This window comes from Hippopotamus amphibius, chromosome 17, assembly GCF_030028045.1.
Source record: "Hippopotamus amphibius kiboko isolate mHipAmp2 chromosome 17, mHipAmp2.hap2, whole genome shotgun sequence".
Classification (NCBI taxonomy): Eukaryota; Metazoa; Chordata; class Mammalia; order Artiodactyla; family Hippopotamidae; genus Hippopotamus; species Hippopotamus amphibius.
The window spans coordinates 49,560,978-49,683,548 of NC_080202.1; the positions used below are offsets into that span (position 1 = coordinate 49,560,978).

At 44.9% G+C, this 122,571-nt stretch overlaps 2 protein-coding genes across 2 annotated transcripts; one reads left to right on the forward strand and one right to left on the reverse strand.

Moving 5' to 3' along the window:
* Positions 1–14,937: 14,937 nt before the first annotated feature.
* Positions 14,938–46,589, reverse strand: LOC130840736 (pleckstrin homology domain-containing family M member 1-like). The gene is given in 16 exon segments (XM_057716519.1): positions 14,938–15,383; positions 15,464–15,518; positions 15,774–15,847; positions 18,042–18,235; positions 21,590–21,735; positions 24,782–25,198; positions 25,201–25,701; positions 28,750–29,011; positions 33,182–33,587; positions 38,797–39,421; positions 40,095–40,096; positions 40,998–41,073; positions 41,076–41,244; positions 43,347–43,435; positions 45,761–46,020; positions 46,461–46,589. Coding segments are annotated over 14 exon segments (3,126 nt in total). The 5' UTR covers positions 43,395–43,435; positions 45,761–46,020; positions 46,461–46,589; the 3' UTR covers positions 14,938–15,232.
* Positions 46,590–67,196: 20,607 nt separating this feature from the next.
* Positions 67,197–116,752, forward strand: LOC130839623 (leucine-rich repeat-containing protein 37B-like). Its single transcript, XM_057713853.1, has 13 exons — positions 67,197–68,683; positions 71,035–71,106; positions 80,316–80,387; positions 94,563–94,634; positions 95,147–95,221; positions 105,717–105,835; positions 107,917–108,192; positions 108,454–109,718; positions 110,093–110,197; positions 115,880–115,956; positions 116,212–116,266; positions 116,347–116,489; positions 116,599–116,752. The coding sequence occupies exons 1-13, from the start codon at positions 67,197–67,199 to the stop codon at positions 116,630–116,632; spliced, it is 3,852 nt and encodes a 1,283-aa protein (XP_057569836.1). The 3' UTR covers positions 116,633–116,752.
* The last annotated feature ends 5,819 nt before the right edge of the window (positions 116,753–122,571 follow it).

Genomic DNA, 122,571 nt, shown 5'->3' on the forward strand with positions numbered 1-122,571 from the left:
AGGACAAGTAATTAAAGCCCCCCGACTCTGTGCAGCGTGTAATCACATAGGGCGATTTGGGTGGGAGGTGTGAGGAATGTGAAGACCAAGGCTCTGTCAGCCCCAGGGGGTCGGGGGACCACTGAACAAGGTTCAGGGTCCACTCCAGAGGCTGAGCTGCCTGGAACAGAAGCCACAATGGTTGCCACATGAAGACAAGCCATGGGAACCAGAGGTGCAGTGGGGACATGCTATGCGGAGGCTCCCGGGCACAGCGACCCAGGCCAGTGGGGCACGGGCGCTGCACTCTGAGCAGAAACCAAAGCATTATGAGAGTCCCGAGACACACAGGCACCCCTCCCCCACCTCACGTCCCACCCTTTATTTATGACATATTTAGTTCCACCACCGTCATTAAGTTCCAGCAGAGATCCAATCTGAGAGACCAGAGGAAGCCCTTTTCCCAGAGTCACCAGGGTGCAAACCATCCTTCCTCTAGCAAAGGCAACAATTCCCTCCTGCTGGGTCATCTCCCCAAGCCCCCTCACCAGCCCTGCACCATGAGGCAGGATTTGGGCAGCCCAGGGGTGTGGGGAGGGGTTGGGAACGATGTGGCGCTTCCCAAGGAAGCCACAGGGCCTGGCATTCTGGGAAATTCAAAAGTGCTAGTCCAGTTCTGGCAATTTGAACACTTCCTCCTCAAAGCTGCAGCCTGAGAGACATTCTTCCTCCCCTTGGCCACATCGCTGACAAGAAGAGTAGCTGACCTGCAAAATGAGCACCAGTTAGGGTGGCAGGAGGGCAACATACCTTACAGTTAGTGACTCTGAAATGTTGCCATTTCCTCGAAACTCTCAGTACCTATGTCGGATTATTAATTCACCACTCCATTATTCTCGGTTACCCCTGAATCAGTGAACTTCCTCTACTGCCCCCTCCTCCACCCTCCTTAACGCTGCCTGGGGGAGCTCATGCCTTTCCTGTGTCTAAAGGATACTCAGTTTTATCACCCTTACAGAAGGGCCTTTTGCAGGCTAGACAAGAGGGAGATCTGGAAGCTATGCAAATGGCATTTCCAATAACGATTCATGAAAGGGTGGCACCTGGAGTGGATCCTAATAATCCCAATGGAATTTATGAAGCAGTACATGCGCCGATCCCTTTCAAATTGTTGAAAGAATTAAAGCATGCAGTACAAAATTATGGAGTAAATTCCCCATTCACCATAGCTATCATACAGGGAGTAGCCGAAGGCTCTCGTTTGATTCCAGCTGATTGGGCAACATTGGCTCGTGCAGTGTTAGCCCCAGGAGAATTTTTACAATTCAAAACCTGGTGGTGTGATCATCCTGAAACTATGGCAAACCAGAAGCAAGCAAGGCAGATTCCGATCTCCTTGGATCAAGGATAGGTAGTGGGAACTGGGGCAGAGTTCAAGACCAGATTCTGATGGAAGATCAGGCCATAGAATGGGTGAGACATTGCTGCCTAAGAGCCTGGGAGAAAATAGAAGCTAAAGGGCAAGCTCCTGTCTCTTTTCAAAAGATCATGCAGGGGGCGAGAGAGCCCTATACTGAATTTATTGCCAGATTACAAGAGGCTATCAAGAGGCAGATCACTAATGCTGAGGCCTCTGATACTATTTTACAATTAATGGCTTTTGAAAATGCAAATACAGATTGTAAGAAGGCCATTGGACCTATGAGAGGAAAGGGAACATGAAATGATTATATTAGAGTGTGTCAGGGAGTAGGAACTGAGAGCTTTAAAGCAGCAATGGTGGCACAAGCTATGGCTGGACTGAAAATAAGTAACAAATTTCCAGGGAAATGCTTTAACTCTGGTAAACAAGGACATACAAAGAAACAACATAGAAAGGGAGCAGATAGAAGGGCTGTTAATTTTCAAGATAATGTAACCAAAGGACAAAAACAGCCTGGACTTTGTCCAAGATGTGGAAAAGGATTTCACTGGTCAAGCCAGTGTAAATCTAACTTCCATAAGGGTGGAACCCCCTTGCAGGGAAACTACCAACAGGGCTCACTCCTAGCCCCACAACAAAAGGGAGCCTATCAAATCCAGAAACAGGCAGAAGTGGCCCAATACTCTGCAGTGCCATGGAATTATCACCAGCCACAGCAGGCAGCGCAGTCTTAGACCTTCCTTGTGCAGAATCTATTATACTGCCTGGAGAAATTCCAACATTGCTCAGAACAGGAATTACTGGACCTTTGCCAAAAGAAACCATTGGCTTAATACTAGGAAGGTCTGGTTTAACATCCAAAGGAATTAGAATTCATACTGGAGTGACTGATAATGATTATACTGGAGAAATTGAAGTGATGATATCAACTTCAGTTGCATGGAAAGCCCATCCAGGTGATAGAATAGCACAATTGCTTATTCTGCCACACTATAAGATTGGCAATACTACAGAAGTAAAGGGAATGAAAGGCTTTGGAAGCACAAGAGAGGCCGGGGTTTTCCTCTCTGAAAAAATTTTAGAAACATGCCCGATGTGCTCAGTAACTATAAATGGAAAAGCTTTTAGAGGATTAATAGATACAGGTGCTGATGTTTCAATTATAAGCAGTAATCATTGGCCTTCTCTCTGGCCTACGTGTCCCCCAGAGATTACAGTAGTAGGTTGAGGTAGAGCTCATGGCTTGCAGCAAAGTGCTAAAATATTGCCTTGTATTGGCCCAGATGGGCAGCCAGCCCACTTACAACCCTATATAGCAGACCTTCTGATTAATTTATGGGGAAGAGATTTCTTGCAACAATGGAGGGCCGAAATCCACCTTCCAACATTAGATACTTATAGTATGTAAAGTCAAGAAACACTAGTAAATCAAGGATATCAGCCAGGGTTAGGTCTTGGTAAATATCATCAAGGGAAACTATTTCCCATTCCAGCTGAAGGTAATGTAAATAGAGAAGGTCTTGGATTTCCGTCTTTTCACTAGTGGCTACTGTTCGTAAAAGTTTACTGCTTCCCCCAGCACCAATCCCATTGACCTGCAAAACCGATACACCTGTTTGGGTTGAGCAGTGGCCTTTAACCATAGAAAAGTTAGAAGCTCTAACAGATTTTGTGACTGAACAATGAGAAAAGGGACATATTGAAGAATCTTTTAGCCCATGGAACTCTCCAGTATTCCCAATAAAGAAAAAAACTGGTAAATGGCCTTTATTAACAGATCTCAGGGCAGTCAATGCAGTCATACAACCAATGGGGGCACTGCAACCAGGCCTCCCATCACCTAATATGATCCCTGCTAATTGGCCTTTAATAGTTATTGATCTGAAAGACTGCTTTTTCACCATTCCATTACGTCCCAATGATAAAGAAACATTTGCTTTTTCTGTGCCTGCATTAAATAATAAAGAACCTAGAAACAGGGTTCAATGGAAGGTGTTACCTCAAGGCATGTTGAATAGCCCTACTAGTTGTTAGAATTTTGCGGCTAAAGCCCTTGAAACAGTACGACTAAAATTTCCTAGTTGTTATCTTATTGATTACATGGATGATACCTTATGTGCTGCTCCTAATCAAGATTTACTTACTTCTGCATACACGAACATGTAGCTTTGCCTTGATAAAGCAGGACTTAAAATAGCTCCAGAAAAAGTACAGATGCATGGCCCATATCAATATTTGGGCACAATAGTTGATAGAATGACTATTAGAGCACAAAAGGTGGAACAGAGGGCAGATCAAACCCAAACTCATAATGATTTGCAAAAACTCCTAGGAGATATTAATTGGCTTCGTCCATGCATAGGGATCCCCCCCATGCATTGTCTAACCGATTTGCATTGTTGAAAGGGGATTCAAAATTAAATCGTCCAAGAACATTAACGTCAGCTGCTTTAAAGGAACTAACACTTGTAGAAAATAAAATTCATGCTTCTCAATTACAGAAAGTAACTGTTAATCAGCCGTTGCCATTAATTATATTACCTTCTCCTCATTCACCTACGGGGATATTAATGCAAAATGAAGGAATTGTGGAATGGTTGTTTTTAGCAAATACTATGGTAAAATCCTTGTCACCTTATTTAGAATTATTAACTCAGTTGGTTCTGAAAGGAAGAACTCGAAGTAAGCATTTAATTGGAACTGACCCTTCACATATAATTATTAATTTAACTACTAAAGAAATTCAGGCTTGTTTCCAAAATTGTGTAAGTCAGCAAACTGCCTTTGCTGATCATATTGGGAAAATTGATAATCACTATCCGAAAAATCCCATGTTGCAGTTTCTTAAAAGAACTCAATGGATTCTACCTCGAATAACAAACTCTGATCCTATACCAGATGCTCCTATAATTTTTACTGATGGTTCTAGTAAGGGCCAAGCGGGATATACGGGATTTAAAACACGACAAATCCCTGTCCCTCACTTTTCAGCTCAGCAAGCAGAATTATATGCAGTTATCTGTGCTTTGCAAGACATAGCTCAGGCAATTAATATTTTATCTGATTCTGCCTATGTGGTTCAAGCCACTAACATGATAGAAACTGCTACTATCAAGCAGTCTATTCCACAGCCTCTTTATGATCTGTTTCTATTACTTCAACAAGTTGTTCATTCTAGAAATGCTCCTTTTTATATTACCCATATTCGGTCCCATCCTACTTTGCCTGGGCCTCTGGCAACAGGTAACAGAGCTGCTGATAGACTTGTTGCGCCCGTATTGGATGAAGCTAAATATTTCCACCAATTAACTCGTGCAAATGCCAAAGGTTTAAAAATGAAGCTTGATATTACCTGGAATCAAGCCAAAGATATATTAAGAACATGTCCATCATGCCAAATTATTAATAATCCTCAGCAATCTGAACCTGCTGTAAACCCACAGGGCTTGCACCCTAATTCTTTATGACAAATGGACATTACTCACATCTCATCCTTTGGGAAGCTCTCCTATGTGCATGTAACCATTGATACATTTTCTCAATTTATATGGGCTACTGCCCAGGCTGGTGAAACTGCAAAGCATGTACAAAAGCATTTATATGCATGCTTCGCAGTCACGGGGTTGCCACAAGCCATTAAAACAGATAATGGCCCTGCTTATATTAGTAAAGCATTTCAACAATTTCTTGCTATGTGGTCCATATCACATTCTACAGGACTTCCTTACAACCCCCAGGGACAAGCAATAGTTGCAAGAGCAAACGAACTACTTAACAACACGCTCCAAAAACAAAAAGGGGGAATCACCTAAGGGCAACAAACAACTTTAAATAAAGCCTTGTTCACTATTAATTTTTTGAATGTATCTGCACAGGTTACAGTACAGCAGCGGAGAGGCATTTTCGAGCCTCGTCTAAGAATGTGACTCATCTTCATGATGCACAGCCGCTGATATGGTGGCAGGACCCATTGACTAATATCTGGTCATCAGGAAGGTTAATCACATGGGGAAGAGGGTTTGCTTGTGTGTCACCAGGACCAGGCCTGGAACCTGTGTGGATTCCATCTCGGAGAGTCAAGCCATATCGTGAGCGCCCCAAAGAGATGCCGTTTTGAATGGGACGTGGAACCTCTGGTGATGAGCTTTAAAGGTCTGAGTTTAAAGACAACTAAAATCCCAGGCCCTTTGCCACAAACATGGATGATGTTTGCTCTGATTACTATCGCAGTGAGTATGCCCCTCGTCACAGCAAACGAGAAGGATTATGCCTACCGGGCTTATATGCCGAATCCCCCATTATTAAGACCTGTTATCAAGAAACTAAGTTTACTAATTAGGCCTTCCCTGATAGACCTTTGTGTGAAATAAAACGGATATGGGCTGACAGACAAGATCGGATTCTTTGGGATGTTTGCCGTGGGACGGAGGGTGTGATACTGCTTAATGGTTCCTATGGAACAGTATGGGACTGGTCCCCTAAGGAGTATGCAGTCTCTAATTGTTCACACCAAAAACTCCTCCTGCAATCCCTGTAAAAGGTTGCGATGGCATATATCTAAACATAATTATACCAATATTGCCACGCACTCACCCTATCCCATCTTATGGCTTAGGACCGGATAGGTACCTCCTTGGCCTCAATTAGAGAATGGCAGAGCTCAAACAGAAATACGGAAACTTCCCTTAAGTTTAAAAACATTACAAATCTGGGATGGCCATAATGCCAGTGACACATCTACTGGGATATAAAGCAGATAACTTCACACTGGACATACAACAAATACAAGCTAAAATAACTGGCATGCAATATGCATCTTGGCAATCTCTACACCAAATCGCTACTTTGCAAAGCATAGCCAATGGATTAAAAGCATTGCATCCATTGGACTGGATAAAAAGCATGAGTAGCAGTCTCCTAGACATTTTGATATTCTTTTGTTGCTTTTAATTATCTTATGTTTAGTTCTCAGATGCACAGGAAAAGCGCTCCAAGGATTGATGGAATAAAGAAGTAGCTCGAACGGCTTATCTTCTCCTACCAAAACAAAAAGGGGGAAATGTGGGAAAACATTCAGAAGCCTTTCTGAAACTTTGAAACTGTTACTAAAAGTAATTAAAGTATGTGGGCCGAGCAACTGGATGCAGGATGTCCTGCTTGAGCAGCGGAGGAACTAAGGGTGCTGGGTGTGGAGGCCATGGGGGCATAGGCTACCATGGAAACAATATCGACCCTCTCTGGGGGCACAGCCCCTTCCTCACTTGCACACCTCATATCACCCTGTTTGGCCCTGGAGGATGGCTGGTTAGCCAGAGACCGGTAAGATTCCTCAGGGAAGGAACAACCTAAGACAGGCACAGTGGCAGAGGGGCCACCGGGGTGGGGCATAGACCCTTACTTCTGAGAGAGGTCTCCTGCCCGCAGGGCTGCTTTGCTTCCCACGCCCAGCTCAGACCGGGACCCAGGAGGCAAACAGAAACCTGGCTAACAGCAGCTGCCCTCATTCTGCTGTTCTTGCAAAACATCACTGCCCCCAATTATATGAGGCCTTTGTTTGGTTATTTCAAAGTAAAACCTTGACTGTGGAACGAAACTGGGAGTGTGAAAACCTTATGCTATCTTGCTTCTGGAATGCCAAGAGCTCAATAAAAACAACGTGGGGTGAAGCAGCAGGGCTTTTGATCCTAGAGGTCTTGAATCCCCTGGTCCCATCTTTCTCTTAAATCTGTGTCTGTGTTTCTTTAAGCTTGCGGCACCCGTCACTCGCCCCGTGGCACCCGTCACTCTCCCCGAGTCACCGAGCTGGTCTCGGCAGCTAGGATCTTTTTTTTTTTTTTAATAATTCCCCTCTTGGATATACCATGTTCCTGCATTGGAAGAATCAACATCGTGAAAATGACTGTACTACCCAAAGCAATTTACAGATTCAATGCAATCCCAATCAAATTACCAATGGCATTTTTCACGGAACTAGAGCAAGAATTCTTACGATTTGTATGGAAATGCAAAAGACCCTGAATAGCCAAAGCAATCTTGAGAAGGAAAAATGGAGTTGGTGGAATCAGGCTTCCTGACTTCAAACTATACTACGAGGACATAATGATCAAGACAATATGGTACTGGCACAAAAATAGAAAGGAAGATCAATGGAATAGAATAGAGAACTCAGAACTAAGCCCAAACACATATGGGCACCTTATCTTTGACAAAGGAGGCACGAATATACAATGGAAAAAAGACAGCCTCTTCAATAAGTGGTGCTGGGGAAATTGGACAGCAACATGTAAAAGAATGAAATTAGAACACTTCCTAACACCATACACAAAAATGAACTCCAAATGGATTAAAGACCTACATGTAAGGCCAGACACTATAAAACTCCTAGAGGAAAACATAGGCAGAACACTCTATGACATACATCAAAGCAAGATCCTTTTTGACCCACCTCCTAGAATCATGGAAATAAAATCAGGAATAAACACATGGGACCTCATGAAACTTAAAAGCTTTTGCACACTGAAAGAAACCATAAACAAGACTAAAAGACAACCCTCAGAATGGGAAAAAGTAGTTGCCAATGAAACAACGGAAAAAGGATTAACCTCCAAAATATACAAGCAGCTCATGCATTTTAAGACCAAAACAGCAAATAACCCAATCCACAAATGGGCGGAAGACCTAAATAGACGTTTCTCCAAAAAAGACATACAGATGGCCAACAGACATATGAAAAGATGGTCAACATCACTAATCATCAGAGAAATGCAAGTCAAAGCCACAATGAGGTATCACCTCACACCAGTTAGAATGGCCATCATCACAAAATCTGGAAACAACAAATGTTGGAGAGGGTGTGGAGAAAAGGGAACTCTCCTGCACTGTTGGTGGGAATGTAAGTTGGTCCAGCCACTATGGAAAACAATTTGGAGGTTCCTTAAAAAACTACACATAGAACTACCATATGACCCAGTAATCCCACTTCTGGGCATATACCCAAAGAAAACCATAATCCCAAAAGAAACATGTACCATCATGTTTATTGCAGCACTATTTACAATAACCAGGACATGGAAGCAACCTAAATGCCCATCAACAAACAAATGGATAAAGAAGATGTGGCATATATATACAATGGAATATTACTCAGCTATAAAAAGGGATGAGACAGAGCTATATGTAGTGAGGTGGATAGACCTAGAGTCTGTCATACAGAGTGAAGTAAGTCAGAAAGAGAAGGACAAATATTGTATGCTAACTCACATATACGGAATCTAAAAATGGTACTGATGAACTCAGTGACAAGAATAAGGACACAGGTGCAGAGAATGGACTGGAGAACTCGAGGTTTGGGAGGGGGCGGGAGGTGGATGGGGAAGCTGAGACAAAGCGAGAGAGTAGCACAGACATATATATACTATCAACTGTAAAATAGATAGCTACTGGGAAGTTGTTGTATAACAAAGGGAGTTCAACTTGAGGATGGAAGACGCCTTAGAGGACTGGGACAGGGAGGGTGGGGGGGACTCGAGGGAGGGTGGGGAGGAGTCAAGGGAGGGAGGGCATACGGGGATATGTGTATAGAAACAGATGATTGAACTTGGTGTACCCCTCCAAAAATAAAAAAAATACTTTACAAAAATTTAAAAAAATATATAATACCCCTCTTGAAGGTTGTTTTGATTATGTCCAGTTTTCTTGTTCCTGCCTTGCTGCAGTGACTGTCCTTGTACATGTATCTTTGTGAACTGGGTCAAATATTTCTGTAGAATCGTTATCCGGAAGTGGAGTTGTTGGGGTGAAGACTGTGTAGATATAAAATTTTCATTGCCCTCAGAAAACGTTGTGCCACCTTAAACTCCAGTCAGCATGCTGTGATGACATTCATTTCCCCATACCCTGCCACCACTGATATTCTCCCCTTTTTTTCTTTTCTTTTTTCTTTTTTGCTGATCTGATGGGTGAATAAAAGGGGTGAATCTGAATAAAACATTCAAATCTGAATTTGAATTTTTCTGATTCCTTGTGAATTTAAATATCTTTATATGTTTACTGAACATTTGTATTTTATCTCTGAATTGTCTGTCCTTTGCCCTTTTTTCTCTTACTATTGTTTTTATCCATTTGTAGAAAAAGTCAGTTTAGATACATACGTGAGTTTGGAAAAACACATTCACAGTAATTTTCATGACAGTTTGTGGTCATATCATTAGTTTAACTTGAATAGACAAGTCATACTTGACTTCTGAATTAATAATAAGACATAACAGGCAATCTAAAGATAGGGATTATGACAACCTGAAGGCTACTGGTGCAAACCGCTCCCCCAACTTTCACCACCATCAGCCCCTCAGTGATACGCACCAACTGCTTGTATATTTCCCTCCTTGCTTCCTTGCTTCCTTGCCCCGTTCCTCCCTCCCTCCCTCCTTTCTGGTTTCTATTTTCTTCTCTATGGTAGTTTTAAAATATGTCCACGAATTCTTTGACTCTTCTTTCTTTGAAAGGTGGAGTCTAAATCCCCTCCCCTTGAATGTGAGCTGGACTGACTGACTTCCAACCATGTTATGTGGCAGAAGTGGTGCTCTGTGCCTTCTGAGGCCATGTCATACAAAGGATAATTTCTGTTTCTGTCTCTCTCTTAGACAGCTGGCTCTGGAGGAAGGCAGCCATCATGTTGTGAGGACATTCGATCAAGCAGCAGGTGGACAGACATGCCCATACGGTGAGGAAAGGAGGCCTCTCTCAAACAACCAGCACCACCCTGGCAGCCAGGTAAGGGAGTGAACCACCTTGAAGTGGACCCTGCAGCCTCAGTCCAGCCACCCGATGACTGCAGCCCTGGCCCATACCTTGACGACTGCGTGGGAGACCCAGAGCCAGAACTGCCCAAGTTACCCCTAAATTCTTGACTCAGAACTTGTGAGGAATAAATGTTTATTGTTGTTCTAAGCCGCTATTTTGGTGTGATCCGTTACATACCACTAGATAATCACTACCGTGTCTGATGCAGGGCTTGAACCAGCCAGACTGAGACCCTCAATATGCTGAACTGGAATATTAACCAATGACGACCTCGTAATGGCTGGGGACTTTGGGCCTGGCCTCCGAGCCTTTCCCTTGACCACCGTACCTGCCATGCCAACAACCCACAGATTGTCCTGGGCACAGCATTCCTCAGCCTCCCACGGTGCAAATATAGACTAGCATTTTGTTGTTCCGGATGGGAACTTATAAGCAGAACAATAACAGAGTGCACTCAATCCCCCAAGCTTTCTGAGGAGGGGATTATCCAGACTTAGCTGGACTGTGTCCCATGGCCAGAGCTCCTGTAGAGAGGGAGCCTGCCCAGAACGCATCACAGTTACCGGGGTGGCGAGGCAGGGAACGTCTGCACCACCAGCGGTGGCAACTGCTCAGTGGCAGAAATGGTTGCAGTAGGAGGGGGAGCCTGTTTTACCCACTGAGCTCTCTGCTACCTGCTGAGCGAGTGTTTGCTGAACTACTCAAAGGGGAAAGGATTGAGTGTCCAGGAGCATCCGAGTTATTTTTCGTCACCTCCTGGGCTCCCAACACCTCACTGATCCCCATTCCCAGGTTACACTGGGGCCTTAACATCATCTGGAATTTACCAGAAAAGATCTTAGAAGTCCAAACTCTCATTCTCTGAACATAAGCCCTTGTCCTTTCAGTTCTCACGCACGTGTATCCACCATACACGCTCTTCAGCTGCATTAAAACCTCTGGCCTGGTGCTCCATTTTCTCCCAGTTCCTACTTGGCCTAAACCCCCAAGCTGAGCTCGTGGCCTCTCTACTTCTAGGCCACCATCAAGTACTCTTTATAAAACTCAAGCTCGGTCATGTGTCTTCTCGGCTTCAAACATCGTAGTTTGTGCTCTGTTTGGTCAAGTCCATGTGCCTTGGCCAGGCCCTCCGGGACGGGCTCCCTGCTCACCGGCACAGCCCCACCCACTGCCCCTTCCTCCTCGTGTTTCACGCTCAGGAACACCAGTCTGCACACGCTTCCAGCCCACCCAAGCTTTCATGCTTCTCGCCTCTGTGCTGGCCTCTGTCTAGAATGCCTTTCCTTCATCTCGTCCTCCTAAGAAACTTCTGTGTGGCTTTCTTCCTCTTCCCCTCCTCCAAGCCATCCCTCACATTTACTCCTTTCCAGCCAACCAAGAGCTGAACCACTTCTTGGTACACGGCCACTGTCATGTCAACACACTGTCTTCTCTGTATATCTGCGGGTGTCTGTGCCTCCTCTCAGTCTTAGGGCCCCTCGCGGGCAGGGACTTTGTCCTCATCAACTCTTTCCCCAGCACCAGGCACAGTGCCTGGCTTATAATCCAGTCCTTTTTCAGGACTCTCCCTAACTTCCTAACCTTCCCCCCTCTGAATCCTACAACTTTGCTTCTCCGTATCATTTTTGCCCACACTGTTTCATTTCATGAAATCTTTCTGACAGAGTTCATGGGAATCAGGGATCATTTTCATTCACTTAGTGGCTGTTGGCCTTGTAGCTCCCTCTCCCCTTCTATCACTCAGGTCTCAGTAAGGAGCTGGGCTCTGACCTAGTTTGTCCATCACAAGATGGGGACAGAGGCAGCCCGAGGTAGACATGTTTTGTACCACCTGACCCTGGGCTCCTCTCCCGCTTCCAGGCTACAGCCAGGGATGTATCCCCGATCCAAGCAGAGACAGCTCACTCACAGGCTGGCCAAGTGATGTCTCTGGGCTCTGGCAAAAACACTGCCCCATCTAGGTCAAGCTGGGCAAGGCAAATTCCTGCTCTTGGGAATTTTAATTTAGAAATATGGTAGGGTAGCATTCGAGGCTAACAAGAAAAATTGTGCAAATTTGAGGTAGTGTGATACAAAAGATATTATCTAAGCCTCACTTTAAGTAGCAACGTTGAAATAACGGAAATATCCCAAAATAGGAACCCGGAGCTACCTGGAATTGGCGTCCACACTTTGGGAAGCCCAGCAGTACAAGGATCTCTAGCCCTGGTTTCCCGTCAGCGCCCTGTCTTTGTCTCCACTTCTCTTATTGAAATCAGCCCCCCACTCATCACAGAGTGTGAGCGGGCATGGGACCTTCTGTTCTTGTGACCCAATAGTGGAACCTCAGCACCTAGTACTGCACTTGGCCCACAGCAGGTGCTCAGCAAACAGCAGCTGCCTCCTCCTCCTTCTCCGCATTATTATTGCCACTGCTATTGGCTCTTTGGTGGCAACCACAGCTCGTACTTCTGTGCATCCCTGTGGGAGTCTAGCACTTCTGGGCTCCAACCCTAACTCGCACTTTTGGATGCGTGGCCTTGTGCCCTTGAGCAGGTTACCTACATTCTTTACACCCTGTTTCCTAACTGTCAACCGAGCACAACAAACTATGCTTCCACGGGTGCCGAAGCCAGGGCTGGGCACCAAGCAAGCAGATGGTAACCATTACCTGCCACCGCTTCCTCTTGTGAGTGGTATTAGTCACGCGCTTGAGACACAGTAACTATTTGCTGGCACACTGAAGTCACCAGGTGTTTTCACTCTCAGTGAGAAACTTTGGGAGGTGGCTTGGGCAGGCATGGAGAGAACTGATGTCTCTCACGCAGCATCAGCAAACTAAGAAATCAGAAGAACTGATGGGCTGTTCACTTTGCTTGGAACCCCTTCCAACTGTCAGAACCCCGCCCAACTGTCAGAACCCCGCCCAACTGTCAGAACCCCGCCCATCTGGCAGAACCCTCCCAACTGGCAGAACCCCGCCCAACTGTCGCCCAGGCCCACTGCTCTCCTGGGGGACCGTGAGCGATCGTCCCGTGGTTTGCACCGTTCTTCACCTCATGTTACTAAGCCAACAGCACTATCTGTGGTCATTTTGCTAGATTATCAAACCTTGTTCATTCAGAATTTGTTACTCAATTTATTTACCTCTCACTGACTTACTAAATGCGATTGATGAATGACTTTCTTTGCAGAAGGAGTGGAGGAGGCTTTGCAGCTTCCGCAGGTGGCACTGTCATTATATAACCACCTGGAATCACACAGCCCTGGGCCTGTGTTGGGGGAGGCAGGAGGTGGGGAGGCCTGGTGCTGGGCTGGGCTGGAGGGAGCCCAGGAGCACACGGCTGACCCTTGGTGGGGTCAGGAGAGGCCAGGGCCTGTGGAGCGCTATCTTGGGTGATGGCTGCTCTCACACATTCTTCTTTACCCTGTCCCTCGGGCACCTCCCTGCTGGCTATCCAAGGGTTGGGTTTTTTTAAAAAGAAAAAAACCAACCCAATCTGAATTTCCCAGCAGCTTGAAAGAGTGGAGAACTCCCTACCAAGACAGGGCACACACCTGTGCATGAGTTTGAGAACTTGGGAGAAAAGTCAGACCTTGGTCCCACGGTGGACGGAGGCCAAGTGATCCAAATAGTCGGGCAACCCCACTGCCTGCACGAGAGGAGCCAGAAGTGGATGAGCCTCTAGGGGCAGGAGGTGAAGCATGTTGTAAAGAACTGCTACTTGATGAACCAGGAGAGACAGCACCAGAATAAACTCTTATTTGATTTAATGATCTCTGCCCCTTGAGGGTGATACATTTTCCAGTTCCCAGGGACTGATTGTGCTGGGGAAACAAGGAAGGGAAGCCCCTCTTCATCCTTCTAGTCATCCTCCTTTGCCCACATTTCCTCTTGTGGAAGTACTGGCTACCATGAGGCATTCGAGAGTCAGCTCTGCTTTTTCTTGCAGGCCCTTGTTATTGGTAGACAAATATTCAACTATTGACATTTTAGTTCCTTAGCACATAGTCAGAATTGGTTATGGATTTAAACATTTTAGTATGAGAAGAAGGACTCTTCCGCCATCTCGGACCTAGTTGGTTCTAATCAGTTTTTGTCGTGCCCCCAAGGCTACGTCATTCTTTGAAAGATTCTGCCCTGCCTGCTTCCCTCCTCTTTCATTCACACTCAAGGAAGAAAGGAGATGGCTTGTACTGAGTATTCTTTTCACATGCCAAGTCTAGAGGAGATTGTTGGAGTTCTGCAGAAGGGGCTAATAGAGAACTTTGCCAATGTGCAGGTGTCTCTAGTTGATTGCCCTGATTTGAATAAGGAGCCATCTACCTTTCCTGTAAAAGATCATTAATCAATGCAACCTTTCAAGGGCAATCATTGCAGCCAAGTGTAGATCACAAAATGGCTTAGGTCAGGACTCCCCTGGTGGCGTCATGGTTAAGAATCCACCTGCCAATTCAGGGAACACCGACCGGTTCGCTCCCTACTTCAGGAAGATCCCACATGCTGCAGAGCAGCTAAGCCCGTGTGCCACAACTACTGAGCTTGAGCTCTAGAGCCCACGAACCACAACTACTGAGCCCACATGCCACAATTACTGAAGCCCATGTACCTAGAGCCCATGCTCCACAAGAGAAGTCACCGCAATGAGAAACTTGTGCACCAAAATGAAGAGTAGCCCCTGCTCACTACAACTAGAGAAAGCCCCTGTGCAGCAATGAAGACCCAACACAGCCAATAAATAAATAAATGTATTTTAAAACAATCAGAAGAAGTATTTCACAAGTGATGCTGAGAAACCAATACTGGAAAATGAAATGTGCAGGTGGTCAGAGGCAGAACGGGGCTTACACTGTCCCGGTCTCGTGTGCTGCCTCACTTTCCTCACCCGTCTCCCCAGGAGCCGAATCTGCAGCCCGAACGTCCTCTGCCGGGGCTTTGCTGATTTCCCTGAGATAAGAAGAATAATGCCAAGGCTTTCACTCTCAAAAGGAACAATTACACTTTTCATTATTTCCCCTTTTTAGATGAGATTTTTAACTTGTCCCCTCTCATCTACCCCGCATCCTTGTGGAAAATCTCATCCTCATCAGAAGACTCCTGGTCGTGTAGCTTCTGTGCCATGTTTCTCTTGCGTGTGGCGTTGAGAGGTCTATACATATCCCTAAGCCAAAGTGGCCGCCTTCTCCAGAAACAGCCCTCCTAGAACACAGAAAGGGAAATATTAACTCTGCATCCCCCTGCTTTCTCTGGCTACAGTACGTTACCCTCCTCAAAGTTACCTGACTCTCGCCTTCTCCTGAGCATCTCTTTCGCAGAAGAAAGGGGAAAAAGCCCCTTGGAGGAAAACACACACAGTCAGTGTTACATTCCCCACCTCTCTCACCTGTGTTACCTCTGGGTTTCTCAGGACTAAATGGGTGCTTCAGTCCAGAATCACAACGAGCAAAATCACCACAGACCTGGGAGCTTGAAAAGCATCCCCTGCGTGCTGGCCTCACAGACGTTCTCGGTGTCTGGCCCCCAGGGTTTCAGGGGGCCTTTGCATGTGGCTTAGCGTGGAGGACAGGCAGGATTTTCAGCCCCACTCACCTTTCTTGGCCCTTGGGCAATTGCCCTGTGTCTTCCTCTCCCTGTGACGCTGCTGCTGCTCTATGAGAAGAAATCTGTTTTGAGAGAAAACATGACCATGGTTGTCCATTGCAACTCTTTCCAAAGCCTCGTTCACTCCTTTATATTTTAAATCCTATCGACCTAGTGAGATGATAACTTCTGTAAGACAGGAACTCTATCCTGTTTAATGTGACTGTCCTGTGCTCAAAAGCCCTCAACGGGACTTCCTAGGTGGTGCAGTGGTTAAGAATCCACCTGCCAATGCAGGGGACACGGGTTCAAGCCCTGCTCTGGGAAGATTCCACATGCCGCGGAGCAACTAAGCCCGTGCGCCAAAAAAAAAAAAAAAAAAAAGCCCTCAACGGCTCCCGCTGCCAGAATAAAATCCAAAACGTCTCTAGGAACTTCCCTGGTGGTCCAGTGGTTAGGACTCTGCGCTTCCACTGCAGGGGGCACAGCTTCAATCCCTGGTCAGGGAACTAATGCCGTGCAGTGTGGCCAAAAAAAAATCCAATGCCTCTGCTGCATAGGGGACCTTGGAGGTCTGGCCCCTGCACCCACAGGCTGGCTGCACGGAGCCCCGCGATGGTCCTGGTGAGCCACACTCCTGCACCCCCTCCCCACCGGGGGTTCCCTTAGCCAGGAAAGCAGGCCCACCCTTCCCCTTTCTTCTCTGGTTCTTTTGCTAAACCCCAGCTCACTACATATGTGTTGCCGTGTGTGCTGGGGCCACTCCGTTTTCCTGTGTGGGAGGACACAGTGGGGTCTGGAAGCTCTAACAGTGCTGATGGTGGCCAGACTAGAGAAGGGTGACCCCAACTTTCTGCATGATTCTCTCTCACACGACTTGAATACCATCTTTGTAAAGAAGAAAAGCACTTGCATTTTTTAAACGAAAAAAAGAAAAGAACTTCACAACCCCTCAGCGGATGCCACCTCCTCCGGGAGCCTCCCTGGCCCTCTGGGCTCTGCCTCCCTCCCTCACGTGCCGCCCTCACTCTCACGCCTCCCTGACCCAGGGCCATGTCTCCGCCTGCCTCTGTCCCTCCCCAGACACGGAGGGCCTCATGTGGCCCTCACCACAACTCTGGTAGGCCCCATGAACGCAGGGATCACTGGCCCATTTTAGAGACTAGAAAGCTGAGGCTCAGAGAAGTGAAGCAACTCCCCTGAGTCACACAGCGGGGCTGGGGCTGGGTGGAGGCTGCTCTGAGCTCTCTCCCCCACCTTATGCTGCTTCTGACATGGGACGGCCACAGGCCTGGCCCTGCGCCAGCCCTGCCGGGAGGAGCGGCTGCAGGGGGAACGTGGACGGGCTGGTGAGCTACTCCCACTCCCCAGAAACCCAGCACCCAAGCCCAACTGGGCAGCAGCCACCCGCTCGTCCACCGGACGTCTGCCCTCCTGCGGCCCCAGGACAGCACAGCCCCACAGAAGGCGTCACCCCTCACCCCCGACGGACCACTGAAGGCCCCCCAGGCCCTGGGTACCAAGGAGCTTCTTGAAAGGCATCCTGGGGGTCCCATCCCCAACCTGGTCCTCTCGCGAGGATGTGGGGACAGATGCTGCCCCAGCAGCACAGCAAAGCTGCCATGGGGTGGAGGGCTGGCGGGGACCGGAGGAGCCAGGGTGCCACAGCCCTTCTTACCTCTCCGGCCTCCTCTCACCACATCCCTACCTTCGTCCTCGCTCCCCCCAAAGCTCTCCCTGTTCTTTGCACGCATGGGGCCTTCGTTCACGGCCCGTGCACATCACTCCTTCTGTCTGGAGCACTCTTTCCTGTGTCTCCTCACGTTCCCACGCATTCTTCAGGCCTTACCCGGGATGTCAGTTCCTCCAGGGAGCCTTCCCCCCTCTGCCCTCCTCCAATCTGGGTTAGACCCCCCGCCCCGCTGTACTCCCAGGGCATCCTTCTCTCTCCTCCGGCCCTCGCCCCTCGTGGTAGCGGCGGCCTTACTCACCTGCGTGCCTTCCAGAGGGCGGGACCCAGGTGCACCTCGCTCAGCGCTGCGGCCCACACCCCTGGCCCAGTGATGGGCTCTGAGCACGTTCTCAATAAATATTTGTCAAACGTATGAATGGACAGATACATGCACAAGTAAAAGCCACTCCTAAACGCAAAGGGAAGGCCTTCTCCACCCAGCCCTGGCATTTCTCCTGAGCACTTGCTGGCGCATGGCCCCCGTGTGTGTCTCTGTGTGTGTGTGTCTCTGTGTGTGTGCGTGTGTCCACGCCCAGGGTGCTCACCTCTTGCTCAGCTCCTTCAGGGCTCCGCTTCGGCACAGCCCCAGGTCATCTCCCAGGAGCTTCCGCTGCTCCCGGCTCCTCCCGATGAGGTGCATCCGCTCCACGTGCTCACACAGGGACGCGTTCACCAGCTGCAGGCTGATGAGGGGCTGGGCCCGGATCTGCGTCAGGAACGTCAGGGCCTGCCTGCAGACCTGCGGACACCAGCGGGCAGCGAGGGTGAGACAGGAGGGCCGTTTGGTGAGCACCCGACGGCCTGGCACTGTGGTACCGACTCACTCGCTCACCCCTCCATCCACCTGCCGAGGGCAGCGGTACCGTCTTCATTTTACAGATGAGGAAACGGAGGTTCGGAGAGAGGAAGTGACTTGGCCAAGGTCCACAGCTCATACAAGCCATGGTTTGAACCCAGTTTATCTGACGTCCAAACCCACTCTCCCCCCTTGGCACCAGCTCCTGCCCCTCCCGACCGACCGACTGACCATACTGGGATGGAGGAGGGGCTGCTCCAGTCAACACGCCTCTCCCCCTGGGCCTCACAGATCCTCCCCACTATTTCCTGTCCCCCCCGCCCCCATGTTCCTGCCGAAAGGAAACAGCCACTACCCCAGGCTCAGGAACCAGGTGACGGGTCTGAGTCAGGCTCCAACCACAGGAAGCCACGGATCAGACAGTTTAACTAGAGGTTTCCTGAGCTCCCTCCACCCCTGCCAGCAGCACCAACCAGGGCCCCCCAAGTCTCCACGTGGAGCTCAGTGATCAATCTGGGCCTCTCCCACGTGATAGGACTTTGAAGGTTCTACCCTCAGCCCTGACCCTGATGCCAAAGCCAACTACTGAGCCCCTACTGTTTACCAGACACTGGGCTAAGGACTTCGACCACATCCTTTCTTCATCCTCACAACAACTCAGAAAGGAAGCTGTCATCATTCCCATTTTACAGATGAGGAAACTGAGACTCAGAGAAGCTAAAGTGGCTTATCCGAGCCACCAGAAGAAAGCAGAGGCCAGGTCTAAACTGAGGTGTTGTCTCTGCGCACCTGGCTGCCTCACTTGCTAAAGAGAAGCCCCTCTCCCCTGCAGTTTCCTCCTTGCCATGATAAGGATGGAGGAGCTGAGATGTTCTCCACTGTCAACCGCCCTGCAGTGCTTAGGAGTCGGGCTTTGGCTCCCGCCTCCACCCCTTCCCAGCTGTATGACCTGATGAAACTTACTTAACCTCTCTGTGACTCAGTTTCCTCATCTGTAAAATGGGGGAAATAAAAGCACCTAACTCATGGGGTTATTTTGAGTTTAGATTAAAAGGAAATCCATGTAAGTGTATCCTCAGTAAATGGGAGCTGCCATCAGAATCTGTGGGTGCCTATGTGGCCCCGGTGTCTGTCCCCTGGCCCAAGGGGATGCAACAGGGCCCTCGGAAGACTGTTAGGCCGGGGGCTGCTCCACCAGAACCTCTCACTTCCCCCAGCGGCTGACAACTCCATCTTTCCCCATTTCCCAGAGCCCTGAGGAACCAGCCCCCAGCCAACGCGCAGCCCACTGACAAAGGCCCGGTGGCTCGTGACTCAGTCAAACTGCTGTTCCCCAGCCCTTCCCACGACTCAGCCCCAGGCTTTGGGTGAGGCTCAGATGAACTGACACACAGGAAGGCGGGCGCTGAGAACTGCCAAGTGCGGCAGAGAGGCATGGGCTTGGCCTTCGAGCTCCCCAGGGACTGTTCCTCCCCATGGAGGAGACAGACAAAGAGAGAAGCCCCAGGCCTGGGCTGACCTTCTGCCAAGTGCCAGCCAGGCCTCGCAGGAGTGGGTCAGCCAGAGTGGTAACAGTGGACAAAGGGCCCCTAACCTGCCAGCCAGCCACTTCCTTGTTTGAATTTTGCTGGCTTCCCCAGGTCTGGCATCTTTGAGAGAGCTGGATATTTCCTGACTTCAGGCATGCTGAGGGGAATGGTATAATCTTCTAGTTGGAAAAAGGAAGCGGCACAAAATTACAGCAGTGAATAAGGAGACGGCTCAACAGACGCACCCGGAAGTTGTAAACAGTGAGGGTGTTTTATGGCCGGAGGGCTCTTTGCATTTGTGGTCATCTTGAGGTTTCATTTTCTCCGTGTAGTTAGTTAAATAGCTAGCACTGAGGGCAGGGCTGGGGATGAGGGAACCAATAAAAAAGCCAAAGTGAAGCTAATGTCTCTGGGGGTTCCCATCCCCGGGGGCGGTGGGGGGGAGGGCGGGGTGGTGCAGGCTCTGAGAATCTCGTTCCCTGGACTCTGATGGGGACACGTGCGGACACCTCCACGTGGAGAGACAGCACTGCCGGAGGCCTGGGTCTCAGGAGAAGCAAACAGCGTCTTCCTGGTGTTCTGTCTTGTTGTAGCAGAAATCTGTGCCTTTGGGAGAAAGCCAAGTTTGTGCCCCTTGAGGCAGACTCTGACCAAGTGAATTAGGGGCAGAAGGCGAGGCCTCAGGATAGAGAAAAGGCACCATCTAAGTGACTGGTGGGTACTGTCTCCTTTAGTCCTCACACAGCCCGGGGAAAGACACTGTTGTTAATTTCCTTTACAGATGAGGAAACTGAAGTTCAACAGTTTGCTCATGGTAACACAGCTATGTAAGTGGGTAAGCTCAAGTTGAAGAAGAGGAAAATCTGAAAGACTGCAGAATACATCTGAGGCAGAAGCATTTGGCGAACTTAAAAAAGTGCCCAAGATGTAATACGAACTGAACAAAGCATGTGATAAAGCAGTATGAGTCCAGTATGATCCCAAACTTTACAAAAAGTAGATGCAGGAGTTTGTATTCTTGGGGGTGGGGTAGAAAGGCTAAACAACTGAATAAAGATGATTTTGAACAGTGAAAAGAAAAAAAAGTAGATGCCTATGTAAAAAAGCAAAAATGCACGGAAAAGGCTGACTGCTCCCAGGGGAAGTGCAGCCAGCTGGCCAGTCCATCCATCCATCCGCCCATCCATCCAGACATCCAGCCACCAACCCACCCATCCACCCATGTATGCATCTACCCAACTAACCCATCCATCCATCCATCCATCCATCCACCCACCCCACCATCCACCCATCCATCCGTCGACACTCATCCACCTACCCACCCATTCATCCACCTCCTCATCCACCCACTCATCCTTCCATCCACATCTATCCACCTATCTACCCATCCACCCATGCATGCACCTGCCCACCTAACCCATCCACCCATCCATCTATATAATCTATCCCATCATTTTTATCTACATATCTAGTTGCTGGTGCTTTAAATAGTTTTATCTGTATCCATGGGGGGCTGCAGTGAACCATCCTTAGATTGCCACCTGAGGACCAAGGCAGGCACTGAAAGAACTCTGCCTAGGGGCTGGAGACCAGCACCCAATTACTTTCTTGGTCAGCTCCCCCACATCATGGGGCCTGAACTAGCGACCCAGGCTTCCCTAGAGCCAAACTCCCCCACACATATGAACAGAAGCCACAAAGAGGAGCAAGCCCTCCTCTGTCACTCAGAGGCCCCGGGTGGCCACAGAAGGCTGGGCTTGAGGCTTACCGGGCACTTGGTGAGGTCCCAGTTGTGGATGACCCTGGCTGGGATCACTGAGGCATTGTCTTGATGGCAGATGTCACAGTAACAGAGGCCAGAGAAGGCACAGAGCTTGGGTCGTACAAATGAGAAGCTGATCTGCCGGGAGCAGCCTGGGGAGAAGAACAGTGGGGGGGTGAGCAGCGGTGGGGCCAGAGTCAGCTTCTGAGCAACACAGAAACTGCCAAGGCAGAAAGGGCCCACTATCGACGGAAAGAATCAATAGAAAGTTTAAAAAGGAGAGTACGAAGGACTTCCCTGGTGGTGCAGTGGTTAAGAATCCGCTGGCCAATGCAGGGGACTCGGGTTCGACCCCTGGTCCGGGAAGATCCCACAGGCAGTGGAGCAACTAAGCCCATGTGCCACAACTACTGAGCCCGTGCACCACAACTACTGAGCCCATGTGTCCCAACTACTGAGCCTGCATGCTGCAACTACTGAAGCCCGCATGCCTAGAGTCTGCGCTCCATAACAAGAGAAGCCACCACAATGAGAAGCCCATGCACTGCAATGAAGAGGAGCCCCTACTCTCTGCAGCTAGAGAAAGCCCGTGCCCAGCAACAAAGACCCAACGCAGCCAAAAATAAATAAATAAATAATGAAATACATCTTTTAAAAAAAAAGGAGAGTACAAAGATAAAAACAACCACCATTCATATTCCCACCACTCGGAATCAACCCTACTGACTAATCTTTATGGCAAAACACCGTAAGAATTATCGTCAGCATTTCACAGCTGAAGAAACAGATACACAGTGAGGTTTGGAAACCTGCCCAGTCGCGCACCGATTGAGTGGCACAGCTGGAGCCAGATTTGGGTTGGGTTGGTGTAGAGCCCACATTCTCTTTTCCCTTGCTGCCTCTGTTCAATGTTCCCACTGCTTGCACACCAATGCCAGCCTCCTCTGGGTCCACCCCTCCACGGGGGCCCAGAAACGGAAGCCATGGAGTCAGGGTCTCAGCAAGCAGGGCAGGAGCTGGGGACATGGGGCTGGCCGCGGGGAGTGGGTGGGGAAGCCAGCCAGAGGCAGGGCCGTCTGGACATGGCCTGGTGCCAGCCTGAAGCCAGACCTGCCTGACGCCTCGAGACAGCGGTTCAGGGCCAGCTTCAGACCCTCTGCTGGGGGCCCCTCCACAGCAGGGCGGGGAGAGGGTGGGGGCACGGGCGTGGGGTGTGCCCAGGGCAACACCAAGCCCTGGCTCAAATCCCCAGCACGGGCCCTGCCTCCTACAGTACCAGGGAAGGGTCCCCTCTGCCTCCTGGGGACTAGAAGGGCTGGCTCTTTGATGGACCAGCTGTCTCATCCTGACCATCACCAAATTTTTGCAAGGTTCCAATTCAGCTACTACTTGTTATCACGAAGTTTAAATGAGGTTTTGAAAGTGCCCCGTAGACTATGAAATACAAGCCAGATGTCAGAGATTGGTGTCTGCCTGGCCAACAAGCTGTGCCCACAGGCAGAAAGGAGGCCTGAGCTTCCCAGTTTCAGTGTGGCTGGCAGGCTGGCGGGTGGCAAACAGAGCCGCCTGCCAGCATCCATATCCCCAGCGGGGGAGCCCTCCTGCCAGCCCCGGGGGCCTGGCCTCCTCCCTGAGCCTGGCACCCATGGGGTTGATGGGCAAAATGTCAGCGTTAGCGGCTGGCAGGTGGGGGACGAGGGGTGAGCAGGGGCTTGAAAATATCTTCTGCAGGAAGCTCTGCTCTGCTTAGCTTCTCCATCCTCAGGGGGCATCGACCGCAGACCACTTCCTTCCAGATGCCTGAAGCAGGCTTTCCCCTCTAGTCCCACAGGCTGCTCCCCGACAGGACAGCTCCTAGACCGCGTGCAGCCACCCGTCTCCCTGCGGCACGCTCTGCAGCAAGGCCGCCTCCTCCTCCCGGAGGGCCCAGGGTGATGGAAACAGGTGTCTGGGTTGGCGAGGAGAGCTAGAAAGGGAATGTGAGCAGCGGAATGTCATGCAGCCTTGAAAGCAAGGGAGTGGAGAGGCCCTGTGGGGGCCCGGCTAAGAGAACAGGTTCTGGGACCATCAAGTCCTCTTCCGGCTCTGCCATCACGTGCTGTGTGAACCTGGGACAGGTACTTACCAGCCCTGTGACTCAGCTTCCTCAGCTATAAATAGAGACAAACCCCTACAGGGCTGTCATGAGGATTAAAGCAGACAGTCCAAAGAAAGCATCTGGCCCAGGGCCCAGCACAGGATTGGACGATGCTAACCACAGAGCAGATGTGCTGACCTAGAAGAATATGTATAATATACCCCCCTAAGGAGGAAAAGCCCAAGTTGCGGAACAAGAGGTATAGCTGTGCCGACTAACACAGCGGCAATGCGCCACAAGTGCTCATTTACATTTCAATATATTTACATTAAAGGAAACTAAAGATCCAGTTCCTCTCACGCTAGGAAGTCACATTTTAAGTACTTGGTAGGCACATGTGGCTTGCAGCGATCGTCCTGGACAGCACAGATCTAGAACATTCTCATTACCACAGAGTTTTGGTGGACAGCTCTGAGTAGTACGAGCCCATTTTTGTAATTAAAAACAAATTGTGGGGGCTTCCCTGGTGGCACAGTGGTTCAGAATCCGCCGGCCAATGCAGGGGACACGGGTTCAAGCCCTGGTCTGGGAAGATCCCACATGCGGTGGAGCAACTAAGCCTGAGCACCACAACTACCGAGCCTACGCTCTAGAGCCTGCAAGCCACAACTACTGAGCCCACGTGCTGCAACTACTGAAGCCCGTGCACCTAGAGCCCATGCTCCACAACAAGAGAAGCCACCACAATAAGAAGCCCGTGTACTACAATGAAGAGCAGCCCCTGCTCGCCGCAAGTAGAGAAAGCCCATGTGCAGTAACCAAGACCCAATGCAGCTGATAAATAAAAATAAAATTTATAAAAAAAAATTTAAAAAGTAAAAATAAAAACAGATCGTGTACACTCGCAAAAGCATGCAAAAATATTTGGAAGGGTACCATGCCCCTGCTCCAAAAGGATATAATCTGATCATCAAACAGCCTCAGTTGCTGCAACTTCCCCTGGGGCAGGATGGGGCACTGGTGGGGACCAGGAAGGGGTGCAGAGCCTAGAGCAGGAACCCCACGGCGGGCAGAGCGAGGCTGGCAGGGAGGCTGGGGGCGGCGGGACAGAGAGTTGGCACCTGCACAGAAGCAGCCCTGGGAGTCGAGGCCTTTCTCCGTGGGGATGGCCGCCAGATACTGCAGCAGGAAGCCATTCTCCCATGTAGCGAACCTCAGCACCTCCTGACAGTTTTCATCCAGACTCCCGCCGAGCGTCACTGCCTCCTCGGCCGTCTCCAGGTAGGACGCCAGGACCCTGTGCACCAGGTCCCTCCACAGGGCAGCCTCCTCGGCATTCCCGGCCTGCAGCTTCAGGACGGCCTTGGCTGTGATGATTTTGAAGAAGGATGGGCCCCCGAGGCTTGTGTCCGGCAGGATGTCTCAGATGGTCTCGACTCCATGGCTGTCACTTAACATCTTCTCGTTGTTTCTCATGCGGAAGCACCTCAGAGACTCCAAGGACAGGGAGAAGATATAGGGCACCCAGGTGCGGTCGTGTACATGTACAGAAGGGATTCTTTAATAGCATCGGGCTCGGGAACTTGGGAAGAGGACCAGTCCAACTGCAGGCCCTGGGGGGTTTCAGGCTCTGAGAGCAGGTTCGAATGGGAGGGGTGGCCACCCTGGGGGGCCTCTGGGGGGTCCTCGGGTTAGTCCGGATACTGGATGGTCACCCACTCCTCTTCCTGCTGGGGCCGGCACTTCTGCAGCACCTCCCGCACCCGGTCCAGCCAGTCCTCGGCTTCATCCCGGCACGAGGCACGCAGGGTCAGCTTCTTGCCCGAGAAGACCAGCTCGAAGCGGCCGTCGCTGTGGGCCGGCCCCACAGACTCGCAGCGCAGCAGCGAGCAGTTCTCCACGCAGGTGCGCTCCTCGCCGCTCAGGCAGAGGCGCAGCTCCAGCGGGGAGAGCGCGCAGAAGAGCTCTTTCCAGAAGCCCATGGCCCCCCGCCGCTCCACCGTGCCCAGCTTCAGGAGCCCCCGGAATGGGTTGGACAGCCCTGGAGGCAGAAAGAGGTGCTCTAGATGATGGGCATGACCCTTCAACAGCCTGGATAACCTCCGGGGCCAGAGTCCTGTCCCGGGTGTGGACGAGACCACCCGGAGAACACGGGCCCGCCACTGGCTGGATGGGAGCGTTTTTTGAGAGCCTCCATCCCGTCCTCACCCCAGCTGTTAACCGTGTTCCTGAATTTCACTGAGAGAATAAAAGCACTCAAACGATCACCTCTACATGCCCCTCACGGACCCCCCACTTCCAGCATCTGCACCCACCCTCTGACTGCCCCCCGTGGCCGGGGAAGAGCTGGCTGTGCTTCTGTCTGAGGCCGACCCTCCCATGTGTGCATGCGTGCAGGGGGGCCCCCCACCCCCCGCCCACTCAAGGACAAGGACGTCCTCCTGGAATCCCCCCTTGCCTGTGTCGCTCTTTTCTCCCTTCTCTACTGGCTCATTCCCACCAGCCCACGAACACGCTGTTATTTCTCCCAGCTTTAAAAATATCTCTTGACTCCACTCGCATCTCTAATTACCACCCCGTGTCTCTGTTCCCTTTACAGAAACCCCCCTGAGGAGGTGTGGGAACTGTCTTTACTCCCCCTGCTCCCATTCCTTCTTGAACCTGCTCCAAGCAGCCTTCTGTCCCCTCATTCCACAGAAGCTGCCCTTGGGAAGGCTACCAGGACCTCCTTGCTGCCAAGTCCAAAGGCCAATCATTGGTCCCCACCTGCCCTGGCCCATCAGCATCCCTGGACACAGCTGAGCCCACTTTCCTTGGTTCTTCTCTGCTGTCACTGGCCCCCCTCCTGTCTCCCAGGCTCCCCCTCCTCTCGCTGGCCTCTCAGTGCTGGAGGCCCCGGGCTCAGCCCTGGATTCTCTTCTCTACAGACACCAGCTTCCTAGCTGAATTTCCCTGGTCTCGGAGCTTTATGCCAACGACTCCCTAGTTTTTATCTCCAGCCTGGGCCTCGCCCTTCAACTTTCGATTCCGATCTCCATCTGCTCCATGTATGTCTAATAGGCTTCTCAGAGTCGACATGTCCAAAAATGAATTCCTGATTCTCCCACTCCAAACCTGCTTCTCTCTGGATGTTCCTCCTCTCATAAAATGGCAAACTTCATCCTTCCAGCTGCTTGGACTAAAAATCTCAGAGTTATCCTTGACTTTCTTTCTCACCCAACATCTAAGCCATCAGCAAATCCTCTTGGCATGTCCAGAATCCTCCACTTCTCACCGCCTCCACCACTATCCACCACCACTCCTGGCCTGGCTTATGGCCACGGTCTCCTAACTGGTCTCTTTAGCCCTTCAGCAAATGAGCCACGATGACTCCCCCTTTTAAAAGATTACATCTCTCTGCCCCAAACCCTGCAAGGCTGCCATCTCCCTCAGAGCAAAAGCCAGTGTCCTTTCTGTGGCCCATGAGACCCTCCGTCACTCTGACCTCATCTCTAACCACTCCCTCCCCATCTCCTCTGCTCCAGCTACTCAGGTCTCTGTTGTTTCCTGCACATGTCAAGTGTGTTTCTGTCGCAGGGCCTTTACATGTGTTCTCCCTGCTTGAAACACAAAGATCACCTCGTGCCTTCCTCCCTCCCTCCACTTCTCCTCAAATGTCACCATATTTGTGAGGGCTTCCTTGGCCATCCTTTATGAAATAGTACCCTGCCCACCTCCCTGATTTACTACTCCCCACAGAAATTATTATCACTTGTCCACACTGCACGTTTACTTGTTTATATGCGTATTTCCTGCCTCTTACACTAGAATATACTTCCCATGAAGATAAGGACTTCGCCTTGTTTCCTGCAGTGTCCCCAGCACCGAAAACAGTGCCTGGCTCATCACAGATCTCAATAAGCATCTGTGGAGTGAGTGAGTGAGTGAGTGAGTGCCTATGTACCACACACAGCCCAATGCTTCCTGCTCCCTGGGGTCCAAAGGACACACACTTCTCTCTCCCAGCCTGGACTAAGCTTAGAGATTTCAAATCACTGTGTAGGGTCTTCCTACTCTTCGGGGCATGATGATGTAGGGGCATAAAACACATCTTCTCTGCCATGGTTGCAGTCAGCACACAGGCTGAAAGAAAAATCTAAAAGGAGGCAGCATGGAGACCAGGGCTCTGTCCAGACTCCCTGAGCCAGGGCCCCAGCACCCTGGCCAGAGTTCTCTGCTGGGTCATTGCAAACGGAAAATGAGGAGAGAAAGAGACTGATTCTACGGCACACTTTGTTTGTTTCTGAGGGTTACAGAAAAATTAGGTTATGGTTATTTAATGCTGTCTGGAATTTCACAGGGTGCGGAGATCAACCTGGCCTCATTGTAAACTGCACACAAAGGACACTGAACGAACAGCAGATCTGATAAACCCCACCAGAGCTGTTAAATAAACCATCTAAGAGAGAGTCCTTGGGAAGGAGCAGTTGAAACACCTGGGTCTTCAAGAGGCAGGGGGTGTGCCCTGGGCTTCAGACGGACAGAATCAAGATGTCTGTACACTTATAAGGTTATCTTATGTATCTTATATATAATCTTACGTATAACCACAAGATTTATAGGAGAGTTTCAGGGAAGATAGTTTCCATTTCAATATATGAAACAGTATTTGTGTACTCTGTAGGGAGTTTTGACCATTATTTTATTAAGATTTTTATGAGAGGGACTTCTCTGGTGGTCCAGTGGGTAAGATGCCACGCTCCCAATGCAGGACGCCCAGGTTCGATCCCTCGTTGGGGAACTAGATCCTGCTTGCCTGCTGCAACTAAGAGTTCACATGCCGCAACTAAGAGTTCACGTGCTGCATCTAAGACCCAGCCCAGCCTAAATAAATAATTAGAAAAAAAAATTTTTTTTACGAGAAAATATACTACTTTTCCTAAAATGCTTTCCTGAATTACTCAGCAAGGGTGCTCCTTATTACATTTAGGGGATGAGGTTTTTCTTGGGAGAAGACACCGCCCAACTGGTAAAGAGGACTTCTGAACTGCTTTCTGAAAGGCACTGCCCACAGGTACTGTGGCACCCGGAAGCCCGCAGAGTCACCTACCCATCTGCCTGCGATGCACCACCCTGAAGTCATTATGCTCTGGTGCCAGGGTGGCCTCGCCTCTCCTGCTTCCTGGGGAAGGCACGCAAGCTTTGTCCAAGGCCTCCAAGGAACAGCTTCTTCTTGGTCCTTGCGTGAGGAGACCAGGCCTTGACTCTGGAGTCCCTCTGGGAGAACCTACAGAGGCATCGGAAGGACTCTCCACGGGCTGTTCCCGGGGAGGCCGGTAGAAGTCATCTTCTGAGATCCAGTTTGTGTTTATCTATTGGGAAAGAAGTAAAGGCAGGTTGTTTTTAAAAACATCTTTATTGAGACATGATTCACATACCATAAAACCAACTCATTTAAAGTGTGTAATTCAATCGTTTCCGCATATTCACAGACCTGTATGACCACCACCACATGGTTTAGAACATTTTCATTGTTCCATAAGGAAACCTCGTACCCATCAGCAGTCACTCCCTGTTTCCCCTCGACCGCCCCAGGTCTAGGCAACCAATAATCTACTTTCTGTTTCTACAGATTTGCCTATTTTGGACACGTATAAATGAAGGCTTATGTGGTCTTTTGAAATGGGCTACTTTCCCTTAGCATAATGTTTTCGAGGTTGTGGTAAGTATCAGTACTTTGTTCCTTTTTATTACCAAATGATATGCCAATGTGTGGATGTACCGCGGATGTACCGCCTTTTGTATACCCATTCATCAATGGACACCCAAGCCCATATGCCACAACTAAGACGCCCACGTGCTGCAACTAAAAATCCTGTGTGCCACAATGAAGATCCCGCATGCTGCAACTAAGACCTGGCGCAGCCTAAGTAAATAAATAAATAAATATTTTTTTAAAATTAAGAACTTCTGTTCAACAAAAGATACCATTAAGAGATTTAAAAGGCCAGCATAGCCTGTAAGAATATATTTGCTATATGCATATATTTTTCTCCAATAAAAGACACATGTACAGCATACAAAGAGCCCCTAGCAAATCAACAAGGAAAACACATACCATTCAATTTACGAATGAGACAGTGACTTTAAAGGATGCTTCCAAAAAGCAAATGCAAAGGTATCAATATCATTAGTCATCAGAGAAATGCAAATTAAAACCACAGTGAGATAGCACTACACACCTACTAGAGTGGCCAAAATGTAAAAGATTGACAATGCCATTGACAATGGTATTCTTCATCCCAGAAGAGCGATGGAAATGCTCATATATTGCTACTGTGAGTATAAGTCAGCACAAGTCCTTTGGCAGTATCTACTAGAGCTAAACGTATGCCGACTCAGTGACCTAGCAATTCCATTCTTAGATGTACACCCAGAGATGAGTACACAGGTTCACCGAAAGGCAAGTACAAGAATGCTCATAGCTGCTTTCTACATAACAGCCCAAACCTGAAAACAACCCAAATGTCTGTTTACAGGAGAATGGATAATTACGCTGTGATATCTTCTTACACTGGAATACTACAGAACAATGGAAAACAACAAACTAGAGCCTCAGGCTATCTCACAGACATAATGGTCAGTGAAAGAAGTAAAAGAGTACACACTCTATGATTCCATCTATATGAAGTTCAACAACAGGAAAAACTTTAAGGACTGGAAGTCAGATTAGTGGTTTCCTCTGGAGGGAGGCAGTGAGTGGGAGAAGGCACGAGGGAGCCTTCTGGTGGCTGGAGATGTTCTATATCTTGATCTGGATGGTGGTTACGGAGTGTATGTGATATATAATTACTCACTGAGGTATACACTGAGGACCTGGGTACTTTAAACACATCATTCCTCAAAAAAAATGTTAAAGGAGAAAGTGGGACAATTCAATGGGGAAATAATAGTCTTTCCAACAAATGGTGCTCGTCTGACTGTATAACCACATGCAAAAAAGTGAAGTTGGATTATAGACTTAAATGTAAGGGATGAAACCATAAACTTTTTAGAACACATGGGAGTAAATCTTCAAGACCTTAGGTTAGGAATGAGTACTTAGATTTGACACCAAAAGTACAAGCAACAAGAGAAAAAACAGACTACCTCAAAATTTAAAACTTTTATGTTTCAAATGATGCCATCAAGAAAGTGAAAAGACAAGCCACAGAATGGAAGAAAAATCTGCAAATCATTTCTCTAATAAGGGTCTAGTGTCCAGAATATATAAAGAACTATAACTCAACATTAAATAACCCAATTTAAGAATGGGGAAATGTTTTGAATAGACATTTCTCCAAAGAAAATACACAAATGGCAATAAGCACATGAAAAGATGCTCAACGTTATTAGTCACCAGGGAAATGCAAATCAAAACCATAATAAGATACCTCTTGTCCCCCACTAGGATGGCTACAATAAAAACAAAAACAAAACAGACAGTAAGAACTGTTGGCAAGGATGTAGAGGAATACGCTGCTGGTTGAAATATAAAACAAGGCAGTTGCTTTTGGAAAACAGTTTGGCAGGTCCTCAAAAGGTTAAATACAGAGTTACCATATGATCCCAAAATTCTACTTCAAGGTATGCATCCGAAGAAGTTAAAACATATGTCCAAGCAAAAAATTACACATGAATGTTCACAGTAGCATTATTCGTAACAGTCAAAAAGTAGGAAAAATGCCAATGTTCATTCACTCATGAATTGATAAATAAATTGTGATACATCCATATACTCAGCAAAAAAAAAAAAAAAAAGAATGAATGAAGTACTGATAGGGGCCACAACATGGATGAACCTTAAAAACATTTTGCTAATTGAAAGAAGCCTATCACAAATGTGACACATTATATGATTCCATTTATGTACAATGTCCAGAGCAGGCAAATCTATAGACAAAGTAGATTAGTGGTTGCTAGGGGTTGAGGGGGGTGAGGCAGGAGGGGAAAGGGACAGGAGTGGTTGCTAATGGGTGGGGAGTTTCTTTCATGGGAGATGAAAATGTTTTCAAATCAGACTGTGGTGATGGTTGCACAACTCTATGAACACATACTAAAAAAACCGAATTATACACTTTAATTAGGTGGATAGTATGCTATGTGAATCCACAATAAAGCTGTTAAGAGAGTGGGTGGGTGTGCCTCTTCTCGTCTGGCCCATCCTGAGTTATAGGATCTGGAAGGATAGACACGTGTGGATGGAGCTGAAAGAGCAAGACTACATCCCCAACACAAGCCCCAGACAGTAGCTGGGATGAACTCTGGGTTGTGCGTGCCCTGTGTGCACATGCACTCCAATTCCTACTTCTGCTTTTCGAGATCCACCAACAACTGTGAAATGGCACAAGAGCTTGCGTTCACAGCTTGACTACTGCTTCCCTGGGCCCACAGTTCCAGCCTCTACCCTCGGGGTCTCTCTCCAGGACAGTCCCAGGGCTGGCTTTCTCGGGTCATCAACACACTGGACTGGCTTATTCTAGAACAGCACTGTCCCACAGAAATACAATGCGCGCCTCACAGGTCACCTTAAATGTTCTAGTAGCCACATTAAAAAAAGTTTAAAAAACAGGTGATATTAATTTTAATAGTATATTTTTATTTAAAATACATATTTAGGGACTTCCTTGGTGGTGCAGTGGATAAGTCTCTGTGCTCCCAATGCAGGGGGCCTGGACTCGATCCCTGGTCAGGGAACTAGATCCCACATGCATACACAACTAAGAGTTTGCACGCCACAAATAAGGAGCCCTGGAGTCGCAACTAAGGAGCCCACCTGCCGCAACTAAGACCTGGCACAACCAAATAAATAAATATTTTTTGTAAAAAATAAATAAAATACATATTTTAAATGTTTTCATTTTAATGTGATCAATAAACAAATTATGAATGAGACATTTTACATTCTGTTTTTCCTACCAAGTCTTCAAAATCCAGTGTTTATTTTACACAGCTTATCTCAATTTGGATGAGCCACGTTTTAAGTGCTCAAGAGCCACGTGTGGCTAGTGGCTGCCCAAGTGGACGGTGCGGTTCGAGATCTGGTTCGTGTTGCAGAATGAGTATTTTTAAAGCCCGGTGTTTTAGGACAATGTTTATTTAATAATAACAAGTACTGAGGAGGAAACCAAAGCTCAGTGAGGTGAAGTGCCTCGCCCACGGGCGTAAGCTGGTAAGTGGCAGTGGTTAAGAGCAGAGACTCCGAGGTTGGGTGAGAATTATCTTCACCACAGGGTCGATGTGCAGATAACAGGAGACACCCGTGGGAAGTGAGGGTGCAGAGCCTGGCTCACATCCACCACTCACACCCCAAGGAACATTAGCTCCCTCACCACGATGCTATTAATACCAAACGCTGCAGGGCGCGGGGCTCAGTGGGAGAAGGCAGGGACCACTCGGGGTCACTAGCTGGGGAAACCCTGCACTGGCTCTGAGACATTCACCAACACTCCGCCCCCACCACCATCATCCCCCGCCAAAACAACCCAGCTTGGACCACTCACCGGACTGGTGGGTGAGGGAACCACAAGGCTCAGCTGAGGTCTGTCATCCTCCAGGGGCTTCCGCTGGCCACTTCCTTGGCCAACTGCTCTGGCTGCCTCTCTCACAGGACTAGGAGGCTGCTGGCCTGAAGTGCTCCCCGAAGGGACAGCCTGGGCCATGCCCAGCTTCAGCCAGCCCCCAGGGCCAGGCGCCTGGGAAAGAGGCTCCCCCGTGTGGGCCCCATCTCGGGTCCCAGGGGATGCTTGGGCAGGGCGGGGCTCCGCAGGTACCTCAAAGGGCGGGGGTGTGCTGGTGTCCAGGCCGTGGAGGGTGAGCGAGGCCTGCAGCACGGGAACCTCCGTTTCTGGGCTCAGTCCCTCGGTGGGCACAGAGTTCACCTGGGCTTTGCTGAATTCCGACAACACCCTGGACGTTTTTAAACAAAGAAACCTGTGTGACAGGGTTGTCAGCTGGAGTGCCCAAGGCTAAGTGGAAAACTGCTGTTTTATGATTGAATAAAACAAAACAAAACAACCCTCACCCCCTTAATCATCACTGCGCTCCCAGCTCCCACGCACACACACGCCCACCAACGTGGCTCCCCAGCGGGGACTCGGGCAGGCTGGGTGGACAGGTGAGTTGTGCAGCCCAGGATCTCAGGTGACTAAGCTCACAAAGCAGAGGAAAGGACTCGAACGGATTGCCTTTTACCCTCTGAACAGGCTCGCCGGGCCTGGGGAGTCTGCGCAGCCAAACAAACCCGTCCCTGCCCCAAGCCTACCTCGGCAGTGCCCTGGTGAACGCATGTCTCAGAGCTGGGCTCCAAGACTCCACGCCTTGGGACACAGGCTTGGGCGAAGGGAGGACCCGCTTTGTTCCCAGAACAGGATGTGTTCCTGACGGGACTGGCACTTCCTGCCCCTCAGGGGTGCATCTGGGCCCAGGGAGCCAGTGTCACTGCCTTTGTACACACACACACACACACACACACACACACACACACATACTTCTGGGTCTTCCGGAATGTGCACTGGCTAGTGGCTGCTCCTCCCTCCCTCTCCCGAGGCTTCCAAGTTGTGCTTCTGAATTAAACCTATCTGCTGCCTCCACCTCTGCTTATGAATCCAGTGAGGACGTCAGGGACAAATGTAGGTTCTGGTGGCAAGAAAGCTGTCTGGAGCTCAAGAGATCACACACATCTGCCCTAACGGCTTAGACGGGGTGTAGAAGACACACCAAACTCCCCTTAATGTGGCTGAATGGAAACAAGGATTTTAGAACTCAAGTTTTCATCTTCTAGGTGAGCACTGCTCTTATTTACACCATCATAACCTCAAACAACATTTTAAGACATTCTAGACAAGGAGAGGTGACCAACCCATGCACTTCTGGGCAACTGATTTTCAACACAGGTGCCGAGACATTTCAATGGGGAAAGAATAGTCTTTTCAACAGATGGTGCTGGGATCAGTGAATAGTTTCATGCAAAAGAATGAAGTTGGACTCCTATCTCACATCATAGAAAAAAATTAACCCCAAATGGATCAGAGACCTAAAGGTAAGAGCTAAAACTATAAAACTCTTAGAAGGAAACAGGTGTAAAGCTTCATGTCTTTGGATCAGGCAATCATTTCTTAGATATGACATCTAATGTATAAGCGACTAATAAAAAATATAACTAATAAAAATATTTGCATATAAAATATACAAATATTATCATATATCTGATAAGAGTCTAGTACCCAGAATATACAGAGCTCTTACAATGCAATAATAAATAAATAACCCAATTTAAAAATAGGAAAGGATTTGAATAGACATGACTCCAAAGAAGATATACAAGAACTTCCCTGGTGGCTCAGTGGTTAAGAATCCGCCTGCCAATACAGGGGACACAGGTTCAAGCCCTGGTCCAGTAAGATCCCACATGCCTCGGAGCTACTAAGCCCGTGTGCGGCAACTACTAAGCCTGTGCTCTTGAGCCTGCGAGCCACAACTATTGAGCCCACGTGCCACAACTACTGAAGCTCGCACACCTAGAACCCGTGCTCCGCAGCAAGAGAAGCCACCGCAATGAGAAGCCTGCGCACCACAACAAAGAGTAACCTCCACTTGCTGCAACTAGAGAAAAGCCCACGCACAGCAACAGAGACCCAGCACAGCCAATAAATAAAATTAATTAATTAAAAAAACAAACCTGTGCTTTCATTTAGAGAACAACGGGGAAAATACATGTATTATAAATATTTATGTGTAAGTAAATAAAAAGCATGGCCTGGAGAATCTGAATGGCCGCCTTATAAAGTCCTCCCGACAAGTGAGCCTGAGCCTGGGGTTCTCCTGAACACGTGGACTATTGTGCTGGTGAGACACAGGACTATTCGCCAGCAACAGCCACGAATACAAGCACAGAGGTGGGCTGCACGTGCTAAGAATCCTTTCCCCCGAGGGAAGGCCTCAGGACAATGACCTCCGACAAATATTACTAAGCAAGGTTTTGCAGCAGTGCACAGGGGGACAAGCAGTAGAACAGGTGTCACAGGTACCCAGCAGTAAAATGACACCACCGCCTGGTGAACGTGCACACTGTGTCAGACGCTGCTCTAAGCACCTGACAGGTCTAAGCTCATTTCATCCCCCCGGCCTTCCTCTGAAACGCCCTCCTTGGAAGCATTTTATCCCCACTTTACAGATGAGGACATCAAGGTCAGAAAGGTTGAGTGACTTGCCCGAGATGGCAAAGCTGGTTGAGGAGGACTCAGGCAGTCTGGCTCCTGAGTCCACACTCTCTACCACTAGACTGTACCTATGCTTCCCAGTGATCAGTGTAATTCAGACCCAACGAACACAGAAGAAGCTGTGCGGGGCAGTTAATCCTCTCTTCACAAGGCAAAACTGTAATCTGGTTTCTGCAAAACATGAATAAGTTTCATTTGGAATGTTATGGGTTTTGCACTTCATATCTGATTTGTAGATTTTTATTTTTTGGCTGCACCGCACCGCTTGCGGAATCTTAGTTCCCAGACCAGGGATTGAACCTGGGCCCTGGCAGTGAAAGAGCCAAGTCCTAACCACTGGACGGCCTGGGAACTCCCAATTTGCAGATGTTTTGATTTTACAATTAAGAATTTTAAGCACAACGTGTTTATGCCTAATTTTAAGTTATATACATTTAAGTAACATGATAACTTAAGCGAACTCAAGTGTTTGAGAATCTTTACCTTAAGGGTAGAGTATTTAAGACAGTCTAAGAAATGCTGGTCTCTGTGGATGCTCTAAGACGAAGATGAACTTCCAGCCCAGCTCTAAGAATGATAGTGCTGGTTGTGTGCTTGTGTGTGTGCACGTGTGTGTGTGTGTGTGTGGTGTGGTGTGGTGTCTGCTGATTCCTCACGTCACTGTCCAGTGTTGCTCTGTACATCCTGATCTCTTCCCTTGAGTTCCCCTGGAACACCCAGGACAACACTTCCCACACAGGGTGGATGGTCACTGATTCAACCACCTTAAGCTTGGATTTTCCAATCACAAGACGCAGGAAAGGTAAAGGCAAGGCACATGACAAAGAGAAGGCTGGCTGGTCTGCGGGAGGACAGAGAGACAACCAAGGGCTAAGACAGGTGACTGAGCCTCAGTCACGCCACGGGCCCAGCCATCTCTGGGGAGGGGCTGCTCCTTCCCAGCACGTTATATCTAATCTTTCCGTTTGACATGTGAAAATTCTACCTGATGTGCTCGATGTTCAGAAGCCGTTTCTGGGGCCTACCAGACATGCTTATGTGTGCAACTCACTCATGGACATCTCACTTGATTCTCAAACAGCCCTACAAGGGGATTTCCATTGTAAAGACGAAGAAACAAAAAAATAGATAACTAATAAGGGCCTAGTGTAGGCACAGGGAACTCTACTCAATACTCTGCAATGACCTATACGAGAAAAGAATGTAAAATTCAGTGGATATATGTATATGTATAACTGAATCACTTAGCAGAAACTAAAACAACATTGGAAACCAGCTATACTTCAATAAAAATTAAAAAAAAAAAGATGAAGAAACAGAACCTCAAAAAGAGTTAGCAATGTACAGGACATTACTGGGCTTGCAGGTGGCGGAATGGGGCTGGAAACCAGATCTGCTCCAGGGCCCGTCCATGACACCCAATCCTGGTGTGACTCCCACACGAGGCGGGAGCCCTATAAAGACCTGAACCAAGGTGGGGGGAAGGGCGGGAAACAGCAGGAGAGGAAAGAAGGTCCTAAACACAGCTGATGGAACACGGGTCCTCCTGGAGGAGATGCTTCCTAAACGGCTACCATTTTTTACCTATGAGATGAACACATATCCAAAAGTTTGATAACACCTTCTGTCGATGAGGCTGAGAGGACACAGGCACACCCCTAATGGAGTGAAAATAGGCAATATCTGTGGAAATCACAAATTAATTGATCCCTTGGCTCAGCAATTTTGCTTCTGGGAATTTACTGAATAGGGATAGCTTGTGTGGACCTAAAGGACCACACACATAGGTTATTTATGGAAACCCTGAACTCCAGTGTCCATTAAACTCAGGGCTGATTCAATAAACTAAGGTACATTTATACAATGGAAAAACCTGTAATAGAAAAAAAAAAAAAAAGAGGAAGCTCTGATATGAAAAGATCTCCTAAACAAGGTATAGAATGGTGTATTTAAAATTTACGCTAGCTTTTGTGGAAAGAAGTGGGAGACTAAGAAATAAGAAAGATAAAAACCTCTAAGGGAAAAGATTCTGAAAACATTTTATATATATGTTATATATACTCATCTATATATATTATATATATAACATATTATATATACATAAATAATTGAATCACCGTGCTATACACCTGAAATTAACACAACACTGTAAATCAACTATACGTTGATTAAAAACAAAGAAATAAGAGAAAAATTTAAATCTGCATATTTACATTTGTTACAGATGCATTTAGAAACCTTGGGAAAATATGCAAGAAATTAATAATTATGGTTACAGGGGTGGGAAAGACTTTTCACTGTATACATTTTAGATTTTTTTAACCATAAAAATAGATTATTCAAAAATTAACGTTAAAAAGCCTGAAGGAAGGAAGGCTCTACCCAGGCTCCCTTCTCCAGTCAAGTTCGTCACTGCATGTCCTCCTCCTCCACACACTCTGTGTGCCCATTTGCCTGCCCTATCCGGGCATCACTCAGGTTCTGTGTCCCCAGAAGAGCACCCTTCTGCACTGTGCTGCACTGTGCTTTTTGGAAGCTGCACGTAGAGCTCTGAGCTATAAGCTTCCTTCTCTCTGAACGAAGACAAGAATAATATTTGACACTAAATCTCAGACAGATTAAATGACTTGTCACACGGCACTCAGAACAGAGCTGGGACTGGAACCACCTCTGAGCCCCGTCGAAATACATTTTATGCCTTCTCCCCACGGGCCCCCGTTGGCCTCCAGGTACAGCTCCCAGAAACTCCAGCCCCTGGCCCCTTGGTCTGACTTATGCCCTAACAGAGTTCTGTGCTCAGTGACAGGCAATCACACTGAGCTCCAGGGAGAGAGGGCAAGAGGAAGAGAAGAAGGAAGGAAGGAGCGAGCGGGAAGGGGTGGGGGAGGGGCACTCACTCTTGCAGAGACGGGTCCGAATCTTCGGCATTTGCCGTCCCCAGGTCTGAGTCGCAGGACATGGGCTCCTCGGAACGGTCTGGACTCTTGGAGCCATTCTCTTGGAGGAGGCAGCTGTCAGAGTTGAGGCTGCAGGAGAGCTGGGATGAACGGGCCATGTCCAGGCTGAGGGAGGAGGCCGTGAGCTGCCTGTTCCGCTGGATCTTATGGCCCGAGTGCTGGACCTCGATGTCCTCCGAGCCTGAGGAATGGGAGATGGAATCCAGAGACTCCTTCCGCTGTAGTCCTGTGCCAGAGGTAGTGAGGACATCGAGCTCCGAGAGCGGGCAGAGCCCAGAGAGGACCAGCGGGGTCAGGGTCCACTCATTTAGGATGGCAGACTTGTAGGAGAGCTCGAAGGACAGGGATGTCAGGCCCTGCAGGAAGCTCAGGAGGAACTCGCCGTCCTCGGCGTCATGGAGCAGGGCTGTGGGCTGGTAGTACTCGCACAGGCGGGCCTGCTCCTGCAACAGCAGCTTCAGGTAGCACTCCATCAGGCCGTCGTTGAGGGCCAGCCGCAGCCAGGCCCGGCAGCGGCCCACATCCGTGCTCACGAAGATCAGGTGCTCCAATTCTGAGATGATGTCTGGGAAAGTGGAGAACAAAAAATGACTGCAAGTCACTGAGAGGTCATTTTATCCACTGGTTAGCAAGAGCCAATAATGGCGACTGCAAATATACACCGGCATGAAAAATTCTTGTGTTCCAAGGGGAATTTAGAAAGATTCAGCTCTAACCCCCAACTTTTTTAGGTGAGTGTCCTGAAGGATGGTTGCTATTTTCATGACAACTACCCATCGGGCCCCTGACATCACCTGTTCATCCAGGACATGTCTGCTGAGCCCCTAAGGGCAAGGTCCTCGGAGCTGTGAAGACACAGGGTAAAGACATGGTCCCCACCCTTGGTCCAGGAAACCGCCTTTCAAGGACATGTTGAGGTGAGCCCTGTTGTAGCAGAGCTGGGGTGGGGACCAGGCAATCATCTCTGGGTTGGAGTAAGAAAAATGCCATAGAAAGGGTAGTATCTGAGCTGGGCCTTGAGGGATTGGAAGAGGCAAAGATGGAAGGAGAGCCTTCGAGGCACAAGGGACTGATGGAGAAAAAAGCATAAAGGGTAGGAAAGCAACAGACTGTAACCGGAGTGGGGAGTGCTCCAATTACAGCACGGGGAGGAAGAGTGGGCGATTGGGTTGCAAAGCCAGGTGACGCAGGGCCTTGAGTATCAAACAGGGGAGGCAAAGTGGGGTGATGGCCCCCACACCTGGCTGTGCATCGGGATCACCTGGGGAACTAGGCCAGGATACAGGTTCTGGGGCTCCAGCCAAGTGAATCAGACCCCAGGCTGGCATGTGGGAGCCTGTGGGCTACAGGGCTTTGCTCAGGAAATCGACGTGCCCGCATCCACACAGACTTCAGGGTGGGGTGCTCCAACCCAAGCCGACCCCACCTGTACCAAACTCAGCTCCCGAGTGCCTTGCTCTGATGTAAGTGCCCCTTGTCTCACTACCACCGTCCCTGTGTACCTCTCCTCCACGGGAGTGTGGACTGGACTCTTGCAGAACCCAGCGATGGAGCTCCGGTCAGCGTAAGCTCAGTAAACGTTGGCTGACTCACCAAAGGAAAGACGGAATGAGATAAGGGGGACAATTAGAAAGGCACTGCCACCCCAGAATGAGGTAAGAGCCTGAGACAGGGCAGTGGCAGTAGGAATGGGAAGGAAGATCAGAGACTGACAAGGCACCTTTGGGCAGGAGGTGGCATTTAATAGCCTCGAGAGGCACAGTGCCAGCTGCTCGCTCCAAAGCCCAGGCGGTTCAGGGCAGGGCTGGCAAGACAAGTGTGTCAGGGCGCATATTCAGATGCTCCAGCTGGATGCCACTCTTCTTAAAAAAAAAAAAAAACAAAAAAACCCCCCAAACCCTACCTTGTTACAAGTATGATACTTAGCACACAGATGTGCAAACATCCTAAGGCAGGGGCAACAGACTTCCGGAAAGGCCCAGACAGTAAAGATTTTAGGCTTTGCGGGCCACACAACCTCTGCTGCAACTACTGAATTTGCCAGAGGGGGGTAAAAAGAAGGCTCCCGTTCAGCGTCCCACACTCTGAAGCTCCTCCCTGACGTGAAGCCCCTGCCCATCCCCGCCTCCAGCGGCTCTCACTTGTGGGTGATGGCTTTCAGGAGGGGCCAGAAGACAGGCTGAGGCAGAGGCTTCCGGTGGGTGCTTTTCTTCCTTTCCCTCCGGCCTTGGCTCGGATGTGCTTGGCGTGCAGGCCGTGGAGGAAGACGGCCTCCAGGGCGCTGCACATGCTGTTGGCATCTCCGTCTTCGCTCGTGACCACCGTGTGCAAGGACACGTACTGCTTCTGCAGAGCCTTCACGGAGCCCACTAGCTTCTTCTTGATGACCTGGGTGGCACCAGACACAACACAGGCCTTTAGAGGCTCCTGTGGCGACCCTTGCAATGTAACTCTGCTTGTTACCAAACACAAGGGTTCACATGCATGCACATGTATACGTATCTATGTAGCAAAACTACTACAGGCTAATGGTAGAAGATAGAGAAAGTAGAGGGAAGAAGAGGAAAACTGGACCGAGAAGTGTTTTTTAAATGTGTTTGTTTGTTTATCTGTTTATTTATTTATTGGCCATGCAGCTTGCGGGATCTTAGTTCCCCAACCAGGGACTGAACACGGGCCCTGGCAGTGAAAGCATGGAGTCCTAACCACTGGACCGCCAGGGAATTCCCTGTGTGTTTGTTTTTTAAACCAAACTTCAGTGAACGGATAGCCATATAAACCTGTGTTTCAATACTGGCTCCATCAGTTACAGCTATTCGAGCTTGGGTAATCCACCTAAGGCAGGGGTAAGGCGTCCCACCTTAATCACATGACCAACATTCCACAGAGAGTCAATAAGTGAAGAGTCAAAAGTGCTGCTTTAGAGCAATAAAATCCCCAGAAACAGGAGCCTGGTCCACATGAAGATCCCAGACCTGGCAGTCAGAGCCTGGGTTTCCTCTCAGCTGTCAGTCACCAGCTGGGTCACTTGAGATATTTCACTTAATCTCTCTGAGCCTCAATTTCCTCATCTGTTAAGTGGAAATAATACTTCGTGATTTACAGCACTGGGGGGATTACTCTTTGAGGGCAGGACTAGTTTTTTTATCCATCCTTGGGCCCTCAACACTGGGCCTGGTTCCTGGCACATGTACTCAGTAAATGCTGGCTAAATGAATAAATTATAAAATATACATAGTCCTTTGGAAATACAGAGTTAAGATCGTTCTATCATAATACAAGCACATATGTCCAAATTACCTAAGGGTTTGGAAAACGATTGGAAGGGACTGGAGAAAAACTGGTTTGAATTATTAGGTGATAGGATTATGGACAAATATTTCACTGTTTCATTTTTAATTTTAACCAACAATTCATGTTAATGTTCTCTGAAAAGTTAAATGTTCTTTTTTTAGAATAGCTTTAATGAGACATAATTTGCATATCATAAAATTCACTCATTAAAATACATAGCTCTGTGGTTTTTAGTACCTTCACAGAATTGTGCAAGCATTTCCACTATCTAATTTTAGAACATCTTCATTGCCCCCGAAAGAAACCCTGTACCCATTAGTGGTCACTCACTATTCCCCTCTCCCCCAACCCCTGGCAACCACGGATTACTTTCTGTCTCTATGGATTTGCCTGTTCTGGACATTTCATAGAAATGGAATCACACAATATGCAGCCTTTTGTGTCTGACTTCTTCCACTTAGCATGTTTTCAAGTTTGTCTATGTCGCAGCATATATCAGGACTTCATTCCTTTCTATTGCCAAATAATATTCCACTGCATGGATATATCACATTTTATTTAACCATTCATCGATTAATAGATATTTGGGTTGTTTCCACCTTTTGGCTACAACGCTATGAACATTCACGTGATGCTTTCAATTCACTTGGGTATATACCTAGCAGTGGAATTGCTGGGTCATATGCAACTCTGTGTTTCACTTTCTGAGGCACTATCAAACTGGTTTCCACAATGGCTGTACCATTTTCCACTCCCACCGGCAAAGTATGAGGGTTCCAACTTCTCCACAACCCCACCAACACTTATCATTGCCTGCCATTTTGATTAAAGCTATCCGAGTGGGTATGAAGAAGTATCTCGTTATGGTTTTGATTTGCCTTTGTCTAATGTCTAATGATGTTGAGCATCTTTGTATGTACTTATTGGGCATCTGCATATCTTCTCTGGAGAAATCCTTGGTCCTCAGGCAACCTATATTCAACCTCCGTTGTTTTTTGTAAATCCCCATTTTTATCACCAATAAGATGATCTAGAAAGGGCAGGAACTCCTCAGAGCCTGCTTCTGCTATAACTTTTTCTCAACCCTAGGCCCCTCTTTCTGAGCAGTGCTCACTCACTTCAAAAATGAGAAAAAAACAGTGACATGGCTGTCCCCGGCACCCCTGCCCCCACCCTTGATCCTGCCTGTCACCTACCGGGATGGCAGCCCGGGGGTCCAGTCCATTTTCCACCCCTGAGAGCATCTCCACTCAAGCAGCAGCTCCCCAGGAGAATCACATGACACCTGCAGGGACAGACACGGCCAGATGAACAATCACTGTCCCCAGCCGATCTTGTCCCCACACCCCACCCCCATCGTACTCAAACTGCAACTGAAAGGACTTTCAGTACAAAAGTAAAAACTGAGAGTGGGTTTTAAGGAAGGAAGCAAGGAAGGAAAAAAAAGGCTGAGGGACTGGATCTCGTGGGGATGAGAAGCCCTGTGTGCCATGCGCGGGTCTGTCCCAAAGGGTGGGTAGAAAGGGCTCCTGACTCCACACCAAACGCTGGCACGAAAAGCTGGGAATGAAACGCTACTTTAGATACAGAGCTGAGGCTGCCAGGGGGATGCTGCAGCTGAAGCTGCCAAGAACCCACAGGGGCCAGGAAGCAGGGGCTCACAATTCACATTCAGGGCCTGGGCCCTGCAACTGTCCCGACTCCTGTCCCAGCCCAGGGTCGGCCCGCTCAGCGGGAAAACGTACAAGTGACACGCCTGCAAAAGGAAGGGCTCTCTTGCCACAAAGCTGCTTCTCCTTTGGGCTGCAAGGGTCTAGCTTGAGCAGCACAGGGTCATCTCTAAAGGGGAACAACATGCGTCCTGATCTCCATTTGCCACGAACCAGCGAGGCGCACTGGAGCACGTGTCGGACATATGGAGACTATGACCGTACAAAACGCTGAGCACAGAGCCTGATATTTCCCAAGGATAAATGTCTCTCTAGCCCTCGTGGATGTGGCCACCCACATCTACAGGCAAAGAATGCCACTGCCTAAATGAGGGTGCGCCCGCAGCTGACGTCAGCACATGGAGAAAGCTCTCGGGGCAGCTGCCCTTCTCCTGGGGTGGCTGAGGCGCAGAGCGGGTGGGGGTGGGCCTGAGCCTGGGAGGGCTGCGGCCTGGTCTGGCCCCACCCCAGCCACTGTGTAGACCACGACTGGACAGGCACACTCACACCGAAACAGATCTCTAGTGGCCACACAGCGAAGCATGAGCGGACACCAAACACCAAAAACAAAAAGTTACTGCTCTCAAAAACTCATGGCCCAAAGAAGTTAATAAAACCAAGACACGAAATGAGTTCCGTGCCCTTTACAGGACTGCCTCATTCATTCCTCATAACCACCCTGGGAGTGTTTTATGATCTCTGTCTGACAGATAAGAAACAAAAGCTGACCCAGGTCAACGAAATTCCCAAGATCCCAGGGCTGTTCAGTGGCCGACTCCACCACCTGTTGCCAGCACAGCGGCAACCCCAGCTCCACGGAACACCCCAGACTCCAGGAGGAGTGTGATCACCCCCCCTTCCCGAAGAGGGGGGGGTGGGTTAGGACGAAGGCAGGGAGGGGCAAGGGGGCAGGGGCGGCCTGGGAGGAGGGCTTTGCAGGTGGGCGCCCAGGTGAGAGGCGGCAGTGGAACACGGAGGCCAGTCTGGCAGGAAAGGTTTACAGGAGGATGTGAGTGTGACACTTGGAAATGAGAGGGGCAGCGTGGCCCTCAACGGTGGGAGATGCTCTGATTCAATCCCTGGCCTCTGGAGTGGGCAGAGGGTGACCAGGATCCAGAGCCAACCTCCCCAAGTGAGGACGTGCAGAGGGAGGGAGGGGTGTAGAGGGTGGCCCCTGCAGAGCCAGCTGTGGTCATGGCGTGACACACCCCAGAACGTGGGCCCCTGGCCGCAGGCCCTGTCTCACTGCCTCACCCTCACCTCATTCCCCCTCCCACCTGCCAGGGACTCTCAGGGCCCTCCTCCACACTCCGGCCACCAGCGCCCCAGGCAAGGGGACACGTGCTGCAGACAGTCCCTCGGACAATGCTCCTTCCAGGCCACCTGGTGCAGCCCAGGAGGCCAAATCCAGGTTCTCTGGCTCCAAGACCCTGGCCTCCAATCCCCTTCAGCAATCCCAGAGGCCAAAGGCCTCCCCTCAGGCCTGCCTCTTCTAGACAGGGCCTCAAGCTCCAAAACTGCTCTTCCCCCAGCCAGCCACAGGCCAGGCCAGGAAGGGCTTAGGTCTCAACAATCTGAATAACAGCCTGGGTCCATGAAGGCCTCACTAACTAATTAACTGAAAATCATATTCACGGGAGGGAGGGAGGCCTGTTAGTGAGTGGGCGCTCCAGCCCAGTAAGGGTCTGCTAAAAACCCAAAGCAAGCTGACGCTGAGAGGTCAGAGCAGGGTGAGATATGTAACTGTCCCCTAAAACCAAGTGTCAGAAAAGGCACAACGTGGCTGACGACAGCGCAGAGGAGAACGGCCATGTGACAATTCACCAAAGAGGACTGAGGCTTCGGGGTTTGGGCCACAATTCAGGGCACACCTTTCTTTGCAAGAAGCCAAAGCACCTCACCTACGTGGGTCTGCTCCATCATGCCTCAGGGGGCAGGAACCCGGCTCACAGGCAGAAGCCTGACAGTCTGTGACACGAGAACTTGCTCATGGAACCACACTGGGGCTCTGGGCCTCCTGACTGCTGGGTCAGCACTCCATCGCTCTCCAGACCCCCCGTCTACCTTCCGATGGGACTGCTTTCGCTTCCTGTCCTCAGAACACTCTGCACGGACACCAAAAACCAAACCAAAGAGAGAGGTGGCTGCAAGGAGACCTAGGCTAAAAAGAGTAAGGAGAGAACATGGGACACATTACCAAAGGGTTCTTCAAACATCCCCGGTGGAGTTCAGCAGAAAAGGTGACTTCTGCCTGCCCTTTAGGCCACTCCTAACCCCGAGAAGTCTACCTCTCCCCCTAAGTACTGATTCATCCTGACACAGCACTCCTAGCTTCTCTAATCTCATTTACTTCCTAAACCAATCCTGTGACAGAAGGTTGATCATCCCGGTTTCACAAAGAAAACTGAGGCTCAGGAGACAGAACTCTCTCGTTTCCTTATTCTAAGTCTTGTGTCTTTCACCAGATCAAACAATCTCAGGTCTTTGGTTCCAAGAGTTTCAGGCAAAACTGATTACGTATAGACTCAGTAATAATTAACTTAGCCCTCAAAAGCTCCATTTTTACCAAATAAGGCTAAAATCAACAAGAAACAATCTTACCCATCAAGTCTGCAGTGCCAACCAGCTGAGGCCAGGTCCTTTCCATGGTCCCCAGGTTTCACAGATGTCCTTTCTTAAATGTTCCAACACACAAGAAGGAATTGTTCTGGTTGCTCGCCTTCTATATATGTCCAATTTCACTTCCTTCAGAGATCAAGAAAGAAAACAAAAGAATGGCTTATATGAAACTGACGTTAAAAGAAGAAATGGATGGCTTGGCTTCCCTGCTTCTGAAACGCTCCAGCCACCAGTAAATAGAAACCTCTTCTCCTTAGAGACTTCTCAGCCATTCCCAACAGCGTCCTCTCTACGGTCTGAATCCAATCCTGTACTGGGCTGTTCAGAACAAACAGCCTGATGTTTAAGCCATCCCGCTGCTGTACCAATTGATGAGTCATGGTTTTCAGTTGGAAAAGAATGACAAAGTTATCAGTGGGAAAAGAATGACCACGTTATCTTCTGATTCAGAAAGGCAGCGGATCTTTCAGACATGTGAGTGCTAAGTGAGTAAACTGCACCTCCTTCCTCCTGAAGAAAGCTGGGTTTCTGGACAACAGTCCTGGATTGGGGGTGGGGTGGGGGTGGGGTTGGTGCGATGGAGACACTGTGCTGTGGGAACTGGGCTTTGGAAGCAATTGGATACCAGCGGGAGGGCGGGAAACGTCTACCCTGTGATTCCCAAACCAAAGGCTAGTGAGTGAGGCCAGAAATGTGAAGTCAGTGAACACCTGGCATCTTTCTTTCCTCCCTCCTTCCTTCCATTCAATAACACCCATCTCCCCCATACTCTTGTCCCATCCTTAGGATTCCAGCAGGGACCAAACTCTGAATGACTGAAAACAGGAACTGTGCCCGACACATTCCCCACTGCATGTCTAGTGCCTAGAACAACGCGGAGCACACAGTGGTGCTCAAAAAATACCTGCTGCATGAGCAGAAGAATAAAACAAACACAAGGCTCAGGGCAGGGATACAATTCTGAGGTATACAATTCTTAGCCATGATGCAACTCCTTCCATTAAACCACAATGCCAGCAGGCTGAAACCATTCCGATATATTGCACCTTAATGGGGGGGATACTGAAGGAGAAGGGCAATCAACTTTCAAAGGAACAAGACTATAGATGGCAAGCAAACGCAACGGGTCCTGTTTGGGGCCCTTTAAAATTGCTGCCAAATGGCCAATCCTCGGAAGCCAGGTCACCGGAATTTGGAGAGACGGTGTTGCCCAGAAGCCCAGGAGATGATAAATGCTGAGCATGGGGCCCGAGTGCCTCAGGGATGTCCCTCTGCCTCAGCGACTCAGATATCTTGGCTCCCCAGGTTCACGGGTAACCAAATGGCCAAAACCCAAAGATCCAGCCCCTGCAAAAAGAGGAAGCAATTCAACAGCCTCTGCACCCGCCGAAGCCTTAGCCTCCTGGGCACCCTCTCCCCTACACTCTCCACAACGTGGACCATCATCTCTGGCGACCGCTGGGCTCCCTGTGTTCAGTGTTGCGACAGGTCTGCTATCAGCTCTAGCTGGGAGGAACACCGGGTGAGGGTCCTTCACAAGTGCCAGGACAACACACGTAGACACGGTTCTGTGGCCGCAGCCACACAGTGCTGCTGAGTTTCTCTCCCGCCAGAAAACCAGCCAAAAGGAAGTGATGGATTCCAATGGCCCAGGCTATGGAGTGAGCTAGGTGAGTGGCTATTCCTTACCTTCCGGTATCTGGGTGATAGCTAACATTCCAGAAGCCAGCACAAGTCATTTCATACGAATGTGAGACACACAGTCCCTGGGAGAAGGTACAGGGGACCAGACACCCATGGAAAAACCCCTGACCCTGACCCAAGGCGGGGTCTCTACTTCTCCACACTTAATTACCACCTTAGGCTCCGCTCAGTCTCTAATTGCTGGGCTCCCAGCAAGCACCTAAATTTGGTTGTTGAGGGGCAGCCGGTGGGGTTAGCAGGGGATTCTGCACCAAACTCTCACACTGAATGGGGATGGGGCCAAGAGGGAAATGGGTACAGAGTTGAGGGGGGGACAGCGGAGGTGAAGGGGCAGGAGACCTCAGTTTTTATACCATTGGGTGAGGGTGGTAGGAACTGGGGCACCAAGAGTTGGGGGCAGTTTAGCAAAGACTTAGGGATGGGGGTGTCCTCTGATGGTTGGAGATGGAAAGGAAGTACATGTGGGCCAGGAAGTTAGAGGCTGAGCCTGTGAGGACAAGATACACCTAAACTGGGACTAGGGCTGAGATCAGAGTTATCAAAAGAAAAGGGTGTGCTCAGCAGGGCATCTGCTCTTGCGGTGGGTCTTAAATGAGAGTGGGACAGAGGTGGGGTGTGCAGGATGGGCAGACCTTGGGGAGCTAACCAGGGGGGTGTGGGAGATTCCGATAAGAAAGCTGATCCCGAAAAGGGCAAACCAGGATGGTGTGTCTCGAGGAGGCCTGTGTGCAGCACGAGGATTGCCAAAGGGGCCGAGAAGGGAAGATGAGGTATGTGAGAGGGAGGCGGAGGGACGTGGCCAAGGTCGGGGCTGGAACTGGGCTGCAGAGAGGTCAAGGGGGAGGCTGCACTTAACGCAAGACCGGTGGTGAGGGGGTGGGGGTAAGGAAGGGCCGGGTCCGGTCACGAGTGGTAAATGGAGGGGACAGGCCAGCAGTGGCAGTGCGGGCGGAAGCCTAGGGTCGGAGTGGGGCGCGGGGCTCGGGCTGGGAAGGGTGAAGGCTCTGAAGCGGGACAGGCTCAAGGCACCCAGGGGTTTGAGATCACGGAGCGGGCTGCCGCCCCCTCGCCGTTCGCGTCCCGGCCTCGCCGCCCCGCTGCTGCCCGCCTCGCCCCCGACCCCAAACTCACCAAAGGGAGCGGGGAGGGAGTGGGGGCACTGCCGCGCGCCGCAGCCCCTAAGCCTCCGACGGGACGCGGCGGCCTCCAGGCCACGGACAACACGAAGCGGCTCCTGGGGCGCCGGACGCCATCACGGCCGCTCGGGGGCCGGCCCCGCCCTGGCGCGCAGAGCCAATCGCGAGGCGCGGAGGAGCCGCGGGGCGGGGCCAGCGCTCTCGCAAGCCCAAGGGGTCCCAAGCCCCGGAGCAGAGACTTGGGCCGGGGGGCTCGCGATCCCCACACCCCGGTCGGGCACAGCGAGGCGGAGCCACTGACGCCAGACGGAATGCGTTCTCACTGCCTGCCCTCCGCAGGGTCTGCGTCAGACGAGATCCTGGCTTTTGGGGTCCTGACCTTATCTGGCCTCAGCACCCTCTGGGTAGAAGATGGTTGAAGGTTGCCAATCCGCTGAAGGTTGCCCACTTGTAAAATGCGACCAACGCCTACCCTGTGTTTGCTTCCCCCAGGGCATCAGCGTAGCCTGGTGGGCAGAGTCCAGGCCCAGCTTAGAGCCTCCCTCCCGCCTGGTGGCTCTGAGGAAAAACGTACATGTTTTGCGCACAGCTTATGCCAAGGGAGTGCCTTGAGGTCCCCTGGGCATTCTCCTGTAATGCGCCATCATTCCGGGGCAGCATATACTCAAACAGTTATTCTCATAGAGCCTTGTAGTTTGCTTTCCACCGTAGAAGTGCTATTTCTCTTTCAAATGGAATCAGAGCAAAAGGTCAAAAGTAGCAGGGGTGTCCTGCCATAGTTCAGACACTTAACACATGCAGGCTTTGATCCACACAGCCTAGGGTCTGAGCGTGGGCCAGGGGCAGAGAGGTACCCCTACATGCTGGTCCAGGAGACCTCGGGGTGGCTTACAGGGCTGGGGGGAGGGCAGGCCCATTCTTGGGAAAAAGCTCCACTGATCTCTGCTGGGGTTGTGTGCTCCGTCTGCCTCTCCAGGGAAGGTGTCCCTCCTATCTCTGGAAGGTTGAAGTCCCAGTGTAAGCAGATTGGAGGGGTGGGGGGTGGGAAAGGGTCCCAAGAGGAAAAGAACCCTATATAGTTTTTTGACATAAAGAAGCCATTTTCTGATCTAAGCCTGGCCACAATACTTGCCCTTGAACAAGTCTCAGTAATTAATGACCTTAAAGCAACAAAGGAATGGAGGAAAAGAAATCAAGAAACAATAATTCAGCAATAAAAACAGGAGTCCTGGTTCCTCCTTAAGGGAGAGAGATAAGACTGATACATGTCTTTGAGTTGTACTACAGGAGGTAAGGGCCCCCACCAGGCGCAGGGTTGTAACTACATGCTCAGACGGCCGACTGGTGGAAAATTAAGGAATGATGATGTTGACCTTTTCTGACCCTCGTGAGTTCAGTCAACTAAAGCCTGCACTCTGTCAACCTCTGCCCCTATTCTACGTTGGATTCCCCTCTGCTGAAGCCCCTTCATGAAGGTGCATACACCACCCAAACCCCTTCACGAAATATGCATGTACCCTTAGTTGAAACTGCCCGACTTCCCAAAACCCCTGCTGCCAGTGCCCCTGCCTCCTCAGTGAGCCATGGCTGCCCCCCCACTTCAGCAGGCAACCCTCCAACACCAGCAGCCATATGTTTATTTAGAAGCCCAGAGGGATCCCAGAATCTTGGAAAAGTACCTGCCCGACTGCCATAAGTAGGAATCTAGAGTCCCACGTGCTCAGAATTCCTATTGATGTTGCCTAGAAGCAATCAATATAATCAAAGAACAAATACCAGCTCTTGAATCAAATGAACTCATAATATGTGGAATGGGATAAAAATCACCATGTTATGTCCATAATTAAAATAATATTGAGTTTTTTACAAACTGAAGATGTGTGGCAACCTGGCATCAAGCAAGTCTATTGGTGCCATTTTTCTAGCAGCATTCACTCACTTGGTGCCCCTGTATCACAGTTTTGATAATTATCACAATATTTCCAAATTTTCATTATTATTATAGGTTATGGTGACCTGGGATCAGTGATCGTTGATGTTAGTATTGCATTTATTTTGGGGTGCCAAGAACTACATCCATATAAATCGATGAGCTTTGTCAATAAAAAAAAAAAAAAAAACTGCCCCAACTTTGCTGTTTGGGGAGATGCTGTTTTGGGAAAGATCCTCGGTGTTCTCTGTAGTTGCTGCAAGTAATAAATCCTTGCTTTTGGTCTTTGACTTGGTTGCGTTACTGAATTGGTCAACTGGACCTGCTCTGGGGTCCTAGCCACCGGAGACCCCTGGTCTCCACCAGGAAGGTTTCTAAATGGAGAAGTGGAACGTAGTTCTCAAATCAAATTCTCAACCCAATTCAGGTGGAGACACCATATATATAGGAGGCTCGAGGTAAAAGGGAGTGAATTGGAAAGAGAGGGAGGAATATTCATGAGTTATCCAAGAACAGGGGTGTGGTTTGGACCCAGAACTGATGCAATACTCGTTTTCATTCCTTATCTGGGGTTACCCAGTTGTAGTGGCAATTGTCAGCTGTCCTGGGGCTGGTGGGTGTGTCATTTAGCATGATAATTCATTACAAAGAGCATATAATGAGGCTCAAGGTCGATTGGAAGTCAACTCTTCTTGAACCTAGGTGGTTCCAATCAGTTCTTGTTTTTCTCTTTGCAGCTTCCTCCTGAAGCTTAGATAAGAGCAATTTGTTTCCATTTGAGGGAGGGGCAGATGTATGATTCTGCAGCAACCTTGGTGATAGCTGTCTTTTGGCTCGACACCCAAGAAGAGGCGAACCCAGTTTTCCGGTAACACCAATGACTCTTTCCACTTATAGAAGTGGCTGTTGGTGTTGTGGTCTGCCCCTTCTGTAATTCTCCAGGAGGGAGAACTGTTCTGGTCCCATCACAGGTTGGGAAAAGAATTTTCAGACATGAAGCATTTCAGAAGAGAGTGCGTTTATTGAGAACAGAGAGCAGGGTTTAGTGAGGGGCGCTGTAAAGACAGCAGGACGACTTCCTGGCAGACCAGGGAGAGCCACCCTTCTGATGGTCTCACAGCCAACTTTTATAACCCCAAGACAAGGAACATGCCTGCGAAGAAAAGGGCATTAATCAATTGGTCAGTGCACCATAAGGCAAAAGGTGTCATTAGGTGATAGGCTAGGGTCCTACGTGGTGAAGACCTTCTCTAATATGGGGTTGGGTTATTGGCTAGCCCAAGTCGTGAATCACATATTGCTATGGGGGGGGGGGGGGGTCAAGATAACTCCGGCATTTTGTCTTGTGACTTTGGTAGTGTTGGAGGAATCGGTAGAGGTAGGCAGGACATCGAGGCTTAGAATGCAGGAAGCAATGTTTATTGTACCAGTACAGGCCCAGTGGATTCACATCCAAAGACTGAGCCCCAAACCAAAGGAAAGCTTCTCCTTTTATAGACCAGTTCCCCCACTTTTGGGAGCCTGTAGCTATGTTTATCTATGCAGAAGCAATGTACAGAAGCCAGAGTGCATACGTTAGTTTTTCCTTCTCTCTTTGACCCAGATGTTTGCGCTGCCCATGGCGGGATCTTGTGAAAGAGGCCATAAGTTATTTATTCCCTGGGGCTTGCATTTTCCTATGTTTGCCTTGTCCTTTCCTGTGTTTGTTATTGACCTGCCTCAATAGGGCCCCACAAGAACCACCCCATCTTCAGCTTTATGCTGGATGAGTCTGACTGCTGAATGCTTTCACTAGGGTTCATGGTTGAGCAGGAAGATTTAGAACTAAGGACATAGAGGCAAAGTGTTCTCAGTGTTAAACTTAATTTAAACAAAGTGGAAAGTAAGAGATCTACTAGGGAAATCCAGTTATCTTGGCAAAAGGACAGTGTTTCTGGTCATAATTGGTACAGCAAGAGCCTCACTGGCTTGGCAGAAACACACCCTCCCTGCTAATGGAGCTTGTAACATCCCTCAGTTATTCTGATAGGGACAGGGTGAAGGGACAAAGTAGGTGATTAAATAGTTAATCCCACTAAGGGATTAGAAGCAGAAAAAGAAGTATGGGAGACCCCTGTAAGGTTAACAATTACCCAAGAAAGCAGGTTTGCTTAACCACAAAACCAAGCAGCCTTGCTTAGCAACAAAACCATGCCACAGAAGCATGGCATGCCCCTAAACAATAAAACAGTGGTGGCATGAGACCCACACTGTGCCCAGTGAGCTCAGTAAGCTAATAACTGCTAGGACATGCTCTCTGCACACATAAGAACAATACTTTATGGAAAGATGACTTTTCAAAGTGAAAGACCCTCATTGTACTGAGACCTGAAATAATTTTTCCAAGGTGCCATGAGAGTGCAGGCTTTACCAGGTAGGGACAAGAAAACTCCTCCACCTGACATAGAAGAGGAACTAATGATGGAAGCGTGACCTCTACTCAAGAATGAGGAAGAAGGTGGTCTTTTCCCCCTCCCTACTTTTTCTTTGATTATAAAAATGTAGCCCACTAAGTTCTCAGGGCACAGCACCCTCTTGCCCACCCGTTTGTAAGCCTCACAAGCGTCCTATTCTAATAAAGCACTTCTTATCTATCACTTTGCCTCTCACTGAATTCTTTCTGTGCTGAGACATAAAGAACAGGAGTTCTTCAGGACCCCCCAAAACACCACCTAGCAGTTTCATTTCCAATGAGTTTTTGCAGGGCTGCTGTCTGCAAAAGCTGTAGGAACCATCCACCCCCCCCCCTCCCGCCAACCTCAGAATAGTCTATTGGCTGACTTTTCAGGAGTGCCCCCATCTCCTGGTCTTCTCTTACTTCCCAGGCTTCTCAGCCTCTGTGCAAAGTCTGTGAGCTTGTCTTCCTCTCTTCATCTTGCTCTACAAACCTTTGTGAAACTGAATAAAGCCTTGGATCCCGGCGGGAGGTGGGGGGATGGGAGGGTTGGAGAGTGAAAGGAGAGTGTGCATTTCCTCAAAAGATTTTACACATGGACCATGAGTCTACCAGGTAGACTCCAGCCAGGAAAAGCATCTCACATGACTACATAATTTGAACAATAAGAAAGGCACCTGCAAAGTGCTAGACAAAAGAAATAGGCAAGAGAGCTTGACAGGCATCCTGGAGGAGGTAACTTTTGATCTGAGCCTTCCTGTCAAGTAGAGGAAAGGGCATTGCAGAGGAAAGGACTGGCAGAGAAATGGCTGGCAGCTAGGAATGCAGGCTGGGCTCGGGGGAGGGTGCACCAAGAGGTGGGGAGGAAGCCAGGAAGCAAGAAAAGGGAAGAGTCAGGGGAGGGTATTAGGATGAAAGGGAAGATAAAGATAGATTAGGCTGGAGAGAAAGGGAGGATACACAGACACAGTTGGAGGCCAGGGCAGGGAAGGCTCAAAACATTTGTAAAGGCCATTCACATCCTACTCGTCTGAAAGCTTACATTTCTAGCACTGGATCTAACAAATTATTTGAAGCCAGCTAGAAGAACTGCAGGCATCCGAATTCCCTGGACAGGTCCAACATACAGAACCCCACATCGACCCTAAAGAGTCCCCATAGGATGGGGTCCTATCATCCCTCCTGTCCCCTGTCCTCGCCACCGAAGGGTCTGAAGATAATAACATGTGAGAATCTCTGCCCCAGCCTAGGAGATGAGGGGTAAGGGTTTGACATTTGTGGAAAATAGAAGCTCCTACTGTAGGCCAGGTTGGAACTGTGATCTGCCCTTCCTAAGCACCTGGAAGATAGGTGCCCTTGCTAGCCCCATAGTGTTGGAGGAAGGGGGCCCCTTCCAGGGTCCAAGAGCGGGCTCTTGTCTAACACTCGGAAATGAATTGTCCGAGGAGACACAGATGCTGACAAAACAAGAGACTTTACTGGGAAGGGGCGCCCGGGCAGAGAGCAGCAGGGGAAGGGAACCCAGGAGGACTGCTCTGCCACATGGCTCGCAGTCTTGGGTTTTGTGATAATGGGATTGGTTTCCAGGTTGTCTCTGGCCAATCATTCTGACTCAGGGTCCTTCCTGGTGGCGCACGCATCGCTCAGCCAAGATGGATTCCAGCGAGAAGGATTCTGGGAGGTTGGTAGGACACATGGACCGGAGACTCCGCTCTCCTTTTGACCTTTCCCGAATTCTTCCCAGTGGTGGTAGCTTGTTAGTTCCATGTTCCTTACCAGCACCTCCTGTCCTAAGAGAACTCATGCACGTGGTTACTATCAGGCCTGGCCACGGTGGGCAGTTTCGGTCAGTGGGTTCCCTAACAGCTGTACAAACAAGAAAATAGGCTTAAGAGAGGTTAAGTGACTTGGGGGCCCAAGGACACAACTAATAAACAGCAGAAGCAGGATTCTCACCCAGCTCTTTCTCATTCCAGTTGGAGAGGAAGCGTAGTTCAGTGGCAGAGCAAGTGAGCTTTGGAGCCAGGAATGCTTAGCTCTGAATCCCATCCTCTTCGCTGGGCTTTCCCTAAAACAGTGCAGGGTCCAGGACAACCCAGCAAGTGTGGAGTGAGGACAGCTGCCACCATGTCATTATTTTTCATTGGTCCCTTAAGACAGCGTTGAAGATAGAAACTTCTAAATTGAATTTTATTGATGTTCAGAAAAGAGAAGTCACAACATCCTGAGGCCTCTTGGCCTCAGGCAGAGGGCTCCAGAGTGTTTGACTTCAGGAAAGTTCCCCAGACTCGCTCAGCCTCAGTTCCTCATCTGTAAATTGGGGAAAACATCAGATTAAATAAGTTGATATCGTTAGGACAGTTTCTGGTCTGTAGTAGGTACTGGAAGATGGCCAGCTATTATTATTATAGTTCTGGCTAACACTCGCCTTTCCAATCCAGTCAGGTCCCTGCCTTTCACTGCTCTTCTGAGTACTGGGGTGAAATATTTTCTTGTTTGGACTCCAGATAAATCCTTATTTGGCATTTCATTGAAATCGTGAAACTAGTATTAATGCAACCGTCTCTCTCGACATGGGAATAGCTAGTGTTCTCCTGGGTTCTGTAGTAGGAAGCTGGTTCTCCTCTCTCTCTCTTCCTCCCTCCCTCTCTTTTCTTTTTGGCTATACCATGCAGCATATAGGATCTTAGATCCCGAATCAGGGATCAAGCCCTTGACCCCCGCAGTGGAAGTGTACAGTCCTAAACACTGGACTGCCAGGGAAGTCCCCTTCCCACTCCCTTTTTAAAAATGTGCCAAAGTCCAGCTCCGGCGGGTCCAGGAGTACCCAAGGGATGAGTTGCCTGGGCGCAAGAAGGAGATGGGGAGGCCTGTGTCAGTGATGCAGGATCTCTCTTTATTGTCAGAGCTTTGTGTGTTTATATAGTAAACATAGCTCAGAAAAAATCTTTTGTGGCAGAGCATATCTTCCCTCAGCATCTACCAGTTTCTTTCTTTAGTCAGGTTTGGCTTGCAAACCTTGTGACTCTAAGGTAAACATATGTAAATAACTTCTTAAACTTTTATCTAAGCACACTATTGCCCTTAACACCCATACAAAGCCTTGTGGAGTTAATCAAGATTAGGGCAGCTACAACAATTGCAACTGTTATGCCTAGAATTGTGGAGAGGAATCCCTTATGAGACACAAAATCGGATAAACTATCAAAAAATGACTTAGCAGCTTCTGCAGTTGAATAATCTAAGTGGGCCTTACCTATATCTTGGATTTCTTGATGAAGCCTGGTCAAATCTAGACTAATATCAGACTGATTCCAAATGCCTAGAATATGATTTTGAATCCAGTCCCAAGGATAAGACGATTCATTAACTTTTAAGGGAGTCACACAGATCCATCTATATTCGATATGACACCTCAAAGCCAATCTGACTTTTAAAGCTTTAAGTTCAGTACCTAGATGTAGAACAGCTTCTTCTAGCGCATCAACTTTTGCCTCTAACTTTCCATCAATAATTTCTTGAGTAGCTAAGGCAAGAAATACATTTTTTGATAATTGAGTAACATGTTCAGCTGTATGTACTTGTTGAGAGAGTGAGATAAGTCAAATAATTCTGTTAAGCATGGAAATTGGGGTTCGGAGCCCCAGGACCCATCTTTTGCCCAACCCGATGTCACCAAGTAGGGATTTAGTGCTTTTCTAGATCTGGGGAGAGGCAAGGGCTGGGCTCATAACATCAGCTCCTGAAAACATCTAACTATCTCAAGACCTGTTCCACCCATCCTCCAGAGCACAGAGTGCTTCATTTCTGGTCTCCACCCTGAATTCCCTTCAGGGGATGTGGAAGGTCAGTAGCTGCAGCAGCACAAAGTGATTTAGTCCTTGTACAGGCAGATGGCAAGTTCCAATTTGTAGTTGACAGGGGCCCCTCATGGTCATAAATTCGACCCGCTTTGGGAGGCATTTCATGACTATTTTGTCCCAGGGTGCTAGGAAGGCTCATTCCTAGGTCTGATGAAGATCTCGCCAATAGGCCACGCAATGTGCCAGTACTGGGCTAGGTCTTTGTAACAAAAGCCAACGCTCTCTGGACCGCCTGTATTCCTAATCTGTTATGGTCCAGGAAAAATTCCCTCTTATTGCATCTTCCCATATCCAGAGTTACACTATTACAATCATTGATCACATACAGAACTATATATTTGATCAACTGCTTCAAGTAGCCTAGTCATCATCATTTTTGTTGGCAGTCAGTCACACATTTGGTAATACGAGAAGCAATAATCTTGAAAAGCAGGCAAAATACAAATAATATAGCTAGTAGCGTCAATAGCGTTACAAGTAAATACTTAAGCCACAAGTTTCCCACGCCAAACCAGTTTTGAAGAGGTCAAGGCTTCACAGTGGGTGGCAGAAATCTGAACAGGTATTACTAATTGGCCAGGCGAGGGGATCCCCGAACAGGACTATAATTTTTTCTTTCTCTCTCTCTTTTTTTTAAAGCAAACTTCCTAAGGGCCATCCAATTAGAGCCTTGCAACCCAAAAGTACTAGTCATAGGTAATTGGCCGCAAACCCAACAATTGGATTGATTTTCAAAATTAGCATAGGATTGTGCCCATGATAGAAAAACATTTGAAAGGTCCAAGAAGTCAAGAAAATATTACAAATGTTCATACGAGTCAGGTCCAGCATCTTGGGCCAGCTGTCTACTTCTGATGTCGGCTTCTTCTCGTCCTAGTGTGAGTGTAGTTTCTCCTTTGATAAGCGTCCTTCCGTCTAGGTTGCAGATTGTCTTTTAAATTACGTCCTTTTAGTATCCATAATCATCCAAAGAGAGATTACTGACATAAGCTTCAGAAACAAACTTAGAGTGTCCTTTTAAAAGCTTTGTTGGATTTTACATTACTATAGGGCAACAGCAAGGAACTTTCCAGGGAGTGAATCTTAGTAAATACAGACCTCCATCAGCAAAACTGGCATTTAATATTTATTGAAACATAAACTTCTTCTCTCTAAAATTACCCTCATTTTTTTTTTTTAATTACCCTCATTTTTACCTGATATAACCAGATTAAGGCTAATTTGTTTGCAAAATAAGTCTGGTCTCAAAAGAAACTTGGCCTGATCATTTAATTTAGGGAACTAGAATTGATCATATAGGCTTTTGGCTTTGTTGAAGCTTTTATAAGGAGCCTGAGGCTGGACTTTTAAAAGACCTTTCAGGGCTAAGAAAGCCATGCCAGGGGCTTGGGCTTATCACAGATGTTTGCCTAGCAAATGTAGGTAGGTAAATTCCTCCCTTTTCAAGGTTCCCAAAATACCTTGAGTTTTCTATACCTGTTAGTGAGGTAGCCTTTCTAATTTATCTGATAAAGCTGCTGGGAACCTAAGAGTTTTCAATGTCTGGAGGGAACAGAGAGAAAAGATAAATGTTTCAATCCTGCTTACAAATATACAATCTATCAAATTATTGTAAATCATTAGTTTGAAGGGAAGGTTTTCCTTACACCTGGAAAACAGATTTAAACCAGTAATTTTTAGATAGAAACCATAAAATTTATAACCATATTCACCAGTTTACTCAGTCCTATGTAACATCCTTTTGTTAACAGCTTATGAAGCCATCACGTTTCTCATTAGGATTCTTCAATTTTTTTTTTTTTAAACCCCATTCAGCATTATGGTCTGAAAGTCAGAAACTTGTATTTATCCAAAAGTCCTTTTTATATATCTTCTTGAAGAGGAAGCATTTTGCAAAGGCATCAGAATAAAAGCAGAAGCGTCTTAAGACATAAGGCTTAAGAAGGCGTGTTTAAAATCTGATTGCAAGGTCAATCAATTTGGTTATTGTTGTGTCATACAACATTTTAAGAAAATAACTAGAATTATGACTGATACCATTTTACCAGGACATATGAGAATTTTAGGAACTCCATATAATTTCTAGAATATCTGTATTAATAACAATTACCATGCACTAAAATCTAACATTTATTCATTTGACAATACTTCCTATGTAACTTAATGTACCAAATGAACCTAGTTTATATCTCTCTTTGGGATGTTTCAGGGGCCCTTTGAAGCATCCCAAAGTTAGCTAGAGGTCAAAAGGATTTCATCAGAATTTGTTTTAGGAAGTTTTGTCCAAAATACCAAAAAAAAAGTTTAGAACACTCTATCAGATAGGCTCACAGGTAACTGTGAAACAATAGTTAGTCACTAAGCCAAAGTAGCAAGAACAGATTACTTAAAAGGTAAGGAAACATAAAATCTTTTATCAAAGGGCAGTTCAACATTTTAAGAAAACTTGTCCTCTTAACAGAGAGAAAAGCCAAATTCAAGTTTTGCCCCAGCTTACTTTCCAAATTAATTTACTCAACTAAATTTATCTAAACTTAGTCAATCCTGATCATGCACAAAACGCTTTTCTCAGGGTCCACTTTCCACAAACCTTCTTATCACTTTCCGTATCATTACTTTATTTCCCATTCAGTCACCTGTAAGTCAGACCTACTTTTCCCTTAATAAAAGGTAATTCCATTCCTCAGGCCTTCTTTACTGAAAACACACATCCTGCTTTCTTAAGCCACCACGAACTGTCCCTTGTGACAGCATTCCGTAGATTGGTGAACATAAATACCAGTGATATTTTCTAAAAATATTTGCTTTCTTTACAGAACGTGGCACCAGGCATATTTATCAATAGTCCTAAATATCTTTTTGTCTCTCTGTAAAGGGAAGCCGATGTTCAGTAATTTATGTTTCAGTATCTTATTTTATTTGGGAATGATCCAGCTGGTCAATAAGCTTTTATCACTCAATTTAGGGCAACTCCAGAATTTCAAGTTACCAGGATCTGGAGAGACTATTTTAGGTAGATATTCCTAAAGCATAACTCTTCTTGACAGAGTTTATCTAAAAGCTCTTATCTCATTTACATTTTCTTTCCTCAGAAGTTTCTTTCCATCAGGCTACTTTCCACACTGACAAATTTGTAACAGACACAAGACGTTATTTAGCCTATCTTACAACTAGGCACAATTAAAATTTATATAAAAATTATACTTAATGTTGATGACTCTAAAACATGTCTATATTAATCAAACCAATTAGCTTAAGCCATCTTTAATATCATATATCAGTTTAGTACTGAAATTTCCAGGTGTCATGAACCTGAAATTCATTCTGGCCAGACTATTTTCTGAGTATTCATAAGCACTTAATTTTTTTTAAAGCCAATTTAGAGCTCTTTTATGAATTCTTTTGGCAATCCCATACACCTACAACAAACACATAGATACACACGAACACACACAAACACAGAGGCCTCATAATTCTCATTCTAAAATTTCAGTACTGAGTCAGGTACAACATGAAAGCCATCAGTCACAAAGGGTTGGATTTAAATTGGCTTCTAGCAGATGGAACAAATCAGGTCACCTATCTAGATGGCTAAACCCTTTTACTATTTGCAGAAAAGACACTTAGGATTTCTATTTATCTTTGACACGTCAAGTTTTAAATTCTTTTAATTTTAATTTTTTAAATTTGCATTTAAGAGGATAGCAGAGAGAAGTATTCTTTAGATGACCAGATAAGACATTTACCTCTCAAAGGTACAAGCAAGTTCCTCCTAAGATGACTTTGTCTCCCCTTTGTTGACAAGTGTAATTTATTTCTTTGACCAGGAAGGAGAGGGGTGCACACGTAAAGGGCCTTGTCTTAGGGCCTTATAAGCTAGGTAGCGCTGATGTCGCCACGCCTAGAAAGCCCAGTATTCCCAGACAGCACGATTACGTGCCTCCCTGAAGATGGCCCTCATCATTAAATGTCTCAGGGAGACGGGGCTGCAAGGAGGCGATCCCTTGTAATGGGGTTCACAGAGGAATAACTTCAGGCGGGGCTCCAGGGGGGTCTGGGGTGACGGACCCTCTCGAGGGCACTGAGCAGGCGGAGGAGCAGTACGCGTACTCCTCGCCTAAGTGAAGAGCCTGAAATCCTTGGAAAATCAGGGGATTATGAAGGAAAGGTGACAGAGGAAGGCAGCCTCGTAATGAGAATCCAAAAGTATACAAGAACATGTCAGAGTGTACCGCTCCACACGGACCGGCCCAGGGGACCTAGAGAGAGAGGTGCAGAGCTGCCTGGCAAAAGGGGCAAGTCTTTTGGGGAAAACCTAATTTCTCAATCAGTCGGCTCAAAGAGTCAGCTGACGGAAGGGGAGAGTGAGCCTTAAAATTTTAAGAAAACTTTGGCGAAGGGTCCTAGGGCAAAAGGGCCGTTTGGACTTGCACAATTGCTACATCAAATCAGTAACCAATTCCCCCCGTGTCGGTGACACAAAGACACACAAGGGTGAGTGTCCCCTCCGAAGAGAAGGCCACTCAGGTGCCCACCTGGCCGTGTCCCCGTGGGGAGCTTAGGTGCCTCTTAGCTTTGGCGGGTGGTATACAGTCCCACTTGAACCTGACTCGTAGAGAGGGACTGGGTCCCCCAGAGACAGATACCGCCCTGAGCCATATGAGGTCACCACGGAACCGCAGGTTAGGGCCCACTCGGACTCCGTAGCCACGAAGGCCGTGGAGCCACACAATCGCCCTGGAACAAGGACGAAGCAGGGCGCTCCCTCACACACACATTCACACCAGAGTTTGTCAGAGTGCCTCCCTCCTCTGGGAAGGCCTCTAACTGGTGGGTACCTTCCCGCCCTGGGAAGGCCCCTGCCTGATGGGCACCTTCCCCCTCTGGGATGGGATCGAAAGAGTCTCTTATCAATCCCCATAAAGAAAAAGTAGCAGGGATCTTTTCCGGCCCATGAAACTTCTAATAAGTTGTCAGTTGCTCTCCCACCTTAGCCCAGGTTTCCGAATTAGCAGTGCCCTCTTCCGGAAACCAGGGGCATTGCTCTTGTACGAAAGAAAAGAAGGATAAAAGAGTAGATTTGGAGACGTTAACTCCTCTTTTTGATAACATATGTTTAATAATATTACAAAGAGCTGTCTCTCTTTACATTCTGGTTTTCCCATTATGCCTTACATGTTTCCCTTATAGGGTCCTTTTTAACGTCTCAAGTTCTGATACTTTAAACTATCCACCCTTCAATTACCCTGCCTATCTCTGCAGGGGTGTCTGCAGCACCCAGGTGGAGTCCTAGCCACCCGATAATTGCAAGGGAATACTTACCCTTTGGGTCCCTGTTCGGGCGCCACCTGCTGAAGTCCAGCTCCAGCGGGTCCAGGATGAGTGGCGTGGGTGCAAGGAGGAGATGGGGAGGCCTGTGTCAGCGATGCAGGATCTCTCTTTATTGTCAGAGCTTTGTGTGTTTATATAGTAAACATAGCTCAGAAAAAATCTTTTGTGGCAGAGCATATCTTCCCTCAGCATCTACCAGTTTCTTTCTTTTGTCAGTTTTGGCTTGCAAACCTTGTGACTCTGAGGCAAGCATATGTAAATAGCTTCTTAATCTTATATGTAAGCAAACTATAGCCCTTAGCACCCATACCTATGCCTGATGTCTCTGTCTATACTTATGCCTGCTGCAATCATAAGCATTACACGAAGAGCCACCCCTCCCTTTTCTCCAGCATTTAGTAGCCTGAGGTGCCTCCCTTTTCCACCAAGGAGTGGTGGGAGGGGACTTGGTGGGGCAGACACGGAGAAAGAATGTGTCAAACCCTGGTTCTTTCCTGGGGACATAGAAACAGGGAGGGGAAGTGGGTGGTAAGCAGAGTATTACAAAGAAACAAAGAACAGAATGTAAAATGGGTGGAGATGGTCTGGGGCCTGTCCTTGCGGAGCGGTCGCCTTGCGATCCTCCTGCTCCAAAATGCCCTTCCAAGGAGTGCTCGCCTCCTTGGAGCCTGGTGACCTTGTCACAGCATTGGCTTGTCCAGACGGCTCCTGACAAAAATGGATTTAAATTTTTAAACGATTTGTCAAAAACAAAAAATAAAAAAATAATAAAAATAAAAAATAAATTATTTGTCAATTATACCTTGCCGGGATCAACTCGGCGACTCGAGGTGAGTGACGGGTGCCGCAAGCTTGAAGAACACACAGACACAGACTGAAGAGAAAGATGGGACCGGGGGACTCAAGACCTCTAGGATCAAGAGCCTCGCTGATTGATCCCACGTTGCTTTTATTGAGTTCTCGGCATAGCCTAAGGGTCTGACACTCCCAGGTTAATCCCATAAACAATCAAAGGCCTCACATGACTGGGGGCAATGATCTTTGCCTCCTGGGTCCTGATTTGAGCAGGGTGTGGATTTGAGCTGGGTGTGGATTTGAGCTGGGCGTGGCATGGGTTTGAGCTGGGCGTGGAGAGCAAAGCAGCCCTGGGGGCAGGAGACCTCTCTCAGAAGGATTAAGGGTCTGTGCCCCACCCGTGTTGGCCCCTCTGCGACTGTGCCTGTCTTAGGTTGTTCCTCCCTTGAGGAATCTTACCCGTCTCTGGCTAACCAGTCATCCTCCAGGGCCAAACACGGTGATATAAGGAAGGCTCTATGCACCACCCCTGTTGGCCCCTCTGCGGCTGTGCCTGTCCTAGGTTGTTCCTCCTCTGAGGAATCTTACCCGTCTTTGGCTAACCAGCCATCCCTCAGGACCAAACAGGGTGATATTAGTCTCCACGCCCCGCACCCTCAGCTCCTCCACTGCTCAAGCAGGACATTCTGAATCCCATCGCTCGGCCCACATACTTCAACATTTTCAAGGTTTCAAAAAGGTTCCCGAATGTCTTCCCACAATACCTCTTATTGGGAAAAAAAATCACAAAATAATGAACTAAAGAAACAACAATAAAATTGTATCATATGCATACTTTACAGTTCAGATGGTACTAAGTGAAATGAAATGGTGATGAAACACAATGACCCACAGCAGTTCCCTGCCCCAGGCCACTTCCTGGCCCACCTTCCTGAGCCAGCTCACTGGGCCTGGTTACTTCTACAGAGCAGGTTGTAGCTGAATCTTCTGGTGCTTTTCTCCACATCTCTTTGCACATCTAGTTCTTGATTTATCCATTTTAGACCCTGGCTATTGAATTCCTAGTAACATCAGCGAGGAGTTAGTTCTCTTACACCCCTACCCCCAGTCCATTCTTGAGGTTTAGTTATGTCACTGCTTCCAGATAATTCATAGCGTTTACACGGAATTCCCTGGTGGTCCAGTGGTTAGGACTTAGCGCTTTCACTGCCAAGCCCAGGTTCAATCCCTGGTGAGGGAACAAAGATCCTGCAAGCTGCGCAGCATGGCCAAAAAAAAGTAGTGTTTACAGAATTTTGACTGTAAATATTATTCACCGTAGAGCTTAATAATGTACTCACTACATTCGCTTCCCCTCCTGTGACCCCAGGGGTTTAATTTCCTCTCGGGCTCTCCTTGTTCCATCGGCCATTCTCACCTCCTCTGTTCTCCTCCAGGCTCTGGCTTAGCAGTAGGTGCCCACCTCCTGCAGCGCCCTCTCTTCCAGGCTCTGTCCTCCAGTGGGTGCTGGATACACAGCTGCTGTCCTGGAACTTCCCCTCCCTGCTTCCTGGGCTGGGCCTTTTCCTGGCTCCCTTCTCTTCTTGCTTTCCTTACTCTCTCTTTGCTGGAGCACATCCCCAGTTAGGAATCCCTAATTCAGGGACTTCCCAGGTGATCGAGTGGCTAAGACTCTGTGCTCCCAACACAGGGAGCCCAGGTTCAATCCCTGGTCAGGGAACTAGATCCCACCTACATGCCACAACAGAGAGCTCACATGCCACTGATGAGGAAATTGAAACTCCCATACTTGTAATTGCTTCCTCTCCTCTATCTTGCAAAGGCCTGCTCCCACTCTCAATTAAACAGTAAAGTGAATTACTAAGAATGATCAGATAAGGGAAGACTGTCTGGCTCTCAGGCACCCACCCCAAGCCTTTGTTTGAGACCCTTTGCACAAAGACTTGTTAAGTGACCATTAACTTCAACCTGCAACCAGTGTGAGAATGCAAATTGTGACCTTAGTCCTGATAGGAATGGAATGTCCTGCTCCTACAAGTTCCTGTTAGGACCCCCTACTATGTGTGTAACCCATGGCAACTCCCGCGCTCTGTAACTGCCCCTGACCTATAGTAATTTGTAGCCAATCAGTTTGTACCAATTATAGCTGTATGTTTTAACCTATATAAGGAGAAGACTCCCCTGAAACGGGGCCTCAGAATTTTGGAGCGTTAGTTCGTCTGGGTCCACCGGCTCAATAAACCTGAGTTCTCCAACTCTCCGAGGGTTGTGGTTGGTTTCTCGTGGGATCAGTTTTTTCTGCAGCACCACAACTAAAGATCCCACACGTGGCAACGAAGATCCTGTGTGCCAAAACAAAGACCCAGCGCAGCCAAATAAGCAAATTAAAATAAAAAAATCCCTAACTCACATTCAAAAACAACAGACCCTTTCTTCCATGAGGCCCATGTTGGAATCAATTCCACTTAAAAACCATTATGTGCTAGACACTGGGAAGAAGATGAAGCTCTTTGTATCTGGAGTGTAGATGTTAGAGGTTGTGACAGACAGTTAAAAAGGACTAAAATTAAATAGATTATTAAAAGGACGGAAGAAAATCAACTGGATGCTGGTAATTTTCTCAAAATTTTTTAACATGCTAACTTGAACAAGCTCAGTGTCATGTCCATGTGTGCACACAGGGCAGACCTCTGAAAAGTGACACTGTCAGGTTTTCTCGACTAATGGCTGTGTTGAGACAAGGTGGGATGGGGGGAGTCCATGCTAATGCAAAGGGCCCTTCACTTGGTTTTCAACTCTCTTTCCCAGGATGAATTGTTCACTTGCTCCAAACCCTGCTACAGAAATTCTGGAGTCATCACTGATTCAGGGGTAACCGAGAATAATAGAGTGGTGAATTAATAATCCGATGTAGGTACTGAGAGTTTCGAGGAAATGGCAACATTTTAGAGTCACTAACTGTAAGGTATGTTGCCCTCCCGCCACCCTAACTGGCGCTCATTTTGCGGGTCAGCTAGTTTTCTTGTTAGCGGTGTGGCCAAGGGGAGGAAGAATGTCTCTCAGACTGGAGCTTTGAGGAGGAAGCATTCAAATTGCCAGAACTGGACTAGCACTTTTGAATTTCCCAGAATGCCAGGCCCTGTGGCTTCCTTGGGAAGCTCCACATCCTTCCCAACCCCTCCCCCCACCCCTGGGCTGCCCAAATCCTGCCTCATGGTGCAGGGCTGGTCAGGGGGGTTGGGGAGATGGCCCAGCAGGAGGGAACTGTTGCCTTTGCTAGAGGAAGGATGGTTTGCACCCTGGTGACTCTGGGAAAAAGGCTTCCTCTGGTTGCTCAGATTGGATCTCCGCCGGAACCTAGTGAAGGTGGTGGAACTAAAGGTGTCATAAATAAAGGGTGGGACGTGAGGTGGGGGAGGGGCGTCCGTGTGTCTCGGGACTCTCATAATGCTTTGGCTTCTGCTCAGAGTGCAGCGCCCGTGCCCCACTGGCCTGGGTCGCTGTGCCCGGGAGCCTCCGCGTAGCATGTCCCCACTGCACCTCTGGTTCTCATGGCGTGTCTTCATGTGGCAACCATTGTGGCTTCTGGCCCAGGCAGCTCAGCCTCTGGAGTGGGCCCTGGACCCTGTCCAGTGGACCTCCGACCCCCTGGGGCTGACCGAACCTTGGTCTCCACGCTCCTCAGACCCCCCTCCCAAATCGCCCTATGCGATTACACCCCCGGCAGAGTCCGGGGGCTTTAATGACTTGTCCTCCTCTCCAGAGCAGATGCTGGCACTGCCTCATCACGAGTTGACTGAGACTTTGGTTCCACACCCAAACCCGGATTCAGCTGCAGAGCTGCTCGCAGGGCCAGATCAGTTCGCTGTTCCACGTCAGGATCTGAGTGACAAGGTAACCCAGCAGCAAAAGCTCCCAGCAGCAGCTCCATTGCTGGACTGGGAACAGAATCAGGGCTTGGTTCCACCTTCACTACCTAATGAAGGGACAGGCTCACCTCTAAGTCCAGGTGAAGCTCAACATCCAGTGTTGCCTGATAGCACAGTTAAACCCTTGGATCTGGTGGTTGTTTTAACTCTAGAGCCCACTGAAGAGGTGGAACATCCTGCAGTGCAGCAGGAGGCCCCAGCTCAGTCTCCGGTTCCCCAGGGGGGCTCAGATATACCTCCTGAGCCCCCTAAGGACGTGGTACCTTCTGCCACACAACAGGAGCTTCAGGCTCAGGCATCAGAGCCCCCTACAGAGATGGAACCATTGCCAGTCCAGCCTACCACAGAGGCTGAACGTTCCACAGTCCTGCAGCAGAGTGCAGTTCCAGCAGCATACCCTGAAGTGACAATTCCAAGTCCAGAGCAGGTTCAGCTTCCACATCCAACCTTGACTGAGGTCACAGTTCAACCTTTGGACATGGAAATTACGTTAACTCTAGAATCCAGTATGGAGGCTGAACCTTCTCCAACCATGGGGCAGCCCCAAGCTCAGCCTCCAGAGGCAGTTGTAGCTCAGTCTCCATCGCATCCCGAGGTGCCAGTTCCAGCACCAGATCAGGCTCATGCTGAGCCTCCAACATCACCCAGTGTCACAGTGAAACCTTTGGACCTGGAACCTACCACAACTCCAGAGCCTTCCATGGAGTCTGGATATTCTACAGCCCTGCCGCAAACTCCAGCCCCACCTCCCAAACACCCTGAGGTGAGTCTTGCACAGCCAACCCTGACTCAAGTCACAGTTACCCCTGTGGACCTGGGAGGTACCATTTCTCAGCAACCAAGTCCACCTGAGACAGTTCTTTTTCCTTCGACTCAGGATTCAGTATCCACAGGTCTTCCTGGTGTAAACTATACCCCCCAAAAGATGCAACCAGAACAGAATGCCACCATGGACATCAACATCTGTGAGCTCTGTACCTGCAAAGATGAGACGCTGTCCTGTGTGGGTCTCAGCCCAAAGCAGAAGCTCCACAGAGTGCCTGAGCCACAGCCCAACACCTACAAGGGCATCTTCACCACCGTGTAAGAATCCCTTTCCTCATTTCTTCTCTGCATCCTGCCTGACATGGCAGCCTTTCTTCGGGGTCTTCCTGGGTCTTCCTCATCTCCCAACCCATGTTGGCTGACGTTCCGTTTCTACCTTTTGTTTGTCAATGTTGCTCATCTTCATTCTCCTTCTTGCTATTGTTCCCTCTTCTCCAGGTTTCTACTTATCATTGCCCTTATTCTTTTGCCTTCTCCATTTTTTACTCCAGTATTTAACTCCTTAACATCGACTCTTCTCCCACCTTTGCTGCATCCTCTTTACAGCAACATGTGCCTCTCCCCACCTCATTGGTGGTAATACCACAGAGTGGTTAAGAGTGAGATTCCGGAGCCAGGCCGCCTGGGTTTGAACCCAGGTCTGTTGTTGATTAGCTTTGTGACTCCATGTCCTCATCTGTAAAGTGGGGACTGTGGCGGTCATCATCTCATAGCATTGCCGTGAGATTTAGGTGCGTTAATACAGGTAAAGCTCTTATATCAGTGCCTAGCATATATTTTAGTGTTAGCTATTCTTATTGAATCTCTCAGTTATATCTCGAAGTCATATTCGTCCCCTAGCTTTCTATTTATAGCACCCATTTTGTGCCCACCCCAGGGCCAAGTACTGTTGGAGCCACAGAAGTCCAGCATTGTCTCCAGAACATGACAATGCCAAGTGGGAAGAAAGGGGATGTGCCTTAAAAGGGAAGTGATATATAATAAAGTATTAAAAGAGATACAGATAGGTGCTGTAATTCACCAGAACCTGTAATCACTGAGGTGTGGGGGTCTCAGAAATCTGCATGGATAGGCTAAAACTTTAGCTGGGACGTGAAGGTTGGCTATGATTTTTTAGAGAAAAAACAGGGAGTACAGTGTAGGCAAAGGTGTGAGTGCAGGGATGATCAGGGTTTAGTAGATCCGTCTGGCTGTAAAGAATGGGGTTAGGCAGCAGTGAAAGATATGATTTTGAAAAACCTTGGCTCTTTGCAATGGGGGTTTGAAAGTTATGCTCTAAGATATGGGGGGCCACCGAAAGTTTTCAAGCCGGAGAGACAAATGATTAGAATGAGAGGAGGATTTTAGATTCTGTATGTAGAGTGATCTAGAGGGGAAAGCTTGATTCAGGGAGACCAAATAACATGTTCTAGCAAAATCTAGGAGTAAAGTGAGAAGGGGCTGAATTAGAATGGTTGAGATGGGAGTAGAAAAAAAAATTCTGAGAGCACTACAGAGGAAGAACTGACAAGATGTAGTAACTGACTAGAGTTGGAGGATTGGATATACAGGAAAGAGGAAAATCACGTGTGTTGAAGGGCACAATGATGGTGGTGTAACAGGTGGAAATACAGCAGTGGGGAAGGAGAGTCAGTTTGAGGGAGAGGAGTTCAGTTTTAGGCATCTATTACTGGTGAGCAGAAAGCACCCAGAAGGCTCTGTTTGAGTGGAAATGTCCCTTAGGCAGATGGGCAGAGATGTATCTGTTTTGACTTCTTTCTGAGCCCCCTGAAGAATGTGCATATAAACTGAATAGTTTCATTGTTGCTGAGGGAAGAGGGCAAAGCTAAAGGTAAAGATTCAAAGCCATCCACTGAATGAGTGGTTGAAACTGAACCTCTGACATTTTAACAGCTTCTCTTGAACATGTCTAATTCTCAGGTACATTCTCTTAAAAAAAAAAAAGTCACAGAATTATATAGGATGAGATGTGAAAATTGTACCCCATCTTCCCACCACCAATAAGGTAACTCTTGTTACTATTTTGATGGTGTCCTTCCTTCCAACCTCTTTCCTTTGCATTTGTTCCTCTGAGGTGATAACTTCACTCCTTGCTCAGTGCTTTGTGCTTTTCCCTACGCAATATGTCTAAGAGATGTTTTCATATTAGTCCTTCCAAGTTCTAACTGCCCTTATCCTTCCAACATGTGGAGAGATTTTGAGGGCACTAACCAAACCTTTGGTATTGCCTGGCATAGGATTTCTTCATATTTATCTGCTGATATTGAGCAGTGTTTGCCATTTTTCTCATTGATTGGTACAAGTCATTTTAGACACATAAGTGATTTTGGGGAAAAAAAGACTTACATTCAAAGCAACTGGCATTATGTATCCAAGAAACTGGACAGAGAGGAAGTTCAGGTTCTGAGGAAAGGCCGCGTCGTTTGTGCCAGTGGCCTCACGTTATGTCTTTATTAATTGTGCACACTGGGCAGCTGAGAAGCTGTGGGAATGAGAAAACTGGTCTCTTCTGCATTTGAATATTCCCCACAAGGTGGCCATGATTCTTTTACTTATTCTCCTCATTCTTTTCCTGCCGACTCAAGGATGTGAACTGTGTTTCTTCACAGAAATTTCCAAGGAAACTCTATTTCTCACATTGGTGAAAATGTATGGAAGGCATACCGTTGGACTGAGACACTGTGAGTATATTCTCTCCAAATACGAATACAAAGAGCTAACTGCATTGTAAGACCCTTCTTGGTCCAGAATTTTGAGGTCAATAGCTGTGAGAAAAGGTATTTTCCCCTCCATATCCCAAAGCAACCTACTGATTGAAATTCTGTGTTTATTTAGAAAATTAAATTTGGCAGGCCTTCTTTAAAATCAGTAAAAGCCAATTTAACGTCCTTTCCCATTATACACGTAATACATTATATTCTCAATACGTAAAAATGAAATAACAGGTATAGTGAAAACCCTCCTTGTGCCCTAATCCCCCACCCATGCGACTTTGAGTTTAGTATATATCCTTGCAGACTCTTCCATATATTTGAGTAAATGCATATTTAAAGTAGGAACATAGGTTTGCTGTGTGATTTTATTTTATTTTTTACATAAATGATAATCTCCTGCAACTTGACTTTCACTTCATGCTATGTCTTAGGAGGGTGAGGCAAAAATTATCCATTCTGTGGCAATAGAATTTCTACAGCCAGAGTGCAGATAATTTTTGAGTCACCTTGGTAGATTTCTTTCCTTCCCGGTACATAGGTGGTTACCCCATTCATTTAAACTCCTGCATGGTATTCCATAGTGTGAATGTATCACAGTTTAATACTGCCCCCCTTGAAGGATGTTTAGATCATGTCCAGTTTTCTTGTTACTGCATCGATGCAGTTACTGTCCTTGTACCTGCATCTTTGTGAACCTGGTCAAATATTTCTGCAGAATCGTTATCTAAAACTGGGATTGTTGGTGTGAAGACTCTGCAGATATAAAATTTTCATTGCCCTCAAAAAGGCTGAGTCAGCTTAAGCGCCAGTCAACATTCTGTGATGACTTTCATTTCCCCACACCCTTTCACCACTGATAGTCTCTCCTTTTTTTCTTTCTTTCTTTTTTTTTCTTGCTGATCTGGTGGGTGACTAAAAGGAGTCCCATCTGAATTTGAATTTTTCTGATTACTTGTGAATTTAAATATTTTATATGTTTACTGAACATTTGTATTTTATCCATGAATTGTCTGTCCTTTGCCCTTTTTTCTGTTACTATTTTTTATCTCCATTTGTAGAAAAAGCCAGTTTAGATACCCAAGTGAATTTGGAAAAACACATTCAAAGTAATTTTTCATGAGAGTTTGTGGTCATATCATTAGTTCAACTTGAATAGACAAGTCATACATGACTTCTGAATTAATAATAAAAGACATAACAGTCAACCTAAAAATAGGGTTTATGACAGCTCTTAAAGAGGTGCCCCCTTAGTCTGATATCTTATTGGATATTAGAGGAAAAAAATGATACTAGCAGACAATTTTTTTAATTTACAGATTTCCTAAATACTATCTGTAGTTTATATTTCCCATGATAGCATCTAAGTTGGAGATTTTATTTCCCAAACTTGTAAGAAAAATGAAAGTCATTTGGCACAAAAATAGATAACTTAGTTTCCTCTGGGGAGTAGAGTTGGGGTGGTAGACTGAGGGACAGAGGTAAGACAAAAAGTTTGGATCGTGTGCTATATATTTTTGGAATTTTGAGCCATGTGAATATATATTACATACTTTTTTAAAATAAATTGAAATTAAAAATTAATTTTTTAAAAAGCATGTGTTTGGGAGGTGATACACTATAACATGAGTCTGGTAATGTTTGAAGATTTCTAAGTCAGTTTGAGGTTTATACATTGTAAGCAGAGGTTCCTAACTTGGGTTCAATGATTCCCCAAGGCAGAATTTCTTAACCTTCCCTCCTGCTCACCCATGTACATCTCTCTGGTGATCTGAAGAAGCTTATGTTCTTGGGATCTTGTTTTGAAATGTATAGTAAGTTAAAATAGATAGAAAAACAAAGCAAACTAATTATATTGAAATAGTTTTCAGAATATTTTTAAAGTTTGTGATATACTAATAAATATGCTCTTAACACATTAAATAACAGGATATGGTGGTAGGTCTTATAAATATCATAGCTCCAAGGTAGTGATGAGAATAAATGGTGTTTTGAGATATCTGTAACATATACGTGGTAGCAGATGATCTGTGATTTCCATTGGGGACCAAATTAACTATACTGCTGATCTGGTGTGATGTGTTGCCTACATTCAAAATGGAAGGAAATGCTGATTTTAGATAGAGATTTGTGAAAATTGAGATGTAATTTTGTTTCTCATCCAAGTTCTGCCCTCTGGATTCAGTCCACTCTGTTCATAGACTTCTGCCCTAAAAGGATCATCCACAGATGGAAATTGCATGCACACTTTTGCATGCGTTCAAGAGAGTGCAGTTTTCTAGGGACAGGAACCATTGCTTTTATGAAATTCTCAAAGGATTCTTGTCTCAGAAGATTGAGTCACAAATGTAGGGGAGAAGAATGACATTTCTTTTCCTGTACTTATCTTCATGAGTGATGCTAAGTGGATGACTGCTTTAAATAAAAGTATCTGATAGTTAAATGAAAGTACCTGTCACTTTCTGAATTCATTCAATAAATATTTTTGGAGTATCTAGTACATGCCAGCAACTGTTTTACATGCTAGGGATACAGGCCCAAGAATAAACCAGCCTAAGTATCCCAGTTCTCAGGGGGTTTACAAATACATAAAAATAAGTATATAAGTATAATAAATAGATATAATTTCAAGTATTGATAAGTACTTTGGAGAGAAGAAAGTAGGGGAAGGAGAGGAAATCAATTCCAGAATGGCCTACTGTTTGTATTATATACATACTTAAGTCAAACCAACCAGCAGACCAACCCTGAGGCCTCTCAGTTTCCTAGAAGTTACTGAGGTGGAGAGAAGGATAATTGTCAATAATATAGAATCAAGAATGAATGTGAAATTCGGAAGATTGCCTTAGACCAGAACCCTGGTCAGAAGTTAAACATGGATGTTTCTTAACTGTTACTTCATGCCTGGTTTTGATATTTTCATGGCTGAGAAAATTTGAGATCTGGCTTTAACTCTGATTCCCCATAGTTTTAAAATTTTTGCTTTAGTCATAATGAATATTTGGAGTTCTACACATCAGTGTATTTGATTTCAGTTATTCAGTTATTGAGTATTTGAAGCTCCTTTTTTGGAAATTTTTTGTGACTGACTCATTCTCAGTTTCAACTTTACTTCTAGGTTGAATTTGTTATTGTTATTTAAAACTGTTTTACTGTCCTGTCATGCAGACAACTTCACCAAAAGAAACCACATTAATTGAAAATACATAGTCTTTGTTTACTCCCTGTCCCACATGATATTCAGACTCTAACCAGGGTGATGTGGGCCTCAGCCAGTCAGAGAGCACAGTGCCATGAAGAGTTGAGGATCAGCCCCATCTCTTCGCCGTCCTTACTGAATCCTTGTCAGCGTTCAAAGTTATAATTAGCATATATGAGTTTCACTTTTCTCTTGAGTTTTTTCATATATCGTCATTTCCTGTGACCTTTGTGTGTCATTCATGGTATACACATACAATTTTGTTACATGACATGGGGAGGGAGAGTTTTTTCCAACTTTTGAAATTATGAAAAGGGTTAGTGTAAACATCATTGGACACATTGATTGGTTTTGTCTTTTTGGATCATTTCCATGGTGATATGAAGCCACCACTTAACAGAGGTGAGAAGACAATCCATCTTAGCACCAGCTGTTGACCATTCCCCCTAACATGGATTCTGACCATCACTGCTGCTCCTTCTAACGTGGTAAATTTCAAATGCAGGTCAGGGTCCTTGAAGCGTTGTCAGGGCTCCCAGTGTTCTTTGTGGGAATTAAAGTCTTTTGTGTTTTTGTTTTAGTGATCTTTTAAACATGTGTGTGATTGTATTCTCTATAATAGGAACCACTTTAATAGCTGAGAGTTGCAGAGTTTTCAGGTAGTAATATTTTAACTCTCATAAGCTATTAGTAAAGAATTAATTTATGAGATGGAATTAAGCTATGAGATGGAATTAATATAAACATGTGAGCAAGAGACCCTGAGTGAAGAGCAGAATGTTTTAAATGCAGGACTCAATGGAAATAGTTTCACAAGGCAACACAGCATGTGCTCAGATCCCCAAGGCTCCTGAAGGACGCACCACCGTTAATAGTACCTGCAAGGAAGGGGATTCTTTGACATCTTACAGAGTTTCTCCTGTGCTGGCTCTCTACTGAACCGTCACGCCACTCTTGGGATACTGGTTATGTGCCTTCCTGCTCATTAGGTATAAGAAACAGGTGCAAAATAGCACCCCATCCTCCCCCCAGCATGCTCCTAGTCTTTATTGTGAGAGCAGGCCTTACAGTCCTCGGGCAGACCCAGGTGTCAGGCTTGACTTTGCGTCATCCCGGAGCCCTTCATTCTGCACTCTGGACAGGTCATTGGCTGGATCTCTGAGTTTTCTAATTTACTCTTTAACTGTCATTTCTGCTGCTCATATACTGAGTTTTTATGACTGCTAACACTTTTGATTCATATATTCTTGAGTTGATTCTTTTTAATGGATATGCTATGTGCTTCCCTCTCTCTGAGGGTAATAATTATGCTATGCTAACGTCCTCTTGTGCTGTGTTAACTCTGATTCATTGGCTATAAGCTCTTTTTTTTTTTAAGAACTTTTATTGAGGTACAGTTAACAGGCAACAAAAAGCATATATTTAGAGTGTACAATTTGGTATCCCAATCTCCCAATTCATCCCCCCTCAACCCTTCCCGCTTTCCCCACTTGGTGTCCATGTGTTTGTTCTCTACATCTGTGTCTCTATTTCTGCCTTGCATTTCCTCTTTCATAGTTGTTAGCATTCGCCTTATGGATTGAGGTGCTCCTATATTAGGAGTATATACATTTATAATTGTTATCTCCTCTTCTTGGATGGATCCCTTGATCTTTATGTAATGTCCTTTCTTGTCTCTTGTAACATTTTTTATTTTAAAGTCTATTTTCTCTGATGTGACTCTTGCTACTCCAGCTTTCTTTTGATTTTCATTTGCATGGAATATCGTTTTCCATCCCCTCACTTTCCGTCTGTATGTGTCCCTAGGTCTGAAGTGGGTCTCTTGCAGACAGCATATATATGGGTCTTGTTTTTGTATCCATTCAGCTAGTCTGTGTCTTTTGGTTGGTGCATTTAGTCCATTTCCATTCAAGGTAATTATCAAGATGTATGTTCCTAATACCATTTTCTTAATTGTTTTGTTTTTGTTTTTGTGGGTCCTTTTCTTCTCTTATGTTTCCCACTTACAGAACTTCCTTTAGCATTTGTTGTAGGGCTGGTTTGGTGGTGCTGAATTCTCTTAGCTGTTGCTTGTCTGTAAAGCTTTTGATTTCTCCATCGAATCTGAATGAGATCCTTGCTGGGTAGAGTATTCTTGGTTGCAGGTTCTTCCCTTTTATCACTTGAAATATACTGTGCCACTCCCTTCTGACTTGCAGAGTTTCTGCTGAGAAATCAGCTGTTACCCTTATGGGAGTTCCCTTGTATGTTATTTGTCGTTTTCCCCTTGTTGCTTTTAATAACATTTCTCTGTCTTTAATGTTTGTCAATTTGACTTCTATGTGTCTTGGTGTGTTTCTCCTTGTGTTTATCCTGCCTGGGACTCTGCACTTCCTGGACTTGGGTAGCCATTTCCTTTCCCATGTTAGGGAAGTTTTCAACTATAATCTCTTCCAGTATTTTCTCGGGTCCTTTCTCTCTCTCTTCTCCTTCTGGGATGCCTACGATGCAAATGTTGGTGTGTTTAACATTGTCCCAGAGGTCTCTTAGGCTGTCTTCAGCTCTTTTCATTCCTTTTTCCTTATTCTTTTCTGCATCAGTGATTTTCACCATTCTGTCTTCCAGGTCACTTATTTGCCCTTTTGCCTCAGTTAATCTGCTGTTGGTTCCTTCTAGTGTATTTTTCATTTCAGTTATTGTGTTGCATATGTCTGTTTGTTTGTTCTTTAATTCTTCTAGGTCTTTGGTAAACTTTTTGATCTTTGCATCCAGTCTTTTTTCAAAGTCCTGAATCATCTTCACCATCATTATTCTGAATCCTTTTCTGTAAGGGTGCCTATCTCCTCTTCATTTAGTTGTTTTCCTGGGTTTTTATCCTGTCCCTTCATCTGGTACAAAGTCCTCTGCTTTTTCATTTTCTCTCTCTTTCTGTGGCTGTGGTTTTCAGTTCCACAAGATGAAATACTGCTGATACTGCTTGATACTGCTGTCTGCCCTCTTGTGAAGGAAGCTGTCTAGGAGGCTCGTGGGTGCTTCCTGATGGGAGGGACTGATGGTGGATAGGGCTAGGTGGGCAGAGCTCAGTAAGACTTTAATCTGATTTGGTGGGCAGAGCTCAGTAAAACTTTAATCTGCTTGTCTGCTAATGGGTGGGGCTGTGTTTACACCTTGTTGGTTCTTTGGCCGGAGGCTACTTAGCACTGGAGCTTACAGGCTCTTTGGTGTTGCTAATGTTGGACTCTGGGAGGGTTCATGCCAATGAGCACTTCCCAGAACCCCTGCTGCCAGTGCCCCTGTCTGCTCAGTGAGCCACTGCTGCCCCCCACCTCTTCAGGCAACCCTCCAACACCAGCAGGTAGGTCTGGTTCAGTGTCCTATGAGGTCACTGGCTCCTTCCCCCTGGGTCCTGGTGAGCACACTTCTTTGTGTGCCCTCCAAGAGTGGAATCTCTGTTTTCCCCAGTCCTGTGGAGGTCCTGCAATCAAATCCCGCTGGCTTTCAAAGTCTGGTTGTATGGGGTTCCTCCTCCCGTTGCTGGACTCCCATGTGGGGAAGCCTGACATGGGGCTCAGAACCCTCACTTTCGTGGGTGGACTTGTGCAGTATAACTGTCCTCCAGTTTGTGAGACACCCACCCAGCATTTGTGGGATTTGATTTCAAGGCGATTGCGCCCCCTCCTACTGTCTCATTGCAGCTTCTCCTTTGTCTCTGGATGTGGGGTGTCTTTTTTGGTGAGTTCCAGTGTCTTTCTGTTGATGATTGGTCAGCATTTAGTTGTAATTCTGGTGCTCTTGCAAGAGGGAGTGGCTATAAGCTCTTATGTTTGCTTTTGTTTTCTGTCCTTGATGGAGTTGGCTTTCTCACATTGTTTGGTCATTCCTGAGTGCAGTTCATCTTTGTAGTTGAGATTCTACTGCTTTTGTTTCCCAGCTTTAGGGGAGAAGTGAAATGAGCTGCTGGGGCTTGTTACTCCCAATGGGTTCCCCTGAGAATAAGGCAGAGGTGGAAGGTGCCTTCTGGTGGCTAGTCAGGGAGTGCAAAGCTTTCTTCCAGGGTCCTGGGACCTTGCCTCCTTCCTGACACCAATTGCTGCTACCTGGAGGAGGACACTTTTGCTGCCTGGATCAAGGAGGAAAGATGTGGGGTTGATGTGTGCTGTAGGCTGCTCCTACCACACTGTTACAATGGTTCACCCTGTAGGCAGTTCCAGGACATTTCTGGTAGGGGAGCATCTGTGGAGCTGTTCCCACGCATTGAGCTAAGGTGGTAATTTTTAAGTTATATCTTTCCTAGCATTCCTGGAGATTTTGGTGGAAGTTGAATGGGTGGAGACTAGATATGTTTCAGTCTGCCAACTTGAAATAGCACAACTTAGGAAAACAATTTTGTATCCCTGTTACATCCTAGAGAAACTCAGGCAAATATGTATCAGGATACAAATACAAGCATGTTCAAAGCAGTATTGTTTTTAATAACTAAAAACTAGAAAAGTCTCAGTGTGTACCAAGAGTTGAATGACTAAATAAAGTGTGGTATAGTGATAGAGTTAGAAGGCATACACTTCATCAGAAACATAATGCAGACCACACAGGTAATCTTAAATTTTGTGGTAGCCACTTAAAAATAAAAGTAGAAAGAAACAGAAAAAATAAATATCTTTTACTTAACCCTTATATCCAAAATATCATTTTAATATGTAATCATTGTATACATTATTAGTAAGATATTCTACATTTTTCAACAAAGTGTTTGAGTGTCACAACTAAGAAGCTCACATGCCGCTGCAAAAAGATCTCTCATGCCGCAATAAAGACCCAGCACAGCCTAAATAAATAAATAAATATTTTTTAAAAAGGTAGAGAAAAAAAGTTAGAATTAAAAAAATGTTACTGAGAGACTCTACATTTTTTTCCATGCTAATTCTTTGTAATTACAATTTAGTTGCAAAATTTTACCACAAATACTTGATGTGTATTTAGATTTCATAAAATTTATAGTTGAAAAAGTAGTATCACATACACAAACTGTTGCAAACCTACTTAAATATTTTGCAATAATTACATTGTCGGTTTTTTAAATTTAAATTTTAAAGTAATTGAAATGAATTAAATTAAAAATTCAACTCTGTCACATTAGCCACTTTCACGTACCCAGAAGCCTCATATAGCTGGACATGCAACACTACATGCTACAGGCAAAAATAACATTATTTTACAAAATAATGTTGAGTGAAAGAAGCAATGTAGGAAATAATACATGTAGTAGGATTCCACTTAGATAAAGTTGAAGAAGAAGCAAGAGTAAAGTGTGTTGTTTATGGCTGATATAGAAAAGACAAAACTACACTTAAAAAGCAAGCAAATTCTTATGAAAGTCAGGATAGTGGTTCCCTCTAGGAAGTCAGAGAGGGTTGTGATTGGAAAGGGGTACACGGGGGGCTTCTGGGATGTTGGCAGGATTCTTTCTTGACATGAATGGTGTTACATGGGGATTTGTTTTATAATTATTAACCTGAACAATTACATTATGTATCTTTATAGAACACTTTTTAATGGGGGAAGAATCAGATGGCTTCATTTGCAGCCTTGACAGAGTTCTGTATGGGACTTCCCAATAAGGTTTGGGGAAAGATGGGAGGGAAGGACAGCTCTGCAACACTGGGTTAAAACCCAGAGCTGGGTTCTAACAGAGACTTGGTGATCTAGAGAGTAGGCATTAACTATATGACTTGGTGGAAGAATGGATGCAGGGTGTGTGTGTGTGTGTGTGAGAGAGAGAGAGAGAGAGAGAGAGAGAGAGAGGTGGACACAAAGGAGGACATGAAAAGAAAGGTTTAAATGAAAACAGAGCAGAAATCACCATCCCTAAATTAAATAAGAAATAGGATGTTTGGGTGGCACCATTACCCAGCTTTCCTCCACATATAGGAGTTAGTCCTATGTAGTAAATAGTTGTACTTCTTTTGCATTTTGATCCAGAAATAACCTTTTCATTTTTCAGGATTCTCAGTGACAATCATTTGACTGAATTACATAAGGACTCCTTTCAAGGCTTGCTATCCCTCCAGTATTTGTAAGTTAATTAATCATATTTGTTTATGAGTTCTTATCTATAAAGTGGATTATCTATAAAGTACTTAAGGGATTCAAGTTAGATAATCTCTTCAATTTTCTTCCAGCAATAAAATCCTGCAGTTCTGTAAGTCTGTGTAGGACCCCAGCCCATCTCTAGCATTAAATACCTCCTATTCTTTTTCAATTTTTTAATCATGTAGACAAGATATACATTAAAAAAAAACCCTTTATTTGTAGAGGAAAAGTGGTGATGAGGTTTGAGCAATAATAGACTCCCCTATGAACCTTATTGTATGTGTTCATATACTCTCTGTTTATATTTTGTGTATGACCTACAATCAAATCTGGCCCACAGTCTGTTTCTATACAGCGCATAAGTTAAAAATGGTTTTTAAAGGGCTGTCAAAGAAAAAAAAAAAGAAAGAAAAATATGCGACAGAGACTGTATGTGGCCAGCAAAACCTAAAATATTTACTATCTGCCCTTTACAGAATAGGTTTGAAAAAGTTGCTTAGTAAAATGAAAGGAATTAAAATTAACCTCAGGACTTCCCTAGTGACACAATGGTTAAGAATCCGCCTGCCATGCATGGGTCATGGGTTCGTTCCCTGGTCCAGGAAGATCTCACATACCACGGATCAACTCAGCCCATTGCCACAACTACTGAGCCTGTGTGCCACAAGTACTGAAGCCTGCGTGCCTGGAGCCTGTACTCCAAAACAAGAGAAGCTACCTGAATGAGAAGCCTGCGCACCACAATGAACAGTAGCCCCCGCTCGCCACAACTAGAGAAAGCCCACATGTAGCAACAAAGCCCCAGTGCAGCCAATTAAAAAAAAAAATGTTAACCTCAAATTGTCACCTACAGGACAAGAAAATATAGAACACTAACATTCATATGAATGCCATTAACTCATAATTTTCATCATTTAATCTAAATTAAATTAATATTTCAATGTTAAATAAGCAGGTGAATTATATAAACAGTATTGTCCAGAATACATTGTTACTAAAATAAACAGACTATTGTTAAGAATTGTGATGCAGGAATCGTTATACCAATATTAAAAATGTTTAAGATGGTGGTTAAGTGGTATATTTAGAAATGTTGACACTAAACAAGCATATCAGAAATGTACCTAACAAAAATCTCTCCAGCCTCTTCTTTTGTTCCTGTTTTTTTGTTTCTTCGTTTGTTTTGTTTTGGTTCTTTAGGTTGCGCTCCACAGCTTTCAGGATCTTAGTTCCCCCAAGCAGGAATTTGACCTAGGCCCCCAGAAGCTGAAGTGCTGAGTCCACTGGGCCTCCAGGGAATTCGCTCTCCAGCTTCTTTCTCAAGGAAGAAATGCTTGCATAGTAGTTCTGTTTTTTTAGGGATAAGTAGATACTGTGTCCATTGCTATAAAAGCTCAGTTTTTGTCCTTTGTTCATGGCATCCAAAGCTGTGTATGTCATTAATCCTTTTCAAGCCAAGTAATGATCCTCTAGGGAAACAGATTCTTCTTGCAAATTTAAAAGGCTTAGGGAAGTGAGTATAAAGAGCCTCACATGCCGCCTTTTAAAAATAGTTATTTTAGGACTTCCTAGGTGGCGCAGTGGTAAAGAATCTGCCTGCCAATGCAGGGCACACGGGTTCGAGCCCTGCCCTGGGAAGATTCCACATGCCATGGAGCAACTAAGCCCGTGTGCCACAACTATAAAAAAAAATAAAAATAGTTATTTTAATTATCAAACTTTCAAAGCCTTAAGGGGCAACCACTTTTGTTTAGATAGATTTATTTATTTATTTATTTATTTATTTATTTATTTATTTACTGGCAGCATTGGGTCTTCATTGCTGCTCTAGGGCTTTCTCTAGTTGTGGTGAGTGGGGGCTTTTCATTGCGGTGGCTTCTCTTGTTGCAGAGCACTTGCTATAGGCATGTGGGCTTCAGTAGTTGCGGCATGTGGGCTCCGTAGTTGTGTCTTGCAGGCTCTACAGCACATGTGCTGTAACTACTGAGCCCACATGCTGCGACTACTGAAGCCACTGCCCCTAGAGTACAGGCTTAGTAGTTGTGTCACACGGGCTTAGTTGCTCCATGGCATGTGGGGTCTTCCCAGACCAGGGATCAAACCTGTGTGCCCTGCATTGGCAGGCAGGTTCTTAAGCACTGTGCCACCCAGGACGTCCCACAACCACTTTTTTTTTTTTTTTTTTTTTTTTTTCCATCTCCACCTCCCCCACTCCCTTTTTTTTTTTTTTTTTTCCACAACCACTTTTGTATTAGCCTCCTTCTCTGCTATCTGGGCTGCAAACCTTACAAACACAGTTTGGAGAAAAACAAGATAACTGCTCAGTGGATTAGGCCTGTCATTCCTTCTACTATGAAATACTTTTTAAGCTGATTACTTCATGTTAGCATGGGTATTCTCATTCTTTAAAAAGCAATGCCAATCAATAAAAAAGCTTAAAAAGAATATGCTAATATGTACTATGCCTAGTGTTGTGAACACAAAGATGGATAAGACAGGATTCCTTTTAGCAACTCATGATCCCACACGGAAAAGAAACACATAAGCTCAAACCATAATGACAAAGTGCTGTAGAGACACAGAAGAGGGAACCATGGAGTAATAAAACTGTGTTTCTTTTAAAACATTTTCCTCCTTCTGTTCCCTCCTCAGATATTTGTTGATTTTATAAATATTTGAGTTTGCTTTATGTCCATGCATTGGCTTTAACCATGATAGACAATGTGCATGAGCAAGACCTAGTCCATACTTCCAAGGAGCTTATGCTCAGAGGAAATGGGATAAATGGGATACAAAAGGAGCTACATTTTAGAAAAGAAATGGATATGGGCAATGAGAGCTGTAGGTTGGTGTTGCAGCACAGAAGAGGGAAAGAAAGACTTCAAATTGGATCAGGGGAGATGTTACCAGCACAACGCTGTTTAGATGGGACCTGGAAGGGCCGTTGGGTATCATCACACAGACATCTTGGGAAGAATAAGCTTGCAAAAGGAAGGTGGGAGGAAGGCAAAACACAGGAAGAATACTTTGAGAACCTGTAGAGTACAAGCAGGGAGAGCAGGAGATTAGAGCCAGATTATCTAGGGCTTTGCAGGCCAAGCCGAGGCTAAGATGCCAAGCCACCACGTTACCACAGCAGTGCTCTGAAACAGTCACTTGGAGGACTTGTTAAAACACAAGCTCCACCCCCATAGTTACTGATTCAGTCGGTCCAGAGTAGGGCTGAGTATTTGTGTCCTCGGTAAATTCACAAGTGATGCTGGTGTTTGGAACCACCTTTGGAGAGTTAATTGGTACATTGCGTGGAGGGTGGCTTAGAAAGGGAGAGAGTGGAGGTGGAAACAGCAGTCAGAAGACAGTTCTACCCATCCAGGTGAAATGAGAGACTAAGCTGGAATCAATGGAAGTAAGATAGCTATAGTCAAGAGTGGATAGTTTCAAATAAAAGTCAATATGATAGAAGGTATGATACTGAATTAAAGTTGCATATTGATGAGAGGAGTAACTTCCTTTCAAGTTGAATGAAAGGATATCTTTTATTTCTTCTGGTACTGAAGTGGCCTAGAAAAATAGAACTAAATGGGAAGTGTGGAAATATAAGAATATTCACTTTACAATTAGAAATTATAATGATACTTGGAGATAAAAACTTTGAGCTCATAATCTAGACTATGATGAGACCACAAAAGATGGAATCTAATCAATTCTTCTGCTCTCAGGAAAGATTACCTCCAAAGTCTATCTAGACCTAAACGTGTATATTTAATTTATGAAGGTCATGAGGGTGAGACTCTTAAGAGAGGTGAAGGCAGGGTTAGGGGCTCTAAAAGGTTCAAATAACATTCCTTAAGATTTGGAGTTTAGACCAGAGCTACTTATTTATTATTATCATTCTAACCTCTACTAGTGATTGCTACTAATTAGATACCTAGTAGCTAATTGAGGCAATATTTTCCTTTTCCTTTTCCTAGAGATTTATCCTGCAACAAAATACAGTATATTGAAAGAGGTACATTTGAAGCATTACCTTTTTTGCAGTTTATGTAAGTAACAAATATAACTTCATTATATTTGGAATTTTTATACAACAAGTTTTTATAAAATTAATTTGTTACTCATTTTGAAATACGATTACAATTACTACTAAAATTATGTAGCAAATCCTTTTTGTCCCTAGCAAAGATTAGTGTGAGAAGTATTACACAGATCAGAGTGAATCGTTACAGAGCAGTGGTTCTCAAGCAGGGTGATTTTGCAGGCAGGTGACATTTGGCAATGTCTGGAGGTGGTTTTGCCTGTCAGACCTCTATATGCTGCTGCCACCTAGTGGACAGAGGCCAGAGATGCTGCGAAACATCCAACAGTGTACAGGAGAGCCCCCACAACAAAGAATTATCCAGCCCAAGACATCAATAGTGCTGCTTTTCTAGAGAAATAAAGATCACGTCATGCAGTATTTACTGTTTTGTATCTAATGCACCACATATATAATCCTGAAAGTATAAATCATGATATCTTCCACAGTGAGATTTCTTTAAGTGTATGGAGGGAGTAGTGATATTATGTTTCTTCACATAGAAATTAGAATTATTACCAAAGGATAAATGTTCTGAAAGAATTATATTTTTCTTCTTCTGCTGCTTGTCTTTTCTTTGTAGAAATCTAGGTTGCAATTTAGTCACAGAACTGAGCTTTGGAACGTTTCGGGCCTGGCATGGAATGCAGTTTTTACATAAGGTGTAAGTAAAGTAGAAGATGAATACATGTAAAAAATTCTGTGTGAGAACATCATACACTTATTGGTTAGCTGGGTGTAAGCCCAGTAGGAATTCTGGAAAGTATGTCTTCAGATCCATTTGTTTTTTTTCGAATGAGGAAACGAAGGTACAAAGAGGGCAAGAGACTTGTCTAACTCATACGTATGAAATGCTCTGCTTTGCGTAGCACTGATCTTTCGCACAGGCAATCAAAGGCACCAAGCGAAAACACTCAAATTAGCATTGTCATGGAATCCCAGTGCTGCTGCTCCAATACGCGAAGGGTCCGTGAAATGCCACGTTTGAATTTACACTGATTTCCTGGTCATGTGCAGAGTTCCACACTGCTTCAAGTGTATGCAACACAGCTGCAAAGAACTAAGTTTAGCACAGAATTCTTCAGGGAGCAAAAGGTGTGGGTGCTTCCTCAACCATTATTAGCTTCTTTTAAATGGTGAAGCAGAAAGAATTCCTGAACACCCACCACAGGGCTCTCCCCAGCCTCCTAGAACATTATTTTTCAAAAAGCATGTACCTCTGAAGTGAATCATCTGTGGCCAATAGGAAGCTCTGAGGTATGGAATAAGTTGTTGTTTGTGTTCAGCTGTAGTGTGAAAAGTATAAAGAAAATACACTGCTGTAGCCTGATTCTATATACCTGCTTTCCTGACTACTCTTCAATAAGAAATGTGGGTTTTATACCCCTTCAGCTGAAAAATTCTGTGATTTCTCTGTGACACAAGCAAATCATAGTGGGTACGTTCAATGGCCAGAAGAGGTAAAGAGCCTCCTCTCCACCTGGCTTTGCAAAAGACTCTTACCTGCCTTGTGGTTCAGAAACCCACTGTCACACAGTTCATTTTAGGTTAATGGAGGTGCTGAGGGTGTCTCTGGAGCTGGAGTAACAGTTCCTGCAGATGCCAATCTGTGGCGGCCTCCTTCCCCTCATTAGTTTGCTGATGCCTACCTTGGGGAGAGAGCACCCAGCGCACCAGAGAGCAGGCTCCTGAGGTCCCTCCACCAGGAGGTTTCAGTAGCGTCAGTACAATGTCTTACACTCACCGCCTTTTCTGAACATTTTATGAGACCAGGCATCTCTTATAAGAATCGGAGTTTCACTATGGTTATGTAGGCAACACAGAAAAATAAACAGTGGGAAATAAATAAGTAAATAAATAAATAAATAAATAAAGGCATCACAGTTGATAAAAATGAATGAATTTATTCAAAAACATTCACCAAGTGCCATGCCCACTGTGTATCAGCACTGTACTAAGTGCTGGGGATACAAACAAGACTAGGACAGGGACTTTGTCCCCAGGAAACTCGAAGGAGGAAGATGGACGTTGATGGGAAAACATATGAAAGCCATTCTAGCATCTGTGCATCAGGGTAACAAGACAGACAACAAAGTAGAAAATGGGTGGTGGGTTAGAAGAGATTCCTAATGGAAGAGGCAGCAACGTCTTCCTTTGGAATGTCTGTGTTCATCTTAAAAGACAGAAAAAGGTAACGCAGGAATCAGAGCTATCTGGTGTTGGAAAGAAATTAACACTATACTCCTAAAACTCACTCACCGTTACTTTCAAAAGATTGTCACAATATAGTAAGTGTGTATTGGGGGTAGACCTCTTTCTTTGTTTTGGGTCAGGTCTTTCTAATAGACAAACTAATTTGCTCCAGGAAACATTTGCCATGCTGAGATATGAACGTTATCGCATCTCTTCCAAAGGCAAGCTGCCAAGGGAAGATGCCACCCTCGAGTTGTCATTTTATTACCTATAAGGACACATTACTGGGATGTTTATAAGTTGAAGCAGAGTTTTCCCCTGCTTAAATAAGTTTGGAAAAGGACCCCAGCTGAGATGGATTTATCATGAATTGAATGAAGCTTCCACTTCAGGTTTCCTCACTGTCCTGGGAGGGGGTCCTAGCGATTTTCATATTCATAACTTTGCATATCTTTCTTTATTAGATAGGATTTCCCAAAGTAGATGAGGTGTAGGCCTCACAAAACCTTGATTCCTCGCCAGGTTTCAGGTGATTATAACTCAGTAGGTTTCTTGAATGAAGCCTCTAGGTTATTGACACACATCGGGGGAACTAGCTAGCAGTGCGGCAGTCCTGTTTGAATCTGAAATCTACCTCACAGATGAGCCAAGAGCTTATTAATTAATAAAGTACCACTCTTTGAATGGTGGTAATAATCACATCTCTTTCAGATGAAATCAGGAATGAAATGTATTTTGGAGAACCAGCAGTGGTTGGTAATCCTAAATGTTAAGTATTACTTTCTTTTCTGAGATTAAAGTGCTTCTCCTTCATTCACCTACACAGGTCCAGACTGATGGCTTATTTTTAAACATTTTTTTAGTCACGTCATTGGTTCTAACAACACAAACTCCATGAGTTTTAGAAACTGAAGGACTCTACAGTGTCTAAAGGCAATATAACTCATCCAGACAGAGTACATTCATATGCTGGCTTGTCTGTGGTACATCGCTATTGTACCAAGGACATGAGCACGGAGCGAGATTAAGAGGAAACTCCAAGCCTTATCCCGATTATTTACCCCTCGGTTGAGAATATTAATGAAATAGGTGTGGTCACACTGTGAAGGCAAATTGAGCTGGGGTCCCAGAGCTGCCCTAATGCTCCCCCAGTCAGCCAGCATTGGTTTCCTTTAAAAGCTGTGTGCACACAAAAGTTTACACTGTTCAGGGTGTTGTCATCACTGTTTAGTATGTACTGGCATCCTGGCAGCTTCTCAGATTCAGAAAGGCATACACATTAAAAATGAAAATAACTCGCGTCTGGCCTTTGGGGTGATTTAAGGTGGCTGTTTTATTTGTAAGAGTTCCAAATGTTGAGATTGTCACACCTAGCAACTACTATACTTTTCTTCTCCCAACTACATCTTGTTCTTCCCACCTGTGTAACAAGGTATCTTCTTTTTCTCAGAAGCATGGTAATTCTCCGGTGCCCTGTAACGTTTCTTTAATACCTACACTTCTTTGGTGCCTATTATGTTCCAGGCACTATACTAAGTACTCGTGCTTATTACACAGGTAAGATAGTGTGCCTAAGGCTTTTAGCATAGTGCTTGGTACGTGGTAAGTGCTGAATACATATGACCTCACAATTCTATTTTCCCAGCAGCGCTTATTATCCTCATTTTGGGGATGAGGAAACTGAAACTCAAGAGACGTTGGATAACTTGCTAGATTCACACTCTTAATAAGTGGCGGAACCACTTCTGAGCTTTGCAAGCAATTGTCTCCGCAGCTCTTCATTTCCTTGTAACAGGAGCTAAATAATGACCACTTGGCTTTCTCTGCATTGTATCTTGAAGTTGGCTTCTAACTTGAATAGGCCCTTTAGAGCAGAGAGCTTTTTCCCTGTGAGACTTTAACGCCCCTGGAGCTCCTGGCCGTGCGACCTCTGGGCATCCCCAGAGTTTCTGCCACTGGCCAGTGGCGATATGACATCATTACTTCTGTTTGGTTTTTTTCATAAATTTATTTATTTATTTATGTATTTTTTGGCTGTGTTGTGTTTTTGTTGCTGCGCGAGGGCTTTCTCTAGTTGTGGTGGGCAGGGGCTATTCTTTGTTGTGGTGCACGGGCTCTAGGTGCACGGGCTTCATTAGTTGTGGGACATGGGCTTAGTAGTTCTGGCTTGCGAGCTCTAGGTGCAGGCTCAGTAGTTCTCGTGGACGGGCTTAGTTGCTCTGCATCATGTGGGATATTCCGGGACCAGAGATCAAACTGGTTTCCCCTGCACTGGCAGGCAGATTCTCAACCCCTGCACCACCCGGGGAGTCCCAACATCATTACTTCTGAGCACCTACTCTGTGCCCAGCCTATGCTAGGTGCTTTGTATACACTCTTTTCATTTCATCCTCAAATTGCCTTATGAGGTAAATGGTACTAAGTAAGACTCAGAGATGTTCATTGCTCAAGTCACCGTACCAGACGGTGACAGGCAGAATTCAAACCCAGGTCTGCCTGATTCCACAGCCCTTGCATCTTCCTCTGTTCCTCACTGCCAGGGACTCTATTTCAAGGCTATTCTCAGAGCTTGGCTTAAGATACAGATTCACCATTTCAGATTCTTTCGGCTTTTCCTCCTGAGAAAGGGTTTACATGATGCAGTTGGAGGTCCTGTATTGCAGAGCCTCTCATGGGGAGTCGTGTTCTCATGAATAACAGAAGAGGGTTACTCCATCCCAAAATACTTCACACATATTGGAACAGGGTCTAGGTCACTCTGCTTATTTCTTTGACTACCTGCCCCCTGCCTTGGGATTCTAGCATAGATATTTTCGAGTTGTCTTATTTTAAATTTATTTTCACGGCCTGCTTTGGACATTTTTTTCAGTTAAAGCTCTTAGGATTTCCGTACATTCAGGACAGTGATGACATGCTTCAGTCCTCAGTTCTTCTGTGTCTCCTCAGTTAATAAAAAGGAAATGTAGTCCGTCTGTCTGGACCTGTATAGAAGAATGTGGAGAAAAAAAAATAGCAGGGAAGAAGTGTTCCCTTATTTTGTGAGCTTCCTTTAATCTGTCCCATTGTTCTACAGCAAAAGGCTTATGCAGAAACATCTGAATTGTCTTCTTCAAATAAGATATATTTTTAAGAACCATTGAGAAGAACATTTTTTAAACTTTGACTCTGAGATGGTCTTTTGAGGCTGATAAACACTGTTGCCACGTTTTACTTCTGTAAAGATAAGCTCATGAATATCAAAAAGGCAATGGACTAGGAGTCAGCATACCTTTTAAAATGAGGAAGTTCAACCAAAATGGAAATAAGCTCTAGTGCAGTGTCCACTGTGAATCTAAAGCCATCTGTGCTGTGGTTTGTGGGAAATCAGTTGCTGTAGGGTCCCCAAATTGAGCTGTTGACTCCATTCTCACTCATTCTCCCCGTTGCCCAGGCACAAACTTAGTAAATAAAAGATGGCACTAAAGACAGGAGGAAATAGGATAATTTGGCCCCATAGTTTGATTTCATTAGGGATAAACACAAGGATATTACTCTGTTAGAGAAGGGCTGCTTGGTTGAGAAGAAACACTGAGCTTATGGGACCAAGGCCATGGACCTCTAAAGAAAAGTGAAGGGTTAGAGGACTGCGATAATTTTGGAGGAAGGATAACACACTGCTAAATTGTTTTGACTCATATTGCTTTATAGTCATTCTTGATGACTGGGGAAAAGTGGGCAAAGGAAGATGCAGAGGTGAAGGAATTTACTTGCACAGGAGCGCACTGGTGATCTGGCAGGATTTAATGCCAATTTTTTTTCTCAAAGCCTCAAAGTTTGAGGAACTGTGCTTAACCAGACATGTGACACTCACATTCTTTCTAACGTTATCATACTGGCTGTTAACTGAGCGTTACAAATCAAACAAGTTTAATTGTACTAAGGAAATCTAGAAGAATGGGCTACAGTAGGAAGCATAGGGGACTTCCCAAGGCAAGAACAAGCTGCATGGCTCCCAGCCTCACCACTGACTGCCTCTGACCTTGGTCACGGAGCAGTCTGAGCCTTCACTCCTGCTTTCTCCATCTGCCAACATGTTTGGTCTGCAGCCAACTGGTGTTCTGTATTTCACAAGATACTTTCTTTTTCTTGAGATATAATCCACATAATGTGAAATGGGACATTTTAAAGTAAACGATTCAATAGACAGACAGTTTCATCAGTTCCAAAAAGAGATACTACACCCATGAGCTATCACTCTCCATTTCTTCCTCCTCCCAGGCCCTGGCAACTACGAATTTGCTTTCTGTTTCTACAGATTTGCCAATCCTGCACACTTCATACAAACAAAAGATGCAACACGTGGCTTTTTTGTGTATCTGGCTTTTTTGACGTAGTGTTATTTCGAAGGTTCATCCATGTTGTAGCATATACCAGTACTTCACTCCTTTTTAAGGCTGAATAATATTCCATTGTGTAGATATGCCACGGTTATTCTTCCATCCATCAGTTAATAGACATTTGTGTTGTTTCCACTTTTTGGCTGTTATGAATAATGCTGCTTTGAACATTCACAAGTGTTTGTTTGGACATAGTTTTTAAAATCTTTCTTGGGTGTATACCTAGGAGTGGAATTACTGGGTCACAGGATAAGTGTAAGCTGAACTTTCTCAAGGACCTGCCACACTGTTTTTTGCAGTGGCTGCACTATTCCCACCAGCAATGTATAAGGTTTCCAGTTTCTCCATATACTCGCCAGCATTTGTTATGGTCTGTTTGATTATAGCCATGTTAGTATTAAGTATCAATAGTATCTCACTGTGGCTTTGATTTGTACTTCCGTAATGATTTAAGACATTGAGCATCTTTTCATATGCTTATTGGCCATTTGCATATCTTCTTTGGAGCAATTTTAAAATTACTTATCTTTTCATTGAGTTGTAAGAGTTCTTTATATTTTCTGGATGTTCTGAATACTAGACCTTTATCAGATATATGAGTGGCAAATATTTTCTCCCATTCTATGTGGTTTTTCACTTTCTTGATAGTGTCCTTTGAAGCAGAAGCATTTTTAATTTTTATAAAGTCCATTTCATCGATGTTTCCTTTGGTTGGTTGTGCTTTGGTATCATATCTAAGAAACTGCTGCCTAATGCAAGGTCATGAAGATTTATTCTTGTGTTTTCTTCTAAGAGTTTTACAGCTTTAGCTCTTACATTTGGATATTTGATCCATTTGGAGTTAATTTTCACATATGGTGGGACGTGTAGGAGTCCAGCTTGCTTATTTTGTGTGTGGATGTACACTTGTCCCAGCATCATTTGAAAAGACTGTTGTTTCCACCTTGAGTTGTTTTGGCCCCCTTGTTGAAAATCAATAGACTATAAATGTGAGGGTTGATTTCTGTACTGTCAATTCTGTTCCATCGATTTACATGTCTATTCTTATGCCAGTACCACACTCTGACTGCAGTAGCTTTGAACTGAGTTTTGAAAGCAGGATGTGTGAGTCCTCCCACTTTGTTCTTTACCAACATTGTCTTGATTATGCTGTTTCCTTGAACGGCCATATGAATTTTAGAATTCGCTTGGCAATTTCTGGAAAGAAGTCAGCTGGGATTTTGATAGGAATTGCACTGAAACCATACGCCAATGGGAAGTAGTGAAATTTTAATAATATTCTCTTCCGATCCGTGAACACAGTGTATCTTTACATTTATTTAGATCTTCTTCAATTCTTTCAACAGCTTTGTACTTTTCAGTGTGACTCTTGCACTTATTTGGTTAAATGTTTTCCTGAGCATTTTATTTTTTTGATGCTGTTACACATGGAATTGTTTTCTTAATTTCATTTTTGGATTCCTCGTTGCTGGTGTATAAAAATACAGCTAGTTTTTGCATATTGATCTTCTATCCTGCAACCTTGCTGAACTCCTTTATTAATGCTAGCAGTTATTTCCATAGATTCCCAGGAATCTGTCTTGTGGTCGTCCAGCTTCCCAGCAATATGTGGGGACATTTCAAAGTCTCTGTGGACATCTCATTCCTCAGCTCTTCTTTTTAAGAGTTTTGGTTAGGCTGTTTTTTGCCCCAAAGTGTCATCCATTGCCTCATGCAACTGCCATGTTAAAGTATTTACTTGAAAATGTGTTCCAAAAATGCCACCTGAGGAGAGGCTTTTCGCACGAGGCAGCTCTCAGTCAGGTCACAGGCAAGGCTTTCAAGTGAGGTCTTCCAGGGAACCACCAGACATGTAAAACAATGGCAGTTCTTTGGGAATGAGGCTTTGAAGGACCTCCCAGTCCATTCTGCCCCCTCTGGTACCAGGGATGTGGGCTATTTTTCAAGGCTACCACTGGCATGGAGAGCAAAGGTCAAGGACAAATTAAAGCAACACAGATCTCATTGTTCTTATAGAAATTCATTCATTTCCCCTTGCTGTTTGCTGCAAGCGCATTGCTTAAATTGCCTGAGTTCAGAAAAAGTTGACTCTGACCCATTTTTGCCAGTTTTGTTGTCGTTGTTGCTTTTAGGGAGGGATGAATTTTCCGATGTCCTTGCTCCATCATTTTTACTGATTTGCCTGCAACATTTTAAAAAATCTCTAAAGTCTCAGTGAGCATAGGCTAATTAAATATTTATCATGGGAGATGATTCAGGAAAAGAAATAAAAAGAGAAAATATATTTCTCATAGAGGCTCTCCCAGATGGGCAGATGAAGTTTGAAAATGTATTTCTGTATTTATTGCTCTCAAAATTAAGGTTAAAATAACAGATATTTTAACCCCCCCTGTTCTTTTTTTTAATACAGGTTAAACACAGGCTTTAGAGTCAGAACTGAGTTCAAATTCCAGCTCTGCTTTTTAGCTTGATGACTTAGGACAAGTTATATTTCTCAGTCCCTCAGTTTCCTTAGTTGTTAAATGGGGTAATATATCTATCACATAAGGTTACTGTGAAAATTAAATGTGAAATGCTGATCACAGATGCCTGGCAACCCAAAAGATATTAGTTGTGATAATTATCTTTATAATATTCTACCAAAATGTGCTAATATTTCTTGAGTAGAATTAACCTAAAGGCAGATTTTGTTTTCTTTCTTCCTGTTTCTTTTGGTTCTTTTTTTCTTCCCCCGTATTTGTCTTAGAAAATCTATTGCAGCATTTTGGAATAAAAATTTGTTCCCCAAAATGAATTTGTTCACTTATTGATGTATAAACAAAATGTTATTTATTTATTCAACAACCATTTATTAAATACCTAGTAAAGAATAGGCACTATGTCAGGCACAGGGATAACAATGAAAATGAAGTGTGGTCCCTGCTCTCACGATGCTGATAATCCAGGAGACTGACAAGTAAGCAGGTGATTACATACACAGGAACAAAGGCTCTGATACAAGGATACACATGGGACTCCATGATGGGAGTATGGCTTTCACCAGTTCCTCTTGGATTTATGTCTTCTTCTTTGGCTCCAGAATGAAGGAATTGGTCCTCTTTTTGTCTTTAACTGGGTAGTTTAAACCATGAAATTTTAAAAAATGTCTAGATATGAAAGAAAAACACCTTGAATTATAGAAGACACTAGAAATAGTATTTCTTACAGAGCAAGGGCTTCCTACCAGCACAGTCACTTCTAGGATTTTTGACCTGAAAAGTTCCTTGGCATATTTGTTCTTTGCTATCCACTTTTTTCTATTGTTTTTTTCTGTTTCTCTTCTGCACTTTATCATCTAGAGACCTGGGTAGTTCCCAAAGCAAGGATGCTTTACGGATTCTAAGGGTGATTCATAGGTAAAGACAGAAAATGATTTTTTTTTTTACCTTCAAGTTCCATACCAAAAAAATATGAATGAAAGCTTTCATGGAAGTAATTGAAATGCCAATAATTTTAATTCCATTCCACTTTCCAGAATTCTCAATCGTAATCCTTTGACAACAGTTGAAGATTCTTACCTTTTTAAATTGCCGGCATTAAAATATTTGTAAGTATTGCAGTTTCATGGCTCATGAGGTAATTTCTGTTCTTTTTTACTTTCGTCAAAGATTGAGTATTTTGGCTAAAAAGCCGTAATTTAAATTTTAACTGGGTTATTGAAAGAAGAGTTATTGGCAAAGAAAAGGATTTAGAAGGAATATATATGCGTAAGACAGCCAGCAGAGGAAGCGAACAGTGTTGAAGAACACATATAGATATGGAACATGTAGATGCACACAGGACTACTGTTTATCCCAGAAAGCAAGAAAAGAGTGATCAAAAGAGGTAGATGCAATTGAAAACAAAAAATTAGGATAATAAAAAAAAATTGTACTATTCAGCACCAAGGTCATTAATATGATGATGCAAACTTAAATTTCTTCCCTAAGAGCTGTTTGGAATTACCAGCTATGGCAAGTAAGAAGCCAGAATTGAAGGAATCACATGTTAAGTATCTTTTTGAGTTTAGAATTTTTGTCTTTGGGTTTATATGACTGCATGTTTGGGCTTCTCCTTCAGAGACATGGGAAGAACACACGTGTCACTTACAACAGTTGAAAGCATCCTGATGATGACCCTCGAACTGGAGAAACTGTAAGTTGATTTTATTACATTTATTTTCACTCAATTGTTTTTATAGGTTTGTTTTCATTATTTTCTTAAGTCAGATTTCTTTACGTATGATGGTGAGTCAAAAATTCTCCGTACTCTGGCTGTAGAATTTATAGAAGTTTTAACATAACCGGAGGAGTGTGGATAAATTTTGACTCATCCTCGTACAATTTTCATCGAATGAAATTCACTGTTTCTAAATATACAGTTTGATGTGTTTTGACAAACGTATAGTTCTGTAGCCACCACCACATGTGAGATATAGAAAACTTGTGCACTCCCAAAGACCCCTCATGTCCCTTTGCAGTCAATCCAGCCTCCTCCCACTACCAGCCCCTGGCAACCACCAGTCTGATTTCTGTCCATGTAGCTTTGTCTTTTCCAGAATATCTTATTAATGAAATCACGTGGTATGTGGCCTTTTCTTTTTGGCTCCTTTCACGTAGCCAGTCTCTTTGGAGAGTCATCTATGTTGTTGCAGCTGTCAGTAGTTCATTCCTTTCTATTCCTGAGTAGTAGTCTAGTTGTGTGGATATACAGGTTGTTTCCACATTTATCATTTCATGAACATTTGAGTTTTTCTCGTTTTTTTGGCTGTTATGAACAAAGCCTCTAAAAACACTCACGTGTGTGTGAACATGTTTTCATTTCTTTGGTGTAAAATCCCTAAGGGTGGGTTGCTTCGTCATATGCTAAGTGCATATTTAACTTCTTTAGAAACTGCCACACTGTTTTCTACAGTGGCTGTGCCATTTTGCTTTCCCACCAGCTGTCTGTGAGAGTTGCAGTCGCTCCACGTCTTCATCGGATCCTTGTATTTGTTTTTAAACAAATTTTAGCCTTTCTAGGAGGTGTGTAGTTGCATCTCATTGTGGTTTTCACTTGCTTTTCTCTAATAGCTGATGATGTTGAATGTCTATTCAAGTGCAAATGTCTTTTTAAATGAAGTGTCTATTCAACTCCATTTTTAATTGGCTATTTATATTGTTTTAAGTGTGCTTTATATATAAAACAATGGAAAAGTTCCTTTAAGATACGTGTTTAGTAAATTTCTTCTCCCAGATTGTAACTTATCTTCATTGTATTAATGTGTCTCAGAAGACCAGAAGTTTTAAAATTTTGATGAATTCTAAGTTAGCAATTTTTCTTTTTTTTTTTAATTTTATTTATTTATTTGGTTTTACTGGGTCTTAGTGGTGGCAGGTGGGCTCCTTAGTCGCAGCTTGGGGGATCCTGGCTGTGGGTCACGGGCTTCTTAGTTGGGGCCTGTGAACTCTTAGTTGCCGCATGTATGTGGGATCTAGTTCCATGATCAGGGATCAAATCCGGGCCCCCTGCATTGGGAGGTTAGAGTCTTAACCACTGCACCACCAGGGAAGTCCCTTAGCAATTTTTCTTATATGGTTTGTGCTTTTCTGTGTCTTATCTAAGAAACCTGTGTCTGAGACCCATTGTCTAATCCAGAATCACAAAGATTGTCTCCTGTTTTCTTCCAGAAGTTGTATAGTTACATTTAGGCCTATGATTCATTTTGAGTTAATTTTCATATGTGGTGTGTGGGAAGGGTCAAATTTCATTTTTTTACATTTTTGTAAAAAATCTATTTTTGTAGGGCCCTATTGTGACAATTTATTACACAACCGACAGCACCTTAAATTGTGCCATCCCCCCTCCAATATGGCAAGCTAATAGAAACCTCCTGTTATGGCAAGACTAGTTGAGGGGATTGCATGAGATTAGTATGGGGAAAGGGCCCTGCGTTTAGCAGTCTGTTCCAACCATCTTTGTCAGGTCAGCAGACAAGTGACTGTCTTCACCACACTGTCAAATCTGTTGGTCACTGCTCTAGCCTCATCTTCCTCAGCCTCCCACAGCACCTGCCACAATCTCGATCCCTCTCTTGTCAGCTCGATGCCTTCCTCTCTGGGTATTCAAAAGTATTTCCCTATATAGCTACACTACTGTTAATACACAGTACTGAAGAAATTAAATTCCTACACAATAATATTACCTCATAAAGAGTTGCTATTCAGATTTCCCCAATTGTCTCTATTATATAATATTTATTTTAACAGCTCTTTGAGGTGTAATTGACATACAGTAATCTGTGTTCACACACACGCACATACACACACACACCATGAAGGCATCACCAAAGTCAAAATGTTCATCACCTCAAAATGTTTCTTAATATCTCTTTGGAATACTTCTTTCCCATCATTCCTTGCCCTTCCCAACCCCCATGCAACCATTGATCTGCTTTCTGTTTGCATTTTCTAGAATTCTATATAAAAGGAATCATTTATTGTATACTCTTTCTAACTGGCTTCTAACTCAGCATGATTATTTTAAGGTTCATCCCTATTGTTCTATATGTCAATATTCATTTCTTTTTCTTGCTGAATAGTATTCCATTATAGGGATATACCACAATTTATCTATTCACCATGGATGGACATTTGAGTTGTTTCAGTTTTTGTCTGTTATAGATAATGTTGCTATGAATGTTTGTGTACAAGTCTTTGTATGGATGTATACTTCCATTTCTCTTGGGTAAATACCTGCCAGTAGAATGGCTGGATCATTGGTAGGAGTATGCTTAAGTCTTTTTGTTTGTTTGTTTGTTTGTTTTCTTCTTTATTTTTCTGGCTGTGTTGGGTCTTTGTTCCTGTGCACGGGCTTTCCCTAGTTGCGGTGAGTGGGGGTTACTCTTCTTCTTTTTTTTTTTTTTTTTTTTTGGCGCACAGGCTTAGTTGCTCCACGGCATGTGGGATCTTCCTGGAGCAGGGATTGAACCTGTGTCCTCTGCATTGGCAGACAGATTCTTAACCACTGTGCCACCTAGGAAGCCCCAGGGGTTACTCTTCTTTGCAGTGCGAGGACTTCTCAGTGCAGTGGCTTCTCTTGTTGTGCAGCCCAGGCTGTAGGTGTGTGGGCTTCAGTAGTTGTGGCATGCAGGCTCAGTAGTTGTAGTGCACGGTCTTAGTTGCTCTGTGGCATGTGGGATCTTCCTGGCCCAGGGATGTATCCTGTGTCCCCTGCATTGGCAGGTGGATTCTTAACCACTGTGGCACTGGGAAGCCCTATGCTTAAGTTTTTAAAGAAACTTTTAAAGAAACCTATTTTCCACAGTGGTTTGATCATTTTACATCTCTACCAGCAGTATATGAGAGCGTATGCATTTTCTTCACATTTTGGCCAGTTCTTGCTATGCTCAGTATTTTTGATTTTAGGCAGTTTAATAGGTGTGTGGTGGTATCTCACTGTCGCATCCCTGATGATTCATCATGTCAGAGATTTTTTCATATGCTTATTTTCCATCTGTATATCTTTAAATCTTTTGTCTATATTTTTTCTGGAGTTTTGAGGGGTCTTTATATATTCTTGAAACTAGTCCTTTATCCAGTATGTCAGTTGGTATTTTCTCCCATTCTGTGACTCATCTTTTCTTTGTCTCAGGAGAGTCTTTTGCAGGGCAGAAATTCTCTATTTTGATGATGTCTAATTTATCTATTTTTTTCATTTATGGATTATGCGTTTGGCCTTATATCTAAGAAATCTTGCCTAACTCAAAGTCATAAAATTTTTCTCCTGTTTTCTTCTAGAAATTTTATAGTTTTAGGCTTTACATTTAGATCTTGAGTTCATTTCTGTACATGGTGTGGATTGAAGTTCATTTTTTTTCCCCTTGTGGATATTCAGTTGTTCCACCATCATGTGTTGAAAAGACTGTCGTTTCTACACTTAAACGCCTTTGAACCTGAAAGTTAGTTGTCCACATTGCTCTACTTCTGATCTTTCTATTGTGTTCCTTTAATCTTTTTGTCTATCCTTACACTAATACCACAGTGTCTTGAAAGTGTAGCTTCATAAGCCTTGAAATCAGGTAGTATTAGTTCTTCAAGTTTGTTCTGTTTCAAAGTTGTTTTCATTATTCTAAATTTTATTTCCATATGAATTTTAGAATTAACTTTTCAATTTCTGTAGAAAAGCCTACTGGAATTTTGGTCTATAAATCAATTTGGGGAGAACTGACGTCTTAACAATATTGAATCTTCAGATCCATAAATACATGATATCTCTCCATTTAACTAGGTCTTCCTTAATTGCCCCCGGCAATATTTTCTAGTTTCCAGCGTGCAAGTCTTTTACATCTTTTGTGGGATTTATCCTAAGTATTATATATGTGTGGTGCTATTATAAGTAGTGTTTTAAAACTTTAATCTCTGATTGTTTGTTGAGACAAATTAATCTTTTTGTATGTTGATCTTGTACCCTGCAGACTTGATAAACTCATTTATTAGTTCCCGTAGCAATTTTGTAGATTCTGTCAGGTTTTCTACATAATCATGTTATCTGCAAATAAAGATAGTTTTACTTCTTCCTTTCCATTCTGAATATCTCTTTTCTCTTTGTTGCCCTGTTGCTGTGCCTAGAACCTTCCGTGTAATATCAAATCGAAGTAATGAGAGCAGTCATCCTTGCATTTGTCCTGGTCTTGGAGAGAAAGTGCTTTGTCTTTCACCATTAAATATGATGTTAGGTTTTTTGTAGAAGTCATTTATCAAGTTGAGGAAGTCTCCTTCCATTGCCAGTCTTTTTTTTGTTTTAATCAGGAATGGATGTTAGATTTTGTTATATTTTCCCTATATCTGTTGCAACGATTATGTGATTTTTCTTGTTTAGTGTATTAACTTGGGTAAATTGATTTTCAAAACTTAAACCACCTTACGTTCTTGAGATAAACCCCACTTGGTCATGATATGTTATCTTTGTGTATATTATTGGATTTGATATGCTAAAATTTTGTTAAGAATGTTCGCCTCTGTGCTCATGAGAGATATTGGTGTATACTTTTGGGTTCTTATAATGTCATTGTCTAATTTTGATATGGTGAAAGTTGGCCTTATAAGTGAGTTGGGAAGTATTCTCTTCTCTTCAACTTTCTGGTAGAGGTTGTGTAGAATTGGCATTATTTTATTCCTTAAATGTCCAGTAGAATTCATCAGTTAAGCCACATGGACTTGAAGCTTTCTTTGTCCGAAGGTTTTAAACTGCACATCCAATTTCATTAACAGTGCTGTTTAAGTCAAATCTTTATTTTTGAGGAAACTTCAGCAGTGCATGTCTTTCAAAGAATTTGTCCATTTCATCTTGAATTTATTGGTATAAGGAATTCTGTCATATTCTCTTATTATCCTCTTAATATCTGTAGTATTTTTTTCTTTGCCATTTTACTCATTTCTACTTTGATCTTTATTGTGTTCTTTCTTCTCTTACTCTGTGATTAATTCGCTCTCCTTTTTCTAGTTGAAGGTGGAAGGTGAGGAAGCTGAGGATGGCATTAGCAACATCCCACATGTTGACATATTATGTTTTCAGTTTCAATCAGTTCAAAATAGTTTCTGATTTCCATCTTGATTTCTCCTTTGACCATAAAGTTACTTAGAAGTGTGTTGTTTAGTTTCCAAATATTTGGAGATTTTTTGGATTTGTTAATTTCTAATTTTATTCCTTTGTGGTCAGGGACATATACTGAATGACTAAAATCCTTTTAAATTCATTGAGACTTGTTTTATAGCCAATAAATTCTGGGAATAGACAAGAATATGATCTATTTTGGTAAATGTTATGTGTTCACTTAATACAAAATATGTATACTGCTGATTTGGGTGGAGTGTTCTCTAAATGTCAATTAGGTCAAGTGGGTTGATAGTGTTGTTCAAGTCTTCTCAGCCTTACTGATATTTTACCTACTTGTTCTACCAGTTGTGAGAGGAATATTGAACTCCCTAACTATAATTGTAGATTTTGTTTCTTTCTCCATGCCACTCTCACTTTTCCTTCATATATTTTGAAGCTGCATTATCAGGTGGATAATTTTTTAGATTATGTCTTCTTCATTAATTGACCTTTCTATCATCATGAAATAACACTCGCTATCCTTGGTAATATTCTTTGCTTTGACATTGATTTGTCTTAAACTAATATATCCACTCCAGCTTTCTTTTGATTAGTGTTAGCATAGAATAGTTTTTTCTATCCTTTTAACCTGTTATTTTTCTATTGAAGATATACATTTGGCTTTTGCTTTTTTATCTAGTGTGACAGCTCTTCTAATTAGGGTGATTAGACCATTTACATTGAATGCAATTTTTGATATGATTACATTTAAATCTACTGTCTTGCTATTTGTTTTCTATTTGTCTCATCTATGCCTTATTCCTTTTTTCCCTTTTCTTCCTGCTTTTGGATTGAGTACATTTTATTATTTTATTTTATTTCCTTTGCTAATTGGTTATAACTCAGATTTTGTTATTTTAGTGGCTGCTTTATGGTTTATAGTGTCCATCTTTAACTTATCACAGCCTATCCTCAAATGATATACAGTTTCTGAGTAATATAGGAGCCTTACAATAGTGTACTTCCATTTCTCCCCTCCGGGACTTTGTCCTATTTTTTTCATATCTTTTGCTTTTACTTATGTCATAAACAGAACACTATATTATTATTTTTTGTTTAAATGATGAATTATCTTTTAAAGAGATTTAAATAATAAGAAAAAACTTATAGGGACTTCCCTGGTGATGCAGTGGTTAAGAATTTGGCTGCCAATGCAGGGCACACAGGTTCCATCCCTGGTCCAGGAAGATCCCACATGCCGTGGAGCAACTATGCCCATATGCCACAACTACCGAGTCTGTGCTCTAGAGCCCGTGGGCTGCAACTACTGAGGCCCACGCCCTAGAGCCTGTGCTCTGCAACAAGAGAAGGCACCACACTGAGAAGGCCTCACACTGCCAACAAAGACCCAATACAGCCAAAAAATAATAAAGTTCTCTTTAAAAAAAAGAAAAGACAATGGGTTCAAGTCTCAAAAGAAAAAAGAAGATAAAAGAAAAGATATATAGTTACCTATGTCATTACCAATTCCAGTGTTCTTTTTAAAAAATTTTATTTACTTAGTTTATTTTTTATTTTTATTTGTTGCAGTGGGTCTTCATTGCTGCACATGGGCTTTCTCTAGTTGTGGCCAGTGGAGAATGCTCTTCATTGCAGTGGGCAGGTTTCTAACTGCAGTGGTTTCTCTTGTTGTGCAGCACAGGCTCTAGGTGCACAGGCTTCAGTAGTTGTGGTATGCAGGCTCCTTAATTGTGCCCTGCAGGCTCTAGAGAGCAGGCTTAGTAGTTATGGCACATGGGCTTAGTTGCTCCACAGCATGTGACATCTTCCTGGACCATGGATCAAACTCGTGTCCTCTGCATTGGCAGGTGGATTCTTAAGGACTGTGCCACCAGGGAAATCCCAATTCCAGTGCTCTTATTCTTTTGTGTAGATCCATATTTCAATGTTATTATTTTTCCTTCTGCTTAAAAATACTTCTTTGAGCATTTCTAAGAGTGGAAGTCTACTAGTGATTAATTCTTTCAGCTTTGGTATGTCTGAGATAGTCTTTATTTTGCTTTTGTTTTGAAAGATCTGGGTATAGAATTCTAGCTTGATAGAATTCAATTCACTGCTTTAAGGATGTTATTTCACTGAGTTCTCATTTACATTGTTTCCAACAAGAAGTCTGCTGTCATTGTTATCTTTGTTCCTCTGTATGTAGTGTATAGATTTTTCCTCTGTCTACTTTTAAATTTGTTTGTTTCTTGCTGGTTTTGAGTAATTTGATTATTATTTGTACCTTGGTGTAGTTTTGTCCATGTTTCTTATGCTTAAAGTCCATTGATCTTCTTGACTTTGTGGGTTTATACTGTTTACCAATATGGGAAATTTTTGCCTATTATTTCTTCAAATTTTTGTATTTCTCCTCTCCTTCATGGACTCTAAGTACACATATATTAGACCACCTGAAATTGTTGCACAACTCACTGATGCTCTATTCATTTTTGTTGTTGTTTTTTTTCATTACTCTCTGTGTGTCATTTTGGATACTTCCTATTGCTATGCCTTAATGTTCACTAACCCTGTCTTCCGCAGTGTCTAATCTGTCATTAACCTCATGCAGTGTCTTTTGCATTTAGACATTGCTTTTAATCTCTAGAAGCTCAATTTCGGTCTGCTTTACATCTTCCATGTCTCTTTAGTCTGGGTTTTTTAACATATGAAGTAGTTATAGTAACTGTTTTTCATAGATAATAACTTTTTAAATGTTCTTTTCTGTGAAATGTAACATCTGTAGAGATTATGGGTTAGTTTTGATTGATTGCCTTTTCTCCTCAATATGGGTCATATTTTCCTGCTTCTTTGCGTGCTTGGTAATTTTTCATATGATCCCAGATATTGTGAATTTTAGTTGATTGTGTGCTGTATATTTTTATATTCCTATAAAATGCTTGGACTTCCTTTGGGGCGAAATTAGGTTATTCAAAACAATTTTATTCTTTTAGGTCTAGCTTTTAAGATCTGTTGGGCAGGACTCCAAGTAGCCTTTAGTGTAGCGCTCATTATTTGCAGCTACTTAGGCAAGTCCTTTCTGAGTATCATGAGGTTTTCCAGTCTGACTTGTAGGAACAGATACTATTCCCAACCTGGTGTGATATCCAGTTATTCTTATTATTAATCCTTTCTTGTGGTTCTTCTCCTGGCATCAAGGAACTCCTCACATGAATGCACTGACCAATACTTTGTTGAGTACTCAAGAGATCCCTCTGCCTATCTTGAGAGTTCTTTGTCTGTGCGCTTCTTTTGTCTCTAGTACTTTGCTTTGTGGACTCTAGTCACCTTTGTTTTCCCAGACTCTCAGCTCCATTTCCTTGGTCAGGGAGTCCATGACTCTTTGCCTGGGTTTCTTTCCCCTGTACCATGACTTGGAAACTCTCTTAAAGAAGGAAGCTAGGCTGGGACTTCCCTGGTGGCACAGTGGTTAAGAATCCGCCTGCCAATGCAGGGGACACAGGTTTGAGCCCTGATCAGGGAAGATCCTACTTGCCGCAGAGCAACTGAACCTCGGCTCCACCACTACTGAAGCCTGTGCACCTAGAACCCATGTTCCACAACAAGAAAAGTCACCATAATGAGAAGCCCCGCACTGCAACAACGAGTAGCCCATCCTCGCCACAACTCGAGAATAGCCCGCGCAGTGACAAAGACCTAAACGCAGCCCCAAATAAAAAGTAAATAAAAATAAATAAAAGTAAAAGAAGTAAGCCAGGGCAGTCTTAGGGATCACTTTATTTCCCATCTCTTGGAGATCATGCAACTTTATTGCCTGAGGTCCAGGTTCTTGAAAACTTGTTTCCTATATTTTGTGCCATGTTTTGACACTTTCAGGTGGGAGGTTAAACTGGTGCTTGTTACTTCATCTTGGCCAGAAGCCAATAACATTCTTTAAGTCTGTTTTGTTTTGATACAAGGTCCAATCAAAGATTAGGCATTGCAGGTCATGTCTCTGATTCCATTAATCTAGATATTTCCCTATTATTTCTTCTTTTTGGTCTTTTATGACATTGGCATTTTTGAAGAGTCTAAGCCACTTGTCTTGTAAATTGCCCCACAATCTGGATTTATGTTTCCTCATTAGATCCAAAGGAAACATTTTGGGAAAGAATACTACATAGGCGATGTGTCCTTCCTACTTCAACACTTCAGGTGGCCCACTGCTAAGTTTGATCACTTGGTTCAGGTGGTATCGTCCATATCTCTCCATTGTAAAGTTATTTTTCCTCTTGGTAATTGATAAATAATATGTGGGGTGATACTTTGGGATCAGTGAAGATCCTGCTTTCAAACAACTTCACCCAGCTGGGCATCAGTGGTAATCCTTCTCTGAATCAATTATTACACTGGTAGTTGCAAAATGACACTTTCCTAATTCTGTCATTCCTTCTGCATTTATTAGCTGACATTCTTCTATAAAGAAGAGCTCCCCTTCTTTTCCTTTTGAGTGTCATTATGGACTCGTGCTCTTCTTTAAATAGCATTATACCTTATTGTAATGATAATGTTATTCTTTTGAATGTTCCAGTTGTCCAGATTTGGCCAATGTGATCTCTGCTATTGTTTAACCACACAATGATTTTTTGTTCCTAGAATACTTTCTAATATATTTACTACTCACAAATAGGAATTGAGAAAGGGACTCCAGAAGGTGGGGACTCATTCAGACTCTTCTTAGAAGTCTGCCTTCTTCCTGTGTACTCTCAACCCAAAGTGAGGCTTTCAGGATGGAAGGAGATACTTCTGAATTAAACTACAGATCAATGTCACCCAATTCTAATCCCTGTTCCCTTTTTTCTAGGCATACCATACCTACTGCCATCCTAATCCTTCTGTTGGGCACCTCTCTCCTCCTCTATATTTCTTTGCAATAGTCAAGAGCAGCAATTGGACAACCGGTCCCTCTCCAATTCTCCAGTCCATATGCCCCAAGAACTCCTTTTGGCACTGGTCTGTGGTGGCTTTGGCCTGTCTCTACTACCGACTCAAGTAACTGCTTTACCACAAATTTAATTATGTGTGTTTCCATGTATAGGATCTTACCCAGCCGCATGGCCTGCTGCCTCTGCCAATTTAAAAATACAATTGAAGTTGTCTGTAAGACAGTCAAGCTGCGTTGCGATGGTGAATGCCTGACAAATGCCACACCTTGTGGTGAGCCTCAATTGCCTGATAATAAATATTCTATTTTTAATTTAATTTAATTTTTAAAATTTTATTTTTACTAAATGAGGATACATTTTAAAATTAATGATGTAATTACATTATTTTTATTCAGTAATTCAGAGTTCCAGCTCCCTAAGATTCTGAGAACTACTTCCTCGCTAAAAATCGTATTCTTGGTTACATTATTAAGCTAATAATAGCTCAGTTACAGTGTTAGTTTAAGAATGTAACTGATTTGTGTACATACAGGAACAAGAAAAAGGAATGGAAGGGGGAAGGGAATTAACATTAATGGCCACATATCATAAACTGTGCTCTCTGCAAATGAGAACTTATGCATATACAGTGCATCACAGTTTGTAAACTGATTTTATATACATTAGGTCTCGAGTACCCTTTGTCTTATACGCCAGGTGTAAATATATTTCTGTTTATTTGGTTTGTTTTTGCAGTTTCATGAAAGAGTATAAGTGATGCTGTTTTATGTCCTATGTGGAGCCTGAGAGTTTCTGGTTCCATAAGCAGAAGCAGCTACCTAGCTCTCCTAATGGATGGGAGAGCTGTCCAGCTTTGAATTTATGCTTAGACGGTCCAGCTCTCGACTAGCTCTGAATCTCAAGCTTTTCTATCCACAAAACACTCGGGTGCTTTCAGTTATTTTTCTATGTATTAGATTTATTGGCACTAACCTGATGACTTCCAAAATGTGCTTGCATGTCCAGATACCTTGAATACAGCTCTCTTTCAATGATCTAGAGCACATCATAAGTAATAACACTTTGCTACTTATGCAAAGATTATATCGCTGATTTTTCAAGACAGGTTTTTTTGGGGCGGCCACACTACACAGCTTGCAGGATGTTAGTTCCCCTAGCAGGGATTGAACCCGGGCCACAGCAGTGAAAGTGCCAGGTCCTAACCATTAGACAACCAGGGAACTCCCCCAAACAACTTTTTTTTTTTTTACCAATTATATTACTCCCTTCTCGCCCAAAGTGGGCAGAAAAGGCATTTTTAATCTCCTTTTACAGGTGAGGAACAACAAGAGCAGAGGTGTTAAGTGCTATGACCCTTGTTCCCAGATCTCCTGTCCCCAGTGTGGGGCTCTCTGCAAGCCCATGTTCCTCCTTTCTCATGATTCTCTGCTCCTTCTTTGATCCTCACCATCACCACCAAATATATTTTTAATCCTTTTGGATGAGAAGCCCAGCTACACAATGGTACACATTACCTTCACACAGTCAGAAGCTTTGGATGGTTCCCAAGTAAAGCTGGCAAGATTAGAAGTGAAATGAAATGAAAGCAAAGTAGGCATGTGACAGAAGTTGCTTTTTCCCTTCTGCATTTTAGGATCTCAAGTTTTACTGCATTGATTTGTTGACCATTCCACATTAGCATAGAATCTGGAAAATCTCTTAAGTTATAGCTCAGGTCCCTGCCCAAATTTTAGCACAGAGCCAGGGTGGACATAGTGTGTTTTTCTATATAGAGCCTTCTGTTATGGGGGCTGGGACATACAGAAGCAGGGACTGAGCAAAGGCTTCAGTGTGTGGGTGGAAAAGGGCTTGTCATGATGAAGACCTGTTAGCAGCGGTTGTTGTCACAGTCATCTGTGAAAGCAGCAGGAACACAAGCACACTGAAGAGGTGGAGAGAGGAACCTCCCACTCCTCTGCATCTCAGGCAGGACAGGAAGGGATATGTGAACGTAGAGAGTCACAGCAGATCTGCAGAGCGTCCAGCTGAGTAGGGGAATATTTGTCTTCCAGCCTTGGCTTTTCTTGAGTCCTGGGCAGTTGGCCTCTGGCAACCAGTGGAGTAATCCTAAATAGAATTACTATATTTCATGCTACGGAATTTTCCCAGTAGATAGCCACTTCTTCAAAAGATACTTTTTTCACCTTTTGTGGTTGCCAATCATAGGCTTAAGTTTGGGTTTCCTTTTCTCCTAAGTGGCCCTCAGATGTTGACTGATTCCTAATCTACTGGATGGGATACATGTCTGTGGACTGACAAAAAGCTGTCCCAACCGTCTTCAGTTATCAAAACCAGTCTCTTCTTTTTTGACAGGTGAGGAAGCATCTCTAGGGAATGCAGAAGGATCGTTCATGAAGGTGTTACAAGCCCGGAAGAAGAACACCAGCACCGAGCGGACTATTGACCCAGAGAGGGCATCCTCAGACCAAAGTGCTGTCAGCTTGCCAACCTTCGTGAATGAGCAGCTGGACTCTAATGCTGAAAGTGATGTTATCAGTGCACTAAATTACATACTGCCTTATTTCTCAGAGGGAAATCTACGAGATGTGAAATCAACATTATTACCAGTCATTCAGCTGCTTTTTCCAAATGTACAAGATGCAGATACACTCCTGGGCCGTTTGGAAAACAATATAAGGAACCCTTCCATCAACCCTATACCCAAGAATTCACCTTATAAAAATAAATTGAGGAAACTCTATTTTCTGGAAATTTTACTAGATGCAGAAATTCAAGAACAAATTGATGAGGTTGAAAAGAAAGAAAAAACTGCCATGCTTATACATTCCAAACTTTTAGGTCCCAAATTTAAGCGCCAAATCTTTCAAAAGAAATTGGAAACTGCCGAACCACAGGAAAACAGCCTAGCAAAGACTGAGAGTGTAGGGGAAAGGCACCTGAGAGTGAACAGCGTCCTCAAGGGCCCAAGGGGCATGAAGAAAAGGCACTTCAAAGCAGTGGGAGATGAGAGCGTCAGGAGGAAACAGAATGCCCAGCCATTTGTGGAGAACACTGCCAGAGAAAGAAGTCTCATGAGGCCATCGCCCAGGGAGCTGCAACAGCTTCACATGGTGCAGAGGCCCCAGGAGTTAGTGGGAAACTCCTTCAACACAGAGCCTGCACTCATAAAGGAAGATAAGGCAGCAGTCTCTTCCTTTCTGAAACAGTATTCAAGGGGCAGGCTTTCTGGCTCCATCCCTCCAAACTCCCCATCTCAGGTTAAAAAGAAATCAAAAGACTTACCCTACACTATTGTTGTTTTAGAAGATGCATATGCTAGAGTTATAAATCTGACAGCTTCTGAATTAATCTCACATTCCGGGAAAGAATACATCTTCCATAAAATTCGGTCTCATCTGGTTCACAGAAGACCCAAAGCCAAATTGTGTGGAAAGTTCACAAAGAAAGGTTCTCCCAGTAGAATGATGCTTGTGAGGCGTCCTTTCTCTGCAGTGAGGAGCCTCATAAATTCCCCTCCAAGAGAGGGTTTTTCATCTTCAGGAGAACTGACTTCTCAAGAAAATCCTTTTCCAGAATTATTTTCTCTTTCAGACCCTTCTACAGAAAATCCTACTCCAGAAAGCAATACTGCACAAAATGTCTTTGAAGAAATTACAAACTCTATTCTGCCAGGAGGAACCGGCCCTGGAATCACTGCCCATAGGAGTGTCCCCACGGCACATTCTGCTGTTGCTGCAGACAACTTTATCCCAACTGTTCAACACACCAACGAAGCACAGTGGGAGGACCACAGCGTGGGCACTGAATTGTCCTCTAAGCCCCCAGGCTCCACTCTCCCAGCGCTCGCATCCCCAGGTGATCAATTTGAAGCTCAGCTAAACCAGCAGCTATGGTCCCTCATCCCCAGCAATGACGTGAGAAGGCTCATTTCTCATGTTATCCGGACTTTGAAAATGGACTGCTCGGAGACCCACGTGCAGTTGGCCTGTGCCAAGCTCATCTCCAGAACAGGCCTCCTGATGAAGCTCCTCAGTGAGCAGCAAGAAGTAAAGGCATCGAAGGCAGAATGGGATACGGACCCGTGGAAAACCGAGAACTATATCAGTGAGAGCGCAGGAGCCCAGGGTGAACAGAAGGAGCAGGAGCCCAGTGAGGTGAGGATGAGCCCTGAAACACGGGAGCTGCACGTGTACTCAGTGTAGGACGTGCCATTAAAGTGCCCAAGCAGGGATCCCAGGTCCTCCTAGTCTGTATCTTATCTCAGCCATGAAGCTGGCTTAGACAGTGATCTCCCACTTGGCTCATTTAGAGAATGTGCCACTACTCCTAGGGTAGACGACAAGAGGACATAACACACAGATAAGTAAATTGTAGAAGAAAATGCTAATGAGAAGAGTAATACCATTAAATTTGGCTTGTTCTTCTAGAAGCTTCTGGCTTGAAAGGATTGAGTCATAGTAATTTAAGGATAGTTAGCTTTCATCTTTTCAATCTCCTTGTTTTAAAAAAATGTTATTTATTATTTTAGCTCACAAAAGCAGTTCCAGGATACGGCTATAACAAGAAACTCATCTTGGCAATATGTGTAACTGGAGTAGTGATGACTTTCATTATCATTTTCTGTCTCATTGAGGTAAGGACAGTAATTAATTCAGATTCAGATTCCTGCATATCCTTTGCCCAGACTCACCAATTTTTTCATTTATTTATTTATTTATTTATCTATTTATTGGCTGTGTTAGGCATTCATTGCTGCACACGGGCTTGCTCTAGTTGTGGCGAATGTGGACTACACTTCATTGTGGTGCGCAGGCTGCTCATTGTGATGGCTTCTCTTGTTACAGAGCACAGGCTCTAGGCATGTGGGCTTCAGCAGTTGTGGCACATGGGCTCAATAGTTGTGGGGCATGGGCTTAGTTGCTCCATGGCATGTGGTATCTTCCTGGGGTAGGCATCAAACCCGTGTCTCCTGCATTGACAGGTGGATTCTTAACCATTGCGCCACCTAGGAAGTCCCCAATTTTTAATATTTTGTCCATGTTCTTTATATCCTCTCTCTTTCCCTCTATATCTCTATGTGGGTACGTAGAAGCAGTAAATAGTTTTCCTAAACCATTTCAGAAAGTTACAAAAAAAAAAAAATTTCATATTCAGAACCCACAAACTGAAAATCAAAGCCGCCTTTCCACCTGATTCTAACTTGATAGTTCTCTTCAGTCACTAGGATTGAGATACAATTTGTTGTTTTACTTAAAAGTATATTCCCAGGATTTTTCTTCTTGCAGGGTGTGGGGCATCTGCGTTGCATCTTCACTGCGGTGCACAGGCTTCTCGTTGCACAGGCTTCCGTTGTTGCAGAGCCCAGGCTCTAGGCACACCGGCTCATTAGTTGTGTCGCACGTGCATAGTTGCTCCGCAGCATGTGGGATCTTCCTGGAGCAGGGAACGAGGGATTGAACCCGTGTCCCCTGCAGTATCAGGCAGGTTCTTCTTCACTGGGCCACCAGGGAAGCTCCCCCAGGATCTTTAAAGGAACTCCTCTCCCGGGAGATCTTTCTGGAATTGGATCCTAATAACAAGCCATTAGACTATTTTGACAAGTTGAGTTGATAAGAAGGCCAGAGTTGACATGATAGTAAAATTCCTTCAACTCAAAAAGCTATGTTGATTTGATGTCCTCCACAGTCACTCTCATTCTACCATTGCTTTCTTTCCTTGTTGGCTGAAGTGATGAGAGATATATAATCTCCACCCTCAGGGAGCTATCGGTCCCCCTGGCAGGGCTGAAAGCACATGGTTAAAAGATAAAAGTGTGATCTTGTCAACTCCTTACATTTACTTAGCAGCTTTCTTCTCTGGTGTGTTAGGCTTGTGTAGCTCGGTTCCATTACAACAGTGCAAGGAACATCCAGCAGCAGGCTCCCTAAAGTATGTCCTATTTATGGTAGCCTGTCCCTGGAGCCAGCCTGCTTACCTTCTGTTCAGTTACATAATGAGTTATTACTTTTCCCAACAGGCACTTGCTAACCGCATCAAAAGAGTGATTTTCATCAGCTGCAATTCTTGATTCTGCCCTACCAATCCAACCTGCTTTATTTGCCTTTTCTACTGTCGTGGCTGCCCTCCATTCCAGCCTAAGCAGCCCCCCACTATGTGCTAGTCACACCATACCCATTCCTCCGTTTGTCTGTGCCTCTGCCCATCGAAAATCCTTTATTTTGCTTTGCCTGTGGAAGTCCTATGAACCTCTCAAAAGCCAACTCAAGTTCGTCTTTCCTCGTACAGCCTTCCCTGAATACTCCAGCCCTCCTGACCCTAGTCCTGTGAGGTTTGTCACCACTTCTTAGGGGCCATAGCGGAGCAGTCCCTTCCCCTCAGAACTCACAGAGGTGGTAAACAGGTTTTTAAAAGGTGGCTCCCCAAGAGAGAAACACCAGGGTCAGCACAGCATGGACAGAGCAGAGGTGTGTGAGGACCAATGGCTCCCTAGCCTGGCAGACTTGAATAAAACCTGACATGATGTATGAACTGCTAGAGAGAATCGTGTCTGTCTGCAGGAGGGCTGGTCAGCAGTGAAAGCATAGAAAAGGTGAGGCGAGCCCAACACGGGTGGTGCCCATCCTCACATTGCCCGAGAGCAGAGATGGCACCTTAGGCAGCGTAACTGGAGGGTCCGGCCCAGTCGCCAGGCTGTGCCAGTTGAGGAGATGGATGGATCCAGCTACCTCAGGCCTTTCCAGTATACGCAGGATTCAGCTGATTCCTTTCATTCCAATCCTGTTCTCACCAAGTAGCCTTCCGATTGTGTGATTGTGCTTTAGTATGCCACAGAGGCCTTGTCTGTCTCTAGAGAAGGTAATTCTCTGATTGTGTAGACACACATGCCCTGCCTGTAGAACATGTACTTCTCATTATGAAGTGAGAATTCGGCATTCTGATTTTTGATCAGTCCTATGATATTGATAACGGGAGACAGCCACACTAGGAAGGGGTGGGTTCTCTCTTGGTGAGAAGAGCATGATTCCTGAGCCCAGGAGGCTGGGGACTAGCATGGGGTCAGCTTGCTAGTCATTGGCCATGGCCCAGACTACCCTCTACATCTCCAGGTGGCATATGGACTTTTGCTTTTTTAGAATTTGTATAAAGTCCCCTTTTTATTCTTTTTAGCTTCTGTGTAGTTTAACCTTGCATTTGTTTTGTTTTTTTTTTTTTGGCTTGTGGGATCTCAGTTCCCCAACTAAGGATTGAACCTGCACTCTCAGCAGTGAAAGCGAGGAGTCCTAACCATGATTTCCTCTCCCCACATACACAATAAAATTTTTGAGGACAGGGGCCATGCAGTGTTTTTCCTATGGAAGTTCAATGGAAGAGATTTGAGGCGTTATGTCAGTTCCACAGTGAGGAACAATGCAACCAAATATTTATTTGAAGTAGCACAGAGAGTCCAGCAATAGACCCATATGTCGTGAAGGCTTTTGAAATGTCATGTTTCAATATTCACATGAGTGGAAGAAAACGAACAAATGGTAATAGAGTAGCTGCCTAACTCGTTGGGGGGTGAGGGGGGGGTGGGAAATAATAGCAGATCCCCATTTCTCACCTTAAATTAACCTATTTCCATAAATGTGAGAGAAGACCACATAACAGTATTAGAAGAGTGCCACAGGGTTCATGGCAGCACTATTTACAATAGCCCAGGACATGGAAGCAACATAAATGCCCTTCAACAAGATGAATGGATTAAGAAGATGTGGCACATATATGCAATAGAATACGACTCAGCCATAAAAAGGAATGAGATTGAGTTATTTGTAGTGAGGTGGATGGACCTAGACTCTGTCATACAGAGTGAAGTAAGCCAGAAAGAAAAATAAATACCGTATGCTAACTCATATATATGGAATCTTAAAAAATGGTAGTGGTGAACCCAGTGGCAGGGCAGGAATAAAGATGCAGATGTAGGAAAAACAAAAGTATTAAAAGAGGGACTTCCCTGGTGCCGCAGTGGATAGGAATCCACCTGCCAATGCAGGGGACACGGGTTGGATCCCTGGGCCAGGAAGATTCCGCATGCCGCAGAGCAGGTAACCCCGTGCGCCACAACTACTGAGCCTGTGCTCTAGAGCCTGTGAGCCACAACTACTGAGCCCACACAACGCAACAACTGAAGCCTGAATGGTCTAAGGCTCGCATTCCGCAACTACTGAGCCCATGTGCTGCAGCTACTGAAGCTGACATGCCTAGAGCCTGCGCTCCACAAAAAGAGAGAAGCCTCCAAAATGAGAAGCCAGCGCAAAGTAGCAGAGAGTTGCCCCTGCTCGCTGCAACTAGAGAAAGTCAGCTCACATCAGTGAAGACCCAAAGTAGCAAAAAAAAAAAGTATTAGAAGAAAATAAACACAATATTTTTATAATATTATGGTGGGGAAAAGCCTTCAGAGCCTGATGGCAGGAGCAGAACCTTTGATAGATTGACCACCTTGTCTGTGACACCAACTTAGCACTGATTCATGTCAAGAGTAACATGGAGAATTTTGCATATACTGTCTGATTTAATCCCCACAGTCCTGTGAGGATGGTGTTACTTTCCCTCTTTCATAGATGAAGGAGATCAATGTAAGGCCCCAGTGGCCAAACCAAGAGCAGAAGCCAGTGTCACCTGACTGCAAAGCCTGTGCTCCCTACTCTGCTCTTCTGTCTCCTTAGAGACAAAAACACTGGAAGGATTTGAAACATTGAAATTCAATGAAAGCCAATATTTATTTACTATAAAGAGATTTTGGGGGTTTTGTTGCTTTGTTCATGAGGGGATTTGGGGCCACACTGCACAGATTGTGGGATCTTAGTTCCCTGATCAGGGACTGAACCCGGGCCACAGCAGTGAAAACGCTGAGTTCTAGCCACTGGACCGCCAGGGAGCTCCTACGAGTTTCAAAAATCAACAGGAAGAGGACACACAGTCCAGGGGAGACAGGGGCAAGGGCTGTGAAGAAGAGGAGGAGCTGTGTTGAGTCTGCCACCATAGCTGCCCGTCCTCTCCTCATGGCTCACGTGGCGCAGGTTTTGTCAACCAGGCTGGTGACACCTCATGACATAAACATAATCTCTATTATTTTCTTCAAGATCTTTTGTAATCTGTCTAGCATTCATTGTATTTGATTTTTAGTGTGGTTGAGGGAGGGGATCTCTCTCCCTCTACAGGAAGATCCAGTTGTTTTCAAATCTTTCACTGAATCGTTCATTCCTTCTTCCCTGGTCTAAACTACTGTCTTTATCTGGACTCTATTCTGTTGATGCAGTTATCTTTTCCTGGACTAGTACCAATATCGCACTGCTTAACTCCAGTTGCTTTGTAACATATTTCGTATCCGGTGAGGAAAGGTCCTGCTCTTTGGTCTTCTCTCTCATCCATATCATAACTGTGCTTGCATATATACTCTACCAAATGTCAGCTGGCCAGGTTTTGTTTTAAAATTATCTTGGATATAAATGGATTGCATTGAATTTGTGGGTTAATTGGAGGAGAACTGACCTCTTTATAACATTCTAGGAAGATGATGTCTCATGCCATGTATGTATTTCTTCTTAATGTCCTTCAGAAAGGTTTGAATGTTTCATCACATAGGCCTTACACATTAAAACAGAAAAGTTTTGTTTTCATCACATAGGGCTTAACATAGGTTAAGTTGCTTCCTAGGCACTTTATGCATTTTTATTCACAGAGTAAATGGGATCGTCCTTCTATTTTTTAGTTACTTATTTGTGTTATATGGGAAAGCTGTTGAGGCTTATATATTGATCTCTTGATTTTGTATGCAGCCATCTTACTGAACTCTCATATTACTTCCCATAAAACTTCATTCTTTTGGTCTTTTCAGATCCATCATTTCATATGCAAATCTGTTTGTCTCTTCCTTTCCAATACTTCAATTTTCTTATACTACTGATTAGGGCCTCCTCCACAGTGATGAGTAAGAGCAGGAATGATAGGCGTCCTACTCTTGTTCTTGACTTTAAAACAAAGCTTGGGTTTCTGGTATATACTTTTATTTTCTTTTCCTGCTTCTAAGAGTTTTTCTTGGGAATTATCTGTTGAACGTTATCTAAAACAGTCCATAAAATGTATTGGCATCTGCATGCAAGACCCGGAGTAAGGCACTGTGGGAGAGTCAAAGGATTACTAAACAGGATAGAATTCCTGTGCTTACAGAAGTTATCATCTCACTGGGTCAACAGGATTTAAAATAAAAAGGAGTGAATGAGGCTGTGGAAATAGTTGTAATGGACAATCATGGTCATGTTTTCTTTCACAACAGATTCATGCTCACAGGGTAGCAGCAGCAGCAGCACAGGGAGAGGAAGAAACAGGGCAACTGCCCAAGGGCCACAAAAGGTGAGTGGGGCTGAACATCCCGCCTGTCCTCCACGCTAAGCCACATGCAAAGGTCCCCCGAGACCCTGGGGGCCAGACACCGAGAACGTCTGTGAAGCCAGCACGCAGGGGATGCTTTTCAAGCTCCCAGGTCTGTGGTGATTCTGCTCGTTGTGATTCTGGACTCAGGCGCCCATTTAGTCCGGAGAAGCCCAGAGGTAACACAGGTGAGAGAGGTGGGAAATGTAATACTAACTGTGTGTGTTTTCCTCCAAGGGGCTTTTTCCCCTTTCTTCTGCGAAAGAGAAGCTCAAGGGAAGGCGAGAGTCAGGTAACTTTGAGGAGGGTAACGTACGGTGGACGGAGAAGGCAGGGAGATGCAGAGTTAATATTTCCCTTTCTGTGTTCTAGGAGGGCTTTTACTGGAGAAGGCGGCCACTTTGGCTTAGGGATATGTATAGACCTCTCAACGTCACACGCAAGAAAAACATGGCACAGAAGCTACATGACCAGGAGTCTTCTGATGAGGATGAGATTTTCCACAAGGATGCGGGGTAGATGAGAGGGGACAAGTTAAAATTCTCGTCTAAAATGGGGAAATAATGAAAAGTGTAATTGTTCCTTTTGAGAGTAAAAGCCTTGGCATTATTCTTCTTATCTCAGGGAAGGCAGCAAAACCCCAGCAGAGGATGTTTAGGCTGCAGATTCGGCTGCTGGGGAGACGGGTGAGGAAAGTGAGGCCGCACACGAGACCGCGACAGTGTGAGCCCCGTCCTGCCTCAGGCCACCTGCACATTTCATTTTCCAGGATTGGCTTCTCAGCACACTTGTCAAATGCTTCTTTTTCTCATTAAAAAAAAATACATTTATTTATTTATTGGCTGTGTTGGGTCTTCATTGCTGCACGCGGGCTTTCTCTAGTTGTATTGAGCAGGGGCTAGTCTTCATTTCAGTGCACGGGCTTCTCATTGCGGTGGCTTCTCTTGTTGTGGAGCATGGGCTCTAGGCGGGTGGGCTTCAGTAGTTGTGATACATGGGCTCAGTAGTTGTGGCTCATGGGCTCTAGAGCACAGGCTCAATAGTTGTGGCGCACGGGTTTAGCTGCTTCACGGCATGTGGGAAGCTCCATGACCAGGGCTCGAACGCGTTTCCCCTGCATTGGCAGGTGGATTCTTAACCACTGCTCCACCAGGGAAGTCCCTTCACTGAATTTTAGATTCTTTTCCTGTATAGGTCATTACAGAGTATTGAGTACAGTTCCCTGTGCATACACTAGGTCCTTATTAGTTACCTATTTTTTTGTTTCTTTATCTTTACAATGGAAATTCCCTTGTAGGGCTATTTGAGAATCAAATGAGATGCCCATGAGTGAGTTGCACACATAAGCATGTCTGGTAGGCCCCAGAAACGGCTTCTGAACATCGAGCACATCAGGTAGAATTTTCACATGTCAAATGGAAGGATTAGATATAACGTGCTGGGAAGGAGCAGCCCCTCCCCAGAGATGGCTGGGCCCGTGGCGTGACTGAGGCTCAGTCACCTGTCTCAGCCCATTGACCAAGGGCCCCAGGCACTGCTTTGAAATTCATCCCTGTTTTTGTGCTAAGGCAATGCCTCCCACAGGCTTCTCCTGACCATTGATTGAGTGCAATGGAAATACTTCACTCAGGGGGGCCTGTTCCTAGGGGATAGGGGTTGGCTGACTTTGACCAGAGGATTCCTGGAAGGCCTTGCTAGACCTTCCTTAGATTTCATGGCAGTATAGGATGCTTCCACCCAACCTTTTCTTCCTCTCTCCTTCACTTGGTGTCGGATTTGCATTGCAGCCTGACAGCCTCTCGGGTTTTTCGGGTTTCCTCCCTATTTCTCTTACACAGGCATTTCTCCTAACAGTGTCTATGCATGTTTCATCCTGCTTCAGCGTCTGCTTTCTTGGAGGGCCTGGACTAACACTTTCAGAGTGACAATGACAAGAGATGGGTATTATATTCCTCTTGCCAATTAGTAAACTGTATATGGCTTATCCTAATAATTCTATCAACATGTATAACCTATCATCTTTCCTTTGGAAAATTCTCAGGGCCTTTTCCAAAGATTAACTTCACCTTTTACTGTAGATTGTGGCTGCCTCAAAGTAAGAGAAATGAAATATACTAGTGGAAAACACATATCAGAAAATATTCTGGGATATAAAAACATTAAATAGGAGGTAAAATGATAGAATTATCATATGATTAAGGCATGAAGAAAAATACAATTACTATAAAAAGTAAGATCCTAGGCTTATACTAACTTCTCACTCACCTGTAACAGCTTTCACTCCATCCATCACCTTATTCAGATCAACTTTTCCATTAGCTCTGAGGAAAAGGGCCAATTCAGACATGTAATCAACGTCAAGAGCTCAAACATATAAAGGATGTATATTGATGGGAAATTCCAGGTAAATTCCACTGATGTCATAATTTTACCCAGACTTATATTTAAACCTCTGGATTTCAAGGATTTAGCTGATCTCTATATTTTAAAAAAGATGTCTTGTATATTAGAGTTTGCACAGGGGAAAAAAGTACTTTTTCCAGTGTTTTTCGATCATTGGTGTTGGTCAGCTGTCTGGTAACACTTACTTCAGGTACTGCTGTCAGCTATTTGTGCCCTAGCTCGAACAGGAGCCACTGGTTCAGACTAGGTTGTTAAATGAATGCATCCTGGAGCGTGTAGTGCCTGAGAGAGTTAAAATATCAGAATTCAACTAAGGGAAAGGGGGATAGAAAGAGTCTTCTACACCGAAGAGAGGCTGAGAAATGTGAAGAAAAAAATCTAGGTACAATGTATGCAGAACTAGAGGCAGTTTAGCACCGAAGAAGAATGAAGTACAGATTAGGGAGAGGAGTTCAAGAGAGGCAGGCTGAGCTCAGATCATTGAGGAATTTGCAAGCTACTGTAGGAAGCTTAGATTTATCTAAATACCAGGTTATGTGACGTCTTTGAGGGGTTATAAGTTCAGGAATGATATGGACCAATTTGTATTTTATTTCATTTTTCTTTAACTTGAATTTATAATTACTTTACTAAGAATTGCATTTATATTAGAATAGATAAGTGGTGTCATCAAAATGGTGACCAAGATAGGTCAGCCCCAACTTCCGTTCCCCTCACATGACCAACTTGCAAGTATACACAGACAAGACACCTTTGTGAAAATCCCAGAATACGGTGGTGAGGCTGAAGCACCTCGCTGGACCACAGACACCAAGAAGGACTGCATTAGAAGGGTAAGAGTACCAGCTGCATTCTGACCACATTGCTCCTCTTCCAGACCAGCACGGTACTGCACCGAGAGGGCCTCCAGCCTTATGGTTTCTACAGGGGGAGAAAGAGTGCCCGAGGTAGAAATCTAGCTCCCCCATAGTTGTGGGTTGCTTCCTGGGAGGCCCACTTGGGTCTTGTCTCATGGGTATTGTGGGGAGAATCCGTGGTGCTTGACCACTGGAGATCAGCTCAAGATGGGGAAGGGGAGCAGGGCTTACAACAACCAGAACTCAGATTTTGGCAGACTGTGTTTCTCCTAGCAGTGCTGCCTGAGGAGATATCCCAGCCAGAGGCTTTGCGGATCTGCGGAGCAGGCTGCTTGGACCGTCTGGCCAGGGAACTCAGTGTAAAATTCTGCCAAGCTGGGCTGGCCTTGGAGCCTGTTCTGCCATTCTGCCCAGGCGGGGGAGCTAATTAGAAGCCTACCTACTGCTGAATATAGCCCCTGGCTTTGCCCAACCAAGATGCCTAATCAGAGCACACAGGAAGCTGTGTACCCATCCTAAACTCCCATGTAAAGCAGCTCTTGAGCAGAGAACCCAGCCAGCGCCTCTACCCATTTCCAGAGCCCAGTTAGTAGCCCCATGTAGCCAGGGAGCTCAGGGCAAATTCTGCCTTTTATTGTTCCCCAGCCAATAAGCCATGCTGACCTTGGAGTCTCTTCTGCAACCCCACCCAGGCAGGGAAGCAAATTAATGGCCCCTGCCTACTGCTGAGTACATCCCTCAGTCCTGCCCAACCAAAAAGCCTACTGAGAGATCCTGGAAAATGTGTAGACCACCCTGCAGCCCTACTTGCAGAAGCACCCAAGCAGAGAGCCCAACAGTGGCTCTGCTATCTGCAGAGCTGAGCTGGTGGCACTGTCTGGCCAGGGAGACTGATGGACAGCCTTGCCTCATTTGAGTATCCCAATGAGTTGTACCAGTGATGGAGTCTGTCCTACAGCCCCACCCAGGCTGGGAAGCAAATTCAAAGCCCTGACTAGGGATGTATATAGCTTCTGGACACATCTGACCAAGAAGCATAACCAGAACACCTGGGAAATTGCACAGCCCATCCTATAGACTGGTTTAAAATGATGCCTGAGTGTAGCCAAAAAAAAAAAAAAAAAACTGACAACCTAAGAGAAATGGATAAGTTCCTAGAAGCATACAACCTACCAAGACAGAATCATAAAAAAATAGAAAAATCTGAACAGACGAAAACAAGTAAGGATATTGAGTCAGTAATTAAAATCCTCGCAAGGAAAGCCCTGGACCAGTGGTTTCCCTGGTGAATTTTACCAAACACTTAAAAAAGAATTAACACCAATCCTTCTCAAAATCTTCTTAAAAAATGGAGAATTGAACACTTCAAAGCTCATTTTATGTGGTTAACATTACCCCGATACCAAAGCTAGATAAGGACACCGCAAGAAGAGAAAACTATAAGCCAATATACTTGATGAACACAGAAGCAAAAAATTTCAACCAAATTCTAGCAAACTAAATTCAACATTAAAAGAATTATACACCATGATCAAGCGGGATTCAGCCCTCATATGCAACGACGGTTCAACATACGCAAATCAATAAATGTGGTACACCACAGTAACAGAATGAAAGATAAAAATCATACAATCATCTCAATGGATGCAGAAAAAGTATTTCACAAAACTCAGCACCCATTCATGATAAAAACTGTCAATAAACTGGGTAGAGAAGGAATGTACCTCAATATAATAAAGGTTATATATATGACAAGCACACAGTTAATATCATACTCAATGGTGAAAGACTGAAACCTTTTCCTCTAAGAGCAGGAATAAGACAAGGGTGCCCACTCTTATCAGTTCTATTCAATATAGTACTGAAAGTCTTACAGCAATTAGGCAAGAAAAAGAAAAGGCATCAGAATCAGAAAGGAAGATGTAAAATTGTCTCTATTTGCATATTTTATATATAGAAAATCCTGAAGACTCCACTAAAAAAAAAGTTAGATTTTATTAACAAATTCAGTAAAGATGCAGGAATACAAAATCAACATACAAAAAGCAGCAGTGTCTCCAGACACAGAGAACAAACGTACGGCTACCAAGGGGGAAGGGTGTGTGTGTGTAGGATAAATTGGGAGATTAGGATTGACATATGCACACTACTGATACTATGTCTGCAATATATAACTAGTGAGAACATACTGTATACCACAGGGAACTCTACTTAATGCTCTTTGGTGATCTAAATGGGAAGAACATCCAAACAAGAGGAGACATATGTATATGTATAGCTGATTCACTTCACTGTACAGCAGAAACTAACATAACATTGTAAGGCAAAGATACTCCAATAAAAATTAATTATAAAAAGCAGTAGTGTTTTTATACACTAACAATGAATTATTGGAAAAAGAAATAAAACAATCCCATTGATAACAGCATCACAAACAGTAAAATGCTTAGGAATAAATTTGGAAGAGACAGAAATAAATGAAGAGATTGCCTGCATTCACTGACTGGAAGAATTAATGATGTTAAAATTTCCATACTACCCAAAGCCATCTAGAGAGTCAATGTAATCGCTACCAAAGTTCCAAAGGCATTTTACCAAATAGAAAACACAATTCTAAAATTCATTAGGAACCACGAAAGATCCTTAATAGCCAAAGCATCCTTAGAAAGAAGAACAAAGCTGGAGGCACCACACGTCCTGATTTCAAACTATATTACAGAGCTATAGTAATCAAACAGTATGGTACTGGCATAGAAACACACACTTAGGCCAATCAAAGAGCCCAGATATAAATCCATGCCTGTATGGACAACTAATATTTGACAAGGGAACCAAGAGTACTCAATGGAGAGAAGACAGTCCCTTTATTAAATGGTGCTGGGAAAACTGGATATTCACGTGGAAAAGAACAAAACTAGACCTCGGCTTATACCACTCATAAAAATTAGCTCAAAATGGAATACAGACATAAATGTAAGACCTGAAACCATAAAACTCCCAAGGAAAACATAGAGAAAAAGCTCTCTGACATTGGTCTTGGCAATAATTTTTCAGATATGACACAAAGCATGAGAAACAACATAAAAAATAAGCAAGTGGGACTATATCAAACTAAAGAGCTTCTGTACCACAAAAGAAGCAATCAACAAAATGAAAAGGCAACCTACAAAATGGAAGAAAATATTTACAAACCATATATATGATAAAAGCTTAATAACCAAAATATATAAGAAACACATAAGCCTCAATAGCAAAGAAACCAAATAATACAAATTAAAAATGGGTGAAGGGACCAAATAGACATTTTTTTCTAAAGAAGATATTCAGAAGGCTAACA

Coding starts and splice junctions, on each gene's coding strand:
- LOC130839623 (XM_057713853.1), top strand. CDS start 67,197: ATGTCCCCACTGCACCTCTGGTTCTCATGGCGTGTCTTCATGTGGCAA. Junction 71,107..80,315: donor TACCGTTGGACTGAGACACT/GTGAGTATATTC, acceptor TTCATTTTTCAG/GATTCTCAGTGACAATCATT. Junction 116,490..116,598: donor ATTTTCCACAAGGATGCGGG/GTAGATGAGAGG, acceptor TTCTTATCTCAG/GGAAGGCAGCAAAACCCCAG.